General features: G+C 39.3%; 2 protein-coding genes across 6 annotated transcripts; one reads left to right on the top strand and one right to left on the bottom strand.

The window, feature by feature from the left end:
* Nucleotides 1-48,695: 48,695 nt before the first annotated feature.
* On the bottom strand, nucleotides 48,696-83,939 carry ACTR3 (actin related protein 3). The gene is made up of 12 exons (XM_026097137.2): nucleotides 83,672-83,939; nucleotides 65,577-65,632; nucleotides 61,190-61,314; nucleotides 60,481-60,591; nucleotides 58,745-58,840; nucleotides 56,867-56,974; nucleotides 54,548-54,691; nucleotides 53,682-53,855; nucleotides 52,847-52,939; nucleotides 52,075-52,200; nucleotides 50,030-50,113; nucleotides 48,696-49,600 (listed from the first exon to the last, which is right to left on the bottom strand). Exons 1-12 carry the CDS (start codon nucleotides 83,713-83,715, stop codon nucleotides 49,505-49,507), a joined length of 1,257 nt encoding a protein of 418 aa, XP_025952922.1. The 5' UTR covers nucleotides 83,716-83,939; the 3' UTR covers nucleotides 48,696-49,504.
* A 12,504-nt stretch (nucleotides 83,940-96,443) lies between these two features.
* On the top strand, nucleotides 96,444-134,225 carry SLC35F5 (solute carrier family 35 member F5). 5 transcript variants are annotated; one of them, XR_010389924.1, is made up of 18 exons: nucleotides 96,444-96,581; nucleotides 99,300-99,370; nucleotides 101,557-101,629; nucleotides 105,582-105,723; nucleotides 106,894-107,037; nucleotides 109,398-109,460; nucleotides 110,723-110,804; nucleotides 112,188-112,378; nucleotides 113,444-113,525; nucleotides 114,345-114,432; nucleotides 115,080-115,144; nucleotides 115,501-115,605; nucleotides 116,085-116,244; nucleotides 119,252-119,342; nucleotides 124,072-124,226; nucleotides 124,689-124,774; nucleotides 126,043-132,469; nucleotides 133,704-134,225. XR_010389924.1 is itself a non-coding variant. In XM_026097122.2 (17 exons), exons 4-16 carry the CDS (start codon nucleotides 105,589-105,591, stop codon nucleotides 124,765-124,767), a joined length of 1,440 nt encoding a protein of 479 aa, XP_025952907.2. In that variant the 5' UTR covers nucleotides 96,444-96,581; nucleotides 99,300-99,370; nucleotides 101,557-101,629; nucleotides 105,582-105,588; the 3' UTR covers nucleotides 124,768-124,774; nucleotides 126,043-134,225. The 5 variants fall into 5 exon arrangements, 4 of the variants coding, with proteins under 4 accessions (XP_025952907.2, XP_064370707.1, XP_025952908.2 ...); XM_026097122.2 differs by having other exon boundaries at nucleotides 126,043-134,225; XM_064514637.1 differs by having other exon boundaries at nucleotides 124,689-124,814; nucleotides 126,043-134,225.
* Nucleotides 134,226-144,179: the final 9,954 nt, after the last annotated feature.

Raw genomic sequence — 144,179 nt, 5'->3', positions numbered from 1 at the left:
CGGTGCAGCCCTCAAGCCCCCACACCCACATGGGGGGAGGTTCCCAATAGCATCTGTCTCTGCTCTGCTCAAAGATTAATCAAATTCAACACATTTCCGGGAAACATTTTGCTTATGACAAATTGGCTTATTCTGACAGAGAAACATACCTTCAAAAAAACAGCCAGGTAGCTTCCCTCGGTGTGATTTTGCTACACAAACAGATCTTGACAGTGTTTATTGCCATCCACCAGGTCTCCATTAGAAGAATGGAAATTTATCATAAGCTGCTTCTTGCAGAAAGTTGTCATCATTTGAAGTTTCATCTTCAGACATGATTTTATATCTTTTCTCCTGTTTCCCTCCAAGATTTTTATTTTATACATTCTATTGTATCGTGTTCCTGAGTAATCTGTTCAGTCAGAATTTTTTTGGTAAGAATTCATTGTATAGACTGAGCTAAATACAGGCTTTTAGCCTGTTTAATGCTATCTACTTAAATACACTTAAATGCATTTTGGGAGTAAAGGTAGTTACAAGCAATACTTCAGATGCTTTTATCTATATAGTTGATTTCCATACACAGATTTTAATGGTACTCTATCTTCACGGGAACAATTGCTTCTAACTACACATTAGTGCTCACAAGTGAGAAAACCCTGCAGACCAACAGGTCACACTATTCTCTGGATACACGGAATAGGATTGTATATGGTATAGGGTAAGAAAAGGCCTTTAAAAGCCTTGCCATCTGCCACCAGGCAAGCTGAGGAGGTGTTGCTTCCCCTCGCACTGGGTCCCTTCCCCTCCCCTCCAGGAAAGCAGCCGCCCTCCATCCTTCCCACTGCACCAGGGGCCGGAGCAGCTCCCGCATCCGTAGTGCCAGGATGGGGATGGAGCAAGGTGCCAGAGGAGGCAACCTGCCACCACTGGTTTTCCCTGCCCCATTTCCCACTAGGGCCCCTAGCAGCCCTCCAGCCTGTCACTACATGGGCCAGATTTGGGCTTTTATTAGAGCTGTTTGTCAAATTTGGGGGAAAAAAAAAGTGTGGAGATATTGCAGAGAACTTATTCTTTCAATTGGGATTTGTAGTCTATATAGCAGGCCAGCATTTGAAAAAGTGACAGAGACATGTAACATAGGGTGCCCAAACTACAGGAGCTCAACACCCAGTTTTAACTGGGAACAGCTGATGTACATTGCTATTGATGCACTCACTGCTAAGTATGAAAACTGGGACATATTCTGCCTTGTTTTTGCTTTAATACATAACACAAGAACTGAAATGTACTTAGTATATACTGGAACTGTCACTTCTCTCTGCACTTGTTGCATATGGAAATCCATGTAGGCAATGCACTTACAGCAAGAGCAAATACTGCAGACTGTTTAAGAAGCTAAACTGCCTCCAGCTAACTTGAAAGAGCCCTCAGAACAAAAATTAGAACAACCAAGTCACTATGGGATTGATTTACCTAATTTAAATCTGTGTATGAGAATTACTCTAGTTCAGAGAAAAAAATCTGGAAGTTTGAAGCACTTCTCTCCAAATTTAGGGGGGGGAAATCCATCAATGCTCAGTATTAGCAATTACAACACAGCTGTTTAGGTTTCCCAGAGATTGTGGCAAAGCCAGTTGCCTTCCAAGCTTACCAAAATAACACACATACTTTTGATGCCAGTTACTGCCTTTACCACACTGTATGGGAGAAGCCTGCTTGGAACAGGGGCAGCCGCAGTGCCGGGGCACCAGGGAGGGCTCCCAAAATGCAGCTGCAGCCTCTCACCCCTCTGACCTGTACTGGGAGAGGGCTCCCTCCCACAGGCATCACAGATTTTCAGCATTTCCATTAGACACCTAAACAGCGAGGTGAGAACCTCATTTCCCTAGCGGAGCCCAGGGCACCACTCAGACCACACCGTATCTTACTCAGCTGCTACCCCTTCTACTGCCCCTGCCATTATAATGTCAATCACTTCTCTTTGCAAGCAAAATACTCCTACACATTGCTTTTGTTATCCCTCTAAATGAAAGAGCCAAAACAAATATGAGGTAAGGTTCGGCTGAGCATACTCTGGTTTTGATTAAGAATATCGTAAAAGTTGTAGTGAGATCTGCTGCATCCCTCACCCTTGCTTACCTCTTACTAGACTTGATATGGCTTAAAGACAGTCCATTAGATGACCTTATCCTGGTAAGAATGGTAAGTCAGATACTTCCTATTTCTAAGGGCCAAATTAAAGACATGTCCTGGGCTTCTGGTGTGCTCTCCAGGGCTGCCAAAATAATCAAGCAACTACCACAGCCAAGTCAACCTGTTCCCAACCACAGTCACAAAAAGACTTTGACACCTCTAGTTGCAAAAGGCAGTCCAAATAATAAACACCTGTGCCTTTAACATCTTAAAATAGACATTTAATACATCTAGGAGCAATTCTGGTAGCCCGTGCAGTATAAGCCTGCTTCCTACAGGTTTCCAAATAGTTCAAAGATGTTGATGGGCTGAGCATCACTCATAAAACAAGCCAAGCCTTCTCCTTTAGGGAAGGAGAGACCAACAAACCTTCAAGGCACACTTGCCAAACTTAGTTTCACATCCCTGCCCTGAAAGGGGGTTGGGGGACTGAACAGCAAGCAGTTCTGGGAATTATTTTGGTGTATATATTTGTAGAGTGCTATTTGATTTGGAGCAGAGGTGGGAAAGAATTGATAAAGATCTCACTTGATAACTGATGAAGATTTCAGAGATTTTTCAAAGACACATGGTGTTGCGTCTTTAAAAATCCAAACAAGTCAATAAAATGTAGGTCTTGTCTGACAAGGCCAAAATAACCCAGAAGTTAAGGTTCTCCACCCCCAGTGCACATCAAAATAAGCAAAACCAGCAAAACTGTACAGTAGTTTGTTACTTTTTTTTAAACCAGTATGTCCTTTAGCTCCTGATAACCTGCAAGCATTTTTGCCAGTCGCTGCTGCAGAGGGGCGTGCATTATTTATGCACTGTGCATACCTACAAAAGGCCAGATCTTTGCCATGCTTGTGCCTCCAAACGTAAGTGCTGGGCTGCACAAAGGCCCCTAACATGAGCCCTGTGGGGGCTCTTGCGAGGCCATTCGCCTGCAGACCACAGCACAAGGCTGTGCTGGGAATGAGACCAGCGGAAAGGCCGGGGCAGCATCGGCCGGTGGCCCAGCTCACATGGCTCCCCACAGCAGCACATACTCAGAGGGCAGCAGAGTGGTCAAGGCCATTTTAATCCCTCTTTCCCTGGGCTGCACATGCTGTACTTGGCTTCCTATACACCACTGTGACATGTTAAATACCTTAAAGTAACTTGAGATAGGTTCTGCAGACTGTAGAGTATTATAATTCCCTCCATATCTTGCGCAGAAGAGAAAATCCCTATTAGTGACCCAACATAGCCAAAGCTGCCATGAAAACTGATTATTTCCATTTACCCTCATGAGCAAAAGGCTGCCCAGATGAGCACTCAGAGGAACTGTGAAAGTTTTAGCATATCCAGCCCCAAACTTGGGCCCTGGGGGGCTTGATGCTGCCCAACGAGAGCAGATAGAGAGCATGTACAAAGCCCTTGGCCTTGAGCTGATTTCAGCCCCTAGTTATAGCTGGAAAAGGGGGGATATCAACTATTACATGATTTTACCTAAAGTTAAACACAGTCCAAGTTTGAAATAATAGCAAGTCCAGCCACACAGCCATAGTTTGTTTTTCATTAAGCCTGTTAGCAATATCACTTAAAATGTCAGCCAGTAAAGTTGTCCAGTAGTTGCCTTTTTAAAAGTAAAATACTAGCCATCTTTCCAGAGAGCTGATGGGAACAATATACTAAAGAAGGGAGTTGTAGTGACTTCAGGATATGCTCTGTGTTTCTCCAAAGGCCTTTGCTCAATTAATCAGAGTTCAGCGGTATCAGCATCTGCATATTGGCAGCAAGGGCATCGCCTGTGTCACCACTGCGATCAACCCGCTTTGCTCTCCTCCTTACCACAGCCCCCAGTCTCCATGAGATGAGACTAGAGCCCACTTGTTAGTCTTGAGGATAATTGATTTTGCTGTAATCGACAGTGACAGAAGTAAAAATAAATTGCCTTGGGTAAATAACGAACAAAAGCCTGAGCAGCAGCCAGCTACGAGCCATGTTTCTGAAGCAGCAAAAACTGCACAGATGATGCTAAAAGTAATTGAGACATGCACACTAAGTTATCCGTTTCCACAGGTAATAATTTTATGCAGAACAATTGGGGCCTGAGACACCTCAGGAAATGAAAAACCTCAGAAGATAAAGGTAGAGCGGGATGCTGTGGGAAACAGAAGAAATGCACCCAAATACGCTCAGGGTTGGCCCAAACTTGGTACCTGGTCCCCAGCATCCAAGGGATTGACCAGCTTACTGCTTGACATGGGGTGACAGCAACCAGCCAGTCCTACACGCAGCTACCCTGGCGCACATCCCTCCAGCAGCAAGGCAAGCCCAGCCACAGAAACCCCGGTGGGTGCAAGGTGCCCTGGCGGGATCCCTCCCCAGGGGTCCCATGTGGAGCAACATTGCAGGAACCATTGGAAGCAACAGGGCCAAGTTCACCTGCCTGGGAAGCTGCACCACCTCCAAGCAATGGGGCTGGGTTTGCACAGGGGAGGCCCAAAATAGTACATTGTGCTTGGCCCGAGGTGCCCCCACGCAGGTGAGTATCTGGGTATAAAGCATGGTTTGACACCTAGCACAGTTAGGCTGTGTAAACCACCTGGAGATCATCAGAAGCTGCCCTTGCATTACAGTCCACACAACTGAACAGCAAAAAGCATCCCCTGGAAACCTGCACACCTGCTTTAAACAAGATGTAATGTTTCATTGCTCCTGTCTCAGTGGTAACCTGCCTGGGTCAGTGCCACGAGATGAGCTGTGCCCAGTGCAATGCATACATGTAGCGAAGGGCCACTCCGGTCTTGGTAAGAGTTTAGCTTGGACACCTAGAAAAGGCAAAGGGCGAAAGTATAGCTCTGCTAGTCTGGTATTACTGATAGGACCAGGGTGAAGAGCAAATAGACCTGAATACCAGACTGCCAGACTATCCTCTCCAAGCATCTTATGTGGAGTATTCAGCTACATGATGCAGTACTGTTTTATCATAACTTAGGGTATTGAAACACCTACGTAAGTGAGGGGAAGGAAAAGCCATTTCTGTTACAGTTGTATTACTCACAGCTACAGCAATAACTGAAATCAGTGCTCCTAATCAATTTGTAAATGCTGAAGAGTGCAAAACATCTAGCCCATCCCACGTAATGCAGAGAAACAGTTCAAAAGCAACAAAGACCAAGGTTTACAAGCAAAACTTTTCTAGAAAAAGGCTTAGTAACAGTCATTTTTATTTGCATCCTGCTGTCACTCCAGCGGGTACAGTCCAACAGCAGATGTCCATTCTGACAGCAGTCTCTACTTTAGGATTATTAAAAAGTAACCAATTCATCATAGCATTTCAGAGAAACATATCAGTTTTAGAGCTATCAGCTCCCTGGTTGCGGATCACAGATTTAAAGGGCTACCAGGAGAGTAAGATGGGAAACTGTTACTTTGAAGAGACAGTACATTCAGACATAGCAGTGTAATACAGTAATCAAAAAGCAGGATGTGCCTTGATAAAGCCTGTTTATTTCCAGCCTTATAGCTGGCCTGGGAGCTGGGGAAAACACTGGCTGTTTTCAAATATAACTTTTCACTCTGCAAACTTGCCATATAGCCTTGTTGCTTTGTAGAAATAAGACAATGCATCTACACCATAGTTATATTAAGACTTTGATTCACCTAATTTAGCTTCTTTTGGCCCCAGGAAGCAAAAGATTTTATACCCATTTTACAGAAGGAACTGAATAATAGTGAAATCAAGCAACTTGACAGAGGATACTTAGTGACACTTAAAGAAATAAGTGACATTACCAAAAATAGGATTGAGGCTCAAGACATATTCCCACCATGAGCCACTACTGCTTCACTAACAGCAAAGTCCACAGGAGTAAAAGTATGTGAATTAATATTGCTCACCTCTTAAAAATCCCCTCCCTTCCTTATTTCCTCCAAGTCTCCCACAGCAGACACCTGCCACCCTGGCTGCCCTTTAACAGAGTATGTCATCCGCAGTCAAGGACCTACATCTTAGCTGCCAGGCCTGCCAGGCAGAGGCAAGGCTGGAGGCTGGGCTGCCAGGTTTTTAGGCATTTCCCACTCACAGGCCGGCCCTGAGCTCCCGCAGCATCATTCCTGGGAGTGCCACCCCCAGCATGGTCCCGCAGGGCATCCTGGCCGCAGCGAGCCATCGATCCCCCAGCCTCGCCGTGCTGCCAACGTCAAACCACGCTGGCAGTCTTGTCTTAAGTAGTAAGGTTTTTCATTTACTGCACCCTCAGTGTCTCAAGGAGCTCCCACCAGGTGTATGACACATACTGGTTCCTCTGCAGTATCACACAGGCTATGCATCCCTGTACAGCTCCACACAAGCAAGTCCTACACGCACAAAGCAATATCAGCACTCTGACAGGTCGTTCATACGCCACACTCCCACCAGTCCATTACTTCACATTTCCAAATCTATCAAATTTAAGATATATTCTTTGCAATAAGGGTACCAAGTTCTGGAGTTTAACCGCTCCTGGGTTTGTTTTCCCCTTTAGCTTTTCCCATCACAAGCATCGCGGGCACCACGTTTGCAGCCCTGACATACCACACAGTGCTTACATCTGCCTGGCAGCGCTCAGCACATACCAGGAAACAGACCCAACAGCTCACAGGCTGTTCTTATATATGTTGTAGGTACAATATGAACACTGAGAACCTGAAAGAGCAGTAGCTGTCAAACAGCAGTATAAAAATCCTTTAGAGCCAAGTTCTTTAAACATTTATGGCTAACTGCTATGCAAGTCAATTGCACTGTTTATATTGCCAAATGTCATATCTAATTCCCTGTTATAAACCCTTGAAATAAAATTATGTGATAATTACACAATCTGTTTGAAACCTGACAAATATATTCCCAGTACAAATGATTTATGAAGATAATGTGTTGCTATAGCATAATGGTACTTCTTAATGGAAGTAGTAAAGCTGTTTCCTATGCTCCGATAACCACAGTGATTTCTTACACAACTACTGATTAAGCAATAGATAATGTAGGCATGTCGGAAACTATAAATGCTACAGATTTGTTCCAGGCTGCTCATAAGTTATGGCCTGTCTATCTCACCAGCCTGTTAACAAGGTATGAACTTAATTTGGGCTTTCTCTAGTTCCTACTCAATTTAGTGCCACTGCAATAGATTTATGTTTGGAGTAATGCAGAGTTTAGTCTTTTTTGTAAGAATTGCTCTTAATCAGAAGATTAATGACTTGTCTTGCACCAGACCAGCCATCAGTAATTTAGTTACCCTTAAACACCTTCTTCAAGGACCTCTGAGAAGCTGCTTCTGTACATGCTCGATGCTCCTGCTTCTCCCCCCAGCCATCACTCAGTAGAGCCATACAGGGAGGCTACTGCCCTGCCCTGGGCTCCTTTGACCACTAGTATAAGAAAAACTCCTTATTCCACATTGTCTTCTCCAGTCTTAATTTCAGCTTACCACACATCCCTCCTTTCAATGTTGAAAGACATCTTCTGAAACAGGGATGCCAAAGAGTGCTGAGCCTGTGGCATCAAGAAGCAATAGGTCTCAGTCTTTAATTTCATTATCTAAAAGCATTATTGAAGTAGACTTGATCCCCTACAAGTTAGACATGTTTGGGCTAATACCCCTAAGAGATTTGTCCAAGGGAAACACTGCACTGAGACTATACCTGGGCAAAGCATCACTGCTTTGTCCTCTGGTAGAAATTGTCTGTAAAACATTGACAGCTGCTATTGCAGAGCAACAGATACAATAGAAAAGGGACTTCGATAAAGAGCAGGATAAACAGCTTGTATAAGCAGATTATAAAGTAAAACAGAAAGAAAAGGGTGGAAGTTGCTCAAGGAAAGGAAAAAGTGATTCAACACATTTTTCCAGGTTTCAGAGCAGCCCTGCCAGCTATACAGGGCATTATTTTCCTACTCTTTCATTTTGTTGATGCACCCTTGAAAGAGAAGCATCTTCTCATTTGTTTCACCACCAGTATAATTAATATGTATAGCAAATGATCAAATTAATTGTTTCTGGGTTGAAATCTAATACCAGTGAAAAGTTAACAATTTAAATGAGACCCTCAATTTTCTACACATTTCTGCAGAGACTTTAGTAATTGCTTTAGCTTTATTCATTCTGCCAATCCATGCTTCATAACACTGATTTCATTAATGAGCAGCTAAACATGACTGCCCTGCTGATTTGTCCCTGTGCTACCTGTGAAATGTCATTTTAAATGGCCTAAGCTCAGTAAAAGGGCACTGAAAACATTTCAAGTAACAGTGATTTTTGTTTTATTCCAAAATTGTCATGTGAAGCAGAAAAGTTACATCTGTATACAGCCACATCCAAAAAGACAACCACAAATGATTGATGCACATTTTTAAAATACATCTCTGTAGTGAAAAATGAGAGCTTTCACTATGACAATTTTCCCCTCAGTTAAATTAGCATAAATGTGTGTTCTTTGAGTGTATCGCTGACAGAATTATGACCTGCTTAAGGAGGGACTCTTCTTTTTTCCTTTACTGTCCTTTTGTGAGTAACGCTAGATCTGTAAAGCTTGAGCTTTCAATATTTAAGAACCAATGCCAGGTGGACTTAAGAGCAGAAAACAGTGGAAGAGGAAATGTTTTAAGACTTAGCACTCAAGCACAAAGGCTGTGCATGGAATCATCATCTTTGGAAGAAACACATGGCTGGGAACAGATGGGAAAAGATGAAGCCTTATAGATTGGTACCCTTGGGCTGACCTATTGAAAAACAACAGCAGAGATCCACATAGAAGAATTTCCCACTAAAACAAGAAGCAAATTTGTAGAGGATTTGGATCCTGTTTCTGGGAGGTCTCACCAAGATCTTTTCCTACATTGTGTTTTCCTCTAAGGTCTTTTATGTATTTAAATGCTTAAAGGATGTGCAACTCACCTGTTTTTACTGACATATCTTTATTGTGACACAGCTGCTTAAGAGGACTCAAAGCCTTGTTCTCCCCCATGTCAGCTTGCACCCTCACTGCCTGTACATACATTTAACAATAGCAGCACCATTTTCATTTATAGCTTTTGCTAGATTAGACAGCTGGATTGATGATTTTCATGGCAAACATGTATTTCAAACCAGACTTCAGTCTCAGCTAAGACTGACTTATTTTCTAAAAGCAAGACTGGAAAAACACATCTCATTTCTTCATTAGTGGCAGTAGCCTGTGTGCTTAGCTGAAAAATTGTGCTATCTCCATGCTTTGAGGTAGGTACTTAAACTGGTTAAGGGAACACCACAGCATTACGGACATGTGTCTCACTGTTTTAGTAAAAATGCATCCCTATAGACTCAAGCCTCCCAGATCTTTTGTTCTCTCAGTTTATACATGCTCAGAATTTGGCAGAAATTCCCCAGCTGGGACAGGAGGAGGTGAGCCAGACCCCTCACCACCATCCTTCCTGACAGCAGGGAAAGAGTGATGGCAGGAGCAGAGTTGGAAGGGGGAGATCAGTACAGTGCACCGAGATCACGTTAAAAACACTTATTCAGACTGGGGAACACTTATCTGGCTGCACAGCACAAATCAGTTCTTTGGATGTGCTTGTGATTGCCCTGGGGTTTGCCTCAACACCTCCCTTGCTGCTGCCTGAGGTTAGATCTCTTCATATAGCAGACTTCCAGTGCTCTGTTTGCAGATAATCAAGACATTCATTGCAGCTGAAAATGCTTAAGAGCATTTAACATGAACAAAATAAGTTTTTTCCTTAATTTTGTTCTCCAATTCAACTATTACAGTCAAAGCACATTCCTAAAAAGTCACTTGACACTTTCAAAAATGATAGTGCAAAGGACTATAGTTATATGCAACTAAAAACATGGTCCTAAGGAAAGAAAAACAAAACCAGGCACTATTACCTGTGCTGCCAACAATGTCAAAGGAAGGATTAGTCTTAAGAGTTGCCTCAGGAAGACGCAATCCTCATGAATAATTTTAAATTGGCTATTTAAATTTCAAAAAGCCACAAGAAACCCTGGTAGAAATTGGGCAGTAGGGGAAAAGGGTTTGGGGGAGCTAGGGCCAAGAGCAGCTTCATTAGGATGCAAATTATTTTTGAGCAGGGAAACAGACTAAAGGATTAGGTGGTTGGAGGCTGAGTCAGGCCAGAGAGCAAGGGAGGAGGGAAAGAGGAAGCTTCCAAAAATCCCAGACCATCACTGCGTTTATAGCATCAAGCCACCCTATTGAACACATTTTTAGAGAATAGGATTTTTCTTCTAACAGGCAGAAGCTGGAGGAAAAAAGAACGAAAAGCCAAGTCAAACTGCAACCCAAATACCATTAAAATTTAGCAACATGGGTTAAAAATCACACTATCAAAGCTCAGCATACTGGAGAGGACAGCCTGTTGTCACACAGAAGCAGCCTAAGAAGCACACTGCACCTTCAAGCTTACAGCTGGAGGGGAGCCTTGCCCACCATCCCAGCCCTCCGCAAGGTCTCACATTAGCAACAGTCATGGGGCCAGGGACCAAAATCAGGGATCCTACTGACTCTGAAATTGTGCATTCATCCAAGAATAGCCACAATCGCACCCTTGACCTATCTTCAGCTGTAATTACATAATTTCCATTATGTTTGCTTTTTCCATCTGATCAGCAGGAAGGCCTGTGAAGGCTGGCATATGGAAAGCACTGCTTCATTACAAGGAACCCTACCTGAGACGAAGTAGGAAAACGTTACCAAAAGTCAGAGGTCAGGGAGAAGAACTTTGCCCCATGCTTTGCAACTGCAGACCTTTATTGATATTCAAAAAGTAAAGCATCATTTGCTTTCCCAGCTTGTTTGGTTGGTTTTATTTTAATTATTCAGGAAATTCTGGAGTGATGCTTAAATCAATTCCTGTCCATTAGAATTTGAAATTCATCTGTTTTGCAGCTAGTAAGTGTCCTTCTAGTATTTTACTGAACATTTTTGGTAGATAAATCAATTTAAATAGAATTAAAATGTAACTTATAATGAAGCCACTATGCTTTTTCTGATTTAATCAGAATATTTTACCATATAAGTCTATTAGAAAATCAACAAGGCAGTCTACACCTTTTCTTTAAAGAAACAGCAAGTAATTTTAGAACTCTTATGTTATAGTTCAAGTTGCTTGACTTCTCTCACAAGCAGCCACTTAGCACCAAGTTTTGATAGGACAGCTATATACGACACTACCATCTTATTGCAATGCTTTGCTAATAAGGGTCCTATCATTTCAAAGGTGCCATATTAAACACTACATTTCATCTTTAAAATGTAATCATAGCTTGGTTTAGTATGCACAGACGACTGAGTGTAAATGCACATGTAATCATTACCTAGACCTGGTCCCCATTTATCAGTACATAAACACTTACTGCATGCTATGCGCACTGATCAAATTTTAAAACAAAGTTTTTTTACTAGTAAAGAAATCCCATCGATTAACATGAACTACCAAACGTAGACACATACTTGTGCTCATTTCCAGAACAGATTTACTCTGTATCCTGGAAATAGCATAGTCAAAACCCAATGAAAACAGATATTGAGCTAGCTGTGGGCTTTCACCTTCACCCTGCCAGACCTTTGAAAAAATCCAACCAAGCTTCTTGGGAAATTACAGTATCTATTTCTCAATATCCTGAAGACAGCCAAGACTGGGCAAGGAGTGGGAAGAAGGTGTTAGTGCTGCAAAGAGCAAAGCATATCCTGGAGAACCAGCCGGTAGCTCCCCTGCCACCTCCCACCACCAGGCACCTCCTTCCTGCCTCACCCACCGGTTTTAAAGGTGGTAACTGGCCTCTTTCCTTCAACTTCAAAGGTTGCTAAAAAGTCCAGAAGACCTTTCAGTTTAGTTTGACTTCACTAGCAGCTTCCTCTCTACACCTTCATCATACAATTTAAATCCAAGAAACAAGAGCTGGAAAAATCAGCACCACTGATGACAGGCTTAGAATACAAGGTCATTGTTGCTCATTTTCCACATGCACTTTTTTTTTTTTTTTTTTTTTTTTAAGTTTTCCTGTGTCTTCACTGGTAGCATACAGCAGAAAAGTCTGAGGTCATGTGAAAGATTATATCAAGGTAAAATACTTCAGGAAATTAAAGTTATTCATATTAAACTCACTATAGGCTTTTAATGACAAAAGAGGATTGAAAGTTTTTTTATCCATATATGATCTTTGACTCCTCAAGATAGGTCTTTTGTTATATATCATAGATTAATCACCACTTTTTCAAAGATGTCAAGAGACCAATCCTTGAAAGTCAATGTTGACAAGGCTGAAAAATGGACTGTAATTAGTGCTGCCACATCATTCCCAATAACAGTATCAGAAAAAAGTGACTTCAGGGAAAAAACAGTCAACATCCAGCTTTTCCACTTCCACAATGAGCATTTCACTGCATCTTTGGGGTGAAGTACACAGTGTCACCGTTCCCTCAGTCTGCACGGTAATGCTGCTCGTCTCTCAAGGAGGAGATGGTAGCTAGAGTACGAGAAACCCCAATACACAACTAAAAACCCCCCTTTTGGGGTATCATTCAGGTCACTGTCACAGAAACTAATGGGGGGGGGGAAACACCAGTTACCAGCGTTCAAAGCTGAGTTCACCAACACGAGCCCCAGCGTGCCAAGTGCACCAGCTGCAGAGAAACAGGCCTGGCTCCCCTTTGGAAAAAGGGTACCCACGCAGAAGAAGCTCAATAGTGCGATTCATTTTTCTATCAACTGGTCTTCGCTGGGGGCAACTCCCCTGAAAGACACCTCGTTGCGCCAGCATAAAATTAGAAACCTAAACTGCTGACTGAAGCAATAAGTAGCATTGTGGGGGAAGCTCTGGGGAAAGCAAAGAATAATCACAACACTCCTAAGCTGTCCTGCAAACATTTAATTTATTAAACAGAATTTCAAGTTGCATACTGCATTCCACATCCTTAATTTATACTGAACACATTATCATAAAAGCCACCAAGATACCTTAAATTTAGCACATATTTCTGATTGCGTCAGAAGCATTGTTATCTGGAATAACAATGCTCTGACTTTTAATTAAAGCATTTCTATTCTACACATTGGTATAAATGACATTTTAAAGGTACATCCCATTAGTTAAGACACTTCTGGAAAGAGGAATTAGAAATTTTTCAGCTTCAGCATGTCAAATTTCAACTCAGTCCAGGCTGTAAGCAGAGACAAACCTGAGCAATAACTGTGCAATAAAACCTGGAAGTGATCCTTAACAAAAGGGGTAAAGAAAATAGTGTTTCAGTAGTCTTAAATTTAAGACATTTGTTTTTGAATTGCTTTTTTTTTTAAGCAAGATTAAAAAAGATTGCTTTTCATTTTTCCTTTGTCCAGTAGCAGTGGCTGGGAAGAATATTCACACAGGTATAAAAAGAGGTAATGGATAAAACTCTGAAAGTCATTTTTCCACAGAAGCCTCACCCCTAACGGGACAGATGCCCATTACCTTTGATAAATAGCAGAGAACCACCTATGAACCCAAAGATTTTCTCCTCCTTTACAATGCCATTGCTCAATAAATCCTGAACACAGCCACGAGGGAAAGAGCTCTGCTTCAGCGCTCCAGGAACCATCAGAGCCTCCCCCAGGAGCGAGCCCACCACCTCACGCCAAGCACCCCTCCAGGTACCCCAAACAAGTCAGACTCCTTAACAAAAAGATATAAAGTGACACCTCTGGCACTCCCTTTTGACCAAATTCAGCGTTTTTAATTTCCACCCATTTGGCTGCAGTCAATAAGAGCTTTTCCCTTGCTCCTCCACTGTATTCAAGCCCCCAGTAAGGACATGGGAAGTGACAACAGGCACAAGGCAGGCGGGAGAGCACAGCCAGGAGCCAAATTCCCCCTTCCCAGGGGTCTGGAGTCTTTGCTCCACCTCTCCCTGTGTCCTTTGGTCCTGGTGGCTGGCCCTCACCCTGTCACACACTTGAGGCACAGAAAATTTGAGGTCAGCACTCTGCTGAGATGCTTTTTGCACATATGAAACCCAAAGCAGTGAAAGGTTGGTTTTTCATGCTTCTCCCCACACACAGGACTCAAAACACTTCATTTCACCTCTTTCCCTTCCCATCTGAAACTGCACCAGCCCCCCTAGACATTCTCAGTGTGTTCAAAAATACGCATTTTCATGAAATGTCTGTTCTACCTTTGACAGTTATTTCCCTTCCAGTCTTTTCCCTTCTCCAACTGCAATTCGGCTGAGGCTGCATTTGGTCTAAGTCACTATTTATTGCTCAGCAATAACTCGCTTCCTATTGACTGACAACAAATACACTCTCATCCTCTTGTGTAACTCATGCAACCTACAAAAACAACTTCGAGAGTAATGCAGGAGCACAGGGAGGATGTTGTTGCATAGCAGAGGAGCTTGACTCATTTACTTCATGCTTGGAAGCAAAGCAATTGTCAAACTAAGCCACAACGCACAGATCCTCATAAAAAACAGCTTATAGCTAGGATAATCAGCATTACAGGTTTGCTTTCAGGTTGCTGGAAGAGCCTGCTGTGTTGAAGGATCTTTCAAAAGTTTCTGCTCCAAACACTCGCTACCACACCACTATACATTAAGACTTAAAATCTGCTTCCAGGAAAAAATATCATGTGCAAAGTTTCATTAAACCAGCCTCTTTTTCCTGCAATGGACAGATCAAACAATTGAAAGACAAGGCTTCCACAAAGCAAGAAGGACACCAAAAAAGTGTCTGCAGTGTTGAGATCAGTTTTTTTTTTTTTTTTAGTGGCTTGTCTGAAACATCAGCCTTCCTTATCTCTAGCATATCTGAAAAACAAGCATTTAAGCACATTCACTATTAGGAAGCTAGGTTTCAAGTTTTTAGCTACCCTTTCTGTTCTTATAGAGCAGATAGATATCAATACTGACTAATGCAAGCTGATACAGCCTGCAGAAGCTACCCATGCATGTTGAGGTCTAAATTCTCAAAGCATCTCCGTGAGTAGCTCAATGAAATCTCTGTTGAAGGCACAGCAATGGTGAAAAAAATCTAATCAAACAATTGGATGCCTAGCAAATGAGATAGAAAATACTGAAATTAGAATAACATGCTCAGATCAATATTATGCTTTTGGGATGCAAAGAGAGACTGAGCAGCCTAGCTGCAAAGAGAGGTGAAGCTTAAAGCTTCAATTTTTACCAAGCCTGCAGAAAGGCACGCAGCTTACAGAAAAAAGTGCAAATCAGCAATGCCCTAATTTTAAAATGGCTCGGTCCCCTCATCACAGCGATCAGCACAAACCTACACAGGGAGCAAACAACTTGGGATTTGTCAGCATCTGCACGGTCTGCCCAGGCTCTAAATCTTATAGGCAGAACGCTTTATAGCTCAAAACATCTGAAATGGATACTGCGGAGAGCAGCACAAATGCTGGATTTGTCAGGAGAGCTGACAGGGCGCTCGGCACATCTGTAATTGCAATCTGGCCCCTGCTCCAAGTAATTCCAAGCCACCACTTAGGAGCAATAATTTTCCCCCCTCCCTCTCCACTGGTAAAGAAACTCTGAGAAAGCTTCTTCAGTTGACTCAGCACTCCCCAGTACCGCATCCAAACTGGGAACCACACCCAACCACACACACATGGAGGGGGCAACAGCTCCTTCTCCATCACAACGAGGTGCCCACAGACCTCTACAAGGTGCTTGGGGAGCAATTCTGGAAAAAGTATTTTGGCCCACCAGAGCTGCAGGGCTTGTCAGACCATACAGATACTCGGGCCATCACTTTCATTAAAGTCAAGAAACAGAAGTGTTTACAGCTACATTTATCACCGGTCTCTGAAAGCCCAGAGAGAAGCAGTGAGAAGCTTTCCTTTCCAGAGCTGCATCTGCATGAAAACACTGCTCTCATTTAAGGAAGAGAAGTGTCACAGGAAAGAGTACTTCTCCTATCACACCCCACTAGCACACAATATGCATTCATCTTTTAAGATATGGAATTTTAGTATGGGTAACTTCACCCCTGAGTTACTGAAAGACAGGCAAGCGCAGACTGCTCTGCCTCAAACTGCCAGAGACCTGCTAGCTATAAGTATATGCTTAAATCCTACATTACTCAGTGGGAGGTAAAGGTAAGTGTCTGCTGAACTGAGGTCCTCAGCACAATAGCATCAAATGATACAAAACACTGAACACATCTATTCATTTTAGGATAACAAAAAAATTTTATGACACTTAGATTTAAAAGCCTTGCTTCCCTTCAACCAATGAAATTCTAATTTCTAGCTAGCATACATCTAGATTCACACATTCTGCAACTTAATTTTATTATTATGCTTCTCCACGCTAGCTTCCCCCCCTTCTTTATTGTGTTTTTCTACCACCTCACTGCATAAGATCACAACTGGAGCTAAAGCAGAAGCTCAAAAAAGTTAATGCCATTTTGTAGGCAACAGCAAGAATACTTAGAGAATTAAAGCATTTAAAGAGGAATAATTTTACCCAATAAAAGAAAACAAAAAGCATAAGCTAAAAAGTTGTTACTGATTATAACACTTTATATTTGAATTGCATCCCATTCACTATTTTCAGCTTTATGAAACAAATTACTACACCAGCCTATGCAAAGCTGTGGCCACACTACAGACACTTGGACCCAAGAACTTCTTGTACTGCAAATGCCACCTTATTACAGAAGGGTTTTTTTAATGTAAATTTTTTGCCAGGTAAATTGTTTTGTCAATGTTTTTATTTTTTAAACAAATACTACAAGTTCTGTACAGAAAGAAATCAATGTCTACTATAATGAGTTTCAGTATAGCATTTCCAATACCAAGAAGTAATTATGGTTTATTAGATTTGCTATTTTACTGGAAATGCCTACACTGATGATAAATTGTTAGACTACTCAGTCTGGATGCTAGACCACATTTTACATTAGAAGAAATGACAAGTTCAGTACTTGTCAAGTTCAGACAGTACTCTTTCCCATGGTGAAAGAAGAAATATCTAAAAGTTTTGATTCCATAGAACCAATGAAATAAATTAAGGTCTAAATTTTATTAATACTAGCTGAAAGTTTAAGAGTCTTAAATGCTATACTTCAACCAACTTTCTCCATAGCCATTTAACTGTGTAACTACTGAAGCTCTGGACAAAAGTATTTGCCTCACAAAGATACTCTCTAGCCATTTTTATGGATTATTTTTCTTCCGAATATGGCATTTGCATCAGTGAGAAGCACTGTAGCGACAGTGCTGAACGTGAACTATGTATTTTGAGACAAGTTGAACAAAACTGAAGTGGCCACCTCTTCCATGACTTGCAAGCTTTTCCCTTTTATAATACTGCAGCGATTTATTTGAAGGAAAGACTAGAAAAGGAAAAGAGGAATTAAGCTTCTTCAAGCACTTTTTTAATGAACTAAGTTTTGAGTAGTCTTTTTCAGATGCATTCAGATTTATCAAGTTGATAAGTTATCTAGGCTCCATAACGGTACACACGTTTAAAGAAAGGAGACACAGCAAAGGAACATGGAATAGCAATTAATAATTAATTGTGCGACACCACAGAAGCGCCCACAGGAGCAGCCCCCATCCTGGGCCACGGCTGATGCACTGATTGCTCTCTAGCACCCTGGGCACCGGAGCAGTGCAAGCCCTGCAGTCATCCTGCACTGCTTGACCTCTGCAAGCAGGGAGATAGGTATTTACCAAGTCACCACCTGCAGTTACACACCTTTCTGCCAGAAGAGACGCAGATCTTAGCAATACCAGAATGTCACAGTTCAACATTTGTTCAGAGATTTTGTATAATAAAAAAAAAAATCATCTTTTTTTCCCTCTTACCTCTGCTGAGGCTGGCTCTGCACAGCCAGCACATGACACATAGCACCTTCCTCCATGGTAGGTGAAGATTCTCCTAAAGCACATGCACCCACATCTCCACTTCTCCAAACTCCTGCTTTCCCAACGTCCTCTCTTGCCTGCAGGGCTGCTTTTCCAAGCCAAGCAGTCTCCTGGCTCAGCCTCAGCTGCTGGCTCCCCAGGGATCTCACAGCAAAAAGCCAACTGTGGGCTGAGCTGGGCTTATAAACCCCCTGGCCCTCCCCACCGCTCCCGTTACCTGCAGCTGCCCTGCGATCCCCAGTGCTGTAGGAGGGGAGCTAATGACCCAGCTGGGAGCAGCCCCAGGGGCAATCATCCCACCAGGTCTTCAGGCAACAGCAGGGTCATTAGGGACAACCCAGGAATAAAAGTCCTAAATTACTCGCTCCTTCAGGCACAGCCAGGATAGAAGTGTTGCTTTCTTAAACTCCGTTCCCAAAGGTCTGAAAATCATTGGGGAAAAAATAATATATATATATACATACATATATATATATATATATATATATATGAATGCAGGCAGGCAGGCAGGCAGGAGACTTTAAGCCAAAGGACAGGGGAACAAGGGGAGGCAGTTGCCTACCGCCGGGCTGCTCTCTGGCAAGGTTACTCCAGGAGAACCAGGACTGCTGGCTCGCTAAGCTGATATATATCCCCAAGATAAGAGCAAGTGATACCAGAGCTTGCTTCCCAGAGTGAAGTGACCCAGTAGAGGTTAACAGCTTTCCAGGCTGGATTTAGATTCAAATGGAGATCTGTATCCAGAAGACAAAGTGTCGAGCTCTTCCCTGAATCTTCACTCCCGTGGCAGGGACGTGATTTAGGGACCACAGGCTAGAAACTTATCAGCTTGTTAAATCTCAGCTGAGATTGCACTTCTATTTGTTCACCTATAACCCTTTGTTTTTAAACTTATAACTAAAAGCTTGATCTTCAGTCTTTTTTAGTAAATCTCCTCTGCGTTTTAGCATGCAGCCTGTGTACGGGCCGAAGCGGATCAAATGAGTCTGACAACGGGAGGGCGCACCAGTCTTCTCTAGAAATAGTCAGCCCAAACGAAGCGATGCATGGGCGTTGTGCAGACGCTCCTGGACAGACTGTTGAGAAAGAAAAGTTCACCGGGGCCTTTGCCTGGGGTCCTGCTCAGGTGGGGAACTGCATCTCCCCGGCAGGACGGTCAGCTGCTCCCCGTGGCAGCAGGAGCCTCCGTTGCACAGGTCACTGCTGCAGCGCTGTCAGCTGGATCGGGTGAGACCCACCGAACCACCGTTCTGCTCAGGTTTTGTATCCCAGGTGACCCTGCGTGACCCCCCCAGCCTGCGTGTCACCTACCGCGGCTGGGCACCTTCAGCTGCACACGGAACATGGCTGGCTCTCCCAGCTCCCCGCAGAAGGCTGCCAGGAACGCTTCTCCTGGCCGTTGGCACGGTGTCTAGGCGCCACTCGGCCAGCTCTGCGGCAGGAGCTGCCGAGGGAGGCTGGGACAGGCAGGGCTCTGCCCGGGGCGTTAGTTAGTGCAATGAAACGCACAAACTGGCCCGGCACAGCAGGAGCTGCCTGGGGGAATCTGCAGGGCACCGGCAGAGCTGCTGCGCCAGAAAGTCTAATGCTTTGCTGTGGCCGGGGGGTTCAAGCAATCTGCTGCTCTCCAGCTCATCTATTGTCCCATCGGTCCATTGTCTCCTCTCTAGGGAACCAGCCAGATGGGGGAGTTCCCGGACCACCCAGGGACACAATGACGTAAGTGGACTGGGCATGCGTGCCAGCACAGCCCTGAGACCCCCCCGCTCCACGTTTATAACTGTAGGACCAACCTGATGCCAGATACCCAAGGAAAAAGCAGTGAATCACAGGCCAGCACAAGAGGGATCATGGAGACTTTATATTCAGACCTCACCCCCCAACCAGGAGCGTTGTTGAATCTTCCGTCTTCCCACCCGCCGCGGGGACACAACCCACCCACCAGTGACGACCACCTCATGCACAATCAGCCTAACACACTGCAGTGCAAACCCCCCCCCCCATCTCCACCAATGCTAGTGTAGACAAGCCCCAGGTGGGCAAAGCAGGTTTTTAAGATGCTGAAAGGGTGGATATCCTACTGCAATTCACTTACTGAATTATTTACAATATGATTTGTTTCATGCTTCCACCTTCCCTGCCATTAGAGACACAGTGTTTAGGATTATCGGCCCTTCTGTCTCTACAATATGTCCTTATTCATAGCACCTCAGGCTGCCGTTTCGGCATAATTCAAAATGGATAGGAGTCGGTACAAAGAGTGTATGGGAAACCTCTGAGGAATACACAAGTTTTAGTGCTGCAGGGAGTGGGAGCCTTTTCTCATATCAAAATCCCCGGTCGATTCCTAGGGAATTCAATGCGATTAAATAATGCATTTCTGAGATCACAGGCAAGAAACAGCTACTGCCATAAACTGGTCAAATTTAATCAGAAACATTCATCAGAAGATAGCTATGGCTAGGAAAACTGAAATATTTCTCTCTAAACACCCTGAGCTCAACGAACTTTTGCTGGATCCTCGGCATGGCTCCCAGAGCAGAACAGAGCTGAATTCCAGGCAGACGCTGCCAGGATCCTTAGATCTCAGACAGATCTGCCACAAGGCAGATTTCTTATAAAAAGGGACATTATCTCCAAGTTTTGGCAGCCATTCCAGAACTTCTGCTTTTCTGCCATATACTCAAGAAAATTTGCTTCCAATCCTGCAAGTTAGAAAGCCCCACAAGTACTGTCTGGCTCCTACAGCTTCCAAATTCTTGCTGCAGAGGTGGGACTGAGACCAGAATGGAGCTTGCTTTGGTTTTTTTGTTGTTGTTTTTTTCCCTAGAATTTCCACCTGGTAGGTAATTTTGAATATTTGCAGTTTTTCTCCACTTAGCTTTGAAATCACATATTAGACCCACAAAGAAATCCACAAAGACTTCACGGCAAGTTTTTTACCTCTTTTAAGCATTAGAAACATCCTGTCGCTACTTTTTTCTTTAAAACAGCACACACAGGTAGGCAATCATTAATTCTGCTTTTGAGGCAGAATAATTCCCAGCAAATGTCTGCCTAACCTGTTCTTTAAACCCTAGCGGTGGCAGTCCTACAGCCTCCCTGCTTCAAATGGAAGAGACATGGAGAAAGAAGAAAGCCCTTGCATGCAATCCCTTTGCCCACTATGCAGACCCAAAGGAGAGTGACAGACTAACTAGTTGACAATCCAAGAAGTGTTAATATGGGCTATAGTTTAGCACTTTGTGACATAATTTGAGCGTTCCTCCTAGAATCAGAGCATTCTCGTGCTTAGCTAGTCCAGAAGTACTGATGTCTTCCTAGGGCTTAAGTCCAGCTTGCTAAAATTTACGTCCAGCACTTCTTGCTTTACCTGCAGTAGTCATGGAAACAGTTTCTTTCTCTTTGCAAAGTGTTTCTCAACTCTAGTTGAGGCCTGAGATCATCCCTTGATCCTCTCTCCCCTAGAAGACACAAGTGCAGCACTTCAGTCTCTGCTCATACATCTCACTTTCAACAGCGCTGAATGCGTCCACACCTTTCACTACATATGGTACCAAGTACACCAGCTGAGAGCAGTGTGTAAAGACTACTTCAAACATTTTAAATACCACAGTCCTCCTTATTTATTGCAGTACAGCATTTCCTATTATTTTTTTGGTGGGGAAGGAGAGGAGCTAACATATGATGTTCATGATTTCCTTGGCATAGCAGAACTGCTGGAGAATAACTCAAGGTGGCTCAAAGATCTTTTTTATAAGCATCTTTTGTAGCCTACTTTACACTTTCTATAGCAATTGCTGTTTAAATTTCAGGTCACTAAAAAGTTCACAATTTAACCAAGAACATCTCTTACCATACTCCACAACCCCTTTCCATGGCAGGATACTTTGCTTTCACATTGCTTAAGAAACAGCCAAGTCTCCCAAGTACCTTTTCCCTGTGGATCTGTTTCCCATGAGGAAATCCTACCAATCATCAGAGCGAAGCAAAGCAAGCTATCCTGAATTCATCCTCTTTACTCTGTTCTCCCTCTTTGCCTTCCCAAGAATCCCAATCGCTGTCATTTCGTGATCACTGAAACTGCCTTATATTCTCAGGAATTCCTCTCTGCTGACCAGATTCAAAGCTGGACGAGCCCTTCTGCTCCCTGCTTTCCCTGCTTCTCTACCAGAAATGGTCTCCAGCAGACTCCAGAAACCTGTGGGTCACTCTGCATCCCAGAGTATTCCCTTCTTGACGGACCCATAGTTAGCTAAAGTCCCCCATCAACCCCAGCTCTACCCTCTGGATGATGCCGTTTGATGATACATGAAGTCTTCTCCACCTGGTCTGCTTCCCTTGGCCCCTACCACTATCTTCCTTATTCTTTGTCTTTTTACATTTAACCAGAGACTTTCAATGGCTTTATCGCCTCGTATATTCTGGACCTCAGAGCAGTTATACATTTCTTTCCTTGGTCAACATTCTCCTTTTATTCTGGCCTTTCTACCCTAAATATACTGCATGCATCTACATGTGTATTCCATGAATGAATTACCTGAGTTAAACCATACATCTGACAATGTATGAAAAGGTCTATAGCTTCCTGTTTATCCCCCCTATTAGTATGCACACAGCTAAGGTGCTTGTAAAAATAAACCTTGGTTTTTCTTCTTGTCCTTCCCAAGGTCAAGACCTCAACTATGTAAATTCCCACCAGCCTCACTCTTCCTGTCATGTCTCTGTCCAAGCACTGGTGATTTATATCACCAGCTTGTCAGGCCCAAACTTCCTTTACTAGTTAGCAACCGTACAAGCAAAGATACCCTTTCTGGCATTTAGATTTTAGACAATATTTAGATTTTCATACCACTTTCTTTCCACAGGCCGAATCACTCTACTGTAAATATTTGATGTACGAGGGAGGGTTCTCACCAAATGGTTGTTTAGCAAATAACCACAGTATTCTGGAACCAGAATAACATGTAATAAATCATTGTTTTTCTTGAACATTGATAGAACAAGAACAAAAACCATCTATCTATATGTGTATGTATAGATATAAGCACGTGTATATAGACAGAGAGAGAATGAGAATAAACAGAAACACGCTTTAGATCTTGTGCTGCTGCTGAAATTTTACAAAAACTGAATGCTCCCTGACATAAACTAGATAAAAAAATAGCGTGAAAGCGAATGCTCAGTGACACCAAGGGACCTGCACCTAAAGGCCCTCGAGCGCTGGGGGAAGGTGACAAGCTCTGGACACTTTGCAGGACCAAGACTCGCACTGCAGAAGTAAGCCAGGGCCAACCAAGGGCTGTGCCCAGCGCCGCGGCTGGCCACATCCTCGTAAAGAAACGAATACCACCAAATTAATGAAATTTTGCATTTCATTAGGAAGCCAATACTCTTCCTTTTTATTCTGCACAGCTGAAACTATAAAGACAGCCCCCATGGAAGGGAAAGACTCATCTGAAAATCTGATTTCAGCTTTATCCATTATCTTCCTAAAAGCAGCGTCGCAGCGCCTGTGTGCTCCAAGTGCTCTCCGGAGAGCCGGCGGCATTTCATAACGGGCTCCGGGCCGCGCTGCGGGGGATCCGGCTGGGATTAATTGCCTCGCATAGCTTCACCCACTGTGACAAATGTAGCACTGCAGCCCCGGAGAGGGAGTTGTCAGCTATTGCCCGGCACGTGGGAATTTCTCTTTTCAGTGCATTCGGGCGAGCTTTGTGCCAGAGCAAGCAGAGAAGCACATTTCTGTGTAATATTTAAAACACAAATGTGTTTAACAAAACCAATAGAAAATGGAAAGCGGTGCAACAGAGAGGTAAAGCACTGACTTGTTTCCAGCTGCTGCATGGATAAGTCCTCTGCTTAGGCAATTCTATGGAAAATTAGTCATGCTTAAAACTTGGGCTTAGAAGGTTTTTAGGAGGTTTTTGTCCGGGGGCCAGCTGTGACGCCTTTCCTGCAGGGAAACATCACCTCTCTATTAGGCCCAATAATTTTTGCTTAACTAGAGCCATCCACTTGTGACTCAAGACAACTAGTTCTGATTTGAAAGCATTAAGATGCTGTGAATCAACTGCTTCACTTGGTAATTTGTTCCAGTGATTAATCATCCTCGCCGCTCAAAACTGTGCTGGGTTCCTCGTGTGGATTTATTTGGCCTCAGCTTTCAGCTATTCACTCTTTTTATGCCTTTTTTCCCTTAGCCACTTAACTCTATAGTAACCATTACTTTTTCCCTGTGGATTTACGTAAACGCCATAATTAAGTCACCGCTCTGTCTCCTTTTTGGTAATCTAAACAATTAAAACTCTTTAAGGCTGTCACTTCCAGGCTTTTTCTGCAGCCTAAAATTCTTCTTTTCTCCTATATCCCCACTAGTGCTCCTCGTCATCCTTGTTAAAACAGATCAGCCTCATTAGAGTCATATTAAAATGCGTTTTGCCCAAATAAGCCCTGCTTCCCAAGCAATCTACATAGCTTTAATAGACTTCCCCTTCTTCATATGACTTCTCGCTTTGCCCCCATGCACTTTCATAACCCACATCTTTATATTTACCCTGAAATACCTCTGTGTGGGGGCTGCCCCAGGCAGGCGGTGCCCCCTGCAACAGGCTCCATGGGGCTGCTCCCTCTCTGCCCCCTAAAATTTGGTCAAATTTGGAGCAGGAGGATGGGAAGGCGTGTGGGGGCCGTCTCCGCATGTCTTCTTCTGCTCCGCAGGCGGACGTGCACCTTCCCGCGCGGCACGCGAGCACCGCTTGGAAAATGCATTGCAATGGCCTTTGCACGCTTCTACCTCCATTGCTGCATTTTCCATGCAGACAGTGTATCAGCTCCATCAGGCAAGGCATGCCTTTTTTTTTGGTTTTTGCTGCTCTTCTGTGCAATCAGAGTTCCTCTTGCTATGTACCAATATCACTCTGCTCATGAGGAGACCTGAGACGAACATTTGTACATGCCAAGACCAACTTCAGCTGTTTAGCATTTAAAGACCTCCTTTTCTTAAACCAACAGATGTGGCATAGCTCTTCATCGTGGTGCTTCCACAGCTGCCCTCATCGCTTTGTCTTGCCAGTGCTGTTAGCGTGTCCATCTCGTTACAGATGAAAAAATCGAAAATAGCACCTCGATAATACCACCCTTGAGAACGGGGTGACAGCAGAAGGTCTGCCTGCATTTCCGCATGGCCGGGACGGCCCCCTTCCCACGCCGGGATGCTCGCAGGATGCGTCTCCCCGCTTCCCCAGCCGGGAGCGAGCGCCCGGATCCCGGCAGCCAGCTCGGCGGCTCCTGCCTTCTCCCCATGGCTTGAGTTAAGGCAGCCACTAGACACCTTCAGTAATATTTCCTTTTTTCCCTTATAACCAAAGGCAACAGAAGAGCTTTTTTTATTTCCCTTTTCCCTGTCACTTTGCACTAAGGGCCTGGGCAGTTTTATTCTTTCAAATACTGGCGAGACGCATTTTTGAGCAGCTCAGAAACTTCTCAAGCTCTTCCTGGTTTTATTCTTCTTTCCTGGACTAGGACTCTTCCCCCGCCCGGTACTTACCGGAATTGCTTTTTAATTCAAATCCCTCCGCTCGGAGGTCACGCTGTCAGCTCTCGCGGGGCAGCCGCTCCGTTTCCGCGCTCCCAAGCCGGCAGCATGTTTTCCCGTGCTGCAGCGACAGAGAGCAGCTCTCTGCCGCTCCGTGAGAGCAGGGGGTACAAGAACCGCAGCCCTGGCGAGGCGGAAAAGCAAACCGCGGCACCAGGCAGGGCCCTGGCAGGGAGCCCAGGGCCCCCACCGCAGCCCCGGTCGCCTCGCGCGCTTTGGGGCATCTTGGTTATTTGTAGCAAATCAGGCCGAAACTCAGGATTCTAAAAGTTACTAGAAAGTTAGGAGTAGCAGATGACAGATCCGAGCCTGTGATTCCCATAATTGTTTTTAGGGGGATCGGTTTTCTCATTTTATTCTTTTATCAGCTGACATTCCCTTCCATTTTAAAGGGCCTCAAAATGTTAATTGTTTAAAATACCAAGCCCTGATCATTCTTTACCTTCTCTGTGTTCGCCTGCTTTTTCTTTCTTCAAGAATACCAGCCTACACACGGCACGTTTAATTCACCCTGCAGACTTCAGTCACAGATCAGCAGACGGAGGCCTCTCACGCAGCACGCTGAGATTTAGAGAAACACAAGTAAGCACCAAATATTGGACTCGAACTAGGGCTTCAGACACAAAAACAAGTTACTGCTGCTCCGAAGGCGCATGAGGAGCAGCTGGGCTGCAGCGGCTGTCTCCAGTCACGCTTGCAGCGTGAGTCAAACGGGAGGTGTTTGATTTAGTTTTGTCTGCAAGAGGGAAGGATAAGCCAAGTCCAACGCCCTCACGTTTGAGACGGGCTGAGATGGTGCCTGCCAGCCACGAACACAGCTCTGCCTGCGCACGGCTACTTCCTAAATGTCCCATCTCCCCCCGCTTGAGCCCCACGTTGTCTTTTGCTCCAAGGGAACATTTTGGATGGGCTCTATGGGATATTGCTTTATTTGTATTTTATAATTAAGTGCATAACAGACTTCTGTTCGTGAGGTTTCTCTGAATAGCCAGAAGTCGCCCCGAGAGGAGAGGCTGCAAGGGCAGCGCCTGGCGCCGGCACCTCGCTCCCGCTGGCTCCCCCGGGCCTCCTCACCGCTCTGCACCCCAAGGCATCTGCACATGAAGGTGGTTTCTCTGTGAGGCTTAAGCAAAGACTTCCGCAAGGCTTGCACGGGAAGCACCGGAGAAACGCCGCGTGTCGTCACTGCGGAGGCGGCGTACGGCCCCGAGCTCCCGCCGGGAATGGTTTCCCTCGCCCGCCCGCTCCCACCCTCCTCACGCGGCAGCACCGGCGATGAGCCCGGGACAGACAGGGCGCGGGTCTCTAACAAGCTTGGGCCGCTTTTCGGATGTCAGCACTGGGGCCAGCCACCCAGCGACGTTTCCCAACACGTTCTCCTGAGCTGAGGCGTCCTCGGATGAGCCGAGCCCCCGGCAAAGACGTGAGCTGTAATCTAGCCACAGACACAGCCCTCCTTCTCTCCTAAAATGGTGGCAGTGTGCTTATTTGTAAAGGAAAAACAGCAAAAACTATAATGTGATCTATTTTTAATTTTAATTTTAGACATGTTGTTTAAATAGATTCCTGAGCTTATTCTGTCTGTTGAAGTTTTTCTATTAGCTGGAATTATTTTTACTGTTTAAGAAAAACTGCATGTTGAACTGTTATTATTTCCTAGTTATTTAAACTGCTGATAAACTTTGCTGTTAACTTTCATGATACCAATTTGCTTAGCATGGAGAAACAGCACCGATGTCTTGTGAAACCGTTCCCTACTGCTATAACATACATGCAGCGTCTCTATAACTTGTACCAACTCACTTCTGTAAGGACAAAGAGATGCCCATAAGAGGGTGTGTCTAAGGGAGTGAAAGTCAAAAGTAATTGCTGGCATTGCAATTGGCCAGTGCAGGGCTGGGAAAGAGTCAGATGATCAGGAAAAGGGGACTTTTGCCAAAACACCCGGTTCCAGGTCTGGGCTTTCCTTGGGCCTGGACTTCTCTCCACGCCTGACTTCCCAACCTGCCTTTTCAAACAGGCGGGAAGACCAACAAAACTTCAGAGAGAAAAACCTGGGGGCAGAATAGGAATTACTAAAAGTGCCACCATGAAACATCCTGTCCATTGCTTATACCAGCAAGGGAGTCAGCCCACTTCACGAGCAGCGGCACCAAAAGCTAGAGCCTTTTCCTGGGGTTTTTAGAATATCGTTTCAGCCGGCTGCAGCGAGAGGAGCTCAGAGACAGCTTTTCCAAAGTCTGGAGATGATCAGATGTGAAGTTTGAGTCTGTTTCGTATCTGGGAGAGGGCCGAACAATATACCGCTTTTCGTATAATTCTGCACAATGTCATTTTTCTATCTCATGCTGCCAGGCGCAGCATCACTCTTCACTGTCACTGGAGTCCCAGAGTCACTCCTTAAATCCTCCCCCTGCCACGCTTCTCTGTCTTGTCTACACCAGCCTACATGATATTGTCTCTTCACACTTCCTAGGCCTGACTTCATCGTGCCTTATACTCTCCTACGCCTTCGCTCATGTTATCCTACCATTTTCCTTCACATCATTTATTTTGTATTTCCAGGCAGTTACTATCTCTTAGTCCCTTTGTTTTACATTATCCTCCCTACTTGACTACATGACCATCTCATCGATTACGTTTCACCTTGTACTTTCTTCAGACCTTACGCTTGTCAACATTGTAACTTATTTTGCACGTAGGGTTTTAGTGTCAAAACGCCAGATAATTCCACAGCTACCACTGTGGACCCGGGCTGGGTGCCCGCAGACCGGTGAGAACTTGGGCCCCCGCTTCCACCGATGGCAAGGGGAGGCTCCATGCCCGTCAGCCAGCTGGGGAGCCCCGGTGGCTCTCAGAGGCGGCTATACCTGACGGGGCAGTGGAAACCTGTGGTACCGCGAAGCCTCAAAAGAACGGAAAAAGCAAACACATCATGTTTATTACAACAGTAACGAAATCACAGTCAGCATGTATTGCTTTACTCCAGATTTATAGCTCGGATTGGCGAACGTTCCGGGCCTCGGCGTGCAATCCCAAAGACACTATATTTGCATGTACTTCACACTCTATAAATAAAAAATGAAAGTGTCAGAGAAGCATTTAAAAACACTCTGTTATTAAGCAGTTACCAGCAGATCTTGTGCGTTTCGGCCATTCGTCTTCTGCAAGCTGCCCCTGTGTACTGTGACAAGCTGTAGATGTTCCAGCTTTGGTGCCAGACTGAAAACGGAAGCAAAATAAGAAAAAGTGGGGTGGAAACTTTATCTTTAAATCTCTCTGTCTTTAAGATAATTTCTTGCCTGGAGGCAGGCCCAGCCCGGCAGGCAGAGTGGCAGTGAAGCCCCGTTTCCTCCTGCGAACAGACAGTTCCCCGACAGCCCTAGACATGCACACCTACGCACCGAGGGATGCTGACAGTCCATGAAATTTGAGTTTGCATCAATGGTACATTTAATTTCCCATACTTCAGTCCAAAGCAGTGAGTTCCAGACAGGCGTAGCTCCTAAAGGACAGATCTTGCAGTTAGGAAACAGAGACAAAGCCGCGACATTCAGGTGACCAGTCACTTGCTGTGGATGTCAAACACGCATATCAACAGCTCGGAGAAATAAGGAAACCATCTGCAAAAGTCTGTATAAAACATACTGCCCCACATTTTTTGTACTTGAACAATTTAGTCAAAAAACATTTATTAAGGAGGAAATGAATAAACTCCCACCTTGTGTATAAAGAAAGACGGCAAAGCCAACTCTAAAGTTATTCCTTTCAGTTGTTCTTCCATTTACTTTGGTAAGTGCAAGGGAAGGAAGAGATTGTCTTGCAATAAGGCACAATATTGTTTTCCTTTCTTGCCACCCAAGAGACAGTACTTAACCTATCTGAACCAAATGGGTCTCTCCCTTTACTGACAGCTCCTGTTTACCATAGCAAGTTCTGACGGTAACTGCTTACCGGGTGACTCTGACAGCTGCTATATTCTTGAAGGACCATGCGTTTAGCTCAGATTTAGTCATTTTTTGAACTAGGTTGTCTTCTGGTGCGTGCATGTGTCTTAAAAGTGATTTCAGGCCAAAAGTCTATGACGTCTATAAAAAGTCCTATATCGAAGCAAAGATACTGGATGCAGCAATCCAGAGTTTCTCAAGCAATAAAATGTCTCCAAGCCCAGACATGCCAAGGGGAGATCCCTGGTGCTGTGGCCAGCAGTGCCTGTCGCACACCTGAGACGCTTCCCTCAAAGGGTCTGGGGTGAGGACTGTTCTCCTCGGCTTTAAATTTGAGCCAGGTTCAGGGAGTCCATTCCCCTTCAAGGATCCAGCATGCCAAATAAATCACTTAAGAGAGGTTAACAGGTTTTCACTTGTGAACTATTGATTTTGTACATAATCTTGAACTAGAAATCAACATTACCAAGGTAGGTGCAAAAGCAGCCCTTGCCATGACCCCAACACAACATGGTGGACCCTGGAGCTCTTCCCCCATAATTTCGTTTTGTTTTGTGTGTACTCTGGGCAGAGCCCAGCATTTCTGACAAGGCGGGTGCTTTCCACGTCCCACTGTATCATGTCTCCTGTCCCGAGAGCATGGCTCAGGGAAAGGTTTAATCGGGATGCATCAGCCTGCGTAAAGTAGGACATCTGGCACAGGGGCTTGGGGAACCAGCCACCCTATCCCCCCGCCAGCGGTAATGCAAAATTACCAAAGTTGAGTTTTCACCCATCCATTTTTTTCCTACAGAAGTTCAGGACCTGAGAGACGATTACAGCAACGTAGGAATGATACTCAGGACCAAAGCAGGGGGTATTTGCTCCCTCCAAGGTCTAAAGCGTGCCGAGGGCAGGGTTCATCAACATCAAGGGCTGACGAACATCAGGTGAACATCAAGCCTGGCTGGCTGCTACCGCGGGCCGGGAGAAACACTATCATCAGTCTGGCAGCGCGTCCCCCTCTCCCCCAAAGCTAGCGTGGGTGTGCTGACAACCCGCTTACCCCCCCTCTTCCCTGTCACCAGCAATATGAAAGTTTAACGTCCCCTTTCATCCTGGGCTGTCAGCCCGGAGGAGGAAACCAGCCAGCCTGGAGGGAGCCAGCAGATAATACTTCCCACTGATGTCCTGCCCACGGTTATCCAAGCTCCCTTGGAGCTGCCCATCCCACGTGCCCTGTCCTCTACTTCATCATCTTTCTCTGTTGGTTTCACCCTTACCAGCACCGTCTGATCTCAGTGCTGCCACTCGGGCTGCCTGACGTCAGCTGGACAACCCAGGGATGTGCGGTGCACTTCATTACTACAGTCAGCTCCCTCCCTCTCCACCTTCTGCGATAACACTTCCCTTTTATTTTTCTTTAAAACGGAAGGTACAGCAATGCCACGAGATGACCCGTTACAGGCGAGTAAATTTCTAGCTCTCTTGTCCCTGCAAAGGCAAAAGCAAAAATTGCCTTACTAAACTCTCCCCACTCCATCATGTTATCACCTAACCCTCGGCAGGTCCGTAATGCACTGCAAGAAAGAGAGAAAAGCTATTTCACAGTCAAACGCAAATAAAATAATTTGCGTGGTAAGGTACCTCAGTGGTTAGGTAATTAATCTGAGTTATTTTGGTGTTAGATTAGAATGGAAGGATGAATCATAGCTCAATAAAAGAAGAGTATTTATATATCCCAGCTCTATTATCCATTCCTGTGTGTGACACACCACTAAGGGTCACACGTGACACCTACTGAAGCAACAACCACCACAAGCCCATACCTCTCCCTGGCCAACCTGGTGCTGTCGGGCTTCACAACCCTCGCCGAGATCTTGCTCTTGACACATTCCTTGAAGCCGCAGTTCCCGAAGTCAAGCTGCCAACAGGGAAACCAAAGAAGGGAAGAAAATTGTTGCTAGTCCTGTCTCGGAGGTTTTCCATGACCCAAAATCTTCACGGGTTGTTCCTCCACTCTCCCCCAGGGATGGGAAAGTGCAGCTTACAAGCTCAGTCCTTGCTGGGCAAGAGGGAGGCTGAGGGCTGACTCCCCAGTTTCCCAAAACAAGAAAGCAAGGGCTGCTCTTTGCTGAAGCAATTCCAGGATCTGGTTTACAAGGCAGCCCTGCAAACGGCTGAACGGAGAGGGCAGAGGGATCGTGCCCTGCAGGGAGGAGGCCGGGAAGGGCGACCATGGAGGCTTTGCAAACCACCTTTGCATCTCACACAAGTCTTCACGCAGTTTTTTCACATGTCAGTAAAGAGTCCCGCTGCATGTGAAATTATCTGCACCTCCGCTATCATTCTGCTGATTTACTGCTGGGTCATCCCAGAAAAAGCACCATCGCAGATGCAGCCACGAGTTTGAAAATTGCTGGCCTAGACTTTTTTATTATTATTATGGTTCCTGTTTGAGAGATGAGGTGCACTACCAGCTCTGTGTTCTTTATTTGCAGGTGATTTTTACTTAACTGCACTATTGATCCCAAGATGGATGGGAAGCCCTGCAGTTTAGGCCCTGTCTCCGAAGGCGTGAAAGCTTCATTAGATTTATGAAATTCTCCAGGATACACCGAGGCTCTGCAGTCCTTCCAACAAAAGGCTTTACGCTTTACTCATGTTCCCATGATTTGTATTCCCTGTTGAATGGTTATTTTATTTTTATTATTATTGTTTAGACTCCAGGTTTCTCTTTCAGCTCAACTGCACGTGAAATTCAGTTAATGGATGCACACAGACAAGAGCAACCCACCCCAGCATGGGTCTCTCAGATACCCCGGCTCTTAACCTTAACTTAATGCTCTAATATACCCTTCACAGCCTTTTTTTCCAGGCAGGGGCAGGAGCACTTGGTCACCCCGCAGGGACACCGACCCCTACCACTGATTTAGGCAGGAGCCAGGACTTGTGCTGGCTCTGCTGCCTCCTTGCCCCAGCCCCAAAAAGCAGGAATTGATGCTCTCTTCCAACCTCCAAAACCCACTGAGTTCCCACGGAGGGCAAGACCTCCCCAGGCTGTTTCATGGCTTCTTATTTAATGCAATAATACTAGACAAAGCATTAGTGGGGTACCAAAGGGAGCTATTTCGAGCCAGGATTATTTAATACTCTCCCTAGCAATGAGGCTAGGGGAGTAAATGGCAGGTTCATTGCATTTGCAGAAGAGACTATATCAGAAGACGAGAACTCCAGAGAGGATCATAAAGTTAGATGGATATAAGCTAAATGAGAGTGGAAAAATGTAGGCTTGTACATCTAGGAAATATAATCCAAAATATGGGATTTTTATGCAAGGAAAAAAAGGTGACACTTGGAAAGCCATAATGCAGAAGCAGCCCAAGAACAAAACGGGCAACAAACTAGTCATGAGTAAGATCTGTCTTCGGCAGCCTCGCGCTCATCCCATCGGTCTTGGCAGGGTGTTGCCAGGGGCTGGATAACCAGGTGGGAAATTTGTCGAGCTCCTCAGATAAAAAGCACGACTACCTGGGCAAAACATTGCAATCAAAACTGCGGCTGAAAAACAGTTGCAGGAGGCAATGCTGCGCTAAACGACCGCTTTGGACTGTGAGCCCCCAAGCAGAGTTGTTCCATTCCCAAACACTGCAGCTGAAGACCAGCCCATTTCCTTCAACGCCTATTTTTATATAGCCTTTTAATGAAGTATTTCACCTTGATCAAAGAATGTGAGCAGGATCCCTCCTTGCACAATGACTGGGTCCTTCTCTTCATTTCACGTCTCACACCCACATCACGACGGTCCCCTTTTATTATGGGAACAGAAGTACACGGCAGCCTGTCAGATGCTAACTTATTATTTCTAAGAAAACCTCCTCTAACTTATTACTTTCTTGAACTAGAATCTGAGGCAGTGAACTATTCTAAAGCAGGCTACCTAAATATGTGACCACGTTGTTGATTTAAATACACTATTTTTAAAAGCTTTTGAAGAAGTGCACGTCTCCAAGACTACTAACTAATTTTTCAGTCCTGCTTTATCTAAAAGTATAACCCTTAAAAAACACAAATGAAAATGCTAAACTTATCTCAAAGCTGTCCGAGAGTTAGGTGGACTGATCTAACAACCTCAATGCGTTATACTTAATCATCAAGTGTATTGCAGGGACAAAGAGAGGCCCGTCAGCCAGGCTAAGCTCCTGCTGCGTAAGGTTATATACCAAATACTGGCCACTGCCCCCAGAAGAGCTCACGGTAGCTGCGGCCTCACGAGATGCATAAGGGGACTTAGTCTGGAGTTTACAAGGTTCAAAAGTACATTACAAATCTAAAAACCTATTTCGGGACTAGAGCAAATTATACACATGGGGACTAGAAATCTATTAAAGTATTCGTCAGGTAGTAATTCTTGCCAAATTAGGCGGTTGTGGTAAATGCTTATAAGCAGTGTTAGATACCTCCGGAGAGAAGGCATCTGTCAAGTCTGCGGCCCAGAGTCGTCCTGCGATTTGTCTCTGGCCGCTCGTATTTGTGGTCCCTGCTCAGGGAGCCAGCGGCTGGGGCGGGTTGGCTGTAGGCTCCTGCTCTACAAACCCACCTCCTCCGAATCACGGCAGTGCTGCGGTGGGCTGAGCTACACCCTGATGTTTAGGGGCTTGCTTGTTTTGAGAGGAAACTATACTCGACACTCAGGTGAGCCGAGGAATAGCAAGGAAGTTTTGGCACTGTAGCACATCATGTCCTTAAAACATTGTGGACGTCCCCAAAAGGCTGCTGCAGGATGAACGCGTGGAGAGGAGTGACCCGAGCAGCAGGAAGCCGCTGACCCAGGCACATACTGGGATCCCCACCCGACAGGTAAAACAGTCCCCGATCTTGCAAGGTAGTAATAAAGATGTATCAAGGGGTATTTTCTAGAAACAGAGGACAGAAGTTAGGTTTCCATAAGGCATGTGGCTTCTGGACCAGTGACTGGGTACTGACCTTGGCTAGCAGTTTCATCTCGATGTTTATCTTCTCCGTGCCGCCGGTGTCAGAGCAGGGACACGCAGGCAAGGGGCACCCGCCTTAGCCCTCCCACCGCCCCAGCGCACGCTGCTAGCAACATACCCTGGTTTTTCGTGAAAAATTTCATAAACTAAAGGGATAACATGAAACCAAAAGAAGTGGTGGTGCCCACAACACGTCCTAGGCGGCCAGACCTTCCCTGGGTCCCTCGGCAAAAATCCCAAACCGGGCTGCGACGCAGCGTAAGATGTATTACAGAAACGACCATCAACATCACTGCGACGCAGAATTGCGTTAGGGCTGGAGAAACTGGCCTTTCCCGGAAGCCTGAAGGAACGCAGCGTCCCTGCATAGCCTTTACATTAAGCCACCAAAGAGTAAAACGGATAAAAAAGCCAACCAAAAATCCTCACACCGCGCTGAACGGTTGGAGTGATTCCCTTTCGGTGCCTGGGCATCTCCCCTGATGCGGGGCAGCAAGGCCTTGCTTTATTCACTTCATTTCCATGTAACACCTGGAAAAACACGGTAGAGAGGCACCACATAAATAAATGTGTTATGCAGCAAGACAGCAGACTTTTGCTGTTATTTAAAGCCGGCTGTTTAACAGCCTTTGCTGCTACGTCTTCAGGTTTTTAACGTAAAAAGGACCGGTGTACAGTCATCACAACCACTGCTGTCCATGCTCTGATATACGCAACCCATTTTCCTGCTGCATGATCCAGCCACGAGCGAGCCAAGCATCCTTGCACTTCAACACCACCTGTACACAATTTTGTTTTCATATCAATATAAAAACATTAAAAAGTCGATTTTGTTTACCCAGTTAACAAGAGCATTTTATATGCGCTCTTAAGTCAGCCTGCGATCTCACCGGCAATCCAAAGCTGTTATTAAGATAAATGCAAGCACTATATAAAAAACTTAATTTAGTTTTTATACCTTTGCAGCTGGTTCTGTTTTGTATTCCCTTGTTCCTTTTTATTCACTGTGCAAAGTATCGAGCACCTATTCTTCTGTTGAAATATAGACACTTTCAGTCATAAGCGTTATTGCAGCAGCAAGGGCAAAACCCCACAGCCCGTGCTGTGCACGTAGGCAATAGGGAACTGTCGCTGGCAGAGAGGACAGGCGGCCAAGGCATCGGTCACGGGTTGGTAGCCACCGCCCTGGCGTCCTGTCCAAAACCTTGGTTTGGGCATTTAGGACGGGGAAGTACCTTGTGTTTCCCTCAATGGACACTGATGGGTTTCCAGGTATTGGAAAATCGCCTTTCCTGACCCTCCATCCTAGTCAGGACCAGCAGGAGACATGTTGCTGTTGGGATCTTCCTCTTTACCTCTACGCATTGGTTTGCTCCTTCCGCTCCTGGCCCCCCTTTCTTCTCCTCCGCTGCTCAGGCACAGCCAAGGCAACCGTGTTACGTCACCCCCCAGGTGAAGAACAGGCCCCAAGACAACCACAGCTGATTTCTCGCTGGCATCTGTTCGCAAGGGCACTGGCCTTTCTGGGGGCCTGCCAGGCACGCACACGTGTGCGCAAGCGCTGCCCTCACAGAAGGAAATTCTCTGCTTTCAAGCAATTTCCAATAGATTTTCTCCCAGCAAAATTCCAGATTTCAAGTACAGTTCGAATGAAGTTTTTAACAGCCAACTTTTCAATGAAAATTCCCCCTTTTTTTATTTTATTGGATATCCAACACGCTTAAGCGACTAACGCCAACCTGTCCTAACAAATGCAAACTGCGTGAAACCTGATGAATTGCCGTCGGGGTGTCGCAGCCCGAAAGGAGTCGTTCAGGACGACCTCCCTCCCCTTGGGGCCAAACGACCAAGTTCGTGATGCCCTTGGACTGAATTAAGGTGAAACGACACCAGCCAACCAGTTTTAAGATTTATTAACACAAAGATAAGGCATGTGGTCAAATAGGATAATTCAATGGCGAATACTGCAACTAGCTAGACAAAACAGATCTTACCAACATTCAACAAAAGAGAGGGGGAAAGAGAGAGAGAGAGAGAGAGAGAGAGAGAGAGAGAGAGAGAAAGATATCACCACCCGTGGATCCAGCGGCGTCCTGTTGGTCCTCTTCCTTTGGGAGTCTCGGCAGTGGGGGGGTTCCCGTCTGGTGGTAGGTGGGTCCTCTTCACCCTGGGTGTAAGTTTTGGTGGTGCGCGTGCGGTAATTACAACTCGAGTTGGGTCCGACCCTAGGTTAGCTCGGAATGACACGCGTGCAGTGGTTACAGCTCGAGTTGGGTACCTCCAAAGAGGGACCCTGAACAAAGAGATCCCTGGGCAATTATAGCTTTTTCAAATTAAGTTTCCCACCCCCACGTGGTAGTTCAGACCAATAGTAATTTTTGAGTCTGGGGTCTCCTGCTCCTTATTGGGTCTCATCGTTGTTCCTAGGCAGGCTGTTTCTTTTCTCCCTTATCTTTTCTGTTGCAGTTTCTGCAGACAGGTGCGTCTTCCTTCCTTGGGTCCCACCATCATCTCTCAAGGTCCTGACAAAGAGCTGGTAACTCCAGCAATTAGCACTGTGTCAGCAGTGCACAGGAATGCAAATTGCTGGTAACTCCCTTATCGTTCCCGCCTGCACCAGCTCTGGGGCCCTTTCTTACCGAACTAGGGAGTGCGGCCTAAGGCTTCAGCAAATTTAGCCACTCATGCCAAGCAAGTTTTATAGAAGTTGTGCTAAAAACGGATCCCAAAGTCTCTGCCCGATCATGGTCTCGTTCAGTGCAGGCTCGGTGTGTTCCAGGTGGTCGCAGGGAGACCATCTCGGGGGTCGCAGCAGCCCAGTCTTGTTCGGGGTTATGGCCTGCCTGCACCCCATGCACCAAGAAATGTTTAAGGCAAAAAATTCATTCATCTGTCTGCCACACGGGGTACTTGTCGAGCAAGACGAATCTCAGCCCCCCAGGAGCAGCAGGCGGCCTGTGCGGGAAGCGTCTGTTCCGCGGCGGCAGCAAGACGAATCTCAGCCCCCCAGGAGCAGCAGGCAGCCTGTGCGGGAAGCGTCTGTTCCGCGGCGGCAGCCGGCCGAGGCGCCGTTGGGGTGGGCTGAGGGGCGCGCGGCGAACGTGGCCCCTTCCTCGCGGCCGGGCCCCTGGGAGCCCTCCCAAATCCGTCAGCAGGAATGTGTATTTTACGGTGTTGGACGTTGCTGGTGGTTTGTACAGTTTGGTAAATAAACCATGTTTGACGTTTTATAAGTCTGATGAGATAATGGCGGCAGGAGGGGAGCTGAAGGTTGTAAGGTCACGACTGCGATAAAATCAAAGTGCAATAGTCAATAATTACAGAAATTCTTCTGAAGATTCTCCTAAATTCGTTAAAGCGAAGGGAGGCACGTTACTGCAGCCACAGCTCCAGCGCAGGCTCTGCAGGACCGTCTCCACTCTGTTTTTTGCCTAATTTTAAAAATCAGTTCAAAACAAAGTCGCCTATGCTGCAAAATTCCTCGATCGCTTTCTACTCTGGAACTGAAGTATAATATGGGAAGTCCAAGTGCTTTATTTGCAAGCAAAAAACAAATGACTTTTTTTTAATTCCCCTCCATTTACACTACCTGACTTTACGATTGCATTAGTAGAAGCACCAAGAGAGAAGGACCAGTTTACGGCCATTTGTTGCCCAGCGTAACTAAGTCATCCTTGGTGTATTCGTTGTTTAGGTGCTGGAGTCGGCGCGTTTTCTTTCCCCGCAGCACCCTGATCTATGTCACTCGCAATTCCCGACCCCCCCCCTGCCCAAACCCCCCTCACGGGACTCCGCACACCCCGGGGACACTTCCCGCGCACCAGCCGCCCCCCCCCGCCCCCGCGCCGCCCCCTCCCCCCGGCACCGCCGCCCGCTCCGGGCCGCCCGGCTGCGCTGGGCACGCGGCGCCCCCCCGCGGCCGCACCTGGCGCCGCAGCCCGCCCGCAGCCCCCCAACGCCCCTGGCCGGCGGCCCCGGTGCGAACGCCGGTTGGCGGAGCCCGGCTCTCGCCTCCCTGTTACTTGCTGGCTTCCTCCTAGCTTTGTACGGACACTTAGTATTTATTAGTGGTACTAGTTACGGAGCTGTTCAGTGGTGCTCTGCAGGGGACAGCCCTTGTGATTTTGCATTGTTACCAAGGAAGAAAACCTGCAAAAAAGATCCTGTCTTGAGTTATGCCTGTGACACGCCCCAGTTGTCCTTCGATGCAAGCGGAACATGGCATTAACGGGCAGGTCACCCATCGTTGAAGAGCCGCCACTTCTCGGGCTTTCACCCGGTGACTCCCAGCCCAGGCAGGATTTTATCCAGGGTGGGAAACACTGGCAATGCTCCTGCCACCGGCTCGGGGCTGCAGGCGGGCTCGGGACCAGCCACAGCCACGGTGGGGACGGGACAGGAAGGGAGGGAAGGACATCACGCGGGCGCAAGCATGGTGCTTGCTCTGCAGTACAGCCTCACCCTTGTCTAGTACTTCATTGACTTGCGAGATGTCCGTGTGGGGAAGGAGCTGTTAATCCATGTTTTTCAGTAAGTAGATGCACTGTGTTATGGCTTTTTCTCTGCTTTTACTTTACTATTAACAGCCCTCTGATGAACCTGGTTCTGTTAGACCAGAAAGTACATCCAACACCATGACCAAAACGTTCTCGGGAGATTATAAATAACCAGCGTTCCCGCTGCTCGCTTACAGCAGCGCCAGCACAAACTCATTCGCTCCTGGATGCCGTCCATAGCTCAAACACCACCTGTAAGTCATCTTCATAGGAGAGAGTGTGCCAAGGCCAAACTGCCATCACCCTGAGCCACTAAATTGTAGACATCAGTACATCATATTAAAAAAAAATCATAAAACACAATACCTTTACGCTGCTACAGAGTATTAATCCCCTATGGGATTTCCACTGGAAAGTAGCCCAGGGGAGATCGAGAGCATATCTTATATTAATCTGACCTCCAGGTTTATTTAAATCTTGCAACTATCTGTGCTTGAAACATTTCAACAAGTAAAATATACTGAACCGAAGCAATAGCAACAAACAGCACAAGCCACACACAGGTTTGGCAAGGCCTGTGCCAAAGGCTGGCGGGACTCGCAGGGCGCTGGCTGTAAAAGCAAAAAGGTCTCTGTGGTGCCCTGGGGCTGAGGAACAGAAGCTACGACCGGGACGGGGTGGTGGAAAAGGGCCGGCTGCACCAGGGAGGAGGTTTCAGGGTAGCTCCACTCGTCTCCGCATTTCAAGCAAACGAGTGACTACGGCAGTAGCGGCAATCGCTTCCTACAGGCACACGTGCAACTGTAATGGGGGTCATCATGGGGGAGCGCCCAGAGACCTCATCCCTGCACTTCAAGGGGCTGGAGCAAGCTACAGCAACAGCCTCTGCCTGCACATCTGCAAGTTCACGCAGCAAACAGTATTTGCCCTTTTCAAAACGGAGGAGGACTGAGCAGAATCCTATTTCTATCAATTACTTCTACTCCTGCTTCAGTGGTAGTGACCACCTACATGAGTCTTTCACAGCATTTATTACCCATTATGGCAAACGCAAATACACATAACCATTGACATTTAGGAGGCTCTGTCTATGTGCACACATAAAATACTTAAATTGCCTAGCCACTATCTGGAGACCACTTTGTCAAGGCCAGATAGTAAGTAGCTTCAGAATAAAGAGCCAGGCAAAGCAGCCCAGAAGTTACCCTGCTTAAAGCTCTGCTCTCCAGGAATGGAAAACTTGGAAAGTAAAACACACTCACATGCCCCAGAAAGTTGTGTCAGTGTTTTTGCTCCTTTGTTTTACAGAGAAATCTGTTTTGCTTCAAGTGTTCCCCCCCGCACACCCCCCCCCAGGGTGGAGACCTGCCACTGCCGCCTCTCACCATCAAGCCCAACTCCACACGTATCTATGGAGGGCATCAAAAAGACTGGTCATGGCTAATTGGAAAACAAAGAGTGTTTCCCCCTACTCCCACGTGTTACAGAGGGTTAGCGTATGTCCCAGAAACGGCACAGCAGTTTTGCCTTGTTTAAAGATGGGAGTTGCTGCTGCCAGCGCTTTAGACTGGTCCTCAGCCAGGAACCGCAGCGCACAGGGAGCGCGGTACTGCGGTGCTTTTGCACAACCAAATGATTAGATGCTGCTGCTGCTCAGTGGAGTTTGGATGTCCAGGTACCCGCCGGGTCCATCACACACTGGGCACCGGCTTGGGGCCTAGAGAGGAGGGCCCCGAGAGGCCAGCGAGCCCAGCCACCGCCACTGCCAGCCCACTAGAAAAGAGCCAGAGGAGCAGCCAGTCCTCCAGTTTGACCCTGAACAGGGATTAAACACCTAACTCGAAACAGAGGGAGAACGCAAGCCTGGGCTCTGAATCACGAGGTATCAACTTCCTCCCAGCATCAGTCACCCAAACCCAAACAACAAGGACCTGGAAAAGAAAAGAGAAAAAGAAAGAGCCACTAAGAATATAGCTTAGTAGTCAGGGCATTTAGCTGGGAGGAAGGAAAAATACATTTAAGCCCCTGCTCCGGTTAATGTTTATTTACCAAACTGGCACAACTTCAACAAAAGATGTTCAAAAAAAAAAAAAAAAAAAAAAAAAAAAAAAAAAGCTTTGGGCTTTGCAGAACTGAAAATTGCTTCTTCTACATTGGTCTCACCCGATACCTCTTTACCTTTCTAGTTATTTGTTTCAGTTCCTGAAACCAAGAAGAGTTTCATTACTTGACTCTTTCTTTTCTGAACAATTAGTTATGAGTTAGTTAGTAAATGAGTTAGGGTTACTTGTTTCATATTAAGCACCACTCATTCTATGTTCTTACCAAATCATTGCTGTTCCCTTCTTTAGGCATCTCTCCAGCACTAAATGCATTTACACTTATAACCTTGTAAGGTTGGAAAAAATACTGTAGCTGTTCTGTACATGACTATAAATCAGAGCAGATGAGACAGGTTTCCCAAACTACAGGGAGATGCTGTAGTAAAACAGAAAACCCAAGAAGCGTCTTGAATCCTAATCCAAAACACTAATCACACAGTTGTTCCTCTAGTTGAGCTTCAGAAAGGATGCAGATGTTCACCAGTTTGAGTAACACTGCACACGAAACATCTCTGAATAGTTTGCACCAACATTACCAGAGAACCTATGCAACCAGTTCACCTCTCTAAAATGAGGGAAAAAAAGCTGTGGTGCCGAGAGCAAAGTCCTAGGAATTGCAGTCCAGACGAGAGGCATACTACGCAAGTGCTCTCACAAGCAATCAAATGCCAGCCCATCCCTTCCCCTTGGTAAACAGATTTTTGAAAAAATTTTGAAGGTGAAGAGACATCTGCAATATACACAGAGTAGAGCTATTCTGGATTGCCCAGCATTAGAAACATGAAACTCAGCAGCATGTATTAGAATAGGGAGGGTTACTGGCACTCAGTTATTCCATCTTTCTTCAATAGTTAAATCAGAAGTAAAATCTGGCCTGTAGAACCATTACTGTACATCATTTGCTTCTCCAGGAAAAAGTGCGACTGGTTGATGGTAACACCTGATATATTTCCCTTAATTTTAACCAAAAAAACAAAACCAAAAAAAATTTTGCAAAGGATTATCATCATGCCCAAATAACAAAACAGCTATTAGAAAGCCAGCCCAAAATGTACTCTCCTGTCAGCTGGCAGCAATAGCACGCTCAGCTCAGAAGTCCAGCAGCTGCCTGTGGTCAGTCCAGCTTCATTCCATACAAGAAGTTCTAGTTCAGGGAGACACTTCAGGCATTCAAACCTCCAGAGAATTATTACACTTTTGACATGGTTTGTATACTTGTGCTTTTGGTAAGACAGCAACAGACACATTTAATTGCCAGACTTGTTTTTATTCCTTAAATAATTACGTTGGGTCATTTTTAAAGTTTAAGTCAGTAGAGAAAAATTGTTATATCAAAATGATTTTCAAAACTACCTTTTCTGCAGATTACACTGATTATTCACTGTCAGCTCTTCAAATTATTCATAAATTATTCATCTTAACAATACTTTAATGTTTGGGTCACGAATGTTCAAAGGAAAGATGTTTCAGTCTAAACACTTGGTTTTCATGAAGATACCTTCAGATACAATTTTAATGAAAACCTTTCAACCAACCAAGGATTTCAGAAGAAAAGTAGAAGTTTTCACAGAAGGTAAAATGAGCTAGACTGACTTGGCAGTGACCTGTCATTTCCTCTAAATCCAGCTGCATGTAAATAAAAGCTTTTAATCACACAGTGCCAATTGAACCTGGCTTTCTGCTTCTCCCAGCAGAATCTCTGAAACTAGAAAAGTGTGCCAAGTTCAGGCAGCCCAATCCTAAAACTTTCCATGGAACTTTCTGTGTAAAATAACTGTTCCAGGTTATTGATTAGTCACTAAAATAATAAAGGTATGATTCTCCTTCATAACATGACAGTCCAGTTAAATCCTTGAATAGAATAAGCATAGTATCTTTGTGATATATTAGATTATGGGGAAACACCAACTTAGAGGTTTTGCTGTCTCACATTTCCACTCAGATCTATCCGTTTGCAAGGAAGCTGTTTTGAATGCTTGCTGCCTCAAGCCACTGCAGTTAAGTTAAAACTGAGTGCTGCACCTTTGCGCAGCGAGGTTATCCATTTTTACTTCACCTGAGAAGTGTGAAGTAGAGAGATTAGCTCAAGAACTTTGTCTATTCTTGGGAGGTTAATTACCAACACAACAGGATTTTAAGACCAGGAATAAAAGCTAAAATTCATACAAAAGGTGCAAATTATAACTGACTTCTCTATGTATTCTCCCCTGACAGCAAAACATAGAAGAAAAATGTTATTTCATTCTAACTTTTAAAAATACTTACACCTTTGCAATTAACCTTTTGGATACTTCAAACTCAACCCAGCACAAAACAAGGGAAGGTACAAGTTTAAGAGGAGCCGCGTTTTTTAATCTCTGTTTAACATGATCTTAGGGATTACTTACTCACAGGCTACGGAACCCTTCAGTTATCTTACCAGGCCAGTTTCTGATTCAGCATTACGGTGGCAGAACACTGATGTAAACTGTTTTCAAGGAGTTGTTCCCAGGTTAGAACAGTGTAATCAAGTACTATGTCTAGCAGGTTTAAGTACTGATGACTACATTCAATCCAAGTCATTAATGAAAGCTGTTCAAAGAGTTTTAGTTCACCAGGGCAGCAAATTCCAGAAATGTCCATTTGCCTTCTCCAAGTTAACATCCATGGTATAAAAATTAGAAAATACATGCTTAAAAGCCTCACATTCACTCCATTCTATAAGAAGTTTAACATTCTTTCCCATTACAGTCACAAAAGAAATGATTGTTGCATAAGGGTGTGTAAGAGTACTCTCCCCTCCTTCCTTCTCTTTCACGCAAACAACTAACAAAAGTTTAAAGCACCTTTCTGGGACCCATGGAAAGATGTATACATATTGGACCAAACAAGTATAGCAAAAGACTAAACTTGTGTGTCTGATTTTGTAATTAATTTGCATGCAGCTAGATATAATTGTACAATTTTGCCACCAAAAGGTCAGGCAATATGTGGGTTGCTAAGCAATACTTAGGGCACACGTTACCTTTGTTTCTCAGAGCTGAACTCCATCAATGATAGTGAAATCATGTAGCTTCTTTGGGGCACGAGATCTCGAGTTCTGTACGCAGGAATAGGAGTTTGGTGCAGAAGCACCTAAAACCACATTGTCTTATGCTTCAGCTATTTTTATTCAGCTTTGGCAGTGGGCATTCCTCAGTTTAGGGAAAAAACAAAACAAAAAAACAAACAAAAAACCCCCAGCCCTCTTGGCCTCACTCTTGCACATACCAAATTCATGATTAAAAACTCAACAGTACCTGCATTTCCCCCCTCCCCCCCAAAATATTACCAGAATACAAAATGCATTGTTTTTACATTTGGCAGGCATGCCCATTCTCAGCCTGAAAGCTTTCAAGTTCAGATGTAAATCCAATCTCCTGTCCAAAAAAAAACCAAAAAACCAAAAAACACCAAAAACTCGTAAGAATGGGCTGGTTAAAACTATCTAATATGAAAGTCATTTCTGATCTAGTTATTATTGTGCCAGACACACAGTCCACCTCTAGAGGGCCCCCTACTACTTAGGAGTCTGTATTTTTTATAAAACACCAACCTAAGAGGACTGCTTGAAGCAGCAAATCTATCTGTGCCTGTCAGAGGACATTATCACCTCTTGATGCAGGCTATTCTTTTATTCTCCCCCTCCCACCTCCTGTGAAATCTCAGTTGATGTAACACATCATGTAAGAATTCCCTTTCTCTCCTTGCTACCCATCATAGCCAAGAACAGACAAATTCTGAGTATTTGGATGCCGCTGCTTTCTAATCCAGGCAGCTGTTTACAGACCAGATCCATGTAACACCTACCTATCAGCTCAGCTAGTATCCAACCCCAACTTGCTGTGTGATGCTTCACTTGATGCAGTCCCGTCCCAGAACTTGCTCGTGAGCACACTACAGGGTTCAAGAGGCTCGGCAGGAACCCACCTGTCTCCAGGAATAAGAGCAGAAGCCAAAGCTAGCAAACCCTCTTTCTAGGAGCATGAGGCAGAAGCCAGCCCAGATCTGGGTCCATTAGAGGCGCTCCAAACCTGCAGGATCCCATTTTTGGTTTTGCAGCTAACGTTGCCTTAAGCGCACCAATGAAGTGCTCAAATCACTTTTTCCCACCAGTGGGAAATACTTGCATCAAGCAGCACAGCTGTTTGCAAAATGAACAACTAGCCTAAAGGCTGTGCTGTCTGGCTCAGGGACAGTTCAACCGTCTGAAGTAGGACAAGTAGCATCTCTTCTCTCTTGACACTCAAACTAGCTAGTGTTGTTATCATAGGGGAGTCTTTCACTTGCACTTTAGAGTCTGTGTTTCTGCATGGGTGACGTAAGCAAGCAGCAGCAGGACACAACATCCTATTATCTGCAGATTCTGCTTTAAAATACAAGTTGAGCTCATCTATTACAGTTATTGAGCAAACAAATACCTGTTGTGTCAGGGCATGTCTCTCTGGTGCATTTTAATTCATAGGGTCGAGTCAAAAGCCTCCTGATTATGGATGCTTTCTCCCATTTACTACTAATATTTCAACAAACCAGTACAAATGAAGCAGCAACCAAGGCTGTCCGTATATTACTTCCAAGCCACTCACCATTTACAGTACAACTTACAGCCTGTTAAGGATCCGTATAAAATCAAATTTCCTTCGACAGCCTCACATCCACTGCCTTTCGAATTTTCCTCAAATCATCTGTGACCCCTTTCTCAACTCCTGCGCTGCAGCTCCCGTCTCTCAAACTTCTTGCACATCACCAACTTCATTCTGCTGCTGCCTTTTCAGACCATCTCAGCCCCTCGAAGAGGCAACGATGGAGGCTCGAGTGTAACAGTGGAGAGGAGAGGGGAAAACAGAGCAACCGAGGAAGAAACAGCACCAAACAGGGCAGTGCCACGACAAGCCCAAAGGCTTTTATGTCACACTTCATTTTTAATTAACATCAGGATGCCAGTCTAGTGAGGCACGCATGTGCTAGGAAGTGAGATAACTTTTCTCAATAAAACATGAAAGATCTGCATGCTGAATGATCTGCAAATTAGATTTATAGTTACATGCAAGGCTAACTGTGATATAACTATCAACTAATTTATAGACAGGTCTGTTTTCAGCTACGAGGATATATTCATATCTATATAGTTTGTTTCTCTGTAAATAATCCTAGAGATAAAACACATTCTGTATGTGCCAGGAATTGGCATTTACTTTCTTCTCCTTACCAAATCAAAGTGCTAATTCACTTCACTTGAGCTGCGCTTTTATGTGGACAAATATTTTACACTGTAGTGCTTTCAGGAGCTCATGTGTCTGAACTGAGGTTTAAGTACAGAATACTATTAAAACTATTCATTGGCAAATATCCTTGCGCCTCTGTACTAGAAGGATTGTACAGAAGGTTAATGAAAACAGCATCTCCAAACCAGGATTATAGAGCGATCCTAGAAAAGGTGGAGAAAGTTTTAGCTACAATGAAAACGTATTGTCTTGTTAATTGATTGCAATCTGATATCTAGCAATGCTGTAGGTAATATCTACCGAGTAAGAAGGCAGCAGCTGTAAAAAAAGCATTTACATTAATTCAGAACACTTCAGCAATAAACTATCTTTGAAGAGGTCTTTCTCCATTTAGGAAAAGCTAAAAAGAATAATCAAAAATAAGCTATTTGAAAGGAGCTGGTTTAAACAGCTGAATATGAAAGGGATTCCACAATTGCTAAAATTGGTTAATCTAGCTAAACATAATTAATCTAGCACAAAGTAGAAAGCTGGTATTTTTGCTTCAATCCATGTACTCAGTATTAGAAGAGGAGAAAAGATAATACAGAAAGCTTCCTCGGAAGTTTCTCATCTGCTTTTTAATGGAGAAAAAGTGATAGCCTAGGAATTATAAACATAATAATATATAAACACTAATCCTTGGCTTAAAGGAAATTACATGCATTACCACAGCAGCATCTTACACATATTGCAGAAGTTATCATACAGGTCAATTACAAACCACTCCATACTTACTTCACTTCTGAAAGACCAGGAAAGACAGGCACAGTTTATATTAAAAATGTATGTTCATGCACCACTCCTCAGTCATCTACTCACAATCCCACAGGGTACTCACTCTCCCAACTCCAAAGAGATACTGCCGGATGGCATGCAAAGTGGCTCAAAGTCACGTCATTTTCTGAAAGTTGTCACAAAATACAAGGCACCAAGGAATATCAACAGTATTTTCTGCATATGTGGGAGCTGATGGAGAAGATACACCCTTACCTGCTGTTTGAGGCATAAGATTACCAGAGGAGGTAGATGATGCCCTGCAGAAGCACCTCAAACTGTTCTTGGCTAGGATTCTCCTGCAACAGTACCCAGAGAATTTGCGACATGCTCCATTTAAACTATGAACTATGTACCAGGAATGAATTTTTCACTTACATTTTAAAGACCCTGATTTCAAGGGGGGGGGAATCCTTGCTTTACATTCAGGCCATTGAAGTATATCAGGAAATCCAGTCACTAGAGCATGATACAGCTGCAGAGCTGGAGGATTCTTGGAAAAGCACAGCTTAAATTAACCTCTGTATTTTACACCTATTTGCTTATAGGTCTCATCACATGAATCAGTCAGCCTTACTTATGACTCAGAAAGTCACTATTTGGAAAACTCTCAAAGCTAGGTACACAAAATATATATACACACACACATACACACACACCATTGATCAGGAGAGATTAATAACATAATTCAGTAATAAAATTATTTAACATTTTCTTGTTTGCACCAAGGTTTTATTCAATTCCAGCATGTGAAGTTTTATAATGCTTGCTGTAAAAATAACTTTCCATATTTATCCTTGTTTTGGAGTCTCATTTATCATGCTTTGAAGTAACTGAAAGCTCTGGCAATTAATAAGCTTCTCTCTTTGTAAAAAAACAAAACAAAAAACAAAACAAAAAACCCAAAAAACAAAACAAAACACCACTAAGGAAACTGTTTTCAACTCAGGAGAAGAAACCAAGAGATCTCCCTCTTGTAGCCTTCTGCGTAAACAAATATAACTACATTTGTGAGTTCAGAAGAAAAGTCTGAAGAAAACACTGCTGTCATCGAATATTAACAGAAATTGCAAATAATTCCATTCAATACATGAAGCTTTCTTCCTAGAAAGCATGAAAAGGAACATTTTCACTTTACTTTTTATCTACATGGTCTTTTCTTGCAGGAAAAAAAACCAAAGATTTAAAATTCAATCCTGTCTCCTCTATGCCACCACTTGAAAAGAAAGTGGGGGAAAAAAAAAAAGTTACAGAAGGAAGTAGTAGATGAAGAAACTGAACAATGTCAGCTTTATCTACATAAGTGCTACAGTGCTATCTAGATGAACAAATAAACTGCAGTTCTAAACCTCTCACACTTGAGTTTATACAACACACATAATACCTATCTTACAAACCAATCTTACTGTTCAAAAACCATAGCGGATATGTAGGAACTTTCCATGTAATGAGATTAACAAGTCTGACACAAATATAAAAAGAAATTTTGTGCCTTTATTGGAATGGTGTTAGGCTTTAAATACACCAATTTTGATAATCTGATTATTTGGTTTTAATTAGAAATGACACTACAGAACTGCAATACTGGTCCAACAGTCTTGTCTTTACTTGTTTTTTTTTTTTTTAAGCAAGAGATAGAATGAAAATGCACCGAGTAATCAGAAAGCACTAGCAGGCATTGGTTAATCCAAGATACTAGCTTCTCAGTTCCAAAAGCACTCGTATTGTATGGAACCCAGGATTTAGATTGGTCATAATTTGCAAGAACTAGTTGCATGAGTCATATGACTTGTTTTTAAATTTACTTTTAAGTTGGTGACTGGTAATATTTTTTTCCCCTCAAATATTACAGTTTCTTTAATTCATATTTTTCCTCAAAGTATAAAAAAGTATGAAATATAAACAAGCTCCTGCATTGCACCCGTGAAAGGGTGCAACTGAAGCGTTAGAGAGCTGACTATCTACACACCGCCAAATCCCATCAAATCTTGAATAATTCATTAATATACAAAATATCAGGGCACAGAAAGAACTAAAATCCACTTTTTTGTTTTGTTACGCACAGGTTCAAATAATCAATCTAAAGAAAAAACATAATCATTTTGGCTTTCCACTACATCCGCATGTTGAGACACTTATTAAAATAATCCCGTTTAATTGCGTTTGGTCTTTTTCTTACTGTCAAGTCATGTTTGTTATCTTAATACCGGCCATCAGACAAACAAGTAATCAGAGATACTTCTCCTCCCCACCTCCCTAGCCCTGACCCCTCCAAGGTCAGCTTTAAGACATGACTCCAAACACAGGGTTGTGACGACAGATGCTAGGACCAATCTCTTCATAATCTTTTTTGGTATGGCATACTTGGTAGAACTCAGGCTGTAAAAGGAAAGAGAAAATAAGTTAGTGCTGTGCACACCTAAATTTAATGATATAAGCATTTCTGTTGCAAACAGGAGGGGGAGGAAAAAAAAAAGATAAATAGATCATCTGGAAATCCTGAAATTAGTATTATGTCATAGCTCATAGCTAAACGCTGATGCAAACAACATATTGCCACAAAACCTAAATGCTACATTTGAAAATTCTCACACAGGAAAATGTAATTCCACTTTCATTTGCTTACTTAAGTTTTTAAAGTCTAATGGAAAAACTTCAAGACTGGGGAGGTTATATTTTATATCTGAGGACTGTCAGAGATTCTTCGACTGCTATTAAAGCAAAGAAGAGAAGAAAGCTCCAAAAACTTTCAGCTTCCAAAAAGTACTCAGAAGGACTAAAACACGTTCAGCTTTATAGCCAACTTACTGTGGAAGCCAGCATTGATCCTCCAAACCAAACAGCATATCTTTGCATATGGTGTGTAATGACTTGAACATCAATAGGCTTAGGCTATTTAAAAGAGAGAGAAAAAGGAATATGTTAAAATTCGCTTTTGCTGACATTAATTAGATTAAGTGTATATTCCAAGCCTTATTTTCATAACTTAATATTTTCTTAAATGTCAGATATGTAAATAGACACTTTTACTACCAAATTTTCACGTGTACAGCGCAGACTGAGAAATAAGTGATTTATCAGCAAGTAAGAGCTACCTACTTGAGCAGGTATTAAAAGGGTAAACTTGCATTCATGCCACTTTTCTCCCAAGAGCTCCCCTACCCTGTTCTCTAATTAACCACCCTCAATTTTCTGCTGAGTTTCTTGAGGAACTGTTTACATAACCATAAGAACAGATGCACACTTAGCCCTTCCCAAATTTAGCATGCTTTTACACTTCACAATAAAGCATTAGTTGCAGACTGATTGAGAATTTAGCTAGAATCAATACGGCCATAGTTTTGCTTTTCCAAACTACAACGCTCATTCTAGTTAGCCTCTTTCCTCCTATATCCACACAAGCCTTCACTCCGACCAACCAGAGTGATTACAAAAGGCTATAGCCTAACTCATGCTTATCAAAAATGGCAATGTATATAATGGAGTTTCAGCAGCAAGTAATTCATCTGTTCCAGTACAACCTGCTCAAACATATTAAATAATCTGAATCAATCACTTGCAATACATCTGCAAAATTCAAGACAGTGATTACTTACAATATCTAGTACTCTTAAGAAGGAAGAATCACATCAGATCTCCTTACTAAATAGTCCATTACCATTTAGTAAGAAAATAGGGTATGAATAAGGAAAACTGAGACTAAACAATGTTATATGAACCAGAGAACTGTATACAACTTTGAAATTTCAGAGTTGTCAGCATGATACATTATGAGAATTGTTTGAGCTTGTCTAGCTAGATTACCATGTAAAAATAAATGAGGGAATCACTTCGGTCTTGCCTTAAAAAAAACTACAACATGAAAGACATCAGCAGAGATGTTATGTATACAGCCTCAGAAAAACAAAAACACAACAAAAACCCCCAAAACTCCACAAAAATTAGATTGAGGTCAAAAGTAGAAAGAACATAATGATCATGCAGTTCAGTGAAAATCTGACATCATTTCATAGAATAATTCACATTATTCAGAATAATTCACATTATTCAGAGTTTTATCCAGTCAGGTCTTTAAAACCTCTAAGGATGGAGGCTGCACAACCTCTCAGGGCAACCTGTTCAAATGCTTGATACTCCCCATGGTGAAATGTTTTTCCTTATATCCAGCCTGAACCTCTCATTTCAATTTATGTCCACTGATTTTCATGCTCCACTATGCACACCGTGAAGGGTCTGGTTCTGTCTTCTCAGAAACCTCCCCCCGCATAGCAAGGCTGTTATTAGATCCACCCCCCAAAGCCTTCTCTTCTCTAAACAAGCCCAGTTCCCTCAGCCTCTCCTTACAGGGCATGTGCTCCCATCCCCTGACTATCCGGTGGCTCAACGCTCTCAACGCTGAACTTGCTCTAGCTTACCAATGTCTTTTTGAAGGACCGGGGGGGGGGAAAGAAAAGACCTGAGACTGATGATTTGCAGCTAATCCTTCCCCCACCTGCCCCCCCATAGGAGGAAAAAACATGGAGATTCACCAACTGTTTTCACATCACAAGTCCTATCCTTTCATTAGGTAAGATTTTTGTGGTTCATATCAATAATAGTGGATCAGCAGCACAAGAGCATATTTGGGGAAAGAGTACGATAGCATCCTACAATGAAAGAATTATATAAATGTCTTCCACAACTAGTCTTCAGTTCATTACAATATATGAATCTCTGTAAAGCTTCTAGAACTTTGTTTGAAACTTCATTTTCATTTGTGAAAATAACATATTGCAGTGACACTCTTTTTTTCATTTTCCAAATAATAAGGCAAGGAATGATGCTTATTAAGTGCACTGGCTACAAGAACTCACCTTCAGTCTGCCACCACTAAGTTCTTCACTAAGTTTCAGTCTAGCATCAACGGTCCTTTTCAAGTCTCGCTGTAAACGGCGACCAAAGTCCCTGAACATGGTTGAGCCTCCAGAGAGGACAATATTCTGTTTTGAATATGTACATATAAAAAAAAGTTAAAATTAATTACCAATTAATTCTTGTTGACAGCTACTGTCAAAGACAATAGCCACTCATATCAGTAGCAGCATGATGGCAGGACACACATTTATTGCTCCTGAATACCATGCCTCTTTAAAAGACATCAAGTCAGGTCCAAAAACTATTGATCACTTCTGGAAATGTAGATTTCCAAACTTATTCAGTTCTTAAATTCTAAATATATTTCTTAAAAATTACAGTTAACAAGTATGTTTCTACTCTAAGTTTTAAATTATCTAACACTTAAAAGTGACAGATTATGAATTCACAAAGTTGTAAATGGTTTTTAAAGCACAGCCGACTTTAATGGGACATCTTACCACATCCCCCTCCTTTCACTCACATTTATCCCTTTATTTCTTTTAAATAGAATCTGAGTAATGAAACATCATATTGTGAAAAAAAAACCCATATGTGAACGTAAAGCCCTTTGCATACTGGACTCATTTCCAGAAAAACAGTTAGTGAAGGCCTCTGTTTTTAAAGTTCATTTGTTTTTTAAACTGAATTTCCAGTATCTATTTCAAAATAAAGCAGAATCCTTCTAAAACAAGTATTTAAAAAGATATATGTAACATTATAACTACTGACCTTATACAGAGGACGTCTAACATCAATGGGACAATTCTGAATAACTTCATCTACTACTTCTGAGATGGGTTGTGTAAAGTCAGGATTAGCAAACTAAGATCAAGAACAAAAACAGAAAAGTCAAAATGCTGGGACTAAAAAGAGAGGAGGAAGAGAAGGAACTTTCCTATTGTGCTAGAGATGTAGCAAAAACTAATAATGGAAATAGATACGTTAGATATTTTTGCTGCCATTTAGAAAAGGTCTGAAAGAATAATACACCTAAAGTATCTATTTTGCCAGCTATTTTTATAGGTTTTGTTAACTGTAACAGATCAAAGAACACACACCCTATTCAGATGCTGAGCACTGAAGCAAAACAGTCTAACACAACATGAAGGAAAAGGTGTGACAGTAGAATGTAGAGGAATTAAAAAAAAAAAAAGGCATTATTCCCCATTTATTTTTTCTCAACATTGGAGACAGAGTAAGACTGACTGTACAAAGAGGAAAGAGGACAGCACATTTAGAAACTTGACATTTAAACAGACAAGTAGAAAGAGCAAATAACGTGGCGAGACCTAGAAATTTATTTAAAAAAAGCAAGAAGAAAATATGCTTTAAGTAATCCATTTAAGAGTTCCAAATGTTATGTTGCGTTTAGTTGTAAATTTGTATACAGATTATCAACAATCAAGAATTGAAAACACACTGACTTATAACAATAGCTGGCATTTATTTATAAACAAAGAGAAATTTAAATCAGGATAACTACTTCTTCAGCAAGTTACAAATGCAATTTGTTACCATTAAAGTGTACCTAAAACAAAAAGCGAAAACATTCAAATCAACTTACCTCAGGATGAAAGAAAATCTCTGGCCCCAGGAATCTCTCATAGCCAACATCAATGGTAAACTCTTTCTTTGAGATAGCATTAATTCCAGTATACTGTTTAATCCACTTTGTACCATCTGTATCATACTTGTTAAATTCTTTTACTAAGTCAGGGCAAACATAACTAAAGCGTTCCTGAAAATTAAATATGTGCAGTTATAAGTATCTTCTTAAGTATAGCAGAAAACATGGTATGAACTTTAAAACTGTGTAGTAATTTGAATCTTTAAGAATAAAAGTTTGAAATTGGCAGATACAGAATAGGCCTCAAAAATGGCTGAACTGACATTTACCATATACAGTTAAATCATGGCTCTGCCACTACAAATCACTTCTATGCAGCACTGAAAGCAGCACATCTTGCTGGGCTAAATTGTTTTTCTTCTGTTTTTCCCTCTAAAGCTCTATGGTAATGAGAAATGAGTTCTAAAGTATATTGAAGAATTGCCATAGAAACAGGTTTAAGTGTACTTTAAGCTGAATGCCTTTTAGAATAGTTTTGTGCTACAAAAGAGAAAGTAGCAACATTCAAAAAGAATAAAAGGGTAATTATAGCTCTTTACATTACAATCCCACCAAGAATGTTTCCTACCAAAGATAATGAAAATAATAAAAATGGGGGGGGGGGGGGTACAGAAGGTTGAAATTCTAGGCTAATATAAGCATAACCCAACAGTACAGCTTAAAAATTTAAATGTCAACATTTTTACATTATTTAGAAACAGAACATTACTTATAAAGGTAACAATTTTAAGAGATTACTCTATTTTAGAAACAGACAAAGTTCTGCTCTAAGACAACCTACACATTTGCAACATTCACGTTACCTTCACTGCTTTAGCCGTTTCCAAGGATTGTTCAGGAGGAATGCCTACTTCTCGCTCTCTCAGCAACTGCTGAATGAAGTATGTTATATCTCGCCCTGCAATTGGAATGTGTTTGATACAGCTGCCAATCACATATCCTTCAGCCTGTAAATAAAAGCAATTGGGAGAAAGACGTTGACAGGAATTCCATTCAGCAAAACTCAGAAGGGAGGAAGAGAAAGAGACAGAGCCTGTAAACTCTTACTCACTTCCTATGACCATGAGGTTGAAGCATTTTAGGACTGGCTCATTTAACTGCCACAACTCCAATTCATCAATAGCCTTATTCTACTTGTTCATGTTTCTCAGTAATATGTCTGCTAACAGAATTATATGGATGTTCCTGTTGTTACTTTCCTCCACCCTTCTTTTTGATGCTTTGCATTCGGTTCACAACTCTTACAAGGTTAGGAGGACCAGAAAGGTCATTAGTACATAACGCAGATGAACAGCCAGACTCACGAGTCTTTGGCCCTTATCTTCTTTTTTTAAATGAGGTTACTCCTAACAAAACGGTCAAGGAACTTTGTACCATGCAATATTATTTTAGAATAAATGATGTAGCTCTATAGTAACAGCCACTTATGGCACTACAATCCATATTAACCAATATTAATTTTCTGAAAGCAGGGAGAAAATGCATTATTTCAGCACATAAACTGAGACAGCTCAGAACACGAGACTGGCCCATACTCATCTGCCAGCCTGGTGAGTCACACTCATCTCAGAGGCCAGAACCTGGGTGTTAAAAGCATCTGGTCTAGCTGCAGAAACCAAGAGTGTTCAAGACTGGCATCCAACCTCACCAGATCAGCTACAGTGACATCCAAACAGATGAATCCAGATACTGCACTAATATTAAATGCTTAAAATTCCCTATCTACCTCACATACATATAAAGTGGGTTTTTTCTTTACACAGAAAATAGTTCACAAAGTCATAAAAAAATTACTATAGTTAGTTTCAATACAGATGTGTTTGTTAATTCCTCTTTATCTACTTTGTAAGAATTAGAGTGGCATACTATTGCAGTTAATTTGTTCAAATGTTAAAAAAACTCAAAAAAAATCAAGTGAATGTTACTAACAGAGGAGCTTAATACTTCAAGTGATATAAAATAAACACTTGTTATTCAATTTAAAAAGATTACACATTTGGGAAAATTTCAACTGCTTTAAACAGCAATGTGAACCACTAAGTACAGCTGGAAAAACCCCACAGTTTAATTTTACAAGGTTTGAAATGTCAACTGTTTACTAAGTCTTAATTAAAAGAGAAAAACCATCTCAGATGAACAGCCTGTGTTTCACCAAGATTAACAGGAAACTGCTACATTATAACATCATTTCGATCATCACCAATGCTACTATTTGGTATAATAAAACCACTCAGAAATTGAGGTCATAGTGGCATAATAAAGCTTTATATAGTTTTTAATCTGTAAAAACTGCAGTTTAACTTGGATCTTTGAGGAGAAAAATCCGTGTCTTGTCCCTAACTGTGCATTCTTCCACAAGGAAGGATGGGCAGAAGACATATTTCCAACTACTTAGAATAAGAACATTATTAAATGTTCTATTTGTAAAATTTTAATTATATAGCTTGGTAAATGGGACCTCAAGTACAGAGAAAACAGTAATTTTACAGTTGAACTGCACATATAAATGTGAATTATTTAATAATTTACTTTTTGCTTTTAGAATCCTGTTATATTGGAACAGGTATCTAACTATCTTTTTTTTTTTTTTTTTTTTTTTTTTTTTGAGTCAGGTAGCAATTTTTTTTCCTTGCATTACTGATGCATGATAGTATTCTATTAAACATTGAGCAGAGGTAGAAGGAACAAGTGTCTGAGAGCAGATGCATTACTATTTTACTTTATACATGAATTAAACAGCAATTCCCAAACCTTTTGGACTGACCATTATAAAGAGCATATCCACTCTTCTCAGCAAAACAAACTGAAAACACTATAAGGCGATACAATTTCCTGGATTACTTAACTTGGCCTTGCAAATCATGTCTTTTAAGAATCACTGGAAGACAATATGCCAACCTCAGAATGCAGACGAGTTCATCCAAAGTCTGTCCTACAAAACAAACAAAAGCAACCGAACCCCCAACCCTGAGAACTACATCATTTTTGATGCTTCCTAGCTATGATTCATTCAGAGGACACCTTCATATAAAGCAACCACACCTCCATATAAACGTAAACTGCAAAGAAGTTACAGGACAAACTGTCCTCCAGTAGCTTCTATAATTTTGATGTATACTTACCACAGGAATAACATGAGTGACACCATCCCCACTGTCTATAACCGTGCCAGTCAGCGTCCGTTCTCCTACCTGTCTTGACGTCCAAGAGGCAGCTAAGGCAAGGACAGCCTTGCAAGAGAGCACACACAAAAAAGAACCTCAGCAGGAGCACTGGATTGCACACCCCACCTTCCACTACCACTCCCAACAGCATCTGAACGGACGTTTTCAGTCCAACTAAATTCAAATATAATCCCAACATCTGGATTTTTTTTTAAACTGCATACACACAGAAATTAATACACCATTAATTGAATGCTCTTTTCTTAATCAGAAAAAAAGCAAAGTTCAGTGTAAAAAGAAAAACACACTGGCATACACAATAGGTTACACTTACTATACAAATGTACTAGCAACAGAATTATTTAATTGAAATTGTTATTATATTATTATTAATTACAACAGATTATTATGTAACAAGCAAAGATACCAAAACCACTGGAGCTTACTAGCGTTCAATCTCCTTTTACAGATAAAATTCAGATATAAAAACTGAGCAGAACGTTCTGTAACCTGACAGCACTGTAAAAGCAATCGCTAAGTACATTAGTTGAGGATACAAGTGCTACACCTTTTACCCAATCCAAAACTCAGCTGCCCTCCAAGCATTCTTCCAGCATTAGAAATAAAACTGAATATAAAGCTGTTCAGACAGTTTGATAGCATCAGATTACAGATGAAAGACCAACATGAAAGTTCTGTGAAGGATTAGGATTAAACCTGTTTTCATACTGAGGGAAAAACAAAAAACACTCTTTGGCACTTCCCATGTAACAACAGAGAGGAAAAAAAAAGACATTATGACAAATATCACCTTTTGGACATAATCTACATTGTTCAATTAAAGCTTGGTAAACAGATTGGAAATAAAACACATATGCAAGTCACCCTGAAGAATAATCAGAGGTCTTTCCCTGCAGAAATCATGCAAGGATGAAGGGGCTACATTTGCAGAGGGAAGAACAAAAAAAAGAAAAATGCAAAAGAAAAACCAACATACCACCACCAGAAAGAAAAATCTTAAGAGAAATCTGAGGGCACTCTTTCACAGGCTCCAGCAAACCACTATTCTAGGTATTTGTTAGTATTTTACTTTGCATTAGTTAATACTTTCACTTTTTCTCCAAATCACAACAAATTTCCAGTGGAAATCTGATTCTGGGCTATTCTGAAAATTATGAATAAATATAATCGCAAAGTATATTATACTCTTAAAACTAGAGTTCCATGAAAACAAACATTTTCTTAAACTAAAATGATTTGCGTATCGCAAGAAATACTTTTCTTAAATTCTGTTTACAAAATAGTTTAGAATTTGCGTCCAGTTTTGTTACCTGTTGAAAAACACCTATTGTCAGAATTATACTCTTAAAGGTTGCTTAAGAAAAGTATTTGCAATTCACTCGTAGTAATTTATGGCATGGAAACTGATTTAGTACTATTACATGTATGCATACAACAGCTTATAAAAAAGGCTACATAAACACAGCTTCTGGTTCCTGATGCTTTCTAGCCCTGTTCAACCAACCATCTTTTGTCCTACTTCATAGCGAAAGGAATTCAGTTCTTGCCCTACCACCATTATTGCAGTGTTGTGTACCTATAAGGCAATAGACTTCATACAGTACTGCTTAGAGTGTTCTTTTATACACACAGCTGAGGAACAGAACCTAGATAACACGTTATCAACTTAACGCGTATCAGTCATCTAGTGGTGAAACTGCTGACTGAAAATTCATAAACGTATTCCAAACATCGCTCATAGTTTTCACACTGAAATTTTTCTCCCTTGAGTTGTAGCTCAACATGTAGCCCTACTTTCAATAGTCCTACTCTTACCTGAACAGCAATATACAGCCCTGGAACATTGAAAGACTCGAACATGATTTCAGCAGTATATTCCCTGTTTTCTGGAGTATTTAATGGAGGTTCAGTCTGTGGAACAGAAAACAAAACTTTACTTACATTCAAACCAAACACTTATTTCTCAAAAATTACCAAGAAATAAATTTTGAAAAATGAGTAACTTAATGACTACACTCTGTAAAAGCTGTAATGTGTGAAGGGTGTTTTAAAAGTCAAATAGCAAATCATGCAATTCAGAAAATCTAGCAACTCCTCTGACAATGACAGAATTTATGCAAACCACTGCAAAAGTATCACTATTTGTATGAAAACAGAAGTGAGATAAAATGTAATAGTTATTACTGTTTAAGAATATATCCTGATAGTCTCTTTTGTGACTTGGTTAGCTCATTACAGCTTTTGCTTTCACTGAAAGAATCAAGCACTATCAACCTAAAACATCAAAAGTTGCACTTCACCACATTTGAAGAATGTCAACTATTTAAAAACAATTCTCAGTCATTCATTAAAAAAAAAAAAAAAAAAAAAAAAAAAAAAAAAAAAGGGACTCTATTCTTTTTTCCAGGAGGCAATCACTACAAAATCTGAGCTTGTAACCAGCTCTAGAAATTTACTTAACTGAGAGGAGCTAGCAACAGCACATAACATGTAATAATAGTATGCTGTCATTTTCATAAAAATACCAAGCATGCCCTTAACTCTCCCCAAAAGAGCACTTTGAATAGCATTACAGAATATTTGAGGAAAAAATATCAATCTTTCATTGCATCAATTATGTAATGGAAGGAAACAGAGGAGACTGAGCCAGACTCTTTGTTCAGGTGATAGGACACATCATGTCATGCATGCCATGGACACATTGCAATGTGGGAAGTCCTAATTAGGTATCAGGGAAAAAAGTCACTGTGAAGGTGGTCATACATCGGAAAAGGGGTCAGACACGTTATGGAACGTCCATCTTAAGAGATACTCAAAACTCAGCTAAACAAGGCACCCAAGCAACCTGATCTAATTAGACCTGCTTCGAGCAGTGGATTACATTAGATGACCTCCAGAGATCCCTTCCAATCTATTTTGGGATTTTGCGTGCTTTAATAAGAATAGCTAAGACCTCCAATTCCAAACTTCCCCTATAAACTTCATATTAAACACACCACCTGTTTCAACATCTTAATTCCTTACTGAGGAACAGCAGAGGCTTCAGAATACCATTGGCCTCGATTCAATCTAAGCTGCCCAAATACGACACAAACCCTATGAATTTCATGAAAAAATGAGAAATAAAATTCATTCTCTAGACAAACCATGCAGGTGGCAGCACTGTTAAAACAACATTAACTGCAATTATGTAAAGACAAAATGCACAGGTACCTGTTCGTGCAGAAATACTGACTCAAAGTTTTAATAATGATGTGTAACATCAGTATTAAATTAAGTGGTTAACTAAAAAAGGGACAGGTAGAGAGGAATGGGCGGGGGGGGAGGATAAGAAGAAAGGGAAAAGTTTGCGGTTCAGCCACTTGGGCTTTTAACATCTTTAGATAGTTAAAGAAACAATCTGGAGGGGATAAGCCAGGCCAGGAAAGTTTCAGGTAATTTATATTTACCTCAGTTTTCAAAATAAACATGTTGATATTTAAGAATTATTACGTAATCAACATAACATTCTTATTAGTCTTAAGTAATAAGTAAGGCATACTTTTACCTACCAAAAGAAAATAATGATCCTCAGGTTCCGCCCTTAGATATTTAAAGATTACTTGTTCCATAAACCTCTCCATCAAGTCCCAGTCTTCAACTATGCCATGGCGGATGGGCCACTGTTGCAGGAAAACATCAAAACATAATTAAAATATAAACTTAAAAAGAAAAATCTGTGTTTTTTCAACTGTAGTGAAAGCACCTGATGTACATCTAAAATCCTTATGTTATTTTTTCCCCACCCCAATCCAATACCTATTTGAAATTCAGATTCTCTTGCTGACCTTGAATAGCAGGGACAACAACATTGCACTTCACCCAATACAAAAAAAACAAGCAAGTAAAGAAAAAAAACCCCCACACGTTTGGTACTAGGCAAACCAAAGGTTCCCCCAGTCCAATATTCCAACTCTGACATGGCTGACAAAGGATGCCTAGGAAGAAGAACGAACCGTTACCTCCCCGCTCTTCCAACTTCCAAGTCTTCTGAGCTGACTTCAAAAAAAATTTGTCTTTACAGACTTTTTTTGCAAATTCCCACAGGCTCCTGAAGGTTAACAAAACTTATATAACAACAAACTCTGCTTTCCAATAAGATACAGTTAGTAATAAAGAAGATCAAAGTTATCCAAAAAGCATCTATCTGAAGCTACTTACTGCATAGCTGATGCTTTCTAAAGAGTATTAGAAAATTATTTTAAATATTTCTGTTAATACCTTGGTTGCATAAGTTGGTTTTTCTATTGCTTCATCCCCAATAAAGAAATCTAAATCATCAACACCTTTCAAAACCCTCCTTTGTGCTTGATCGACCACTTTTGCTGATTCTTTGATAGCAATACCTTTAATAGAGAACAGATAAACAATATTGTAGCTTATATTTCCTCCACTTAAGTAAATAAATACACACACACACACACACACACACACACACTGAATTAAAATAGAAAAACAATGTAATTGTATTCATTCTTTGTTTCAGGCATAAACACAGCAAAGCTAAATAAAACACATATAATTTGAATTCCAACCATAAGTAAACATAATTAGGATTTACAAAGTAACACTATATGGACCTAACTACAGGTTTATTTGTTAGATGCTCAACATGCAACCAGGGAGATAAAAATATAAAAAGAATCACTAAGGTAGCATATCCCTATACATCTCACTTTATTTGGCAACTGGGCTAGTTTTCTGCACACTCAGCAAATGCCTGAAAAGAAGAGTGGTAGAAGTTGTATACACTGCAAGAAAAAACATTTTGCCACCATGTAAACTGGTATTTCACTTCACTTGCACTAGTTTGGTTTCTGGACACTTTACAATGAGATATGGCATACAGAGAAGGGACTGAAAAGCAATTAAATAAGAAGAAAACACAGATGAGAATGAAGTAGGAGAGGATGAGAGACATGCATTACTATTTCAGGAAGGAAATAAAAATTTTTTTTAAAGGATAGAAATTTATATGGCTACCTGATGCATCTTTGGATGCTTTAATACAGATTTTCCACAAAGTCTATAGATGTTTAATTTCTTCCTTTTAGCTCTATTTGTATCTTATTGTTGAGAACAGATTGGAGGAACAAACATCAAAATTATAAATCTCTCCTTCACTTTAAGAAATAACTGGCAAAACTCAAGAGCTTGTATTTTAGTAATTTATTCCTTCCAGGATAATTATCCATCATAAATAAAGAAAAGAGTTTATCAGAAAAATATTGGTTAAGGCTATACATAGGATCCTGGAAACACAAATCAATGATTAGGTATCACAGAAACACATATGTTCCTTTCTCTCATCTTTTGCATCTGCCCTGATCCCAGGTTATCACAGCTATAGTGCCAGCAATATCTCCCTATTTTTTCAAACCTTACTAATTACCTTTAAAACATTATCCATTACACAAATAATAAAATTCACATATGTAAGAACTCTAAGCATTAATATTAGGCTTAATTATTCAAAGGTTATGATCTAAAAGATTCCTCGAAGGCAGAATTCTTTTGCTCATTCTCACCTAAGTGAGAAGTTGTATTCACTTAGAACTAAAATAAACATTATTAAAATTGCTTTTGCAGCCTCAAGTTGGCTGGCCAGGTGGCTGCACAGCTACCTGATTTGGTAACTTATAGCATACTAGGTTGAAGCACCATTAGATCATTTAGAATCACCGTCCTTCTTCATTCTCTCCCCACAAAGAGCAACAAGAGATGAGCTGTGCAGCCAGAAAATGTGTAAGTAGTTAAATATTGTGAAAGATTAAACAGAATAAAACAGAGGAAGTTATTCTGAGCTCTTTAGGAGGAAAGCTGAATCATAATGTAACTTCTGCAGTAGTTTACACATTATGAGAGAGGAAGCAAAAGGGCTGGAAGCTGAAAGCAGGGGGAGAAGTAGAAGCCAAGTAGAAGTCAATCTTGCCAAGAATTTTTCCAGTCATCATTATGGAGCTTATACATGCTTCAGAAATTTGGCTGCCCAGATGTGTGTTATCTTCAAGAAGTTTCAAGATACTATCACTTACCACACTATTTTAGAGACTTTCAAGTCAAAGTGACTATGTGCTGTTACCAGCTTAAAATAAAATGATGGCTCTAAATATATTGCTGAATTTGAAGCGAGACTCTTTGATGCTGTTTTTGAAAGTCAGAAATGAAGAAAAGGAAACAACCTGAATCAAGAACAATATTCTGAAAATACAAACAGGAGAATAAATCTTGTTAAAACAAAAACTAGGTTACGATGATGTCTGAAGATGGGAAGCAATCCAGCAGTATCACAGAATGTTTGGCTTTGGTTTGCTCAACACAAATATAAAAGGTTTTAGAAGAAAGAGGACACACTTGTATCAAACAAATTTTTGTTCTTAGCCACTACTCAGGCCTTTTTTTTTTGTTGTTATGTAAAGAAAAGGCCATCTACAATTTAAACTATCATAGAAAATCTTAAATAGATGAAAAATCAGGAGAACACGTGAGCATTGGAAATAGATTGATTCCTGTTTTAATATAAGCCAGGAAAAGGTTTAAAATAAATGAATGAAAATCACGTAAGATGGACAATCCAAGAGATCTCAAAAGCAGCCAGGAAAGAAAGCAGGAACATGACAGGGGAAGCGAGCCAGTCTCTGGAGAAAATTGGCCCTATATATGCTCATGTACTCTGTTCTCCAAGCAAGCACTGGCAATTTCTGCAGAAGCACATTCAGAATTAAAACAAGAACACAATATAAGAGGAGTAGGACATAAAACTTTGTAAAGAGTAGGAGTGAATAAGATAAGAAACAAGTGAACAACAGAGAAGGAATGCTGCTTGAACCTGTTTAACAGCAAACATTTCTTTTAGAGAATCAGATTGATAAAAATTCAACAACCACCGCTGCAAATAAAAGGAGAAACCACAGTATTAATTTGAAGTGTGGATAATATAAAGAAAAATTAAAGACACAGAACTGTTATAATGAGAACTCTTTTTTGTCATTTTTTACTTTGAAACTAACTACTGCTGTACTCTATTCTTAATTTCTCTAGTGTGGATTACACTAGTGCTATTTTATTTCGTTTGAGGCAAAGGATTAATGTAAATACATGCAGTAAGTGTAATTATCTGAGCTGGATTACAGTACAAATGAGAAAAATGTCTCCTTTCATTAAGTAAGAGCATATGGAACATTTCAGCTGCAGTAGCGTTCAGACTAGAGTGTTGTGTGTGGTTGGTTTTTTTGGTTTTGTTTTTTAAATACACCACAATATATCAAATAGCTAACAAAAAATTTAAATACACCACACTATCAAATGGATCACAAAAAACAGCTAACAAAAGTAGCTTCTCTACTACTTTAATAGCACGCTTGTATAAATTTCTCTGTTTAATAATATGACAGGCCATTTCCCAAATTTGTTCAAAGTGTCATTATCACTTTCTTACTGTAAAAAGGAGAAAAAGTGTTTTAAAACTAAAGTAAACCAAACCTGAATATGCAGAAAGTGTAAAAATCAGTTATCTGAAATGGAATAAACCATTTACCTATTTTAGAACTAAACTTGGCTTTGAGTATAAAGAGCAATATAATTTTTTTTCAGCTATTCAGTAACTTTTTATGCAAAGAACAAGACTGTAAAGTATTTATATATATAAAACAAGCAAAATAGAGAAGCAAAACAAATGAAATTCATTTGGAAAACCAAATGAAGAACTATATATCAAAAGTCAATACAGGAGAGAGAGAGAGAGGATTCTTTCAGTTGTATAAAAACATGAGCATGTATTAACTGAACTAACCCTAGCTTTCCATGCAAATTGCTTTTGAAATACGTTTTCTAAGAAAATAACACAGAGCCTGACCTATCAAGTTTTACTTTGCAGCAACTATGTTTAATTATTACTATTTATAGCTCTCTTTTCATGTTGCATTTACAAGGAAAATTGGGTGTATTAATTATTCCTTTTTACCAGGATATAATACTTAATTACTTTGGCCCAGATGAACACTGATAAAATGCTAAGCTGTGTAAGAGGCCAAAAGGTGAGGTATTTCTAAAGGAAACTGGTTGAATTCTACCTCCTAGTCTAGAGCTGTATCACTTTAAGTGGCAGGAACATTTCAGAAAACAGCAAATGAATATATATATGCAATTTTAAATGGGGAAAAAATAAATTGAAAAGTTCTATTTGCAAAACTTAATAAATTAAGTAACATAGCTGTAATACTGAAAATACCTGGTAAGTGTAAGATTTTAAGTCCTAAAGATATTAAGACATCCTTTTTTATTTTTATAGTTACAGTCAACTGAAGTTTCATCTGGTATATCACTTAACAGGGAAAGAAGCCCTCTAAAAAGTAAATATATCCGTGCTACTGTATATTAACACGGTCTCAAATTTAAGAAATAAACTTCAAAGATTCCTTTATTATTTTAGTGAATCTACATTTCTAAAGTCATCACTTACAGCAAAATAGAATAGAGCTATGCTACCACACTGTCACAACTCAGAGGACTTTTGAAATCACTTATTTTTAACTGCTTCTTTTATATAGCAAATTACAGAAACACTAAGTGTTACTTCAGTGCTCATATACAAATAACAAATACTTACATGAAGGAATGATGAACTGTGGTTCAGTATTACCAGCATAACCAAGCTTTGTATACCTATTAAAACAAACAAGTTATTATTCAATACCACAAACAACAAACATTTTTTAAATGAACGTACCCCTCTTCCCACATTAAAAAAAATGGATTTCCTCTTTTTATTATTTTACTTTTTAAAAAAGAAAAAGCAATGCTTCCTACTACGAAGCAGGTATCAGTGCTAATTTCTACTCAAGTAAAATTTTCCTACAGAACACATGAAGCATAAAACTCAATTATTCAGTGTTTAGGAGTAAAATTCAGAGTTCAAGCAGATGTTCTTCCCTGCTCAGTAGTTAGCAGTCCTACAGAAACATTTCCACATAGTAAGAGTCAGTGGTAGAAGTGTTTTTATAACTGCTAATTATAGGAAAATAAATTCCCTTGCCTATGGACTGTCAGCTGGACTTGAGGAAGGATCAATAATGATAATTTCAGAAATAGATGTCCTAAGATGTGCTGTCACAGGTGGGAGTTACAAATGGTTATTAACGACAGTGCAACAACAGAAATTCAATTTAATAAATGGAAAATGGTTTAGAAAACATGTTTAATAAGGCTAAGGAGAATAAGAGGAAAAGAACTACACACCTCCACCGATCAAATTTCCAGAGTTTACTATGGATATATATATCACTTTTATTGGGATGAAGTAAGAAAAGTGAAAAAATTTCCAATGCATTCATGAAAAGGGACTACAGAAATCACAGTACTGAAACTATCAAGCTGCTGGAAATGTTGCAGCTCAAACATACAAAGTGTGTTTTCAGTAAAAGAGTTAATTGGAATAGTCTCTCTTCTTCCACAGAGGATGGAAAAGTCATGGTAAGATTAAGAGTTAACAATATCATAGACAAATTTTAAAACATATAAACCGAAATGCATACTACATTTGAGAGTTACAGTCCATGTACAAGTTTTTAAACATACATGAATGTGACAGTGTTCTCATTTTCTTTAAGCAGTCAGATAGTTGCAGTGTCTACATTAACACCATCAGCAAAAGCATAAAACACTGCAGCTGCACTTCTATAATTTTCAGCACTCAAATATAAACCTGGAAAGCTTTAAAGAACATAATGTAGTACTAACTTTAGCAAAAGCCATAAATCTCTATCAGTAGTACAGCAACATGCCTGGCAACACATGCAGGAGCAGGCTGGAACAGGCGTGCTGCTGCAGCGGGTTTGCTGGGGTGCTAACGATGCAGCAGTTCACAACTCGCTCACACGCTCACTAATGTCTGCACAACTTTGGCTGCCGACATTAATTGCGCACAATAATGCTGGGCCAGGAGAAATGCTGTCTTCAATGAAAAGGAAGATAAATTTCTCTCCAAATAACAAAGCAATTAGCACAGAACCTCATCTAACACCAAACATGCTTTGCAAGAGAAGTATTTAAAAGGCTGTAAAACCCATCTTGCCTTTAGCGCACTGTAACAGTTGGGAAGAACTATGCAAAAAAACTAACTTTTTTTATATGGAACAACATTAATGTTTGCTGAAAAAGAAAACTTCACAGGCAAAATATGATATATACCGGAAAAGGAAAAAAATTCGAGAAAGAAATTAACACCTGGTGAGGAGATGAGCATCATGTACTACATGTGCCTAAATTCAGGACACGCAACTCTGACATTGCAGACGCTGGTCATGAGGAACAATTTTACAATTTTTTTTCTTAATTATCTAATTCCTAAAATAAATCTCAAATATGAATTTGACAACTAAATACTTCTATAACCACTTGCTGCAGAATAAAGCTGCTTAGCAAAACTGTATTGTTTTTAGAGGTTTATAATTCCACGAGAACAGTAACTGGAAAAACAGTAACTACAGGCTCGCTCTGTTGACCTTCCCATACACATGGGAAACGGCAGCGCCTATCATTTTTAGATCTAGATCTACAGCGGGCCTTTGGAACCGGAAGGCTAGCAACGTAAACCTGCAATCGTGACTCTCTCAACCCTTTTGTTAGGTTTGCCAAGTTCTGTGTAGTCCACATGATTTTTACTACAGGGCCTGTTTACATCTTTTGCATGACACACCCGCTGGAGAGGCTCCAAAAAACAATCCCTGGACTACTGATGGGAATCCAGATCTCTCTTACAGATGAAGGAGAGGATCCAACATGCTGGAGACTACCATACACACAAGTTTAGTGAATCATTCTTGAAAATTAAGCATCTGTATTCCTTATAATGCATTCCACTACATTCCGTCTCTGGCAACAATAATGCACTTTTGTTTACTTCCCTCTCCCCTTCCTACCACCAAACGCAGCCTTGATTCTCTGGCTTGAGCTTCTGATTTCAGTTTAAAAGATACAACTGTCTGCAGGGCTAACACCTGTTCTCCATTTTTTCTATGTAAAATGAAGTTACACACATAACATTAAGTAACAAGCCTCAAGATAAGTAACAAGTCTCACTCTCCTTTAGGTAGCAAAAAATGGACTTCTGCTTAATGTAACAACTTAGACCTTACAACTTGTTCCTGTAAATCTCAGGTAGCTTCAGACAGCACTGCACCTCAATTCTAAAATCAGAAAATTAAAAAAAAAAAAAAAAAAAAACACACACACATCTATTTGAATAGAGTTCGCACTATGCATGCCATAAGGCACTCTGAAAATGTTATCAAATAAATCAGAAGTGCCCTAAATAAGGCTCTCTGAAAATGTTATCAAATAAATCAGAAGTGCCCTAACAAGCAAAAATGTTAAAATCATTTGATTATTAAACTTAGTATTTCAAAGAAACAAACGCTAAACTGTTGCAGGTAACATGCTGCTTAGTTGCTTGTGGTGTGGGAAACAGTCCAGCACGCACACATATCCAGCAGACTGAAAGAAAAACCACAGTCAAATGAAAGATGTGTTTTAAATAAAAAGGCTGTATTCAGACATAAAATCAGCATATCTAAAAATACTATGGCTTACTCGGCAAAAAAACAAAAAAAACAAAAAAAAAAAAACTTCTTCTGACTCACAGAAGGAGTACAAGTCTTTTTTAGAAGGTAAAAGAAAAATACATATGGATTTTGGTCTCTAAACCAGTATTCAAAGCAAGGATTTGCATTTCTGCTGCACCAAAATTTCCTTGCCACATTAGGAATGACAACACCATTTACCAATCAGTCAGGGAAATAACCTGGTGTTACCTCCTTCTCAGACCTTTCCTTACAACCCTTAAGTTCTTGCAGCATAGACAATCTTTTGGTGGTATTTACACAGTGATACACGCTACAGGACTCTGAACGGTATCTAGGGCTGCTAGGGACTCTGGTAATACACATAACAAACAGTAAGCTTGATTTTCGTAACTAAACATATATACAGAAACTCTGGAGTCAACATGGAGTTAAAAAAAAAGCAAGCTGAAAGAGGTAAGAAACATTAATACAATACATTAATACATTAATAAATAGTTGATACAAATTCTCCAAAGGCACCACCTAAAATAAATTTGCTTTAAAACCAATAGCTTTTGCAAAGGCAAGGCTTTATTCAGATTGATCGGTCTATCCAACCACTGCCATATAAAGTAAACAATATCTAAATCACTGGAGAAAAAAGTGATACTTTGGACGAGCCGGATTTTACAAGTATGAAAGACTTCCACGAAGCAGTTCGTACATAGCAAAATGTGTCTGACTAATGTATGATTCATAGGGGGAATAAGACACACCCAGTCTTACTCGGAGTAGCAATTAAGCCTCTTCTGTCACTACAGAAAAGAATTCTGATAATAAAGATATCATATATCATAGTGGCTGTACCAATACAGGATCACATTTTGCCAGTAAATCACATCTTTTGCTTGCTACATTGAAAAGTCACAGGAGTGACTTAAATAAAGAAAGGCAAGCACACATTACTTAGTGAGACAAACTTAACTTTTCTCACACACAATTTAGGGCACTTAGCAGAGCAAGGCAGTACACAGATGGGTGTAAAATTCAGCTAAGCGTAAGATTTCTATTAAGATCTGTAATACAGAACTGATTTACAAAGTCCCAAAGACAAAAAGCAGCATTCAACCTTGGTCATTCTGATTCTGTTTTTTCATTCTGGTTATTCTCCATATCCAGCTACCCTAAGGTGTTTCTGTAGCCCCAATAGCTTATTTAAGTAAAGGGGGGGGGGGGGTAAGCCCTAGGTGAAAAAGCATTTTCTGTTGGATAATCATGATCTTTGAATTTACTTTGCAAGGTAAATCACAAAGTATCCAAACCAGTCCACATCTTGATAGATCTGAGAGAGACAGACAGAGAGAATACACATACACACGCACATACACACACGTACGTATGTGTAAACTAAGTGCTGATATTCCCCTGGGATTTCCCTGCAACTCCCTCAAAAGGCAGATTAGTTCTCAACACTAGTCCATCCACCAGCTTGTGCAGATATAGTGAGGTGACAAACGTGAACATCATTTTGTCCAAGACATTCATGCCACAAAGCGAGGTGCTAAGGAAAGTTGCTACTACCTAAGTTAACTCTACTAAACCAATTTTAACTATCAATGAAGTAGTATTTCTACAAAGTCACATCCATCTCAAATCCACACCGTGAAATTAAAAAGTAGCTCTGTACTAATATGCATGAGAAGAGATTTCTGGAAGGATGTCCAAAAGGCTCTTAATGCTTTCAACTGCACTAATGTGATTTCCTATATATGTTCTCTCACCTAGAATAAATGTTTCTAAAGTGATGACATGAGAGAATAAATCCCCTTGAAGGTGACTTACCAGTCAGGCAGACAATTTTAAAGCCAAAAGGAAACAGCATTTATAGCAAGAACTTTTAATGAGAATGTCATTGAAGAACTCAGTCTGCAAACCGCAAGCCATAACCACTGCTCCTTTTCTCCCTTTCCTTCCTATCCACAATAAACATCATTCTGTATACACTCTCCCAAATAACGCATCCTAATTCTAGCAAAATTGCTATTTTAACAAAAAGCTAAGGAGTAGGGGGGAAAGCATTTCTTGGATACTGTTTGTTGAACTGCTCCAAAAAGTACCATAGAAATGGGGTGGCCTGATACCAAGCTGTATCCAATCCATTCTGCTGACCATCCCATGCAAAGATACAATGAGTTAGGCATCCACGAGCAGAAAAGTGTACCACCAGGGCAAACGTCATCTAATCCTCATTAACTTCTGCAGAGCAAGTCTCCTCAGCTACACCTGACAATCAGAACTAAGAGCAATTTCATTCGAAACAGACATTTTTAAATACACACAGACAGGAATAAGATGCAACTCCAAGGCTGGTCACACAGTAAAGATGCAAAGCAGCTCCAAAAGAAGGAGGGACTTTTCTGACAGTTGGAAAAAGGAGGTATGAACAATCTGAAACTCTGGAAAGAAAGTCAGGACTAGGCTGAAATTTAAACAGCCTCTTTCTTCAAGATGCATGAAGTTAGAAAAAGAATAATTATACATGGAAGGATATTTTTTCCAGGGTTTTTTTTTTTGTTGTTGTTGTTCAGAGCCATCATCAAGAGATGACAATTTGAGGAACTAATGTCCACCAGCTGAGCCACAGCAACTTTTCTGTGCATGCTCTCAGTCAATCTCAAAACGCAAGACAGTTTCATTAGCTTGCACATACAATGGGCTTCCTGATGTACGGCAGACCTTACAGCACACACTTTAGCTTGTTTGTACGAGTCCTAAAATTCTGTTTGTGTGTGTACGAGACGCAGGGTTGGACAGCTTAGTGCTTGTTCACCACACCCACATCAAGGGTTCTCTGCCTAAACACACCACTGCAAAGTCTTACACAAAACCCATGCAAGTAGTCATGCTCCAAGCACGTCTAACATTCACTGAGGGGCTCAAGCTTTACACAAACTTCACCTATAGTTATTCTCAAAAATAAGCTGATACTGCCTTTCTGCAATAAATATATGAAGCACTTGCTCAGGAGGTAAGAGATCTGTATTCCACATCCTCTTCCATCCAAATGGGTTCAGAGCCACATCTCCCATTTCCCATAAGTGTCTCATGACATTTGCTTATTAACTCTTCTGGGGCAAGAGCATCTGCATTTCTTTCCTGAAACTGTGTGAAAAAGATTAAGACGTATAGAGCCAAAGACAGCCAGCAAGATGATTGTCCAGTAATCAGAATGCTCATCCAGAAGAGGAAAGAACGGAGTTTTGATCCCTCCTCCAAAGACTGCTCAATTACTTTAGTCCATGACCTAAACGTACAGATACATTAGAAATGTATGCTATCTATGGCTTCCTGGAAGAGATTTTGATTTTTTCTAAGAAATACAGTACCAATGGGAGTCAAAATTATCACCACATGTTAACAACTGCACACAACAGCATATTGGCTATTTAAAAGAAGCAGTCCCTGCTATTTTCTGAAAGGCAATACAGATACCTAAGTCCAGCAGTTTGAGGCCTGTGAATCATTATTTGATTGAACTATTTCCCTGTGGTTTAAAGTCAGATGCCCACCAAGACCAGGAAACTTCAAACACATATTGGCACTTCTGCTGCTCTGCCTAGTCAACTCCTCCTTACCATGCTAGCCTCTCTGAGCCCTATGCTGAGCACTCATGTACGCACCTGGGTTCCACTCCACACACAGGCCGCATCAATGTCACAGCACTGAAGGCCCTTTATGGGTCTAACCCAGAGAATATAACTGGGAAAAAGGCTGCACAGGGCCATTTCTTTGCTTCAACAAAGAGCACAGAGAAACAGGAAAAAAAGCTTCAATTATGCAAAACAGAACAGTGAATAACATTATAAAGTTTGTTGCCTTTACACATGAATTGTCTTCATTAGCATGGTCTACAAACCATTTCTGTATTTAAAGCCAATCTAACAACCTCACTCCACCAAGAACGCCACAGAATTAAATCTTCCGTACTTAAAAACCAGTGAGGACCATTATAATACCTCCACGTGAATCTGATGGCAAAAATAAACCTTAATTATGTAGATTGTCTCCATCATAAACTTTGCTGCTCAACTAATTTTACAGAGAAATTTACAAACTTTTTAATAAGATCCTGATTAAAGCTCGTACACCACACAGAATATCACGATCAGTCTACTATGGCACTATGTTAGTAAGGTACTCTATATGTAGCCGGATAGGAAGCATACAAGATAGCATAGATGCTACCTAAATTAGTTGAAGTGTTTAGGTTCTTTGTTGCAGGTGCGCATACAACAGCAAAAATCAGTTCTGGCTAAGTTAAACTACTTCTAGAAGAACTGTAACTAAATAAGCATGGTGAATAAGGCACTAGACAAAATTTCAGAAAGGGAGAAGATTCTAAGGGGGACAAACATATATGCAAACATATTCAAAAGAATATGAAATAAATCAAATTGTAAAACTCCAAATGTTTTGACAGAATGGAAAGGGATTCTACTCTTCAATCCCCTCCTACTTGAGGATATTCCATTCATTCAACCAATTAAGCAACTATCACTGGAGTAACTGTTAGATGAATAAAACAGATCTCATGCTCATTTATTTTGTCAGAAACAAACAAACAAAACAATTAAAAAAACCCACACACACTGCTTAAGCAGAAGAGAGATCAGACAACCTTAAAAAAACTAATTTGGGCAACAGCTTCAGAAAAGAGGAGTTAATATCCTTTCCTGTATTAACAGGATAAATTCTATGTAGATGGAATTTATAACATAGGCATGGTAGTTTTATTGTGTCATGTCTTTTGATAGCATAACCACTTCAAAAAGAAGTGAAAACTTGTGAAATCTGTATTAGCCCTTAGTCTTCATATATATAGTCTCATGTAACCAAAAAGCCTGCATAAACCTTCACATTTTTATTTGCTGCTTTTCTTCTGTTATCCTTCTTGAAAACCAGATGAGACTGGAAAGCCCAGGGAACATGTACTTTCCAATTCCCTGTGAAGAGAAGTAGCGGGAAAATGATGGTGAAAAGGAATAAAGACATCCTGCCACTTTAAGAAAGGTTCTAGGCTGTAACACCAGGTGAAAACTGGTTAAGAAGCAGCAGATCATCAGAAGTCCCTGAAGTAAAAGAACTGATTATATGAGCAAAGTGGGACTTGCATAATATATTAGTTTATTATCTCTTCTCAAATGTCCTTGAAAAACCACGAGATAGCAAAAGTGGGTCATATCTTTCGTATTATTTTATAGCTTCAGTAAACATATTTATCTTTTACACATCGCTACCTTGTTTTATAGCAACTGCTTGCATCAATTTTTAAAACATTTTTGATCAACAAGTGTTTTACACAGCCAATAGTAAAAAACAATGACATAGCTCTACAAATCGTAAAAGCACACAAGACTAGAACTTCTCTTAAGACACAGAATCTTTTTAAAGTGTAGACAAGACACATCAGCGGTTGATAAGAGAGGATGTTTCAAAGACACATGGGACCCGCAGACACTAGAGAGTTTATAAATCTTGCAGTCTGCAACCTTGGCCTTGGAATCTATTACATTACTGTATATCTGAAACTACTTTCTTAAAACATTTCACCTGAAACAATAGCAATTCACTTGAACAAAAATTTTCACCTTGACAGCAAATACTTCATCATACGCTATAATCATCATAATAAAGAAAAACACAAGCAGAATGAGGTGGTATGTGGTTTGAAATTTGAGCTCAAAATCAGCTCAAAAAGAAAATCACTTCTAAAAACACTGCTTTCCTAAAAAGTAAAACAAAACAAACTTTTAAAAAGGTTAACTTATCTTTAAAAGTATCTGTATTTGATCAAAGATTATTTATCCAGTCCTGTTTTTAGTTTTATCATATCTACAATTCAAAGCACAGACATGATTGTAATGTTTGCTAGTAAAATCTACCTAAAATAAGTAATGAAAGTAGATAAAATATGGCTGCAAATAACCAGAGTAAAACTCTCCAGGTATGGGACTAATGAGAATATATACGCAATAGTGGTATATACTACAAAATATTCAGAATAAAGTAAAATGAATTGAGATAAAGTTTTCTAGGTGACAGCTTTTGCACCAGTTCGGAAAACACAGGAAGCTACCAACTTTAATAGCATATAGATGTAACAGAAGAGCATCTACCTTCAAATTTGCTCTGATTTATGTTCACTTACATCAAAGATGAAAATTATTAATTGCACTGATAACTTAACCCTGGAAAATAAGTTCTCCTCTCCTAAAAGTGAAGAGGAATATAATATGCTATGTATTATCAAAAGAACTTAGTTTACAAATGAGTCATTATGAAAAATCCACCTGGAAACACCCCATATTTAAATGTAATAGTACAGTAGACTAACAATATCCAAGTTCATGCATTATGATGATACTAACACCTTAATTTGCAATCAGTCAATTTTACTTATATTTGTGAAATCCATTTCAGATATTTAATGCTGAATTGTACTTTAACACAGAAAATAATGATACCTTTACTTTGAATACATCTTTCTCAAAGTAAGAGAAGCAAATGGCTTTGAACAATATCTTTGGAGAATGAAAGCAGTTTGTGTTGGCAAAAGCAGAATGCTCTCCTTTTGCTTACTACTTCCTTTGAGACCTTTATATTAATTCATTTTAATAAGTGTCTTAACAGTGCCGCTGTGTTACACCACGCCCACACAATACTAAGCTATAATTCCAGCTTTTAAAATAAATTCACATTTTATTTTTATGCAAGTTTTCTGAGCATTTTTGCAGTTTATCTATTCCATGTAATAATATTTCCAAATAATAAGGAAACAATGCTCCACAAATTTGAAGTCATCCTAACTAGTAACAACTTATAGTACAAAGAATAAGGGAGAGATTAATTTGGCAACTTTCTGCATGGATTTGCCCAAAATAAACTGAATACCATTCAGACATTTATCAGAATGAAAAAAAAAAATCCTAATAGATTAGCCATACATAATTTTCTATAGCTGAAACAAGGAGGGTTTAGTTGAACCGAAAAATACAAGATATCCAAGTAAACAATCTCACACTTGAAAATCCTTATTACCAGCTCCTCACAACAGTGGGCCTACAGATATGAATCGGGCAAAAGCTTTGAGTCATATGACGCAGAAAGGGACATAGTTTATTTAACCTGAGGTTAAGGTTAATTAACCAGAGGTTAGCCTGATTGAACTTGAGGTTTTTCCAAACAAATGCAGTATTCTGTCTAAAAGTGTAAAGAGATACTCCACATTAAAAAATATATATATATACACACGCACACACACACACAAAAATATATATACACACGCACACAAAAAAAAAACACAAACAGAGATGACCATTTGTGCTTGCTATTTGTAGTATTTTCACACCTGAGAGCTCCAGCCATCAATCAGTGCCCACTATGCTACGGCAACAGCACCCCCCCACCCCAATCATGCCATTGCAATCTAAGCAGAGGGCAAGATTAAACCAAATAGACAGACGATGGATCAGGAGACAAGGAACCAAGAGCAAGCACAACAGGAAACCCTTTTGGCACACCTCCAGTCCAACCAGTACACCAGCTGACAGTTTAGCATTTCAGTAGGTAACCAAATGTTTTTTTAATCAAGAATGGGCTTGCATTAAAACACCGGTATACATATTTACCATGTTACACCATACTTCTAGTAAAAAAGAGCTTCAAATTAGCATCAGTTGTCATGTAGAAAAGAAGTCCTATTAAACTGTGGCCAGAAACATATCACTGAATTTTGTTCAATAAAAAAAGCAGGTCTCATTTAATAAAATCGCACAGGTTCTGAAGTCTGACAGTAAATATACAAGGAGTCAGACTGTGAAAGCTCCTGCAGATGATAAACAGCACAATAAACCTAAGGCAAGTCATGACAAATGAAATGCTAATATTCCCTGAAAAAAAGGGATAAATAAGAGATACTGCATAAACTAAAGAATTAAAATTTGGATTCATTCATTGATAGCAGAGTATAATCAAAATGGAATTTCAACAGACATCCTCCTGTCTGCATCTTGCTCTCTACAGACTGATCATCCCAAAATACACCCTGTGCACAGCTGCAAACACTTGCAATGACCACAAGGGAATAATAAAGAGAAAAAGGAAGCCCCAGAAAAAAAAGGATATCTACATTAAACTGGAGTTTTTCAGTGTCTAGTCTTAAAAATGCAAACTCATGCTTTGACCAAAAAGGAAATATTAAACGGTGTTCTACCAATCAGAAAGTCGGTGGCCAGAATGACTTTTTCAATTTTGGATGTAATCCTCCTTGACAACTGACTTTTTTTCTCATTTTCAAAAACAACAAAAATGAAGGCAACATATAAAGTACTAACACTTTGAAAGGACACATTTCATCCGACAGGTAAAACAATCCTGATGTGGACACTTACCAGTTTGCACTCAAAATAATATTTTTAAGCATCTACCTATAGATGATTGTTAGATCTGTATGACAAAATATATTTGTTTTGGTTCTGTGATCAAAGCAAACCAAAAAATGAAAACATTTGAGCAAACTAAGAAGTTATTTTTCCCAGTGAGAACAGAACTCAAGAATTTAATTGGGGAGAAACCAAAATATATTTTTAGGGTTTTTTTTACCTTTGAATTTAACATTTTCTCCTTAAAGTCTTCAAATAAAGAATGTTTTTCAAAAACTGAATTAGAAAAAGTTGTTTGAAACTGTCAAAACAAAGCCTCTTAGGATTTCCTAAAGAAAGTCTAAAATGATGAAACTAAACGTTCAAACATTTCTAATGCTGGCCCTTCCTGTCAAAATTCAGTTTGAACTCATAAATTATTATGGTTTTACCCTCACTCTTCATCTTGCGTAAGAACAAACTCACCAACATCCATTTTGCCTACTTCCAATTCTCAGATTCCCTGACTTTCTTTTAATATACAGACTTGGCAAATGAACGTATCAAATCCTCATGGTAGACTCTAAAGAACACGATCTTTGGTTAAGATCTTTATAATTCTGATGGAAGGGGGGAAATGCGTAAGTCATAGAATCATGTTTATGAATATATATCCACTTGACACTCCCAATGCCCATCTCATAGGCATCTAAAGTGCATGAATTAAAAGACCAATCATGAAGTTTCTTATATGTGCCTATAAAATAATACACTAGATGGATCCTCAGAAACTAATATAATATTTCTGAATTCCTAGAAGCTATATTTTCAACTAATTTAGGAGACCAAATGCGCATCACGTTCATGCATTCAACATACTTTCTGGGTAGAACATTCATGCCAAGAAATAATACTAAGCAACCAAGAAATAAGATGCAAACATGCATTATATCACGCCCCCACACAACCATACCCTCCCCTCAAACATTTAATCACTTCCAGGGCCATATTCTATTCTCAGTTATTGTTCAAGCTTCCCACGCATGCCCAAGTAGGAGCTCTGCTGTACATAAAAGGTGGTTCATTTATCATTAACTTTACAGACTCAGCCCACGGATTTAAGTTCTTTTGCCCTCTACTCAAAAATGCCTTAAAAAAAAAAAAAAAAAACTAAGTGGGAAGTGGGGGAAAAAGAAAAGCAGAAACAGAAGAACAGGAAGGTGGCATAGATCCTGGATGGCTTCTGACATGCATTTGAACAAGATGTTAACTGATTCCAATAACACTATAAATGCACAGAGCCTACAACATGATGTTACAACCTGGCTATGATGTATTAGAATTATTTAAGAGATGTCTATAGGTCATCATGAGTCCACGGAATTTATTTTCTATGATTAAGGAATTTATTATTTTTCCTTTTTAATCAAACTCCAAATCTAGTGAAAGCCCTTTTTTCATTTTAAGGATGAATTATTTCCTCATCCCTCCCCAATCATTTCAGTTATTGGCAAGCAAAAGATATTTTTAAAATCCTGGAACAGTGTTTTTTTCCATATTCCATTAAGGAATGACCTAGGAGATTTTTGTTCATGTTTTCCATAAAGAAAAGTTACTTCTGGGATGACACAAATATGGAAAACTCAGCCCAAAAGAGAATGTTTTCACGAAGACTAGAATCCATTAATAGAAGTCATAACAAAGAGTCTGATTGGCATATTAACTGCTAAAACATCACAGTGCTAAAATAGTTTATAGTAAATAGGAGTTATGATTTGAAATCTGGTAGGAATAATCCCATGTTTGGGAAATTAGAAAAAAATCATTTAATCATTTCAGATGCAGTGTAAGATAAATTAAAAAAATACATTAAACATGTAAGATTAGAACTACAGAAGTTACAGAGCATACAAAATATAGGCTGTTACTTCTCCTTACCTTGTTTTTATAACACTGGATTTCTCATCCCATGCATCTTTGCTGTCTAATGAAGATTACTAGCTTTCCATGGATCTTGTACTCATTTACACTACGAGGTCAAAACCCAAAAGAGAAACAGAACCATATAATCCTGTAATAACTTTTCACACCAAAAGACACTCAACCTATAAATACTTTGCTCTACTTAAAAGCATGAAAGTACTCAGGTGTTGCATAAAGACCAAGTAGAATGTAAGATCAGTTAAGGAGTTCCCAAATGCAACGTTTGCTCTGTCGCACACACAACTTTAGCACTCAGAGTGAAGAGCTGGACAGAATTTCAGCTTCCCTGAGGTTTAATAATTTGAAATTTATCTTTACTTCATTTATAGCAAACCTGGTTACAGAAACTGAACAGCCAGGAAAGTCGCAGTGATATGGTTAGTTCTGGAAGACACTTTGCAAATTCATGTCAAGAAAGCCTGGAAATCCTGAGCAGCCTTAATTTCCCAGGCTCTCAGCTCAGAGGGAATCTAAACATCTTCAAAGCCTTGGGCTGCCGTTAGGTTCCTAGGGGCCTTTATGCTCCCACCATAAACAGAAGGGCTTTCTCAAATCAATTCCAAAACCTTGAATTCTTCCCTATTATTCAGGGAGGACAAGCAAACAAAAAAAGACAAACTTACCCAGGTTACAAAAATGGAAGTGAAAAAGGAACTTAACTAGGCATGTAAGAGGAGATATTACAAAAACAACAAGACCAAAAGCTTTTTGACACAACCAATTTATGCAACAGAAGGCTAATCGACATATTTGACCCTACTGACAAAAAAATCTGGTGTACATTAGAAAAGTCATTGACAATACCCGAGTATCAATAGGTAAAGGATCCAGGTGATTTCCACAGAAAAACATCACACGAGCCTATAGAAATTGCAATGCTCAGATACAGAAAATACAAATAATTTTAACAATGAAAATGTTTCAAAGCAATATAAGTTCTTATTTTGGAACTGCAGTAGCTTAGGAATACACAGCCACTCACTTCAGCTCAACTGAAGAGTCATTAATTTGAACACTTTGATTATCTGCCATCCCAAATGAGATAATTCAGTGCTGGACCAAGTTTATACTAAGAAAAAAACGCATTCACAACCATTCCAGAAAGACACAGCTAAGATGCTGCTGCCAAGCTAATCAAGCTAAATTTTGAAGTGACAAAGGAAGAGGGTTTAATTTTGACTTTCAGGCTGTCCTATGTTCACCTACAGAATAGACAAAAAGAACCTAAAAGGCACAGAGTAAAAGACTGCAGCCCATTAAGGTTAACAAATGAGTAAGAGGCTTTTTCTTTCTTTAGTGTGCTATACATACACTTAATAGAAATAATTCCACGTTACTTCTCTTTTTCTGTATTTTTGTGTTAAAATATACGCAATCCTTAAATACTCCAAGGTTTGAAGTAAGCATCTCTCACAGTGTATATACTAAATCAGTGAGCATCACAAAAAATAGCATGAAGTTACTATTGCAGACATCTTTTTTGAGGGGACACAGCATCTCAATTTTGTGGGGAGAAGAGAAAGAAAGGATAGGAGAACACAATAACAGAGTGAAATCAAATTAAGTATTAACATTGATGTTGTTAAATCAACTCCCCAAAGCAGCAGAACACCTAAAATTAACTGGACAACACTATCAATTATAGAAAAGAATAATCCCACTTCTAACAAGTGTATTCCACTAACTAAACTCTTCAGATTTTTTCTTTCTATGCCTATAACTTTACTAAGTAATTAAGAGGAAGTTACTTGAAAAAACAAATAGTTCTGTTTTTTTTTTAATTGCAATTAAATATTTACCTTCTTTTGAGAGTACCCATTACCTTATGTTCCAGATATCAGGTTTGGTTAAGCAAAGAACACACAAGAATTTTTCAAGAACGCAGATTTCAGAATAACAAGTGTCACACTGGAGGAATCGTAGCTGTGCCCATAACCCGATTGCTATGTCATGATTTCACCAATTTTCCAACCCCAGCTATATTACATATAACTGGACAATCCCTAAAACATTTTACTAACCTGTTGTTAAAACCCTAACTAGAAAGGATTACACCACCCTAACCTTTTCCAGTGCTTTGTTACCCTTATACTTTGAAAGTTCTTAAAATTTGTCTAATCTAGCTAAGGGCAGACTGATGCTTAGAAGCGTGACTCAGCCATCTGCCACTTTTCTCATTCATCTCCTTCCCCACAGTTTCAGCTGGCAAAAAAAACCACATTAAAAAAAGAAAAGTCAGATCAACAAACTGAATCAATTCAACCTGTGGTTACGTGCGCAAGCAGCATAGGAAGACACCCTTCTTATCTCTCCTACATCTTCCCTTTTGCTGATTAATATAATTAATTTATCCTCCATGGACAACACATCGAAAATCCCCCCTCTAAAAATTATACTTATTTATTGGAAAATTCTGCACTTTTATAGTTTTGCCTCTTCTAAACAACTTTTCCTTACTGATTTTATTTTCTAGAACTCTAGCTCCCTTTTCCTGTCTTCAGAGGCTACCTCCAATTTGCCTGCTTTCTTAAATTTTGGTACCAGAACAGTACTCTAGCTGAGGCCTCAACAGATCTGCCCAGAGTACAGCAGTTACATTAACTATGTGTAGTGTTCTTGCTCGTACACACAAAATCAGATTTAAGGGGTGAAAGGGGGAGAGGCAGCTCTGCGAAGGAGGAAAAAAAACCACAGAAGCGCCCCACTACAAATACAATTACGCTATCACCTTCCACCACACTGCTGCCTAGCTGTTCCCTAGCTGTCCTCGACTATTAGATTTTTTCCTTTGTAAGTTCACCACATTGAGCCTTTGTCTATGGGTGGGTGGGTGGGGAAATCAATGAATTCCAACAATCCCAATTCTCTATGTTTCCAACATTAAAAATTCTGTCTACAATTCTGTGAACCAGAACTTACAGAAAGAAGAACCTCAGACTACGAAGTGCATCAGAACGGAAACCTAGAGAACAGCAGAGTCTGGATTCTTTTCAAAAGAAGCACGGATCCCAATAAAACAGTATCTTACAGAGATCTTTCAAGACTGAAGAAAACAGAAGCAAGAAGATCTGGTCAGCATCGCATGAAAGAACATTACAGCATATGCCCCTGGGCACCAAAATTGATTAATGGAACACTCATATACTGATCTTCCTCAGGAAGATTTATTTTAACACAAAGGTCCCTTGGTAGACCTCTCACATTAAAAAGACAAAGTGGTTTCGTATCCAGCTATATGCTACTATGCTGTTTCTGCCTGGCATCACTGAGAGCTCTGAGTGAGCTACACCCATGGTCAGAATCTGTATTTTGCAAATCTATAAAGACATAATCACTGACTTGAATGGGACTACCTACAATGCACAAACTCCTATGATGGCAGAAAGCTTCTTGCGCATGTGGCAGAGTGCACTCCAAATTTCAAGTGGTTTTTTTTTTTTAAAGAATGTGAATAGTGCACATGCACATCATGTTATACTCATGTATACTTCTGTTACACACGCACACTCCTACCACGCTAACTTCCCCTTCATCCCACAAAATGCAGTTTTTGTTCTTGTTGTAACTACAGGTATGAAGTTTCCACAGAACTATTAAGCATACAGCCATTATAGATGCATATATACCTGCTCATTTAAAAAGAGACCAAATGAATAATGTCCTAGACCAAGCGGACTCTTGTGGAGGGAAGACAAGCACGGCCTTTCAGCTAACAAACGCCTGGATTCCAAAAGAAGGTGCCCTCTGGGAGCTCATCTATGAATGTTGTAAATACCTGCATCTGTTCTGCATTCACTGAGAAATTCTTCGATTATTTTTAGCAAGACTGATGAGAAGTGAAACAAAAAGAGAAGTTTACAAATTAGGACATTCACTGGGCTAGCTCAAGACAGGGAACTTTGAAATATATCAGACTTTTTCCTTTTTTTTTTTCCAATAAAAACCCGATACATGATATTCAAGATAAAAAATTCCATCCTCAAAGCCATGCTGCGGGCAGCAGGCCACGGAGAGGTTTCCACCTCCTCGGCGGGGCCCTGGCAGGCTGCTTCCCGCAGACACCTCGGGGTTGCTACCTCAGCCTCCTCCGAGGGGCTGTGAAAGCCAGGCAACAACAAAAAAAGGGATGCTGGATCCCAAGGGCCTTCCACCGAAATACGGTTTGTGTTGCACGGCACCGGGACTTCATTCTCTTCATCACCTGGAAGCCGCTAAGCATAAAAAGCGGTTTGTAAAAAGGATTTGGTTCAGGTTTGACACCGAAAACTGCCTTATAAGGTATAAAAGCCTGAAAGCAGGAAGAGGCTTTGACAAAACTAAGGAAGTTCCTCTGCGCTTGCTCACTAGAGGGGGAGGGTGGGTTTTCTTTTCTCCTCTCCTCCAGAGAGCGAGCGCTAACGCCGGATAAACGGCGCTACCGGGCGCTAAGGCGCCCACAGCCGCTCGGTGTTTAGCGGCGACTCCCCCAAGGGCCGCGCGGTCGCTCCGCTCGCGACCCGCAGCCAGGGCACCGGCTGCCCCGCACGCTGCTGCCCTGCCCGGCGCCCGCGCCCGCCCCGGCCCGGCGCTGCCCACGGACGGGACGGGGACGGGGCCGGCGGAGGCGGAGGCGGAGGGCGCTGGCTGCTGCCCCGTCCCGGGCGCGGGCGGCGCGACCCCCGCCGCCATCCGCGGGAACACGCCCAGCCCCTCCCCCCGCGCCGCGCCGGTACCCAGCTGTCAGCGGCCGCCGCGCTCACCCCGTGCCGCAGTCCACCACGCAGGCTGGAAGCCGCCCTGCCATGCTGCTCGCGTAGCGGCGGTGCTGGGGAAAGGCGGGCAGCCCCTGGGCTCGCTGCGGCGGCTCGCTCCGCTCGGCTCGGCTCGGCTCCGCTCCGGGGGAGTGAGGGCACTTCCGCACGCCGGGCGCTCCCTCCCCCGCTCGCTCGCACGCACGCACGCACGGCCCGGCGAGCCCAAGATGGCTGACCCGTCCCTCCCTGCGCGCCGCGAGGGGGGCGGGCGCGCCAACCCCAGCATTCGCCGGCGACGCCCGATCTCGCGGCCTCGCCTCGCCTGCGAGGCGGCGCGGAGCGGGCGGGCGGGATTTTTTTCCTCTGCCTTTAGCTGCCTGCCTGTGCAAGGGAAGGAGGGCAGCGATGAAGGTCTGGCGCGTTAGTTAATTTGGCCTCTCCGGCAAAAATAGTATTTTAACGCGGAAAATCTGAGACAAGACACAGGGGCAAGCGCGAGGAAGCATGCTGACAATGAGGAGGATGGGGCTAAGGAGGCCTGTGGGTGCCATGCACCCCTGGGCCACCCTGAAAGCCCTCTCCAGGAACAGCGTGACCATGCAACAAATGCAGAAGTAGATACTTCTTGTTCCTTTTTTTTTTTTTTTTTTTTTTTTTTTGATGTTTCTAGATGAAAAGCAGAGTGATCTAGCTGGCTTCCTCTAGCACATTTCACCTGCCACATGCTCTCTCCCGTAAATAAAACACTCCACTGGAAAAGCACCAAGTACCTCGCAGCACTAATACCCAACTGTTTTGGTCTTCTTGGTCCTTTGCTTGCTGCTACAGCTTCAGCAATAGGAGGATATAAGCCTTGTGGTAGAATCACAGCTAAGATAAATTTGGTAGCCCATCAAAACAGCTGGTTGTCAGGTGCACTAATGGGCCTTAAAAGCCCTGACCAGCCTCACCTGGGGCCTCTCCACATGCCCTGCCCTTGGCACAGGACTGCATTTAAGGTCAGCCCTGCTGGTCCACAGGCTGCTTTCCAGCCTGACCTCAAACCTGACTTGTCCCTGTTGACCTGCCCAGCAACTGTGGGGTGTGTCTGACCCAGGCTACCCTTGCTAGGCCTGACCCTCATCTGCAGGTTGATCTCCTGCCTTGACCTTGGGGCTGCCTCATCACCATGAACCTGCCTGGTGATCTGGGCTGGCTGAACCCAGCCACGGTGGGTGAGGACCTGGCTGCCAGGCCCCTGCCTTGCGGGTTGTGCTGCTGCCCGTGGCAGTCCAGTGCTGATGTTCAGCCACTGTCTGGCTCCCGCGGGCAGCCAGCTTGTGCTGGGGAATGTGGGCAAGCAAAGGAGGTGCTGAAAACTTCAACTTTACTGGAGCAATGTTCAGCTGTAGCCAGGTTTGAACAGAGTAACTGTTAGTGTACTATAGCTGGCTCTTCTTTACTACCCAATATTTCCAACTAACACTCCTGGTTAGTCTAGCTAAGCTTTAATAGTAAAGTAAAAAGACAGAAATAAAACTGCTATAAAAGCATGCTGATTACTTTTTGCTAACCAAAGCATCATTTACTGTAAAGTGTTTGCAGGTTTGATATATTTTCATGTACCCTACAGAAAACATCCCACAGCTGGATTCCTTATATTTTTTTTCCCCTTGTGAGTCCAAATGTCTTCTGTGAGCTCATAAAACATTCAGCAGGAAAAAAATACGGCAGTTCATATGGAAAGTGAAACAAATCTAGTAAATAACTCTATTGTGATCAGGTTGCATTCTTCCTGAGACCCAGGTCTATCAACACTGATACCAAAAAAAAGCAGTAATAATGCATTGTATTTTACTAAATTGCAGCAGAATTAGCATTCAAGGAATGCAGAAAGCATAGGATTTCTCCAGTGTAGAGAGATGCCAAGTCAATTACAGTTTTGCAAGGGAAGAAATTGAAAGACTAAACTCGCTAGCCGTGAGGTCTCAGGTTTCATTTTTACTATGCCTGCCAGAAGCAGTTCTCCAAGGTGCTGTGGACCCAGGCTCCAATTCAATAAAGTAAAGGTGCAAGATTCCTCTGAGTGATATTGTCCCACACATGCATCACAAATGCAAGTTGGGGGTACTCCTCACCAAAGCTCAAGTAGATCAAACAATTTAAATTATCAACCAATTCCTCTATAGAGCCTTTGCAGGTTCATGCAGTGCCATATAGATTATCTTGGTGGGTACTATTAACCTAAGTCTTGCACTTAAGCTACAAAATTGAGTCTATAAAGTTAAAATTCAACCAGATCCAGAGGGATTGCAGTGCCAAATAATGTATTTTAAGACTTTGTTATACTGAAATGTTTTCCAACTAATTTATTTTTTCAGTACAGCAGTCAAAGAAAAAGCCATTTTGCTTGTTTTTCATGGTTAATGTTCTGAAGCTTTTCTGAAAGTCCTAATTTAGCCAGATATCAGTCCCAAACTCCTGCAAAGCTTTTCACTGTTTTGGGAGTGTACCTGAATTTGAGTCTCTAAAGTGAAACAGCAATTGATGCTTTCCATCTCTGCAGTGGAACCAGAACGAATAAAACCCCAAACTGCCTATATCTGGTACCATCCTGCACATAATCCAGCAATATCATCCTGTGATGCCTCATAGTCCAGTCTTCATTAGCAAAGTTGGGTTACAGGTGGTCTTTTTCTGAATAGCCATGATAATACAAGTAATTATCGAGGTAGATTACCTTTATGTTATTGTTTCTTGTTTTACATTTACCTTGCAAACTGCCTGAAGGCCAAGAATGCAGATGGATACAGACACGAGGAGTGAAAGGATAAACAAAGTTCAGGAGGAAAGTATTAGTATTAGTCAACAAGCAAACACAGGAGCAGTCTCCCCATTTGATTGGGATGGGGGTAGTTTTCAGACAATTTTCTGCCATTTTATAAAAATAGCCTTGGGATCCCAAGCTCTTCCATGATGCAAGTATGATTTACTAGCTCTGGGCAACATTACACATTGCAGATTCTCTACTCCTTTGGCCTGAAGTACATACAGAGACAAAAAGTGCTACAAATCACTTCTTAAGACACGCAGGAAGCTTTTCAGAATCCTGCTCATTCTGGATTGTTTTCATGCAGTAAATGGCCTGCTGTTGAACACATAAAGAACCTTGTGAATTCACATATGGATCAAGTCCCGGGAAGCACAGTAAAGTGTGACAAACATGAAAAAAAGAAATCAAAATTGCAAGGGTGCAGGGATTTTGGAAATGCCCAGGAAAAAAAAAGAATAAAATAAAATGCCTGGGTCACCATATTGCAATTTAGACTGGTATAAATTAAATTTAAAAGATGGGTAAATTTCCACTACATCACATTGATCATATGCCCACGTAAAACCAACAATAAAAGCCAGGGAAACAACAGCCAAGGAATATCAGGTCCAGATCATCTACTGGACATTTGTTTTATTACAAGTATTTATAAAGTACCTAGCTTAATTTATCCATCATTTCCTGAATATTTTTTTATTAAAAGTAACTTGTTTGAATACTGCACACAACAGAGCTAAACAAGAAAAGATTATATCTACCCTGATATTTGACATATGTAGATTTTTCCAAGGACAGCAAGAAAATTATAATATTACTGGTTGATTTTGGCATAGCTATAGCAACAGCCATATGGGAGGCATGTAATTTAATGGAGCTGCACATGGTGAAATCATGGCAAATTACCAGCTTCTCATTTGGTGTGGCTTTTCTCCAAGAGTTCTTATTTAGATCAACAAAAACATTCACTTTCTAAATATAATTGGTCCAACCATATTTCTCAAAATAATGAATGGAAAAAAAACAGCTATCATCTCCTATATGCCAAGACAAGGTTTGTAAGGGGAGAGGAACTTATAAATGAGGGCTTATTTATATCCTTATACAACACCACTATCACCCATTGTATTTGTTAGAAACAACAGAACAGCAAGAAAAAAATATATACAGGAAGATTTGACTAAAAACTTGATTGCTTAAATAAGAACTTGATGCTGTTCTGGACAGGGGCAAAATTTACAACAGGTAAGTCATGCTGTCCAGAGAAACACTGAATTGCCGTGTAAAGCTCACTGAACTACATGTTGTTCCTTTATAAAGTTTTTGTGAACAAATTAATAGAATGATGGCAGCAGTATTCCTAGAACCGCACAAAGGTATACTATTCTTTCCCCCTTGTCTTTTGTGTATATACTACCCTTATTTGACACTGTTGCAACTGGGAGCCAAGTCATAGTCAGAAAATCCATGCTTTCTTGTGTAACAAATATCCTTAAAAGTTCTGAGATGTATCTATTTACTTCCTTGGCTGGAACAAATTTGTATTACCTTTTTAATAAATCTTTTAGATACTATACAACTACAATTGATTTAGGTTCTCAGTTATGTTAAAGTATAAGTAAGAATCTAACTTGCTCAATGCTTGTGCTTTTGGTTTCAACCTTCGTGTTCACCAAGTCATGAACCATGCATACGACTAAACCCCATGATATCTTGCAAGCACACGTAAAAACGTTATTTTTTATTTATTGGCTCTTTTATTTTTCTTCTCTTTTTCTTTTTTTGTGCTAAATCAAATCAGCAGGTCTCTACCTTATGGTTTAGGAGCTGTTGCATGTATCTGTTAATGACTGGATATCTAGCTGAGCAAGGAAGCTCACTGAGGTAAAACAAAGTCACAAAAAATGGCAAATACAAGCGCAAGAAAAGTGGCACATCATAGATGCTTAGAACAGAAAAGTATCAAAGTAGGTCATTTCACAAAAGTAGTAACATGCAATGATGCCCTGGATTTTTGAGCAAAAGCCATGCTGTGACAAGCACTTTGAACTCTTCAAATATTTAAAGCTGAAAGCAATTGAATCTGTGATAGGTAAACAAGTGAAAACAAAGCCTGTTAAAGTCAGAACAAGCATCTCATAGAACATATTTTTATCAACTTTTGAAGGGATTTTGCTGCTCATGTTCCACTTCCCATTCTAGATAATCCTCTTGTGAAAAGTCATTTAGAAACACTTGTATCTTTTTTGGATGAACTGAGAAGAATACACTTTTTTTAAAATCGTAAAGAAAAACCTGAACTGTTGACTCCTCAGACTAGTTTTTAGCAGACAAGACAACAATGTTAAATGCTACTAAATCTCAAATATTGTTATACTGCCATATTATTCTTTCTGCATTTACTTCATGATGACATGGGAAGATGAAATAGGAACTTAATCCTAGACAACTGTCCTCTTCTGCATCAAGCAGAGTGGTGGTTGAAGATGGTATTAGCCTTACTGATCAGCTGGATGTTACAGCATCCACGCTTCTATTGGCAGAAGCACAAATAAGCACTCCCTAATTTGCTCCAGACAGAATGAGACAGATAACTAAAAATATCCTCTTTCATGGTTTAAATAACGTGGCTGCCTTCCCTCTAGCAGAATTAGGAATGTTCTCTAGCAGAGCTGTGGCACAGTAACAAACAGCTGGTGCATTATCTCTTTCAATTATCACAGCTATCTGGAGCCCAAGTTTCTTCTAAGATGCATGATTTGTTTTGAAACCATGAACTTTAATAGGTCAAACTAGTCAACAGTGGAAACATTACAAAATATTGCTTTCCTTAAAAATTCTATTTCTACTGACAATGCTGTATGCACGACAAAAATGGATACAGTCTCAAAGCTATACACAATGCACTAGCAAAAACCAAAATCAGTAGCTTTGTCAGTGCAATTTTCAGTTCAATAAACTTTGATTTTTCTGGTGTGACTTAAAAGAGACTGTGTTGAAAAGGCTATAGGTACTTCTACAAGATGAGAAAAACAGTATTCTCTTAAGAAACTTTTCTCCTGCATTTCTCAACTATTTCTTTTGCGTATACGACTTCTATACTGGGTTTATTCAGTTAATTTGGTAATATATAGAGAAAAATTATTTAACTAATTTCTGTAAAGTTGGGGTTTCTTCCTTGCCTTGCTGGAAGACTACAGGAAAACTTCCTGAAATAATACAGGAAAATTTCCTGAAATAATGCCTTCATTCTTCCTTCAGAAGTATAAAAGCACATTTGAAACTCCACAATGTCATGTTGCCCATTAAGTTGATGTAAGTAAGGATTACAGGTAGTTTTAGAAGAGCACAACGTTCTGAGAATATGCTCTCCTCAGGTATAGTACCAGAATAAAGTGTTTTGCTGCTTATGCATATATTTCAAGTGTTTCACTCAACTCTTACTGCTTTCAAAAAACTAATAAAAGCAACTACTGTGGCAAGTGATCCTGATGTATATGTAAGTTGGGCCAAATCTTGTAGACAGACAAATGACCTAGGTATTACGTTAACCGTTACTGCAACACTGAGAAAAGTGAAATACCTATATGGGGCACTACATGCTTTTCCCAAGACAGGTTGCCATCCTACCAAGTTAACCAAAATATTTACTCATAAAAGTCAAGTTGAAGCCTTAATATTTGAAGACAATGCACTAGCAAAAAACAAAATTCAATAGCTTTCTCAGTGCAATTTCCAATTCGATAAACTTTGATTTTTCCAGTGTGACTTAAAAGAGACTGAAAAGACTATAGGTACTTTTACAAGACGAGAAAAACAGTTATTCTCTTAAAGAAACTTTTCTCCTGCATTTCCGTGCAGAATAGCTTCCGCTTTAATCCATTTCCATGTTCTATATATAGAAACCTATATAGAGAGTATGTCTCCCCTGCTAATACCATAAGGATCAATTTGCAAACATCTGTTTCTTTGCTTTAGGCCTTTCTTATGAGGTTACCTGACTTATCTTGAATATTAGGCATTTGTAGCTAGGGCTCAGTTAACTATTACCATATTGGGCAATACTCCAATTCACTTTGAATAGTACCTTATGTTGCAATTAGCCTCAGTGAATCATTGTCCTTATTCATACACTAATGTACCCAAGCACAAATAGCTGTTCTATGTTCTCCTGGCTATACAGGATCAGATTACATCCAATACTAATTTAGTCCTGTACTGAGCAAACTCCCTGACTCGACCTTTAGGAAGATGCTTTTACAGTACTATTCAGTATAAGTAAAAATCACGTTAGACACTGCATTGAGGCCTAATTTTTGGATTGAATCTCAAGACAGAGAGCAGTTACTCACACAAGCAATTCTGCTAGCTACAGTATTCAAATGATTTCCTATTTTTCAGCACGCATGAAGGTTACACGTGCAGTCCCCTCTTAGGCTTATGATTGTTCTCAGTTGCATTGTAAATCTGGGACTCAGAATGCTTTTGAAGGTTTGCTTTTCATTTACTTTTAGTTTTGCTTGGATAGGCTTCCAATTTTTTTTTTATTATCCTTTTTAAGAAATTATGATCATTATTTATCTACTGAAAATAATTAAGTGATAGCAATTCAGTCATATCCTCAGTCTGGGAAATCCCACTGCCAATTAAGATTCCTGTTTTCTTGACTACAGTAAATCAGCAGAGTAAAGAGACTCAAGTAAGTGATAACTTCCCCAAACAAGTCTTTTTACTAGGTTGTAATCTTATTACTAGCTAATATTTGTAAGTAATGTTCAGCAGAAACACAGCATAAAAAGCTCTAGATCCTAGTTCATTTTCTACAGCTATGAAGAATAACGCCTGATAAAAAGCTACATTGCAAAAATGTTTGTGGTTTCTGCATGTAATATATCTGCAGCGTAACATTTTTTCCTGTAAGTACTGGCTGTTTTCGTACTACTGAGGATAAGTTTTATTCAAAATAATATTAAGTGTTGAAGTTTCTTAGAACGTTATCATATAAGGTAAAATAGGTAACACCACCCATTTAACCAGCTCAGCATGAGTAAAAAATACAAACAAAATATTTACAACTACCTGGAAGAGAACTGAGCACAAAATGGAAATCATCCCAAGTATAACAGAGTAACTCGTAATGTATCCAATTTGTGAAGTTTTAACCTCAGCATCTCAAAAAGAACAGCAAAAGTGGACAGGTGGCAGCACACTGTGAAACTCTTCCAAAATAAATCTTTAGCACCTGATGTTTCAGAGTACAGCTGAGTTCACAAAAAGGCTTAGACAAGTTCATAGCTCCATCAAGAACTATTAAACATCTTGACCGAATTTTGAACATCTCTAAACCATTTATTTTCAAGGAATACCATGGAAACAGTTGCTCTGCAACTGTCCTGTTTACGGTTCTGGGGCATCTGTTACCACTTGTTGTGGACACTTGATTCTGGGGTGGACGGACTTTCAGTCTAACCCAATAGAACAGAGAAACTTTTGCCATCATGCATGCTACAATAAATATACTCCTGAACATTTGGACTACACCTTCCCCTAAGGAGTAAAGCCGCCGATCAAAACTGACTATATCAGTTTAACTGTTAATATTGTCTCTTCTGCTTTGCTGTTTACTTCTTGCTCATTAAAGATCTGATCCAAATGCTTTTGAAGGAAGCATTTCTCTAAAATAAGCAGATTTAATTTCTTTGTAGAGATCTACTGTGGGGCCTACAGAGTATTAAACTTCATGCCTGGGATCTGATCTATTCCATCCAAATCAGCTACTACATTATCATAAATAGAACACTGGTGAGCAGAAAACAAATCCTAATTTTCATTATTAATACAAATTAATAATCACACTTGTGAAATACAACTGAGAATGTTTTCTTTCAAGAAAATATTACAATACTGTTGGGAAGTAAATACAATTTTGCCTTGCCTACAAGTGTAGCATTTATATTACTCTATAGAATTATTCACAGCAACAAAAATTATTATGCAATATGTATATACTTGCAATATACATAAACAGATAGTAATTTTATTTCAACATCTGATACACTCAAGCCCTAATTCTGAAAAAGATTAACAGTAAAAAAGGGGAGAAACAATTCCTATAGCAGCTTCTTTCACAGAAAACACAAGATCATCACATGAACTTTTACAATAGGAAGCAAACTAGTTAGTCAAGAGCTAAAAATACAAGAGTCCTGTGATATTTTTAAGTTTAAAAAGCACAAGCTTGTGGTCTTCTTATAATGTTGACCCATTTTCTTCAAATGCCTCAAGAACCACAGCCTAAGTGCCTCATCCTGTGATGAAGAAAAGTTTGGCACTCCACCTTAAAAACAGCAGTTATCTGTTTGCCTGCCTCTCAGTGAAAATGTTTTAAATTAAAACATTAACAAGTTGGATTTAGCTATGCTGCTGCACTAAGATACAAACTGCCTCATAAAATATAGAGGAGAAAGCTCACATACAGCAGAGGACATGTGGAACTACCTTTAAAGAGACAATTTTAATTCATGATTGGATTTCATATGCTTTTCACTGTCAAAGGAGTCAGAGAAAATACTAAAAAAATCTGTGCCCCTTCAGATGTTTTGCCATCCCTCACACTAGCCAGTGCCACTCATTTCTGGGCAGCATTTGCTCAGTGCAGTAAACCTAAGTTGAGCTTTATTATGCTAGGCCCTCAAAGAAAAACTCACCTTTTCCAGAGTTGTTCTACCACCGCATGATCAGTTATTGCAGCTTAAGATAGTTTTAGAAAAGGCAGAAGATCTGCACCTCCCTTTTTGCCTTATTTCTTCTCCCTGTTCACACAAATGTATGCAGCTTGATTTTAATATAGGTTGAACAATCATTCCATTTTAATATAAATTATGCATTACAATTGTCAAAATATTTATTGTTTTGTAAAAGCACCATTAGCTATCACTATAAATAGGTGTTACGTATACTTTCTAGACCAGATTACTGTAGTCATAACTCTTTGGATGTCTTTGGTTTTGCTACTTATTAACTGACTGACCTTGGATAAGCCACGAAAGTTTGCCAAATCCCAGTATAAATACTTACAGGAAGGATGTGCAAGACCAAAGAAAACTAGATGCTGTAAAGTGCATACGTATTTTTGTAGTTTCATTTTATGTAACTCCCAGCTCCTCCAAATCAACAGAAAGCACCATTTCGAGAGCACTGCTGTTTTCCTGCAGTTTTGTCTAAGAAATTCATTTAACCTGTAATTTATTTCCATAGTTGTAAAGTCAAAATTTTATACAAAAGCACCATATTGCATATTTTGACTCAAAGGCAGAAAACAGTGAGGACAGAGGCACATCAATATACTATAATTTATAATATATGCTCAGATTTCTTCAAAAAAAGATAGAGCATAGTTCACTACATTTCCTTCTATTGTTTAGACTATAAACACTCAAGGCCTGGGACTGTGTTTTACTACTTCTAACAACCAGTTTATGAGGAAGTTTATGAGTTTATATAGGAAATAATTCAAGTCAAACAGTAACACTCACCCAGGAGACTTAAAATAGGTTATGCCCAATCATTTTGTGGAAAAGATCATACACCTCTTTAATCACTAACTTGTAGGAAGCACAAAGTATGTTGCTTTATTTCAACAGTTCATAGGGGTGAATAGCACTGAAATTCACTTCACAGCTACATCATATGTTTTACCTAATTGCAATTAAATGTTATTGACCATTCCACTTATCTGTCTACATGGCTTACTCTTATTTCCTAGCAGTCTTTACTCTCAAATTCCCCAAACATGTAACGGTTGAATTTTGCAGTAAGTTGCATTTATGTTATTTTTTTTTAAACTGAATCATTAGCAAAGTGCTAGTTGCACCACCAGATACAGTATCAGCAGATTGATATTACAAGCTTAGTTCTCAAATACTAACCCACAGTGACTACCAGGAGTTAACACGGACCACAAAACCAATATAAACAATAACCTAACTTTGGAAACTCGTCTAAGCCTAGGCTAGTTTACCTTAAAATACAGGTTGGTTAGACAACAATTCATGCATCTCAAAATTAAGCTTAAGGTAACTGTGTTTTAATGTAGTTTCATATGTTTATAAAATTTAAAAAAGGCAATTCTAGAAAGGGTGTTCATAAAGTAGATATCCATTTTGACAATTAAATGAATTTCTACTGCTTCCTGGTTCTGTCAGATACTGCATCACAAACTGTAAAGATTACTGCAATTATGAAACAAAGATTCCACCATCTCAGTGTATTTTAGGACATTTCTCAAGGTTCTTCATAACTTTTTCTTTGTTCTCTCTTTACAACATGCTAGTTCTGAGCTCTATTCCACTTCTCCATTCTCTAGTTCCTTAGTCTGTATGCTGTTCCTCTCTATTTTTTTCTTTTTCGACCTGCTTATCTCCCTCCACCTCACATTGCTTTGAAAGACACTGTATACGGGGTTGATAATTACTGTTCTATCCAAAGGAAATTCTCTTCTGTCAAAGCTATTCTATGCCTTCTCTTGTTAAAAGATAGTCAATTTAAAAGACTGTGCTTCTGCAGCAGAGCATAGTTACCACATTTTTGCATGGGGTAACAAAGAACTACCCATTACATCTGGCAAAACAAACTAAAGTCCAGTTTTACTACTTTTTCTTCCCAAAATCAGGAGTTCTTGATATACTGAATACAGCCATTCTAACCACAAGGGTTCACAGAAACAGGGTTTTTTTTCCCCCTCTCAAATCTGGCCTGCTGAGGTCTTTTGTCCCATATACTATAAATTGCCTTTAAGAAGCCAATGCCAACAAATGAAAGTTCCTCCTACCCTTTATGGGGGAACTCCAGCAGCAGAAGTTAAGAAGCCAACTTCATTGTCTCTGTTATCAAACTACTATCTATAACTGGCCCATACCATTTAATGCAGTTAGGAAAGGTAGAAGGCCAAACACTGACACCTAACTAGTATTTGTCAAGATTAGATGTCTGCAAATCAGGAAGCCACCTCTCTCCTTGTCAGCCTTCCCCCGACAGGCTTTAAGCAGGCTCCCGAGACTCATGCTGTGCCCGACAGGATCCTCCTTGGTTCTTCAGGACTTCTCATGACTCTGGTCCAACACCGACTTCATACTGTGACTTTGCAGGCCTACAAGCCAAGCTTCACTGAGCAGACCTTTACCACCTACAGATCACAGTGCTGAGAAAAGGACTATAAAATTTATAAACGCATTTTATGGTGAATGAAAGTCGCAAAAACGTTAAAAAGCTAAGTTTTTCTTCTTCAAAGATCTACTGCACATTTTGGATGCTTGAGCTGAAAACTCCAATGTAGTTGATGAAACATCATTGAAATAAAGAAAGCACAGATACATCAATTTTATAAGAAGCACTACACCAGTGTGCACACATTGCAGACAACAAATTCAACGATTTACACCCTTCCCCCGTTTTCTCCGTTTCAATTCCTCGTATGCACCTCTCGTTAACTCCCCCCTTTGTCTCCAGGTATTTATTAGCTCTCTGCCTGCTAGGTGTGTCCGGGCTACGGAGACACCCACTTCCCGGTGGGAAAACGGGGGAGGGAAGCGGTAATTACTGGGGTGGAGCACTGTCACCTCAGGTATTTTAAACCTCAGGTATTTTAAGCCCCCAATTGCCTCGTCGCCTGAACAGAGGAAGGGGGAGAGGGAGGGTTTCCCCCTCACAAAACCCCAACAAAAAGGGTCTATTTTTCGTTTCGGAGAACTACGTCAGCAGCAGACCTGGGCCCGCTCCACCGTTAACGTCTGACGGTGACGTCACGCGCCTGTCCCTGCCCCAGCTGCTGCGAGACCCCCGCGCCGCACCGCGCAGCCGGCAGGGGTGGCGAGCGGCTCCCCGAGCGGCTCGATAGCGAGCCGGCCCGCCGGCGGCGCGGAGCGCGGAGGGGTGGGGGGAGAAGGGGGCGGTGCCGGCTCTCGCTCGCGGGCTCGGCGATGGATTCTCCGCGCGCGGCGCAGCCGACGCCGCTCGCGCACGCCTCCATCTTAGGGGGAGGGAGGGGCAGGGCGGGCAGCGGGCGGCGCTGCCGCCGGACGGAGCTGCGGGCCCCAGCGCGGCGCTCAGGTACCTCCGTGGCAGCGGGGCCGGCGCTGTTGCCTCCGCGGCGGCTGTCAGCCCTCGCGCGCGGTGTCACGGGGCGGGGGCTGCCGGGGGGGCGGCAGCGGGGCCTCGCCGCGCCTCCGCTGGCGGTGCGCGGCCTGCCCCGGGGCGCTGCGGCCCTGCGCCCTGAGGGGCAGCGTCGCCGCGGGGCGGCCGCGGCGCTTGGCGAGGGCTGGAGACGGCTTGTGCCGCCGCTCTTGCTCCCCTCTGCCGGGCCTCCATCGGCCCCCTCCCCACGCGCGTCCGTGTCAGGGGCGCTTCGCCCCGCCGCGGCCCCCGGCCGGGCCGTGCGGTGGGGGCAGGAGGCGCCGCGCAGGGGCTGCGCGCGCTGAAGCGGACTCGCAGGCGACGGACTCGCTGCGCACCCCGTGTGCGGCGCGAGGGGGATCGTGGCCCCCCGCGCGTTGGTGTTTCCCTGTCCGGGTCTGTCCTTCCCTCCGCAGCCTCCAGCGCTTAGTGCGTGTTTTACCTCCAGTTCATGTTTTCCGTGTGGCTGCAGGAAGGGGACCCGCGCTTCCTCCTCAGCGATCCCTCGGGCTGGAGAGTCATATTTCTTTCTCCTCGGGCATCCACTTCTGAGTGCGCTGAGGAGGTTTATTGACTTCCTGCTCCTCATTGTTCCTGCTGCTTTTCCCTGAGAGTAGCAGTAGGCAGGCAGGAAGGAGAAGATCCTATTTAGCCTCTGAACTCGTGTTTCTGAGTGCAGTGTTTCTGGCATGCCTGGAAGGCTCAGCTTTCAAATGTGAGAGTGACGTGCAGCTTTGGAGGCTGTGGTGTCCTTATCGGCGATCGGTGGCAGCTTATCCTGTGACAAAGTGCGATCTGTTTAGATATTGCATTAGATGGATGACATCTGTGAAACAGATGTCGCCTGTAATTTTTAGCCAACATTAAATGTATTAACTATCTATGCCTATGAGGTGTCTGTTGCTCTGTACACAATGTCACGTAAAGAGGCTTTGGGCGCTTGCCACTAAAAACTTTCTTCTAATGTTGTTGGAGGAACATGGGAAGGAGGGCAAGGCCAAGTTCAGCTGTCAACTTTCACTCTGCCAACTTGAAATTACTGTGTTTCTAATCTATTGCAGTAATAGGTGTTCATGTCTAGAAGGGTTGTAGTCATACTAGGATGCTGTATGAATGAACCTGGGGAGTCTGTGGTTAGGTACTGTAATAGCTGGTAAATGTGGACAAGTTCATAAGAGGTTAATGTTAAGCATTCCTATTTCTATATAAGAAAACTGTATTTTTAAAGCAAACCATCTGAGTGAGTGCTGAATAGGAAACTGTCTCAAGTCTTCCTATTATTCTTTAGATAACAGGATCTAATTGTGGCATGACAGTTTGATATTATGACTGTTATATTTTCAGGTAAGTATTATTTATTAATGGATTCCTAGAGCATCTCTTTATGTGAAGATGATTTTTCTTATTTTGCCACTAAAATCAGTGTTTCCTATGCATATTTTGGCCTTGCATAACTTCTTATTTAGTTAGGAAGGGTGATCTCTACCTGGAGTACTCTGTATTGACATGAAAGTTATGTCTTCAGTTTCCTCCCGTGGGTCCTTTGCTTCATTGTGTAGGGTTCTACCAGAAACTTTCTTTGAGTAAAGATGACAGGGCTTTAGTGACTATGATTGTCATGTTGCATAAGGCTCACCTTTCCATCTGTTCTGAAGATTCTCATGTTTACACTCCTTTAGTGATACCTCTTGAAAGTTGAGTGGAGGTCAGAGTTGTATTAAATTAGCATTGCTTTAATGTACATTTTCAGATTTGGAAGAATGGCTCTAAAATGATCCTTCAGTTTACTTTCAGTCTTTTTCCAGCTAGAGTTGAAACAACCTCTGTTTATTTTATCAGTAATCAGATAAGGAAAGAGAATCACCTGCCAACAGTATATGTTAAAGGAGGTTTGTGCTCCAGAACTTGTCTTATTGGAGCAGCTGGTATAACTGGAAAAACTAAAACTATTTCTACTACATGCAAACCTTGTCTTGGTATGTAAGGTTGTCTTTCAAATCGCATGTGAAATAGTCTTGAGTAAATATAAGGAAAGATTTCAAGCTGGCTAGCTTGCACCACAGTTTGTTGTGACTGAGCTGCTGTTCTAGGTCTCTTGTTAGGTTTTTTTTTTTTTCTTCTTCCTCTCATAAAGGAGCCAGAGGCAATTCTCCTATGTTGCAATGATTTGGTAATTCTTTTGCTCATAATGATATCCCCCTAATCATCAGTACAGCAAAAGTTATTTCATATTTTTTGAGCTTATAATAATTTTCCCTTTTATTGTTAAACTTTGCAGATCATCACTTTTTTCCTGTTAGGAGAAACATTTGGTGCTATAGAAATACAATTGTACATGAAGTATCAACTGTGGAATTATATGTCCTGTCCTGAGAAGTCACCTTTTGCATGTTCATTATCACAAAACAAAGTTTTACCTTTTGGAGTTGGAGAAGCTGCTCAGGCTGTTGACTTCAGTGTAATCAGCTAGGTGAACACACATTCTACACAACTCTACATAGTGAGACTATTTTTAATTTATGCTACTCCAAAAAGATAAAAGTGGTGACTCAAAATGATCTAGAATATGATATCCTAGAATATTTAAAAAACAAAATACAGTGTCATGAAAAGGAACATTAAGGGTTTTTCTTTTTGCTTGTTTGTTTTCAGCAGAAGATCTTCACGTAACTGGCTGAAAAATGGTTCTGCAAGATGACAGCCCCAACTCTAACACGGTTAAAATGGTAAAAAAAAAAAAAAAAAAAAAAAAAAAAAAAAAAACTCTTTATTGAAAATTATGATGGTGTTGAGAAATACCTTTTAAATCAATATATTAAGTCTGAATGTCTAATTTCAACCTGTATGTTAAAAGTTAAAACATGTGGAAAGCATTTTTCCAAATAATGGAAACAAAGGGTTTACATAGGCTAAACTTTCTACTATATTTAGTAAAATATTGTATTTACTTTAAAATCAACATTTTTATTTCAGCTTGTATGTCTTCTGGTAGCTTAAACTTATCATAAATCTGTGTGCACTCAATGAATTAGATGTCCTGTAATTATGAAGCCATGTTCTTTGAGGGAAGTGTCTTGCATAATGCAATAAGCATTGAACAGCGTTCTGCCTGGTCAGCTCCACTGAGGGCTACAGCCTCCATTAAATCAGTACCCTGATAGACAGTCAGATCAGGTTTTGCATAATAACTAAATTTAGATGCAAACTCTACACCTAGTTACATGAGTATACCTAATGTGGATTAAGTAGGGCTGAAAATACTCAATTGGATGGTATCTTGCTCTTAGCAATATTCAGTTTAGTACGGATAGTGAGAAGAATTTTTAAGCATCTTTTTGCCTTCTATTTATTTTATTAACATACTCGGTTACATGTTCTGGGTATGTACATCAGGCATACACAAACTGATCGGACTGTGTGTGGTAAATGTCCTTTCTCTTGATTATCTGAGATACTGATCTTAATCTCCATTTAGGTTGATAGTGTAAGGAAAATATGACAGCAGCTACTGGTTATATGTGAGGGCACTGAACTGAATAAGCATTCAGAATCTGCAGTGAGAGTAGGATGTGTGATGTACAAAATGGACAAGTGCATGTCTGTGTTTTCCAACTAAATCTTCAAAATCTTCTTACCCCCTTTTAGTTGTTCAGTAGACTCTGCATGGCAAAAGGCCTGAACTTGCTAGATGCTAAGCCATGCGTAAGTCTTGATGAGTTCGGTGGAGGCTGAATTTGTTAATAACTTTAGGTCTGAATCGTAGGCTTATATGATCAGTCTTTATAGTCCACCTCTTAATCTAATTTAAAATAGGTGAAAAGTATGCTTAATTTTTACCTCTTATTCACAGTTTATAAACTTTTAGCTATGGTTGGCAGATAATCAAAGGCAAAATTTAGGATAAATACTTATTTTTTGCCCTTACTACTACCTCTGTACCATTAATTTGTGACTCATTAATATAGGGTATGACTCCTGTTGATACAAGATATCCTAAAAACAAAGGGCTTAGCAGAATTCAAAAGGATTAGACACTTCCATGAATAAGAAAGAAGAGAGAGAACTTCCAGCACTTCTGAGCAGTAAAACTTACGGCTTTATTATTCTTGGTTGTCAGTTGCAGGGTTTTCTTATCTGCTTTTGGAGCCTTACATATTTACCAGTATCTGGACTGGCACATAGTGGCTGATTAGATGGACTCCAGACTGGTTTCATGTAATGCTTTTCCTCGTTTCCTCATGTATAGTGTTTCTTCCCCTGTATAAAAATTAAGAAATAGAGGAGGCAGGGGCAGCAGGAGGGTTGTTGAGTGTTTTTACAGGATCTGAGCTTTAAAAAACAGTTTTATATGAGTGGTTATTTTTTGTTTGTTTTTTTGATACTGTGGTAACACTGTATCAAATTAAGGAAAGGTACTGGGCTTGCACCAGAAATGACAAAGAAGTGTTTTATCTTTCTAGATTATTCTAAGGCCAAAGAGCCTATGTGTTTTCCCCTGTATTCTTAAATCTAACATTTACATTGTCCGCTTAGGAATGCGGGCTGAAGAAAGAAGTTCTGTTTTATTAGGAAGGTTACATATCTTCTCTTCTTCTGTATAGCTTACAAAACAACTATGTAACATCATCAGCTTCTTCATTCTCATGTGAGCCTCTTCTGTTTAATTAGTGAGGAAAAGACTGTGTTCTTTGAAATAGCAGAGATGATAAATGATCCTGTTCCCTTGCACTTCGGTGTTGTCATGCTGGTGTTTTTGGCACGGACCAAATTGTTAAGGTTTTATATCTGTATGTCTTTAACATCCAGGACCTGAGCCGTAGCAGATGATCCTTGCAAAACTTTTTTTAAAAAATTTCAAAATCAAAGATAAATGTGTAATATGTGTGTATATATCACTTTTTTTTTTTTTAAGGAGACCATCTTCACTTTGACGTGATGTGTGAAGTTTGCTAGTTTTCGTTCTTGTTTTGAAATTATTGTGAAAGGTATGTGTAAGAAAAATAAATCATTCTTTTTATGTTCATTTTTATCAGAGCATACTGCTGTCAATGTGCAGAAGCCAAATATAAAGAACTGTGGGGTTTTATTTTGTTACAAGTTAATTATACTGGCATTTTGTCAATGAGTGGGATAGCATGGCTGCTAAAACTTTCCAAAATATAGTTTCCATCTGTTTCCACGTTCTGCATGAAGTTTTACAAGTCTTAGTTCTGTCCTAGAACTTAGTATATAAGCTTCAATAGGCTTCTATTGCTTTGCTTTATTTATTTATTTTAGTAAATTGTGGATTGAATACGAAAGATCAGATATTAAAGAAGACGTTGTTCTTATGAAATAACACCAATTCAAAGCAACTTCATAGACATTTTAGTATTGCTACTTTAGTAATTTTTTTTAAGTCAGCTAGTAGCTTTAGGGTACTCCTTGCTGCTTGTACAAGACTTTGTAGACACCCTTTCATGTTAAGCTTTGTCTCCTTGTTATGGAAAAAACAAGAAATGGACTATATTAGACACATTGCAAAGCATCTGGTTAACATTTCTATGAGATGAGCAAATAATAGCTGGTATTACTGTAATGTTTTTTAAAAAAGAATTCTGAGGTGTAAGTATGGCCTTTTTAATTGGAATTTTTAAATCTGCTGATCGTAGATAAAAAAGAAATGGTGTAACATGTACTTACATGCTGAATAACTTCATATATGGTCTCTTATCTGTAAAGTACTTGAGATTCTGCCATTCTTTACTTCTCTTCCACTGAGGAATCCTAATGCAAGGAATGTTTGAGTCTAATGTAGACAGGCTGAGTACAGTGTTAAGTAACTACGGAATGTACACAAGGAGTTGGGCATGTAATGCAGAAATGTCAAACAGATCAGGCTACTATGATTCCTTCCTGTCTCCAGCCATCTTTGCTGCTGTTACCTCACAGCACATGAGTGACGAAAGGCTAGAGTGGTTTTCATTTCTAGTATGCCTTACACCCGTTCATATATCACGCTGCAGCCTGAGAAGGAAAGGGATTTCTTCCTTCTAGCTCCTTTGGAACTCTCCTGTGCACAAGTTCTGTTTTGGCTGTGTGTCATGCAAACGTATGAACAGCTTGTAGGGTGTATATATATATAATGTAACTTAATAGTTCATAGGCTATTAATCATAATAAAATGGAAGCAAAATTTATAGAGAGAAATACATAGCATCTGCTAGACCAGCTCATACAAACAAAAAGCCAAAACAAACCACACAAGCTTTCAAGCACTAAAACCGTTTGTTAGCTCACTCAGGCTTAGGATAATACCCGTAGTTACTCTTTAGAAACAAGTGTTTTCTTCTTTATTCCATATCAAATAAAAAATGCCATTCCTTGCTGAGTCTTTCATAACTTCGCTCCTGCCTACTTACAGGCTTTTCTTTTGTCAAGCCCCCCATTTTATCAGCAAAGCAGAATAATTATCCAGAACTGATGCCCACACATGAAATATATCAGCATAGCTCTAGTCATACAATTATACTTCAATAGCTCTGTCTGTTGATCTTTGGAAAGAAGCTGTTTGAAATGTGGAGGAGGAAAAAGTGGCAAGATTTGAATATGGCAGCAACTGTATAGCAAAGGAGAGGAATAAGTCAAAGGTGGAAAACAGTGTAGTGATCTCTAAAGCACTTGTGCGTATCTGAAAATCATCAGTCTAAAGAAAAAGCTGATCTGTACTAAAAAATCATGCAACAGCTTCCTCGCTGAAGACATTGCAGGACGATCTCCATAAATAGTTCGTAAATAATGAAAGGATAATAAAAGATTGCATGTTGGTGTGTGCAGCAGAAGTTATGAAGTGTAATTTAAATTAACCTAACTGCTTTAACCGAGCAAGTTGTATCTGTTTACCAGTCATGATTTGTTGTGTAACGATGGATGATTAGTTTTTAGTTTTTAAGGAGATCTCTCAGAGATAGCGAGTGTTTGGGTTTTCTATGCTGATTACGTAATGTGTCTTGCTATTTTTCTTAGCAAATGAACTGAATTGATTCTTAAAGTGTATCCATATAGAAGTGGTAGTGAAAACATAAAACTGCCAAAATCTGTATCTTACTGAGGTTCACTGGCAAGTATTATTTTAAAGTATTTTGTTATTAGATGACTGAGGAATGAGATGTCTGTCATCTGTGTAAATTTATATTTGAAACTTTTTAATCATAAAATTGAAGGTCTTCCTAGATTTAGGTCTTCTAATGAGCAGCCTTAAAGGCGTGAGACTATAGATTCTAGCTGTATCACAAATTTCAATCCCCTTCTAGTAGCCATCGTGAATGTAAGAATGCATGCAAGTCTGGCGTGCTCATGAATAGCATTTGTTTGGAATAGGACTAATGAATGTTTAAAAAATCTTGCTAGTGTTTTAAGTCTGTCCTCCCACCCCCAAAAAGTAAAAAGAGAAAGAAAGAAAGTTTGCTCTTCCTTTCTTGTTTTTTTTTGGAAAGTACTTTAATGATCTCTTAGCATAACTTCAGTGTTTTCGATAAATATTAATAGCTATTTGTAGTGCAAGTGTTGCAAAGTCAAGCCCTCTAAAATCAGGATGTGCCTTTTTTTTAGGCCAACACAAACAATATCAAGTCTGTTCTTTTATGTTTGCTGTGTACATTGAATAAAACAGATGTACTCAGCCTACTGAAAGAAAGGGAAAGAAATTTGGTCATGATCTATTTACACATTGCTGTAACGCTCATCTCCTTTGTAAATTTTTACTAGTAACTGTATATAGTCTTCTACCTCATTTGAATTTTTGCGGTGTAAGTCTCACTTTCAGATTTTTTTTTTTTTTTTTTTTTTTTTTTTTTTTGAACAGTGTACTCTTTCAGTATGGAAGAGCAGTGTTTACTCTAAGCACTTAAATCTAGCCATGCTTTTCTGGTAATTCACCAGAATTGCTTAAACAAAGACCTTTCTAGTACTACCTGGAGCAAGCCTTTAGAAGTCTGAAGGCTGTGAGATGCGTATATGAAAATGATAATAGGTTTGTATGTGTCAGAATCTGACTTTGTTTATGCTGTGATTTCTGGCATGTGTGTATGACTTCTGTAATATGCTTTTGTGCAGAGACACTCTAGATACAAACCTGCTTTACCACCATAGTTTTGGTTTCTCAGAAAATGAAGTTGTCTTAATTGGTTATTCATGTGTAACATACCAGATGCACAGTCACATTTATAATCATGTTGTTTGGAATTTTTTTAATAGGCAAAGTTTTCTGTTGCATATATTGTGTGCTTACTATTAGTTTAAAAGATTTTTCACTAGAATTGGTGCTTGCCTGTACTTCATAAATTACCAGATATGTATATAAATCTTCTAGTATGAGTTCAAGGGCATGTGCAATTTAATTTTTTGAGTTTACAATTGGATATTCTTTGTTCTTGGCGTGGTGGTGGGGGGTTTGCCCAACACTTGAAGGGATGGTAAATTACCCAAATGTGTTGTCATGTCTTCAGAAGTATTTGACTAATGCTGAGATTTAAACATATAAGTTTCTGATTACCTTTAGTGGAATTGTGTTCAATGCAACACATCCAACTAATTCCTACTGTAGGCTTAGAGTATCTGAATGTACCAAAATGCAGCAGTCTCAAAATTTACCGAACTTATAGTATAGAATTTCCAAAAAGGCATTACATGTTTTACCTGGTTTTGCTTATTTCAATGGCAAGCTTACCTGAAAGTTAATACACTTCTGAAAAGTCCAAATATACTTTTTAGTTGTCCCTAGTGTCTCTGAAAATCTCATGCCAGGTCAGTTAAAGATCTCCTCTTAACAAATATAAGCATATGTTTCTTTGCATGTTGGGTCCATTTCATATATGTGAAACACTTGATCCTCCCCACCCTCACTGTTTCTCTTGTTTTAATCTTTTTTTTTTTATTCCTTTTTTTTATATTGAATAGGTTACAAATGGTGTGGGTTTTTATCATGAATCGAATGAGCTCCCAGAGCAATTCATCCACTCAGCGTAGGCGAATGGCTCTAGGAATTGTCATTCTTCTCCTTGTTGATGTGATATGGGTTGCCTCTTCAGAACTCACTTCTGTAAGTGTTGTTCCATGCATCTTAAAAGAAAATAAAAGCCTGTGTAAGAGAAAATCCCAGGGGGATTATAGTATTTAAAGAAACTCAGTAAGTATTTTAGCATAAAGTTTGACATTCTTTTCAGTATGGAGGGGAAGAAAAGACAATGTCCTTCAGATTGCAGAAGTAACCTGTGTACACTAGAAGTTATGAACAAACACAGTTCAGTGACCAGTGCTTTCAAGATGGAAGGTGTTACTGATTTATTAGCTTATGTTGTTTTATTTTCAAGTACTAACTATAGTTAGTGAGGTCATTTGTTTATTTGCATATTGATTAAAATAATGCACAGGCTTTTCCTAAGAAGTAGTAAATGGGTTGTAGCATTAAAGACTAGGTAGTGTGGTAGATTTTTATTTCAGAACACTTAAAAAATCTAGGACCAAAGGACTAAGGAGTCATTGACTTAACTCATGTAATTGCAGACAAGTTTGTTATAGTTTAGTTTGTATATTTACCATCTTAAAACTGATCCGGTATTTACTGCACATTAAATTTTAGGTCTTAGAGCTTTGGCAATGAAAATTGAGTTTTTTTGATAAATTCATGTTAAGTTCAGATTTCTGAACTGTCATTAAGTAACTGTGTTCTATATTGGTTTTAAAACTGAGCATGGAAAAATGTTTGTGCATAACATGCCACATTACGTTAACTAGAACTCTTTTTTCAGTGAGCTAGTGGAAGTACTATTGATCCTGAAATATTACATAATCAAGAACTAAGCCCCTTTTTTCCTTTCAACTATGACTACTATAATATTGCTTATAAAAGTGGTCTTTTATTTAGAAAATATTTGTATGTAAATGTACTTTCAGTCTTCTTTTAGTTCTATAGCGTATCAATATGTTGCCTCTTTAAAAAGAAGTAAATAATAGCTTTCCTCTGGTGGCAGAATATCTTACAAAATGGTTCAGTGTCTTATTGTTGGCATTGAAGATAGTTTGGGAGAGGACACCAGCAGAATAGGTGGGGCCACTTGTCTCTTTTGGTCATACATGCCAGTACGTGTGGCATTCTGATTTTAGGAACCAGGCTATTCTGGACTGTATACTTAAAACTGTTCATTCATTTTATGTATTCTCACCTAACTGGTGAATAATTTTGGATACTGTAATTATTTTCTTTCCACAGTATGTTTTTACAAAGTACAACAAACCTTTTTTCAGTACTTTTGCAAAAACATCCATGTTTGTTCTTTATCTCTTGGGATTTATCGTTTGGAAACCATGGAGGCAACAGTGTACACGTGGGTTTCGTGGAAGACATGCAGCTTTTGTAAGTATTTGAACTTCATAAATGTTATGATCTTTGTGGAAGTGTGTATAGAATAATTTAAAATAATGTAGGAGGGAATAGAGACAGACTAACTTCAGATACTTGTGAAATGATGCTTTCATAAAAGCTGAATCGCAGCCAAGGCAAAGATGATGATTGTAGTAGTCTTTTGAGGGAGAGAAAAGAACAAAGCAGTATGAATGAAATGAACAGCAGGAACCATAAGAAATGCTCTACTGGGCCAGGCCACTGGCCCATGTAGACCAGTATTTTGTCTTGGACAGTTGCAGAAGATTCTTTTTAAGAAGAGCTCCTGAACCTTACCACTGTCTGTGGTCTATTTTCTCTTACCTCATCAACACCTGTAAGCGATTGAGTCAGTATGCTAACATTGTATTTAGTAATTTTTTTCTCTCTGGAAGGACTGTGCATTGCATGCTAAGAGGTTTTGAGGTTTTTTTAAAGTCATGTTTAGGAAAGGGTGGTAGAATTCTACTTTTGCTGTTCATATTGTATTTTTGATGGACTTCATGCACATGAATGGCTTTATATTGCCCGTTCCAGACCTAGGCATATTTTATGCTAGTGCCTAGAATTACTGGCATTGCACAAAAATAGATATCTTTTCCAAGTAAATTAGAGATGTCTGGAAGAGTACTTGTTCTGTGCCAGTGTTTTGGAATGCTAAGCAGGAGGACTCAGGAAATGGTAAGGCATCTAGTCTGATACTAATCCCTCATTAAAATAACTAAAAAGATGATCCAAGAACATGCTGTTAACAAACGTGTCTTATGTGAAAGGGACTGACTTCACTGCTTCCGTATGTAATGTTTCATTGATAGTGATAGTTCTGGTGTAACATGCTTAAAAATCATTTGGCTTAATGTCATATAGCAGTGCAGTTACAAAGTAGCACACAGCCTTCTGTATTAAAAACAAAAAAATCTTGCATCAAACACAATACATTATTTAGAGTTTGCTGTCATCTCAAAATAATTTTTAGTTGGTCAGTCTTTGATATCAAATATTTGTGGGTAGCATGGCCCATGTGTTAGGCTTGACGTTCTTTAGGAGTTCCATAGATAATCTGGAAATAAACAGAATATACAGATTCTTTATTGGCAATAATGGCAAACAGTAGCGAAAGGAAACTGCTAAAGGATGATGAGTTATACAGAGTGGTTAAACTGATCAACTTTACTGAACTAGCCCCATGTAAATCAAAGAGATGCAGATAAAGCCATCGGTGAACTCGGAAGAATCAATCTGAGCAGACTGGTAGAATGTGCCTAGAGCAGAGGCAGGGGTTGTATTGACCAGCTGAATCCAGTGCAGTGCTCTCACAAAGCGGTAATGAGATCCTCTGTATTAACTAGGCAGCAATGAATAAGGGTGCTGCATCTTTTGTGGTCTTGTGTGGCACTTACGAGAATATTAATGGAATCCTTTTTTTTCTTTCTTTCTTTCTAATGCTGTAAAATTTTGTTTTCTTTTAATAACTCACAGGAAATAGCCATTAGTTTTGATGCCAGCATATTTTGAAAGAACTGTGAGAAAAGACTGTTTACAGTTTGAAAATAAGGCAGAGATTTTCTTTTCTGAAAGAATTTAGTTAAATATTCAACTCTGTAATTATTGTATCTGCTTTTGAAGTGCATTGTTTGTCAACCTGGAACCAAGATGTGTTTACAGCTTTTTTTATTATTATTATTTCAATAATGATTGTATATGTAAATTCTTGTATGTTAGTTCAAGTTCCTTTAATTAAGCTTTATTTAATAGCTTTCCTACCAGCATGGTAGAACAGCAAGCTGCAGGTCAGGGAACAGACTGGCTGTGCTTGTTAGGATGCAGAAAGTAGGAAAAGAAGTGTGGCACTTGAGCTCACCCTAATTCAAGCCTTGTTAAAACTAAGGCAGAGTTCCAGGTTTTTATGCAAAGGAATCTTGCCTTAATTGAATGAACAATCAAGAGTGCTGTTGTAATATATGCACAATAATTTAGTGAAGTGTATTTCTAGTATGTCTCACTAAGGCTGCACTTTACAATTGTTGGCTTTCTAACATCCTGATCCTGCACTGATACGTGGATAGGCAGTTGAAGCCACTGGGGTTCTCCAAGAGGGAGAGGGAATTACTTAATTGAAATTCTTAACTTATAAGCTTTCTTGGTTTTTTGAGGGGTGTGTGTGTGTGTGTGTGTGTGTGTGTGTGTGTGTGTGTGTGTGTGTAGGGGGGGGAAGAATGGTGACAGAATTATGGCAAAAGGTATTAAAAAAAGCCTGTTCTCAAAAAATTTTTCAGTTACTGATAACTCTATTGTGTCTTGATAGATCGTTACATTTAAGGTTCTTTAATTAGTTTGCAGATGCTGAAGGTTATTTTGCTGCCTGTGCAACAGACAACGCTGTAAACAGTTCTCTGGTAAGTTCCATAATTTGCGAATGTTAATGCTTCGTAGTAGTATAACACCGTTATCCCACCTTCTTGTTTAAAAATATTGTCCACTTAAATGTAACAGCTTTCAGCAAATGGGGTTAGTTTAAATTTGCTTTAAACACAATGAAAATAATTAACTTAATATATTACTAATAAGTGTTGTAATAATGCCATTACTACTTATGAGAAATACAGGTTCTCAGCTCAATAAAATATTTACTTGAATGTTTCTGTCATAGTTTGACTGTGAAAGAAGTATTTGTCATACAAAGGAAGCCTTTACATGTTCAGCTCAGTAGCTGCCAAAGCAAAATGTGGAGAGCTAGTGGTAAAGCCAGACATCTTTCAAGACTAAGGCATACAACAGAATCATTCAGTTAGCCGAGCATCTTGTGTACTGTGATCCTGCATTGCAATTTGAATGAGAAATGGACTGCCTTCTTCCTTCCAGTGGATGGGGAGGGATTACAGTTTACTGAATCAAGTGTCAGTGCTGGTGTTCTGCTGATAAACTGGCTTGCCAGTTGCATTTTTGTTGTGTTTCTCATCATCCATGAATTATGGCTCCTCGTGCCCCTGTTGGTCATACTGCTGCTTTATCTGGTACCTAAATCAGAGGCTACGCTCAGAAATTTTCTGGTTCCTGATAAAAAATGCAGCTAACAGAACTCTCTTACAGCTTATTTTAATTTAAATAAGCAGCTTAACACTTGTCCTGTTGGAAGTATTTAAGGAATTAAAACTTTTGCTAAGAGTCTCTGTATGTTGGAGTTCGTTTCCCAAAGTTTGTATGACATTTAGGTGTAGTTCATCCGCTTCTTGGGGTCACAGGAGGAAAACTAGTGTGTACTGATTTTTGTGTACATACTCTGTATTTTATGTTTCTAATTTAGTATTTGAAGAAAAGCTATAGATCTGAAATTTCTGTGATTTTTTTATAGGTTTTTTTTTTTAATTCAAGTTTTGAATTTTGAGGGAATGAGCTTCATGTTCCTGAGAACATGCAAACAAGCATACAGTATACTTGAGTGCTGCACCTTTTATTTAACATAAAATATAGATCATATATGACAAACTTCTTCACAAGCCTATCTAGTGTGCCAAAACACTCCTTAAAATTTAATTCTGTTAATATTTCACCAAACTTTTTCTTTTGTATTTAGTTTTCTAATACACTAAATTAATTTTATTGCTTATAATTTAAATATCCTGCTTAACTGTGTTTTACTTATACTGATTCATTTCAGAGTGAACCTTTATATGTTCCTGTAAAGTTTCATGATTTGCCAACTGAAAAAAGTAGCAGTAATAATAGTGATGCAGAGAAAAGTGAGTAAAGATTTTTGGAATGCTGAAATGCCAGTTCTTTGGTGAAAGGGTGGTTTTCCTGTTGTTTGGTATAGCCTCTATTGTGTTGCAGGACTTGTTTTATGTGTCTCTCTCTTCCCCCCCACCCCTTTAAATCTCTTATTACAAGCATTGCAGTTCTGTATATTTACTTTCAGGTAGAGAAAACATAGGCATCTTGTTCAGTTTACCTTTCTTGGTCGCTACAGATCCAGCCTATGTTTATCTCAAGGGACCAACTGGGTTCAGTACTTGTGATTCTTTCCTTCTGGGCTTGTATGACCAGCAGCAGTGAGTCAGCCTTGGAAAAACAAACTATTGTCCCTTTTAGAGCAGGAGCAAAGCAGTCAAAGTAAGAATTTTAACAGTCTATGTGCATTCCAATTTTATTTAAGCCTCCCTATCTTGTGATAGTAGCTGAAACAGGCCTAACTGTCCCAGATGATTAATGAAACATTGGCTGTCAAGAAGATCCATTACCTGATATTCTGCAAAAAAAAAAGTCCCTGCTTATGGAAGAGGAAGTCTCTATGTTTATGTTAATTTCTAGGTGACAGCTCACTTGTTTAGAACCACGTTGATAGGCTCTGCTATCCTCCTGTGATAAAATGCACCAAACAGCTAAGGGTTATTTAAGCTAGAGCTTTTCCTCTTTTCCTCTTTAGGAAAAGAGGTATTGTTTCATATTAAATTAGGCTAATAGTTGCAAGTGGCATGTAACTTTTTCTTCACACAGGATACTAATAACACTACAATACTCTTATAAATAAAATCTGAAACAGTTCAATCCTGGTATGCAGATCAGTTACACACAGAGGTTGGATTCCAGATGAGGAAGTACCTCATAGTCTCTGCTAAGCTTTGAGGTCTGTTGGGCACTCTGATCCTCTGAATAAAACACTGTCCTTGCAGTTAGCTGTAGCTGTGTGCAGTTTCTGGATGCTTTTCTTTAATTGGTCAATAGTCAATCTTATATGTATATGTTGGCAATACAGCAATACAGAATAATTCTTGCCTAGAAGTTGGTTGTTGCCTTGCAGGGATTCCCCCCACCCCCCCCCCACCCCCTCCCAAGAGAGGTGGGAGGGATGGCACTTTTCAGTGAGGCTTTTGTGCATGGACAACAGTACAGATTTAAAACAATAATTGTGCTTTGTCTTATGAGCAGCCTAAAAAATAGCAAAATACTGCCTTAATAAATAAGTCTTTTATTTGTATAAAAACTTGCTGTGGTTTGTGAAGTATTGTAATCAATGCAGTATTAAAACATCGTAGTTCTATTCTTGTGTTGTTTTGGCTTTAAAAGCTTAATGATCATGTGCAACTGTGTTCTGTTTTTGTTTTGTTTTGTTTTTTTCTCTTAAGCTCCTAAAAAGCCTCGTGTAAGGTTCAGTAATATCATGGAGATTCGACAACTCCCATCAAGCCATGCATTGGAAGCAAAGCTGTCTCGCATGTCATATCCAACTGTTAAGGAGCAGGAATCAATATTAAAAACTGTAGGGAAACTCACTGCAACTCAAGTAGCAAAAATCAGCTTTTTCTTTTGCTTTGTGGTACGTGCTCCGTTCTTTCAGAAAATTAAGTAATTTAATTGAAACTTATCTTATCTATACAGTATTGAGATGTCCTGTACTCTTTATGCCTCATTTTGTAAATGTAGTATAAGAAGTAAACCCAAGAATAAGAACTAAAACAAAAAGATCCTGGGTGTGTAAGTTAACTGTAAAGTCAGTTGTAAATTATACCATGCTTTTGTGCCATGCCGTCCAATATAGGTATGTTTGGTACAGCAAAATCTAGAATTACATGAATGTGAGCTCTTATGTCACTGTGCTTAAATGTCACTGTGATTTCTTTCTATGGGCAATCATAGAAAGAGAGACATCTTTTGCCTCACTCTGTGGCATTGTGCCCTCAAATGCTTTGCATACTTACCTGTCCTTCAGTTCCACTGAGGGCCGCACAGTTCAGGAATTTGTTGGTCGTTTGTGTTTCTAGAATCATTATCTTATGTTCAAAACAGATCCTCTTTATGCTTTTCATGGATGCTTGTGTTACTGCTGTGTATGTGTATTTCTTCTTGGATGAGATAATCCTGCTTAAGACTGCAGAGAGCAGTAGCTTCCCTGAGAATGTATCGGAGATCTTGACCAAAAGATAAAGCAGTTGCTGCCTTTATATTTATGTAGGAATTCAGACATGAATCCTTCCAAAATATCTTGGAGGTATATAATGTTAGTCATTTGTAGAGCGGAGAGCAGTGCCTGTTTTTAAGTACTCTTTTTATTTAAAAAACCAAAAAACTCATTAGGTTGATTAGTGTCCCATGTTTCTCTAGAAATTTCTTTACAACCCCAGTGTAGTAATCATCTCAAAACACTTCCAAAACAAGTTGTACCTTTAGTTACTACTGAATAGCTATTATTATTTCATTTGAATTATTTAATTTTGAATTATTTAATTATGTTTCAGTTCTGAAGTATGTTCTTTCATTGCTGTGTTCTGGTTTTATTTTTGGAGAAATTGTTTCTTCTTTGAATAGTTTTTTTTAAAGCACTGACAAAAATGAATTATATTGCTATCCATATAGTCACTAAATTATTTTTCTTGTTCTCCAGTGGTTCTTGGCAAATTTCTCTTACCAAGAAGCTCTATCAGATACCCAGGTTGCCATAGTTAATATCTTGTCTTCGACCTCTGGTGAGTTTTATTTACACTAATCAGGTGTGTATTATAAGGCTGTTTATAACATAAAGTCATTTGGCTTACTTTGGACTTGTATAATGTCTTACCTGTGTTTTGGGGGGATGAGAAGGCTGAAAACCATTGAATATGTGTATTTAAAAGTTTCAGTTTATCATTGCAAGTTATTGTGCTTTCGTTGTGATGCCATCCTTTTTGCTACTCAAATTCTTTTGTTTTGGTATACTTCTGTGATTATGCCTGTGTGTTAAAGAGCTGTCCTTGGAGTGTGAGAGGCTTAAAGTAAAGGTGGTATTATCTCTTCCTTCTCTCCCCCCTGCCCCCCAATGGATATGATTCAGAGTAAAAATTTTCTTGCTAACTATTTGTAAAGATAAGTTTGTGTTTAGAGGTAAAGAATGTAGACCACCTAAATATTATGTATTACAGCTCTTGCTTTACAGGTTTTGTTAAAGGCCTAAACACCAGCTTTAAAGTCTGTGATTACGAAGCAGTCCATGTTTTGAGGAGTAATTTCTGTTGTTTAATAAAATCAATCTTAAAAATACAATTATGTGATTTGGACTGACTTTTCAAGCTTCGTGCAGTTTATTTGGTTAGTAAGTAAATGAAAGCCTTTTTCAGAGTTGAGCTTGTATTTGCTCACTTAAACATTCAAATCCTAAAGTGATAGTTTCATGATAGTTCAGATTAAAATTGAACACTAAGATGAAATAGTTAAATACGTGAAATATAAAGAACAAATGTTAGTGCAGTTTACTGAACAAAATAATAGCAAAGCTTGATTGTATAAACTCTTCTTATTTTCTCTTGCAGGACTTTTTACTTTAATCCTAGCTGCAGTCTTTCCCAGTAACAGTGGGGATAGGTTTACCCTTTCCAAATTGTTAGCTGTTATTTTAAGGTAAGAATATGGAATGGAACATTTGATTAAAATCTTGCTGATGTAGCGAGGGGACAAGTGTACCTACAATTTCCATGACAATATATGGTATGCTTCAGTGTTTTGTTTGTTTTTTGGGTTTTTTTTTTTTTTTTTTAAATCCTTGTCCCACAAACAAGTTGAGCAAGTGCATTAAGAAGTCTTTTTAAACACTTCATGTAGTGAGCAATTACCAAATCTCATGCTCCTATGGTTAGTTAGAATAATGAAATTTCTGTAGGAAATACTTGGACTTATTTTCTTGTCGTTTAATTATGGGGGGTTTTTTGTACAGATGGAGAGAAAGAGGTTTGGTGTTTAATGTCTTGTCAGCCTGTTTCATTAAATGCCTGATATATTGTTCAGTGAAGTCAGTAAACAATTTTTTGTTTGTTTGTTTTTTTCCTTTTTAAACTTTAGGTCAGGCCTTAAAAACAGAGAAATCCTTTTGGCTTTGCCAGAAGTGTGTCTGGGTTAATTAAAAAAAAAAAAAAAAAGAAGTTTTAATGCTTTTGTGAGGTTTTCTTCCACCTCTCCCCCTGCCCTTTTTTATTTCACCTTTGTTTAGGAAAAAAAAAAAATATATATATATATAGTTTAAGTAGCATTTTGTGTTTCTTTTTTGCTAGCATTGGTGGTGTAGTACTTGTTAACCTTTCTGGATCTGAGGCATCTTCTGGAAGAGATACAATAGGTATTTGTTTGTTTTTTACCCTGAAATATGCGGTGATGAGTACCATTGTAAACTCTTGACAATACTCAGAAGGTCATATAGAAAGATATATATTTCTTACTCACACTCAGGCCTCATAGCTCCTGAAACTAGAGATCTATGATGATAGATTTTTATGTATATACATAACTTACTTAAGACAGTATTTAGGTAGTCAAGCTTTCTGCCTTTTTTAAACATTTTTCCTATAGTAATGGATTTGGTAATAAACAATTATGAAACTGTCAAATAGAGATTCAGTTATCAGGATCACATTCTTTTAAACATATGTATAATGTATTTGGCATGTCTTAAGTAAGTGTTTCTCGTCTTTACAGGTTCCCTTTGGTCTCTTATAGGAGCAATGCTGTATGCTGTGTACATAGTAATGATAAAAAGGAAAGTAGACAGAGAAGATAAGCTTGATATACCAATGTTCTTTGGTAAGACTAGTAACACTGATGAAGGAAGTTTTAAGTCAGTGTGTGATTAAACTGTTTGCTTTCAGGCACTTAACTATATAGTACTATAAGGGCCCAGAAAAGGCATGAAAGTAGAGAAGACCTGAGAAGACCTGTTTGTTCCCATGATTATCAGTGCTTTGGAGACTGGTTGTATGAATTGTTTCTTGTTTGTAGTCTTGACAACAAAAGATAACATTATCTGCTGGAATGTAGACAGTCCTTCTAGACTCAAAGGATCTTTTAAATCTCAAAGCTGTAAATATCTGACCTAAGTGTTGCTTGTCAGTTTCAGGTAAAGTTTCTTTTATTTCTTTCCTCTAAAAGACTTAAAAGCGGCAACAAAACAGTATTTTACGTATGCATGTTGTCAGAATAGCAGAGTTTAGTGAAGATTGTCCTTTTGAAGAAGCTGAAAGGTCTTTATTGTGATTTACTTCTGTTAATATTTTCACATTCAGGTTTTGTAGGGCTGTTTAATCTGTTGCTGCTATGGCCAGGATTTTTCCTGCTTCACTATACTGGGTTTGAAGCCTTTGAGTTTCCCAACAAACTCATATGGATGTGCATTGTCATTAACGGCCTTATTGGAACAGTTCTGTCAGAGTTCCTCTGGTTGTGGTACGTACTATTTACTTTGCCTGTATTTCACGTAAATTGTCTTACCTGTGTTTCGGATGTTGAGATGTCAAAATATCTAGTCTTTTTGCAGTCTAGCTGTCTGTAAGCACAGTTTGAGTTAGAGGATGTTACCCATCATATCACAATGTACTGTTTAAGAGTAACAGATAATTTTAAAGAGCAGGTGATGTGGCCTTATAGGATTAGGATATATATTTATTAAGATATTATGTGCTTAGCTTATTATAGAATTAACATTTGAGAGGAAAAGACTTTGTGGCATAGGTTGTAATGGTAATAGAGCATGAATTTCTGTTAAAGTTCTCCAGTTTCTAAGGTTTTGTGTATGTTGGATATACATGAGTCAGAATCCAGCAAATCAAGTATTCTGTAGTTGCTATCTTTAAATTTTAAAAGGCTTGAAAAACTTCTAAGACTTCATAGACTTGCACTAAATCTCATTAGAGATTATCACTGCATCACTAAGACGGGGAATTCAAACGTTATCCTAGCTTTTGTTTGTTAATTTAGTAGTATGATATTCTGGATAGGTCAGCAGCAGAGAGGACTGAACATGAGAATCCTAGATGAGCAGATTTCAAAATTTGTGTGCAGCTCTTAAAAGGATTGAGCATTATTAGAAAACTTGTCAATAAGGCAGAGTGCCCAGCTTGAGAGAATGTTGGGACTCTAATTCTGGTCGAAAACAAATTTACTGTAAAATAAGCGTAGAACAGAAAATTGTACAAGTTGGAAAGTCTGTCTTATTCCAGAAACACTGAGGAAAATGCTATATATGCTGTATAACTCTTGGTGAACTAGATGCCAGTTTTAATGCTACGTTTTGAATAAGTGTGGTAGTTCATGAGCTTTTAGCCTCTGAACCTCCTTTTAGAGAGGCTGTAAAACCTTACAGAATAGGATTCTAGGATTACGGATGTCTCAGCTTCAGACTAGCTAAGTTCTGGGACAGTGATACAGTAAAAAAAGAAAGGTGGAGTTCCATGAAAACGTTTCTTCTGCATGTTCAGTAGAAGCTTACAGTTATAGATAAAGTTTTACCAGGACCTTTTGTGTTTATTGGCAAATTTTTAACCAGTCTTAGTTATAAATGCATTGCAGAATATGTTTCTCTGTAATTAGTTTTTAGAGCTATTTTTTTTTCCAGTTTCTTTTTCTGTGGAATTTTTAGTTTAGACTAATTTCGGAGCTCATGTGAAGTTCATCTTTTTCCCTCTCCATTTTGTCCTTAGTATGGTCCTCTATTCTTTGTTTGCATGCAAATATTATCATTTAACCCACTTGTTTATGTCACCTGACTGCATGCTACCAAACAAATAATGTAGTGGTAGACTAAACTCTTAATTCATCATTTTTTCCTTCCTCATAAGTTTGTGTGACGTTGTCTACTGTTTAATTATTGGATGTTCTGGTGGTCAGATTGATTCTAATTCAGAAATAGTCTAAAGCTGAGGTACCAAAGTAGTTCCTAATGATATAGAAGGGGATTTAGAATTGGGTGGGTTTACAAAATTTAAAAGTTTCTAAATCTAAAATGTTTTGTTTCCTTTCTCTTTGTTTCTCATCTGCATACTTTTTTCCGTATTGTAAAGGAGCAAACCACAAGTGATTATAAATATCCAAACCGGTTATTATCATTTGGCTGAAAGTTAGTCTTATAGGAGGATCTAATTGCTTGGTTTGGAAGTACTCTTCTAGTTTAATTGGAGAAATAAGTGCATGAAATCATGGTTTAGAAAAACGTTTTCCAAATGTTTCCCTAAATGTTTATGTTTGAAAGGTGTTAACAGACTCCAACAATTTTATGAGATGAATGAAAATAGCCTTTTCTTCAGTGAATCATGTTTTATGAACATAGTTTCTGTGGTGGTGTACCTGCTAATTTTATAGTCTCTTGAATAAAGGTCTAGTACAGGAAAAAAACAAGTTTTAGAACTTTAACAAAAATTATCAAATATGTATTTTCTTCATAGGGTAGAACAGAATATTTCATAGGGACATACCTGCTAACAAACTTTACTTGGTGTTTGGGAGCTTTTGACTTGGTTGATCATAATGTGGGAGTTACAGCTTTTTGTTTTGGATTTTACGCTGTTCACTTGATATTGAAATGGCTCAGGCTAGTTAAGTATTACTTGTAGATTCTTGGTTCATTTTGAAGTACAGAAAGTCTCAGGAGATCAGATATTTAGGTGTGTACTGCATGTACATCTAGGTTCTCTTTTTTTTTAATTTCATTCAATAATTAGCCATTTGCAAATTAAATATGACTGGCAAAGCAATTCGGAAAAGTTCAGTTCTCATCTGCTGTTAGTCAGTGCTACTTTGAAAGATGCATGTAGTTCTGTTTTGGTTTTTTTAGTTTTTTTTTAGATTTAGAAATAAATTTGAAAGTCTTCATGATTCAGTGGTTTAGAGAGGTCCAGTAACTTTTTGCCTGCTTAGATATCCATGTAATAGGATGAGACCACTTCTAGAATGCAAGGAAGTCTTACTGAGACTCTGAAGAATGAGTTCACAGATGTATTTTAGAGTGAAATTTAAGCACAGTCTCTTAAATTAAAAATTTCTCTATTTACCAAAAATATTTCTTTTCTCATGTAGGGATTTAGATCAGATCTAGATCATTAGGGATCTAGACATAAGTAACCTTTTATTTTTAATTAACCAGACTGTGACAAACCATACTTAATTGCTGTAAGCTGATATTAAACTATTTCAAACTAGAAACAAAATGCAGGTTATTCTAAGTGAGGTCACTACAAAGTAGTGAATTCTCAGTCGTCTTGAAAGGTTTATATAGGAAATAAAGCTCACTCCAGGAGATATCAACAGTCTAGGAATTATATGCAGTTTTACAAATTTTTGACCAAATGTGGATATCACAACTTTTGATTGACAAAATGTGTTCTGCAGTTTGATGTGTTACTTTAGCTGTCTTTTAACCTTTAAATAAGACTCTTGCTATTTCTTTTTCTCCTCCCAGGGGCTGCTTTCTTACCTCATCACTGATAGGCACACTTGCGCTAAGCCTTACAATACCTCTGTCCATAATAGCTGACATGTGCATGCAGAAGGTAACGTACTAAATTTGAGCATTATTAACAGGCTAGAGCTGGTGTTTCTTTTAATTCAATGACAATGTTAATTTTAACAATGTATACAATGAACAGTATTTTGTCTCTACTGTTACTTCTTAATAATTATGGAACTGCACTGCAATTCATCCTCTCTTAATATTCACAGATATGATAGTTTTATACAATAGTTTTTATGTGCACACTTAAGTAAGTTTGTTTGAGATGCAGCTTGGATGAAAAGTACCTAAGTCATCAAAAATTCCTGGTCAGATGCTTTATTTTGACCATGCGCTTTTCAGAATTACAGAACAACTCTAAGTGCAGCACATCTTAAATTAAGACTTTTAGAATTATAAAATTGCTGTTTACTGCATTTCTTGAAAATAGTTAGTGATAAGGAAAAACTAAAAATCCATAGGCTCATGACAAAGGAATGTGGAAACTGCAAAGCTTAACTATACATTATTAGGTTGGCGTGGACATGAGGCTTCCATTTAAAACTGTTCTCTTTTAAGTTACTCTAATTTCTTTAGTATTGGGTTAATAGCTGTGGAAGAACCCTGTGTGTAAAGAAGGCCAAGAATCAGACAATATGAGTTTAGAATATGAACTATATGCTGTTAGTTTATATTACTCTTCAAGCTGTATAGATACTTTTCATGCTGGTGGTTTCAGTTTTAGGTATTTAATCATAAGTGAGCTTCAGCTCTGGCTCTGAATATTTGAGTTTAATGTTTAATCAGTGGCAAGGAACATCAGATTCTTAATTTCATGTGAATAATGTTAATTTAGAATATAATACGTGTATTCAATTACAGTTGCTTGGATTTTTTCTTTTTCTTTTTTTTTTTCCCTCCCTTTAAATAGAGATCACATAACTTTTCAATTTCTGTTTTCTGAAATCAGGACCACTTCTTGTTTCTGCTTTCAACCTGATTTTTTTCTAACACATCTGTTAAGGCAAGCTTAATCTTTCCTACAGTGTTCCCCCCCCCCCCCCCTCATCAAGGCGTCCCCATACAGCCCATTATGGATAAACCTTCTGAAAGCATCTGAAAACCTTGACACTTTTCAGTGGAGACAGAGGTACATCTGTCACGTGGCTAAAGCGTAAGGGGTTCCTGTCACGTGGTTGTTTGCATTTTCAGCATTGGTGACACCTGTATTTCATTGAAGTTACAGATGTAAATGTAGTCACAAGATATGGAGAGGATGCAGGAATTTTTAAAAAGCAAGGAGTAAGATTATGAGCCAGATAAAGTGTTTTATGGGCTGAAAATGGTACATTGGTCAGTATTTGAGCACTTTGGCCTAAATACAGGTACTGAAATACTGAAAGTTCTTTATTGAGGTGTAAGTCTTTATGTGACCTAAGAAGCATTGCAGTCATTTAATGGTCTATGTGGAGATGTTAGAGATAAAAATGGGCAAAACTGTCCAAGCTGACAACTAACCACACCTTCAAAGGCTAGTTACCACACAATACTGCGTCCGAAAATTTTGAACAGTGATGGCCTTGCTCTGCCAATTACTGCTTGCTTGCTTGGCTTTGATGTTCTTTTGGGTCATTTAGCAAATACAGGTTTGCTTAGTTTGGACGCTCTGTGCAAATAGAAATGCTAAAACCTATGAAGGGGAAAAAGATCTGACTATAGCTGGAATATAGCGTAAATTGAGCATTCTGAGTAGTGTCTTCGCTGAAGCGAACAGTTTATCTATTTGTGATTGTTCAATCTGATTCCTTTTCAGTCATTACATTTGAGTTTCCTTTGGTTTCTTTTGAGGTTTGTGCTTGTTGTAGGCAACTTGACTAACTTGTACAAAGGTATTACACTGAGAATATTTCCTGCAAAAAAGAAGCTTTCCTCAGAGAAATGTTTTCACAGCAAAATGTAAATTTTAATGAAGACCTTTGACCTCTGAAAATTTCCCACAGACATTTAATGAAAAAAGTGGGTAGGGGCATACAACTTCCCCCCCCCCCCATTTTGACTTCATGTCAGTGTGAATTTTGGAAAACAAAATTGAGGGGAAAAAAGTGTAAAACTTAAAAGAAAAGCTAAATTGGAAAATACAAGGAGATTCAAACACTGAATAAGTACTCATGTAACAAATGTATTACATGTTTCATACTCAGTATTAATTGGACATTCCAACACTGAAATACAGCCAAACCTTGCAGGGATTCCACTTATTATAAAGCATTGGTTAGGTAACTATATTTATGTTGCTGTTAATATAGTATACACAAGACAAATTCTAACAAGAATATAAATACCTACTGAGAGTTTTTAAAGAAACAAAGAGAAGATTGCTAGTCTCCCAAAAAATTCACTTCAGTGATGTGTGTGTTAAATATAATGTGTGTATATGTATGTATATATATTCTCTTCTGAAGTGATTCATCTAGACTTTTTTCTGGACTATGCTGAAAAATGGAATGTGCTTTTCTAATTCTCAGAAAACAGTTTCTTCTCTAGACTGTTTAATCTGAGTAAACACAGCCCCAGTCTTTCAACTGAATTTATTCTTCATGTATTCATACAATATTGAGGCATTTGAAATAGCAGACGCATCTTTAAAGCTTTGTTGAATAACTGTCAGTGCATGTTGTAAACACAAGGGCAGCTTAGGTTTTTTAACTCACTTTTGCAGTTTATCACTGTAATTCAGTTACTCCATTTGATATGTATTTGACATTTATAAAAGTACAAGTGCATTAGCTATTAATCTGACTTCTTGTACACCTTGTATTACAGCTGCTCTCTTCTTATTCCTTATCTTAAATCTTCACCTTCTTTGCAGTCTCAGTTTATGTGCTGGCAACATCTTTCATAATCTGAATCTTCATGCCTCTTCCACTTCACCCACCGTTCTTTGCTCTTCTCCCTTTCCTCCATGCCCTGGTTCCTTCTGGTGATTCTGGTCCATATACTTGCTACCTGCCATTTCTTCTAATTCTGTTTATTCTCCCTTTATGAAAAGGTTGCTTTGTCTTTAGCTAAGCAATTGCAAAGCTAGACTGTTTTTATGCAGCTGTCCACTGGATGCCTCTTAATGCCTCTTCCCATATGCAGGATAGTAATTGTAAAGGAGATTCATTCTTCTGTTTCTTGTTTATTTTCAAATTCATATGTCTATTCTCTATTACTGTTGTTGTTCTTCCTGCTTCCCCTTCCCAGTGCCTGCTACATACTATCCAGGTTTCTACTTTTCTCTGTTCGGTGCTTTTAGCTTGTGTCTTTTTGTGTGCTTGAGGGTATGTAAACTTTTTCCACCTGAACTGTTCAGCATGAAGTCATTGGGAAGCCATTACGACTTGTCTTGGACAGTAGAGTCTGTGTCCTGCTGTGGACAGGCAGTATTTGGAGCCGAATCCTTTATCTTGTGCTTTTATTTTATTTTTTTATTGCTAGTATTAGAAGCACAAATGAATGACCCTAATCAAAGGCAAACCCTCTGGACATATGAGATTGTTGGCATGAGCATGTCTCTTAATCTTTTGGTCTTGGACATCAACAGATCTTAAACTAAGCCCCCACTCTCACCTAAGTCCAAATTAGGCTGATAGAAATTTAAGCTTCCAACTCTAAGCTTTCCAGTTAATGCTTCTGGGCAGTCCTTTGTCCTTACACAACTTTTTAGTTTTCTTTAAGGGAACCTGAATAAAAATGCCCCTGCATTTAAATTAATACTTTAAAAATTAAAATATGAATATATACAGTCTTCAAATTATTGTAAAATGTTATGGTTATTATTGAGTTTGCATAATAACTTTCTGGATCTTTATTACTATGTCTGTAGTAATTGACATAACTGAAGCTTAACAAATTATGAACAAATTTTTAACAGCTAGTTAAATATCCCTTTTGGTAACTTCTGTATTCATTAATTTCTGTTAGAAATCAGTGAGTTTAACAAAGAGCTACGACAATTGTAGTTTGTTAGATTTGTGAGAATGAAACATCAGCACTTGCTATCAAAACTGTACAATTTTTCCTTTAAGTCTTCAACTTTGGATATTTTTCTTCCACAAGGGGGAGCCTTGCTTGTGGTTTATTGAGCTGTTAGCCTTAAAGAAGTTGCAAAGGAAGAGTAGTTTTTTGCAACCTTGATTTTTTCCAACTTTTCATAATTTTATGTTTTAAACTAACTTGGATGATCAGTTCTGAATACTGATAATGTAGATACAGGAAGAATTTCATTCATTTAAATTGGGCAAATAACATAATTTTTTTTAATGCAAAGAAGAAAATTATTGTACATTTTCAGTAGCATAGTTTTTTCTGTGTGCATTAATTTCTGCAATGACCATTCTGTGACATAATGTTCATAGTACATAAACAGGTGCACAAATATTTAAGGTTTTTATCCATACTTAACTTTTTGGAGTGTCTCTTATTTGTATCAGTCAAAGAGCAAAACCCTAAAAATGAGATTTAGCATTTGAAAAAAGCTGTCTTCATCTATACCATAGCAGAAACGGTATGTTCTGTTTTAAAGAATATATTAGTAAAGAACAGATTATTTGGTTTAGTAACAGTAAGGGCTATAGAAATTGTGCCAAATACTTTGCAAAAATATTTGTGGTAATATTTCACCCAATTAAAAAGAACCGAAACTGCATCTCAAACTTACAAATCATTTTTATAATGATTATTCCAAATATACAGTAAACCAGTATTTTTCTGCTATTGAACGAATGATGATTGTGTTTTAATTCCAGGTGCAGTTTTCCTGGTTATTTTTTGCAGGGGCAATCCCTGTATTTTTTTCTTTTTTCATTGCAACTCTCTTGTGTCATTATAACAACTGGGATCCAGTGATGGTGGGAATCAGAAGAGTTTTTGCCTTTATCTGTAGAAAACATCGCATTCAGAGGTAGGGCAGTCACAAAATGTAATACCATCTCTTCTTTTGCCTTTGTGATACCCTGTACTCTTTACAGGAAAAAAAAAAGCCACAATACTCCTTCCGTATTTATTTCTATCTAATTTTGTATAAAGATGACCTCTGTGACTAACTTCTTAATAGCAGTAGTTGTCAATCCATTCTTGAACCCATGAAATGCTCAGAAAATGCAAAGATTTGAAGTCTGTTCATCTCTTAAAAGAAATTCCCCAGTGGCTGTCACTTTTTTTTACTCAATACTTATGTGATAGTTGCTGTACTCAGACCGTGCCATGGAAACTGTGAACTTGAGTATCCTTTATGAAGTTAAGTTGGTTTTTTTTCTTTTTTAATGGCTGCAGTTCAAACATGTAGCATCGTAAATACTTATGTACTTCATAACAACCAATTTATTATTGCTGTGTAGTTTAAAAAAAATCTGTTTCTTTTAAGAATGCCAGAAGAAAGCGAGCAGTGTGAAAGTCTCATTCCTATGCATAATGTTTCTCAAGATGGAGAAAGTTGCTCATAGGCAAAAGGTATGCTTAACAAAACAAACTTCAAACAATACAATGAAAGGTGAGCAGTAGTTTTTATGATGGTATTTGTTACATACGTTTTAACAGATCCTGCAGTTTATCTTGTTCTGAATGGATGACTATAATTTTTGAAGAATATTTTCAAAATTATTTAAATTATTACTCCATACAAAGCATTATTCTTGCCTTCATACAGTTCTTCCCTTGTTGTTGAGTTGATGGTTTTAAAATGTAAAGTATGCTTAAGTATGTTTAAATAATCTTACTGTTTTGGGGGTAGGGGGGTGGTTTTGTTTTTTTGTGGGGGTTAGGGGTAGGGAGATTTCTCTTTATGTGATCTAAAGAGAAAGCCTGTACCTTCCAGAAGCTCCATGGAAACTTATGTATGCAATAAACTTTATTTTTCTTCTCAGTATTGTGACTTTGAATAAATTTTACTTTTTTTTCTTAATTTCAAGTAATACTGCTAATGGGAAAGAGGGGGAAGGTTTGCCTTCAGTGCAGTATATTACAACAGAGATTATAGTTCAGAAACTGGATGTGAGTCAGTAATGCCAGACTGTTGCAGAAGAGGCAAACAACTTTTTGGGATGCGTGATGAGTCTGCAAGACATGTGAAGTAATCCTTTCACTCTGTTTAATGTTACTGAGGTTTCAGTTTGAGGTACTGCAGTTCATGGAAAATGTGGGCCGTTTAAGGAAGTTTAGAGGAGATCAATAGACTCCATCACTATAGGTCTTGAAAACGTGATTTATCAAGAAAGAGTCCTCGTGTTTGTGGTTGACAGACCAAGAATTAAGGTGTTTAAATTCTATTAGGCATTAGGGAAAATATTTCCCATGATAAGGACAAGGAAACTAGAGTAGAATACCTAGCGAGTTTGCAAAATTTCCTTTTCTAAGAGGAGTTTACACAAACCTCTAACAGGAATGTTACAGATGTCTTGGAGCATGGAGGTAGACGTAGTTCAGGCCCCCCTCAGCTGTGTGCTTAGAGACTTTAGTTTTCAATAATTTATGCAGATTTTTTTAAGGCTCACCTAGTTAGAAGTGGATTTTTATTTTCCAATGCTGCCTAAATCTAATAAGGAAATTAAAAATATCCTAACCAAACGGTAAATGTGATATGTTTTTAAACTTTGGCATGTAAGCAATTTCCTTTACATTTATTAATAAGATGGAAACAAATAAATAGTAATACCCTTTGTATAGTCTTTATTTTTGTAGCACCAGTAATTCTTTTTTTTTCTTTTTTTTTCCCCTCTTAGTTTAAAAATGGAATGATGCCCAGCGAAGAGACAATCTCCTGGAAAGTCCCTAAGGAATCATGTTTCAGTGCCTATTTTGAATTTGTAGTAAAAACAAGAAGTTTCAGTTCTTTTGAAACTCTAAACTTTTCCTCTTTCTGCTTTCATCTGGTTTTATAAATGAACAACTTTACTACATGCATATTGCCATAGAGAGTCTTAGTCCATCTAAGCAACCAACCTGCCTTATAACACTGAGCTGGTGAAGTTACTTGACAAAAATCAAAAAATGAATACTGCTAGGTGATTCTTTTTTTTTTTTTTTTTTAAACTCACAATTTTGTTAAATGCTGGACAATATTATTTTTTAAAAATGCTTTCAAATGAGTTATGTAAATAAGTTTGCAGGTCATCATTTCTTACAGGCTTTCAGATGAAAAGCTAAATAGATACGTTACCTGTAGTAGGTACAAATTAACTTTTTTATGTTGTATAAACTCTATTTGCATATTAATAGAAGAAAATAGAAAAATAATTTATTAAGTGCATTCCTGTAATTATGGAGGCAGGATCTTTGTACGGTTCTGGAACACTACATATATCTATTGTCTTACTCCATTTTGAGAAGCCTTGTGATTGCAGTGGGTGCCCATGTTTAAAAATCTTTTGTTACTTAACAATCTGGAATGTTTAAAATTTTAGTGACTGGTAAAATGTTTCTAATTACAGTACATCTGGTGTAGGTTCTCAAAATCAACACTTACTACTTTTAAACAGACTGATTATGTAACCCATCATTAGTCCAAACTATCTAATATGGAAAACTAGGTAAAAAATGAAAGCTTTCATGTGCATAGCTGCCAACTTAAGGAGATCAGATTAATCGCTAAAGTTTTCAGTTAGTGGATTGGCCTACAATAATCTGCTAAACAATATGAAAGGTAAAAATGTTTGCATTGGTTTTCTTTTTTCCCAATTGTATTAATAAATTTAATCTAAAACTTATTCTTGTCCTTATAACCTTTATCTTTCTTCCACTTCAGTACTTCTGTCCTATTCAAGTCTGAAAAGCTATGAATAATTGTATTCAGGAATATTTGTTGTTAGTCAATGCCATTTTCCAACTTCTGGCCTATAAGACACTTAAACAAAAAACAGCAACAACAAAAACAGTTAATTTTGGATTTGGATGAATTTGAATTTTTTTGTAGTAAATATAAGATGGGTTTTCAGCTAACAGCATTATCTTCCACATAAGACTATTAATAACGTAGAGGACTTCTGCTGTCCTTCCATATAGATATAAAAAGGTAACATATTGCAAATGCATTTCAAAGTTTTTGACCCTCAGTAATGATTTTAGTAAGAACAACAGTATGTTTGGTGATACAACTACTAATCTAGAGGGAATGCAGGAAAGCAACATACTTACCTGTATGTTTAGAAGGATTGATTAAGCAATAGTTAGAATTTAATTTAAAATTCTGTAGGTAGAGAAGGAAGAATACTGGGAAAATGAACTTGGGGATGATTCTGGTTAGAGAGAAATACTTGCCTCTTCATGAAATTTTTTCCACAGTTTTTAATATTCTATTACATTGCAAATTTCAGTTGTTACCCGAGATGAATAGGAAGCTTTAAGCTGAGATAGTAAGTCCCTGTTGAACACCTGAAATAGGGATTAAAAAAACAAAAAAACAAAAAAACAAAAACCCAAACCCAAAGATCATAGTCTCATTAAAGTTACCTAGACATCTTAAAATCTCAGATTTTAATTCCCTGAACCCATAAGTAGAGAGGTTTAAATGGTGGTATGTAGAACGAACTTTATATTGACCCTGCTGGAATTTTCAGGGTTTTTCTGGTATGAGGAGTTTCTAATACGATTTTTTTTTTTTCTAAATTATGAGAAATTGGAGGAGGTTACCTTTGCCTTTTTTGTTTTGTTAAGAAATGCTACTAAGGCATACTGGCAAGTGTTAATGTCTGTTTTCTTTTACAGTTATGTTTGAATGAGATCTGTCCTGAATATACAATACCAGGCTTTAAGTAGGCAAGTTTGAATCTGTTCCTTTATAGCAACCTGGCAGTAAGGATTTGTGGCATCTGCAAACTAAGCCTGTCAAAGCTTTCAGTTTGCTTTCAGACAGGCAATTACAGTATTTTTAGGGAATGTCACCATACTGTTTTTTTGAAATCAGGCATACTGACCGATAGAATTGGAGCTATGACATATAAGGGCAGTTGTTATCCATGTTTGTCCTTATGTCCATGTTACAAAGTTGAAGATCATCATAGTATCCTCTCTATGTAACTTTTGTTTAGTGGCATTATTGCATTAGGTAGAGAGTTTTAGAAACAAAATATTAGAGAATATTCTTCTGTTTCAGACTCCAGAATGTTGAATCGCCTTAGAGTTCAGTTAAACTCAAAAGGTCAAGGCCTGCCCACTGTATTTTGTTTTTCTTTCTGATGATAAATGTTGAAGTCTTTAATATATTTAATGGCAGTAAGTGACTTTTAGCAGTCCTTTTGCATTAATTTGCAGTGCTTAAAAAAAAAAAAAAAGGTTCCTTCCCGAAAGGCCATGGATTTTTAAACAGTGGTGCCCCTGTGGTTATGAGAAATATGTGTTATAATTTTAATTACTGAAGTTATGACATGTAACATTGTTCCTGCATTTAATAGAATGTGATGAGATTTTTCTATAAAATCTTGTGATTTTTAGTACAATAATATTTTATAAATATTTTGTCTTATTTGAAATGTAATTTGTGTAGCTTTCTAATGGGTGCTTGATAAATGCACAAGAGATTTAGCTTTGATTCTCAGGTACCGCTGATATAGTGGTGATTTTCCCCCCCCCGCCCCACCCCTTACCCCAAGTCACAACTGGAATGTGAAGGAGCTCTCTTGTGAAAACGTTCATTACTCTTGTGCTAGCCTAAACTGTCATTGCTCTTGTTTCATTTTGGGAATGTTTTGATTCTGACTTATTTCTTGTAGGAAGTGCATACACTTAAAAACAAACAAACAAAACAAAAAAAACCTTTCCTTTGAATGTCATTAGACGCTTAAAGAGCAGTGATTTCCCATGCCCACAAAATAAGAGAATGAATGCTACGTGTGTTGTTCCGTCCAATGGTTCACCTGCAATCCTATGAGACAACCAAGTTTTGTTTTATTTTGTTTTTTCCCCCCTGTGTTTGGGCAGTGTCATCCACCGCTCCCTCCACCCCTCAGGTTTTGGAGTTGTTTGTTTTTTATGTATGGAGGAGATGACAGTAATTTGCCAAATGCCATGTAGCAAACCTTAGCTTTCAGGGTACTGATGCATCTCGCATAGTTCAATGTACTGTATTCTGCAATCCGGAATGAAGGAAAACAAGGATTTTGGGTTTTCTAGCTTCTTTCTGCTAGGTTTTGGTCATGGCAAAAATGTTTTCACTACTAGGGGCTGCTGTAGAGTTAATACTGATTCAGCAAAGGACTTAAATACACATGATATCCAGTACTCAAGAACTGCTTGTAAAATCTAGGGCCCCTGCATGCCACTGCAGACCCGGAGGGCCCGGGCTTTGTGTTGTCCAGTGTGCGCTGCATGGCTCTTGCATGCTGGCCTTCTGCCCGTGGAAATCAGCGTCGGGAGCGGAGGCTGTCCTACGTGTCTGATCTGCCTCACGTGCATGCTTAAACTTGGAGCCTGGGAGACTGAGGCACAGCCGGGTGATCTCGCTGTGTTGCACATGCTGAAGCACTCTGCTGAAATCGGGTGTTCAGCAGTGGGATTCTTCAAAGGACAAATCGTGGTGCTGCATGTGATACTTGACAGTTTGCTGCTATATGCATTGCATACCTCCATGTAACATACTGACAACAACAGAAGAGCCTGTGAATTACTTTTCTTGGTGTGTGCTGTTGCAATTGCCACTTTCTCCTCTGTTATACCCATTGTGGTTAGGTACTGCTATTTACCATTCTGATTGCTTTTAAACAGGGTGGTAAAATGATTTCTTTAACTCTTGATTCCATCTGTCTTCATCCTCAACATTATCATTCCTACACCTTATAAACAGATCTTATCTTGGAGAAATTCAGTTATTGAACTTACGGCCATGCAGAGGGAAAAAATGAGTTAAAGGTCAGATATTGAGTGAGTTCACGGACACAATTTCCAATTTCACATGGCAATGCACCTCAGTAAGGCAGAGTATTTGTGTGTGTTAATAAAGTGGTAAGAAACAGCATACTCGAAAATCAAGAAACATGAACTAATATTAATATCACAGTGTCAAATGATATGGCTAACTACAGGATGGTACTTCTAACAAATAAAGAAAATGGATTAGAAGTTTTTAATTAGTTACCATTTATGTTACAACTGTATGTCATAACATATGTAGTGCCTGCAACTTAGTAGCTAAAACTGCATTTAAATGTTGATGGTTCTTAAATAGTTTGTTGTGCATGACTTTTATATATTTTTTTTTCTTTTTTAATCCAGGATTGCATTAATGCTATTTTCTGTTTTACACAGTTATCTCATGGCATGATTTCTCAGGGAATATGGATGATACTATGCGATGTATGAGCTGATAACTAATTTGTCATTTTAAAATCAAGTTAAAACCATTTTCAGCTTTCACTCAAACATTTTGCATCACATGACTTACATGTTGAATTTCCTTTAATTTATTTGGTGAATCAGGATGAGGGTGTTAGTGTTTAAAGGTGGCAATAAAATACATTTTGCCTAATACTTCATTACTTTTCAGACAAACCTGTAGTCACAATTGACGTTGCAATTTGTGCATTTTTTTCCTACTTTATTGTACTATGCACCGTACAAATTCATAGTTACACTGCAGATTTCAAAGCTGCACTCATATGTCATGACATTAACTTTCATGGTTAGACAATGCTGTAGTAAAACATAATTGATTTTGGGGTAGAGTGCCAATATAAATCTGCTAACATAAATATATTCATTTATATCATTGAATTTTTATGAAGTCTGTTAACTTTGGGGATTTTTGTTTGTTTTTCCAGTAAAGTTACTTTGTTGGCTAGACTGGGATTAGATCCAAAGCCCACCAGAGTCATAGACAATAAAATAAAACTATGGAAATGAAACTGTGCAGTCAGGTTTCTATGCCTTTACAATATTTCCATCTGCAGTATATGTTTGGAGTAGTTTGCTTTATTAAGACTTCAGTTATATAAATTTAGCGATTTAGTGCTGTGAAACATGTTAAGATGTAACTGGCCATAAAAGGTATTTCCCTATAGCCAACATGCAGCTTAGTTATTTAGATGGTGAATTTGTCTTGCTACATAATTCCTTCAAAATCAGCAGTATGAGAGATGTTAATGACTTCACTTAGATGTAATACTTCTAGGGGAATTTATATATCAGTAGTGACAATGATGCATGTGATTGTAGCCTTGAGGATCAACTTCCTCTACACAGTTTCTTATTTGACATTTCCATTTACTTGCATTTAGCCAAGAATGCAGCAGAGCATTTCCTCTCTAGTTAAAGCTATTGTGATTGTATTTTGACTGTCCTGATTCTCTGAGTTGTTGTTATAAATCTGGCTTTAAAAAAAAAAAAAAAAAGTCTGTGGCAACACTATCTGTTTAAAAATTACGAGTGTGATGTTCCTTGTTGCCATGTTTAGGCCTGTTCTCACACTATTCTCAGTTAAGGTATTGCATTGTTACATTTAGTGTTAATAGGTGACCAGACTTCTTCTGGAATGCCTACCATGATGTGGTCTGCAGTATCCAGAACTTAATCTCGTTTTGTCATTTCCTGCTTCTTAAAAGCACGTAAGACTTTTCTCTTAAAAATTCTATAGAAAGCAGCTGCTTCATTCTGCAAATGCTGTGTTCTTTAACTGTTACTGCATCTTAACTCCTAAAGTTGTGTACAATTCTCCTCTCATTTTTTTAATGAACTTTGGAGTGTTTTGTCTGGGAACATGCACAAATCCTGTATATCTTCCACAGAAGAAATACAACTGGATATTGGAATGGCCTCAGAAATCATAGTGCAGGGATGTTTGTATGGTTTTTGACATATTTTCCTGAAGTTGTTCCACAGTCTATAAAAGCACTTTTTATCAAGCTGAGGGGCAGCAGCCATTTCACATAGAACTAACTTTATAATATGCAAATTACTGTGTTGTCAATAGAGATACCCCTCAGTGTATTACTGATGTTGCCAGCCCACAAATCTCTTCTTCCTTTTCTCTGTTTCTATAGATGCTGCCTCTCTCTATCCAAATCTGACCCTTTGCATGTCAGTTAAACTATATCCTCTGCCAAAATGAGTAATTAATACAATATTTTTAGAACTTCCTTTTTTCTTTAGCTGTGGGAACAGCAGGGGCCAGACAGACAGTATCCCTCTCCTATGGGACAAGAAGAAGAAGAAAAAAAAAAGGTAAAGAATTCTTAATTGGAGATGAGGAATCTTACTGGATAGCATTATGGAATCAGCTGTAAAATCATAGAGGTAATGCTTACAGCACAATTACGTACAGGAAATGCTTGCTTTTAACTTGGCAATAATTGTATATTGGATTGATCTCTCTGTAGTTCATCTTGATTTAATACAGAGTGTAGATATTTTTAATGTCATCATTTCATATTGAAGCTGAATCAAGCTCTGTTTAAAAAAAAGGGGGGGTAAAAATTATATTTGGAGAAATAGTCTATATGTTAAGTAGTTTTTTGTTTCTATTTTTGGCTTTTTTTGTGAAGTCTTAAAGTCCGTACAATCCAGTTGCAAATAAATGTTCTTCCTATTAATTGAAAATCATGAGAGGCCATTTACACAAGGCTGTATTGAAAGCTTAGCCACTTGTTCAGGTTGACATTATCTGAGTGGAATTAGAGAAGTGTGTGGAGTATGTGATATGGACATTAGCACTGTACAGATAATGAATATATGTTGTAATGGTTTTTAAATTTGTTCCTCAAGTTCTCTTTGGGATGAGTATTAGTAAAACAAAACTATTTCTGAAACATCTTTATTTGGATGTTTTTATTGATTGTTTTGTCAAACTTTTAAATCTTTTTGTGCACTAAAAGATGCACAAAACAATAGTTAACTGTTTTAATGGTCTTTATGGCATTTACACTTTATACTAAATTTCAGCTCTGTAATTTGAAATAAGTTTTGAATAACATCTGTAAAGCAGAAGCTACTCTTTTAAGATTTTATTTTAATAATTAAGACAAAACTGAAGAAGATCTTTGCATGAAGTGCTTAGGGTGTCCTGATAATTCAGATGTTTTAAGAGCACAGCAAGTTCCAGGTATATATCCTCTATGAGACATCTTATGCATAATTTTTTAACTATTTTCCTTAGAGAGACCAGAACCTGAGTTGCTGATGCGTATTGCATTTATACTTAAGTACCTCATTTCAGAGTGTTTTAAATCTTGATCTATCTTTGATTTTAAAAATGCAGCATTTTTATCCGATTTCCATTTAATGATAAATGTATTAATGCAGAGAAAAAACAATCATGGCTTGACACAACGATTTAAACCAAGAAAACAGCAGGATGGCAGTAGTAACTCTGAAATGAAGGTGCATATCTCTTCAGAAACTGTGGCTTCTGATTCCTTCCTTTCTTCTTCATACCAAATTGGTGTCTCTGTTATTCCAGATTTATGCTGGTGAAGTAAAGACCAGAGCTTCTCTACTTCGTTTTTGATAGTGAAGCGTGTTTTCTGCATGGAGTTTTTGTCCTGTCACTTTGTTTTCCGAGGGGATTCAGTTAAATGAAAAGTATAGAAGAAGTATTTTTAATTAAAATCAGATTTAAGCTATCAATTATTTTGAAATTGACAGTATGAATAGAGGTCTAAAGAATAGAAAATATAGGCATATATTGCAGATATCAAACACTGCTTATATATTTTTAACAAAATCAATATGTGATTATTTGAAACATGTATAAAGATGAAAGTGGGAAAATTGTTCTTGTGTTGATAGATCAAAAACTTAAATTCTCTTTATATCCAATACCAAAACCCTATCAAAGGGCTAATGGGAAAAAATGTAATGGATTCTGATGAACAGCTTGTGTAATACAATCAATGGGAGTGATGTTTTTGTTCTGTATCATATTTATTATATGTAAGTAAAACAATAAAGATTACAAATCTTGTTTTCATAACAGGAATAAGTACTTGGTTGGGCTTAATATTTAATATATTTTTATATCACTGGTAAGGATGTAATGGTCACTAAGGGCAGGCTACCTTGGGAGGATAGCACAGTGGTAAAAAGAACTTGCCTGGTTTACACCCTCCTTCCACCCTTAAAAGCAAGTCTAAGGATGTCTCATTTTACCTCAAGTCAGCTAGGATGTGAAATGTATATAATTTGGTCTCATACTGGTCTTCTCATTCAAGTAATTGGTAAAAAGTAAGTTTTTAAACCATTTCCTCACTGCAGATGATTTTACTTGCTAATATACAAAATATAAAATATACAAGAGAAATGTTATGTTTTGTCAGCAGAGGGAGCTACTGTAGTGTCCATCTATTTATTGCATTCCCAAACTCTAGCTTAAGAAATTACATAAGCAGTGAAAAGACCTTAACTCCTCTGTTCATCATCTTTGATTCTTAGAATTTACCCAGGACCAGGTACTGACCTTCTTTTGTCCAGTTGAACTTTGTGTTTTTAATTACTTATTGAAAATCTCTTGGGGATCATAAGCATTCACCTAAATACTTAATAGAAAAATTAGAAAAGTATTTTGCTTCCACAAGCCTTTCTGAATTTTTTTGAATTACCTGCAGCTGAACTCTGTGTACTGATACTGTTTTCACAATTCTGATCAGTGTTGCTGCACCGAGTGGTAAGAAGCAGATTTTGACATCAAAACAAGGATACTTGCTGTGACATATGTAAAACATGCAAAATGTGACAGTGACATTCCTGACACTGCCGGTAGCAATTCATTAATCTAAAGTTTTAGACAAGGGTTTGTTAGAAAAATTATAAGCACAGGCATGAAAACTTCAAGCCAAATGTCAATCATAATGTGGAAAAGCAGGAGGGTATAAAACAAATGGGAATTTGGCTGAAGGCTTGGGACTGCATCGTGCAAGGAGGGTTCCAGTATGAGCCATCTTCACCTTCCCAAATCCACTTGGAAGAGCCATAGGTTTACCTGCCACTGCCATGTCCTCATGTCTAAAATGAAAACATATAATGAAAAAGCCTGATGCAATCAAAGTAAGTATTTCATGGAATTTGCTTTTACCATAACTGCACTGTCTTGAGTATTTTTCTTGGCTAGGAAGAACAGTAAGCTTGTGTGTGTGTGTGGAGGGTTGGGGGGGGTGTTTTCTTGTGTGCTTTTTGTTACTGTTTTGTTCTTTTTTGGGAGGGGGTGTTTTTAACAATAGGCTAATAAATTTAGGTGGGAAACTTGCTTTCTTGGTTGCCTTGGGTAACATTTCTATTCTAAGAAGGGTTTGTGAGATTCCATTGAAATTGTCACTTTTATGCAACAATTTACACTTGCCACCAAAGAGGCTTTAGTATCATATGTACCATTTTTGCAATATGGGAAGGTTTTTGTGCTGTCTTTCAGCATTTGGGGAAGAACCTTTCTATTCAAGACTGTAGTGTATTTCATTATATACTTCTGGAGAGACCTTTTTTTAGCTGATTAAGACATAGTTCATCTCTTATTGTTGCCTGGCAAACAATAGAAATGTTGGAACTCAGATTAAAGAGCTGAAGTAAGTTTGTTCTAAAAAATTCTATATGCTTACAAAGGGAACTTGGCACCAATTAGTCTGTTATATTTTCTGGAGGCCTAATTAATGATTCTGATCCTTTCATTTTAAGTCACGCAGATACAAATAGTTAGAGTTCGTCTTCCAATGTTTTTTGGTTCTCTCCCCAAAACAAACTGTTAACTACCTAAAATTTAACACTTTATAAGGTTGTATCAGCAGTTCATGAACTGTGCTGAGTGGACAGTTGGCTGCCTAAATGGCCAGGGCAACTGGTCATAGAGCCACATTAAAAAGCCTTCTCAGCTGAAGTTTTGATGAAGATGTGCAGAGGTCTGTAAGAAGCGGTGGGAGTTTGCCAATGGTTTGCCAGTGTCCACTAGTCTTGAGCATGTGGGAGCTACTTGGCTAAATGATTGAGATGGAAAGCTTTTTCTTATACACTGTTTCAAGTCTGGGATTTGTATTCCATAAGATTAATAAGATCTAAACTTTTTTCCATGATACATTGGCACCCAGTACTTTTCTGTATATGATGGGAATTTTTTTAAAGGCAACAGTCTGAACGCAAATCAAGATTTGCTTGAAAGCTAGTACAGGCTATCTAGACTGCTTTTGACTCGCTAGTACGTATTTTGATGACATATTGATGTATTGTATTCTATATCCCCTTATTTTTAGGAGACATTTCATACATGAAACTGCCTCTTGCCAGAAGCTCAAAGTCAGTTGTTGCTAGGTGAGGCTTAAAGCTTCTGAGAAAGACAATTTTAACCCCCTTTTCAAACATAGTACTGATGTTTGGAGAAAGAATGTTGAAGACATTCTGCTTGGTTTCCGTTTACATCTGCAAATAAGAATATACCACTTATATAGATCAGAAAAACTTGACAAAGGTTAAGATTTCCAAGAAACCATCCTTGTTTACCTCAAAGTGGACTCTTCTCCCTTTCTTCCCCACCCCTACCCCCTACCACAAGCTTAAGTAAAAGAAAAGCCAGCTGCAGTGTTTGAGGCTTGCAGGTCTAGGGGGGATTTTTGGTAGTATTATCCACTGTGCTACAAATTGCTGTGACATGAAGATGTTCGTACCATAAAGATTCCTTAATTACCTAAATTGGCTATTGTTTGTGGGGAACCTTCCAGTGCTTTGTCATTTACTAGGCTTCTTTGGTTTAATTACTAGAATTATGCTGTTAATGATGATGAAAAACCCATGATTACACTGCAAGTATGCGTGTTTACACAATGCAAGGGAAGCTTCATAGACATGTGAAGGAGTATTTTGGCTCTCTGTAACACAGTTCCAATCAGAAAGGATGCCCAGAAGCTCATCTGCCGGTAGTGTCCTCTCCCCCGCTTTTTTTAAATACCCGTTTGGTGGAGGGAAAAGACTTCAGGTTCTGTGCAGATGGCTTTGGGGGCTTTTTATGGAGTGTTGGAGTCCATGGTGTTGCAGGCAATACTGCGTTACTGTAGCAAAAGCTGTGGTGAGTCCCACAAAGCAGGTTGCTGGCTATGGGTTGTGCTATTAGCTGGGAGGAACGGAAAAGGAGGCAGAAGTTTTATGGAAGGAACCACTGATACATGGAGTTTTGTCTCATGAACAGCTTTCCCCAAGCCTTTCTTGTCTTTTTACGCATTTCCCTACTCCCAACAGTGTACAGAAAACTCATTTCACTAATTGAGGGGACATCATTAGTTCACAGTATAAATATTTAAAAGCATTCTGTAAGTGTATTAGTAATGGAACAAATGTGTTTTGTTTAAAAACACATTTTAACAAAAGTGCCGGCACTCACTTCTACCACACCTATTCATATTTGGATAAAAGCTGATATGTCTCCATCTGTCACGGCTGCTTTTGTGACTGTCTTTCCCATAGAGAATTTGCATATGATCAGCCACTAGTGAATGGAAATAAGTCTTGACTTATATATCCAGTCCTATTTAATTGCAAGTGGCTCATTCTTGTAAGGAAGAAGTGCTTAAAAATGAAGTTGGGTAGGTTCCTATATTCATACAGGAGTATGTCAACCACAGTGGCTTTCAATCATAGGAACAGATTATTCAGGATTATATTTCCCTAGAATAGGGGGAAAGAAAGAGATTCCCCTCGAAGTATTTTCCCAAGGCAATTATCATCTTCTAAGCCAGTCTCCATTCTCATGGATGCAAAGAAAAGCTGCAAAACACCTAAATACTTTAATAATAGAAATGTTTTGTTATTTAAAAACAAAAACAAAAACAACTTATTTGGGTTGGTGACACATGGATTCTACCATAAAATAATAATAATGTTGCCTTGGCTCTCTGCAGAGTAATTCCTCAAAAACAACTAATTAATGCTTTTAATGATATGTCTGTTTGCTAGTACTGGACTGCCAATATACCTGCTGATCTACCCCTTCCCTTTGCATATGTTTTCTAAAATATCTGTATTCTGTGTCTCTCTTTATAAATTTTTCTCCCCCCTTCTCTTTTTTTTCCTCATAGATTTGAGAAAAGATTGTTCAGTGTCTAATTGTGCACAAAACTGGCAATGGAGGCATCGTAGCAGTAATATACAGGCCCAAGTACAGAGAAGTCGGGATATTAGCTTTGAATATTTCTCTTGACATATCAGACTGTTAAAATCTAAAAGTGTATATTAGTCTTGAGGAAGCATATCTTCAAGAAAGCTCCTAGAAAGAAGCTTCTTGTTCTCACAAAATGGTATTTGGGAGCTTGCTATTCTATTTTTAAAGAATATTGTTCCTTTTTGCCTAGAGGGTTTTTTTTTTTTTTTTTCCAGTATGGGATAATAGGTTCAGTTTAAAAGTTGCTGTGTGTAAACTCAGCACAAAAAGTACTCTAAGGAAACTCTATAATCTTAACAATGCCATGTTATTCTTTCTGTGCTGGGCACAGGCCAATAACCAGACCTTTTATATTGATGTTCTGAATGCACAAGGTGAACGTAGTACTACCTTCTCCCCTTTAATTGTACAGTAGTTGCACAAACTCACTGCGTTTTTCTTCCCCCCACCTTTGTATACACAAACACAAGCCCTGGAGATAGTCTGACCTCTAAAAGTTGGAAGTTCGAAATGTCCTTTAACAAAAAGATGTAAATTGTGGCTCCCTGAATATACATCTCAAAAAAATACCCCTCACCCACATATCTCCCCACTGAGCTAAGATTTCTCTGCACTTTATGGGCTTTAAAAATAGTGTCCCATTCCTTCCCCACCTTTTCTTAATTTGCTGCTGTATTGGAAGGGTTTTTTTACTCTCTTTTGCAGACAATGTGGACTTTTGGAGAATTCAGGATAGTTGAAACATCTCAGCAGGTATGTCACAAAACTCTGCTTGCTGTGAACAGTGACTTACAACTTTGAGCTCAGAGGCATCCCACTGAGTCTCTGTTCAGGTGAACAAAATCCTGCTTCTTCCAAGAATGTTACAGACTGGATCATCAGCTAGTACAAAAAGGCACAGCCCCATTTATTTGCATGGATCTGTGATATTTTACATCAATTAAATATCTGATTTCAAGGGATAATCCTCAGTTAAGTCCTACAGCGGGTAAGTAACTGTCTCTAATATTGCCTTTGTGCCTATTTTCTGTAAGATTGATTTCTCAGTGTTTCTGTAGACTTTTTTTTTTCTCAGCAAATCAAAATTTATCTGACTGGAAGGGGAAAACGTACATGGGGCTCACTGTTACAGTGAAAAAGAGAGTAGCAGCAACAGATTATTTTGTCCTTCTCCTTGCTGATTGCATGAGGCAATGCGGATTGTATGAATTCATTCTTTTCATTCAGTTTGGTTTCTTTGTCCACCCACCAAAAGTAACACAAGGTTTTAATTTTTATCTTTGAATTTCTATCTGTCTTAATTACAGCACTTCTCTGCGTCGTACTTGAAGTGGTGTCTTTTAATGTTTATTTCAAAAAAATTTTGTTTTGTCAATGATACTCATATTAACAACAATGACATTACTGCTAATAATTAAAAGTGTACAGCTTCTTGTTCTTAGCAGTTTTATAGCCTATGTGCTTGTTATTAACAAAACATGCCAGGAGAACAAAAGGGCAGACTACACTTCACCTATGTTAATTTTTATCAGTTTTCCTGCAGGGGCTTGTTCTTAAGTCATTGGTCTTGATCCTTTTGTAAAGTAAGTAGGCATTTGCTACTATTTTAACTCTTCTGTCTGCAGAACCTCCATTTAAGAATCAGTTACGTATGCTGGAATGGTTATTTACGCTTAATTAACATGCTTGTTTGAAAACTGCTATTACTGATGGTCATTTCCTGGTAGTCTGTTGTTTAAGTTTAAATACAGGTTTGGCCAAATTTCTTTGCCTGCAGTCTCTTGAGACAAAGGTAGACAACTGTTTGTCCCCCTTGGCTCTAATCCATGGCCTGTAAATTTCCATCTTCCTCAAACAGAGCGGTATAGGATATTCTGGGGCTAGAAGGCTGATCTGATATTTAGACTCTTGCTTTATTCACTCAATTCAATGATCATTTGTCTCAAATGAAAGAAAGATGAAGGTGCCTTCTAGCAAAGTAAGAATTAGGATGATGATTCACTCTTCAGATGTTTGATTACCAGCTAGAGATCATATTATCAAATATACCCTGTATTGGTTGATTTATCTAAAGAGGAATATCATGTTATGCACAACTGTTAAAATATTCAGACAATTACAAGACAAATACAAAAAGTCTAAACTGGGGGCTGATGCAAAACTTGGTATCCAGCTCACTATTTCTCCAGGTGCTTATAGATAGCTAGGAACACACTGAAGTATGTCATTCAAATTGTTTTTAGGAAACAGATCCAGGTACATAAGGTGCAATAATAATTATTTCTTTGGTCGCTTGTCATATAAATTGATGTTAAAGGGTTTAAATGCATAGAATTTGCAATTCTGCATGGCATAATAGAAATTAAATGAAATTACTACAACAAAGTAAGGCCACAGAAACAATACTTATGTAGGTATTCTTTATAGCCATTGAGATTTCTAGCACCTAAGTTTGTGCCTATGTCATCGAGTTTGTCATGAACTCATCCAGACGGAAGTACTAACAACTCCATATTCTTGTTGGCCATTGTGGTGCTAGTCTAAGTAGCACCAACAAATACCATCTTTGTCAAGAAACAAGGGAAGAAACCCTTAGCTTTCAGACTCTATCATCTTTTCTAATCGCTTCAAGCAATTAGTTCAGAAGGCTTTTTCACTAAACTTACATAAATGTGCCCTTCTGTCTTAGCCCTATTTTCATGTTCTGGCTGTTTTTTCTTAGAGATGGCAGGCAACATGCAGATATCGGCAAGCAAGCTGTGCCTCATACAGACACTCGAGAAAGTTTAAGAAGGAACAAGATCCTGTGTTCTAGCTTCATTAAGCCTCACAGATCAGAAACTTTATGGAACCATGGATGGAGAAGCTTCTGGGAGTTGATAATCATTGTATATTAGGTTCTGCTTTGAATAAGTAAATGAAGAGAAAATTACTTCTGAATGCAAAGCTGTATGCTGTATGTAAAGCCAGAGGTGGACTGTTTGTTTGTTTGTTAGTATGACAGCAGAAGCCTGGAAGTTAAATTAGGTGTTTAGATTATTTATAAGCTTAGGCAAAGTAGCTATGTGAGAGATGTGGAATGGCTTTCTTCTGTAACTGACTCAGTTGAGCATAAGTCTTCATTATGACTTAAGTGATATGTATATTTTGCCTTCATGCGGTACGATGTAGTATTTCAGGAGTCTAGTCTTGAGTCACCACTAAGTCTAATTTCTAGAGCTGAGCTTGGCACCATGCTCCAGAGATTATTAATACTTGGAATGAGCCTGATCTGTGGAGATAGAGATTCAGCACCCAAGAATGTTTGAGCCACATATTTCTGGAGGGTCAGGTAAATTTTCGAGATTCCTGTTACAGACTTGTATGTGTACATACAAGCTGGTTTATAGTACAATTTGGAGTCAAGAAGCTGGGTAAGCCATTGAGTAGATGCCTGGTTTGTTAGTATGTTTTTCTTCATGAGGTATTATGTCTTTCTGTAACCTTGTTCTATGACCTTGTAGTCACAGCTGCATATCCACAGATTCTTATGGACAATGTGCTTTGCCTGCTGCCTTAATGACATGGAGTGGTTCTCAAGGACCTGCCAAAATATTGCCTTGAAATCATTATCTTATTAACATAAGCTCATATTGATGCTGCTTCATTTTGATCTACTTACGTGGTCCCTATAGGCTTCCTTTGACGGTGTCTTTATTTCATCTGGACATATTATAATGTGGCCAATGTAAGTGCCTACTAAATTCATTTTACCACTGACTTTAGTGTAATACCATCCCATACAGCTGACATGCTGTGGTCATTTTGACAATCAACATAACCATGTAAACAAGCAGACTTCACTGGCAAAACATAAAAATTACTAGCTTGCTTAATATGTGCGTTTTTATAGACCAGGAACTATATTCCTTCCTTAAGTCCTGTGGTGTATGGCTTGGCTTAGTTTCATTACATAGGGGAGTTTGCAAGCATGTGTTTTCTTTGAGAAGTCTAAGAATCCACCTTCAGGGTATTCTCCAGAACCTTTCATTGTAGTATTGGTAACGTATCTTTGCTTGGCTTGTTTAAAAGGCTAGCGGGCAATGGGCTGTTGACAGCAATGAGTCTGGCCCTGTGCTTGAAAGCTTTCAAAACTCAGACTGAAAGCTGCAGGCAGGTATTTCAACAACTGAGGTTGTCTCTGTCCCAAAATGCCAGAGTCTGAATATGAGTTAGTCAATAGCACTTGACTAAATTAAGCCTCTGTACGGGGATATAAACAGAAAGGCATTCCTTGGGGTAGGTATGCTGTAGCACACTGCTTTGCTGGTAATCCATCCAGCTCTAGGTACACAGACAAATGGGTCACAGATCTCCACTCTGCGCAGTTGCTCCTGCTTGTTTATTCATATTCTCTGACTGCCTGGGTAGAACTCGGTGTCCCAAAGCAAGCATTTTTTTAACAACAAACAGTTTATCTTTTTTCTGTTGATGCGCTCTGATTTGAAATTTAATTTAAAAAAAATGCATATTCAATTTTAAAACTCAAAATCTCTTTCTCGTCATTTTGTTGGACATTTTGTTGCCTTGCAGACCAGGCCTGAGATGGCTGAATCTGATAGCATTTTGTAAATTTTGACTGAAGAAGTAGAATCAAAGCGAAAGAAACCTAATGACTCTGATTAATTGTGGATCATGATTTCCTGAGCAAGAGACCTTGGCTTATTTGTCTAAAACCAATAATAGCTAGTTTAGTAAAAGGTTTTGAAGATGTAAAAAAGGAGGAAATTTAAAGCATCTGAAATATAAAGTATTAAATACAAATATAATATTAAGTATTAAATACAAAGCTTAGGCCCCCTTAGACCTCAGGTGTGAAATTATACAAATAATGAAATTATAAGCTTATTGAAGCCAATGAGAAAACGCTTTCCTCAAAGGCAGGGATAAAAGAAGAGCATTCTGAGAAATGTTGGGCATCCATAAATATAAGTGCATACATTATATCCCTTTTTATACATCACCTTGAGAACTAAGCTATCTATTAAGAGAGGCTACAGTACCTGTTATGTCTTCATGGGTTTTCTCCTGTTCCACCTCCCATTATAATGCCTATTAACAAATTCTGTAATGTGGAGGAATTTTTTACTCTTTAGAAACTCCATAATGTATTCCACAAGGTACCATATTCAGCTCGCCTCTGTAGTATAGTTACTCCAAGTGAATGTGTAGGCTATCCTTTTGAATGGATCATCAGGTATCAAATAACAAACGTAAGCATGCACTTAAACACTATAGATTTCATACAGATAAATGAATATGCACTATTCAATGTCACACAGTGTGAACACAGCAGATAAATAGATATACGCTAGTCATTGTCCTGCAGTGTGAACACGGCTTTTCTGTATTTATGAGATTTTTTTACTAAGCATCCTGCTTGTCTTAATTATTCAGTACCTATTATGAGCCTCCAAGAGTGGAACCAGAAGTGTGTTTCCTAGAAATGAAACATGGAAGTGTTCCCAAAGCTATTTTAATGCTAATTCTTGTTCCTTTTTTCAGAGTTTGAGCTTTAAACACCGCAATTGTGAAAAGATCGGACTAAATTGAGAAGTGTATCGGGGCTACAGAGATGAAATTGTGAATTGGCATTTAATCATGGAAAGTGATTCTGTAACAGGTCGTTCTAGTTTTTTAAATTGGTGTGAGTCAGTGAGCTTTTATGGTAACAAAATTGCACAGTAGGTTTTAATTGTGCATAATTATTGCACTGCATGGTGCGGAGTGCTATAGTCTAGGCATTCAGCTGCATTCTGTTAATTT

The sequence above is a fragment of the Dromaius novaehollandiae genome, chromosome 7, assembly GCF_036370855.1.
Source record: "Dromaius novaehollandiae isolate bDroNov1 chromosome 7, bDroNov1.hap1, whole genome shotgun sequence".
NCBI classification, from domain to species: domain Eukaryota; kingdom Metazoa; phylum Chordata; class Aves; order Casuariiformes; family Dromaiidae; genus Dromaius; species Dromaius novaehollandiae.
The sequence above is the reverse complement of the archived record's forward strand: the minus strand, read 5'-3'. Positions and strand labels throughout refer to the sequence as shown.

Excerpts from the sequence above, each read along its gene's own strand:
- ACTR3 (XM_026097137.2), bottom strand. The coding sequence starts at position 83,715 with ATGGCAGGGCGGCTTCCAGCCTGCGTGGTGGACTGCGGCACGGG. Across the intron at positions 58,841-60,480 it reads AGGATCATTATTTTCTTTTG|ACTGAACCTCCATTAAATAC; the intron begins GTAGGTAAAAGT and ends TCTGTTCCACAG. Across the intron at positions 52,201-52,846 it reads TTAGACGTCCTCTGTATAAG|AATATTGTCCTCTCTGGAGG; the intron begins GTCAGTAGTTAT and ends TATTCAAAACAG.
- SLC35F5 (XM_026097122.2), top strand. The coding sequence starts at position 105,589 with ATGGTGTGGGTTTTTATCATGAATCGAATGAGCTCCCAGAGCAATTCA. Across the intron at positions 112,379-113,443 it reads GCTTTTTCTTTTGCTTTGTG|TGGTTCTTGGCAAATTTCTC; the intron begins GTACGTGCTCCG and ends CTTGTTCTCCAG. Across the intron at positions 114,433-115,079 it reads TTGTTAGCTGTTATTTTAAG|CATTGGTGGTGTAGTACTTG; the intron begins GTAAGAATATGG and ends CTTTTTTGCTAG.